The sequence below is a fragment of the Phaethon aethereus genome, assembly GCF_964289735.1.
Source record: "Phaethon aethereus genome assembly, chromosome: 7".
Classification (NCBI taxonomy): Eukaryota; Metazoa; Chordata; class Aves; order Phaethontiformes; family Phaethontidae; genus Phaethon; species Phaethon aethereus.
The window spans coordinates 35,154,576-35,298,754 of record NC_138583.1 but is presented as its reverse complement, the minus strand read 5'-3'; the positions used below and the strand labels follow the sequence as shown (position 1 = coordinate 35,298,754).

The 144,179-nt window shown below is 39.9% G+C and overlaps 3 protein-coding genes across 7 annotated transcripts; 1 reads left to right on the top strand and 2 right to left on the bottom strand.

Annotated features, from left to right (window-relative positions):
* Positions 1 to 36,633: 36,633 nt before the first annotated feature.
* On the bottom strand, positions 36,634 to 61,283 carry SEC23IP (SEC23 interacting protein; the record flags this gene model as incomplete). The annotated part of the gene is made up of 18 exons (XM_082002321.1): positions 36,634 to 36,927; positions 39,979 to 40,141; positions 41,112 to 41,297; positions 42,654 to 42,756; positions 43,476 to 43,631; positions 44,299 to 44,505; positions 44,682 to 44,777; positions 45,176 to 45,346; positions 45,942 to 46,060; positions 46,722 to 46,930; positions 48,263 to 48,404; positions 49,059 to 49,148; positions 49,494 to 49,614; positions 53,258 to 53,347; positions 53,694 to 53,887; positions 54,410 to 54,605; positions 56,011 to 56,540; positions 61,103 to 61,283. The coding sequence occupies 18 exons, from the start codon at positions 61,281 to 61,283 to the stop codon at positions 36,846 to 36,848; spliced, it is 3,036 nt and encodes a 1,011-aa protein (XP_081858447.1). The 3' UTR covers positions 36,634 to 36,845.
* A 309-nt stretch (positions 61,284 to 61,592) lies between these two features.
* On the top strand, positions 61,593 to 78,943 carry MCMBP (minichromosome maintenance complex binding protein; the record flags this gene model as incomplete). Of its 5 annotated transcripts, none has more annotated exons than XM_082002105.1 (16): positions 61,593 to 61,650; positions 62,462 to 62,547; positions 64,311 to 64,451; positions 64,756 to 64,797; positions 65,270 to 65,403; positions 66,814 to 66,932; positions 68,333 to 68,484; positions 69,226 to 69,326; positions 71,134 to 71,303; positions 72,198 to 72,321; positions 73,973 to 74,090; positions 74,762 to 74,927; positions 77,094 to 77,227; positions 77,867 to 78,031; positions 78,432 to 78,520; positions 78,817 to 78,943. In XM_082002105.1, 16 exons carry the CDS (start codon positions 61,593 to 61,595, stop codon positions 78,941 to 78,943), a joined length of 1,926 nt encoding a protein of 641 aa, XP_081858231.1. The 5 variants fall into 5 exon arrangements, with proteins under 5 accessions (XP_081858231.1, XP_081858230.1, XP_081858228.1 ...); XM_082002104.1 differs by having other exon boundaries at positions 65,270 to 65,412; XM_082002102.1 differs by having other exon boundaries at positions 65,270 to 65,412; positions 66,814 to 66,938.
* Positions 78,944 to 83,088: 4,145 nt separating this feature from the next.
* On the bottom strand, positions 83,089 to 127,435 carry INPP5F (inositol polyphosphate-5-phosphatase F; the record flags this gene model as incomplete). The annotated part of the gene is made up of 20 exons (XM_082002036.1): positions 127,273 to 127,435; positions 112,614 to 112,694; positions 105,233 to 105,369; positions 103,685 to 103,813; positions 102,809 to 102,976; positions 102,356 to 102,412; positions 101,263 to 101,461; positions 98,697 to 98,876; positions 96,786 to 96,853; positions 95,923 to 96,047; positions 94,478 to 94,555; positions 93,595 to 93,715; positions 91,407 to 91,535; positions 89,731 to 89,848; positions 88,989 to 89,187; positions 87,967 to 88,038; positions 87,788 to 87,861; positions 86,340 to 86,468; positions 85,509 to 85,596; positions 83,089 to 84,223 (listed from the first exon to the last, which is right to left on the bottom strand). The coding sequence occupies exons 1-20, from the start codon at positions 127,367 to 127,369 to the stop codon at positions 83,089 to 83,091; spliced, it is 3,384 nt and encodes a 1,127-aa protein (XP_081858162.1). The 5' UTR covers positions 127,370 to 127,435.
* Between the last annotated feature and the right edge of the window lie 16,744 nt (positions 127,436 to 144,179).

Below are 144,179 nucleotides of genomic sequence, written 5' to 3'. Positions count from 1 at the left end.
ACTTACTGTGTAAATATTCATAAACCTGGAATGAGTGTTATGTAAAAAAAGAAAACCCAAACTATCAACTGTCGATTATTTCCTTGAAACCCAACCGTTTGCTACATCTCTTGTGGTTGGGCCCTAATACCACTTTTTCCTCTTTGTTAGGCCAGTGCTAGGGATTGGATAGACGGTATTCAGCAGTCGTACAGCACCGGGCAGTAACTGGAATGGCTGGTTACAAGTTATAATAATGTCCAAAGTGGGAGACCTTTTTCTGCAGTCCTTAACTGAAACCCATATCCTACTTTAAATACAACGCTCAACAACCTAAAGATCCATTAAAAACCCCAGCATTGGGGACAAAATTCAGTTGGCACCTGACATACAAAGGTTTAAAAAAAAAAACCAAACCAAACCAAACCAACAACTTCACTCAGCAATTTTGCTTGCACAGACCATCTCTTTCCTCTGCCCTTCTCCAGAAGGATGCTGTTTCTAACCTGGAGCTGCCCTGAAAGAGGCAAGTAGCACTGCAGCCACAGCCCCAGCTAACACAGAGCCAGTTTCAATGAAGTTCTCCACTTTACACATGTGTTGCTGCTGATTGGCATCTACCGGTTCCTTAGGAGTCACTCCAGAGTGGAGTGATCCGACTCCACTCTGGTGGGTGTGCTCCACCCCACCGACCGTGCTTGGCCCAGCACCCCTCTGGGAGCAGAAATCACGTTAAGACTACACTAGTCAGAGCAATTAGATTTCTCACTGAGCTATCCTCACTCTGATGATACACTAGAAATTGTTTTTCAATCCTGGCTCAAAGCTTGCATTATGAAATGTGATGAGAGAGCTGGCAAGCCTTGGGTTGTTGTTGCACAACGAACTGCAGGGTCATAACCGGCTGGCTATTTTACTTCCAAATGAAAGCAGCTCCATGAAGACTCCCCGAATGAGTTAATTCTAGCTTTGAGCTAGAAATGACATAGCTGCAGGTTAATGGAGACTCAAACAGATAAGCAGTGCTGAAAGGATGAGCCCTCCTGCAGCTCAGCCTTCAGAGTAAACTGATGTTGAAAGTTGCACATGGACCAACTTTGTCCGGCTGAGAAATGCCACATAGGTACACTCTTGCTACCTACCCATTTCAAAAACATTTAATATTTGCTTCTGCAGCTTCTTGAGTGCTCTTTTAAAGCGGTCGATTGAAGACTGTGTTTAAATTTCTCCCCATATGTTTTTTAATTTATTCAGAGTGTAAAAAGGATACATTTCAAAAATCTCTTGTTATTCTGTGTCTCTAACCCGCTAAAACCCAACAATACTAATAAACATACTCTTCAGATCTTAATTTTCTAAAGAATATTTTATATATGAATAATGTGTGTGCACATGATATGTGCATGTAAATACATATATACATACACACATACGTACAGTAGCTCCATGTCTATAAGTGTTTTTGGAATGGAAGAAATTATTTCTCCTCCTGGAATTCTATTTTCCTGACTGAATTTTCCAACAGCACAATTTTTCCTAAACTCAGTATTAAACTGACTGTGTTTTACAACACAAATAAATACCCTACCAGATGGCTAGCCAAAGCTCTTACAGGCTGTCATTACTTTCCACACCCACCTGTCCCCCAGATTGAGAAATATGACCAAAGAGTTGGTTTTCCTCGTGCGTTTTTTCTTGTAGCAGCATTGCCAGTGAACAGATGATGCCTCGCAGTTACCTTCAGCTCCCCCAGAGCACTCTGCTGTGAGGTGGCTTTGCTTTCCTTTCTCCTTCCTCAAAGGAGGAAAACGTAGGTTATAAAGAAGTATGCCTGCTCAGGGCAAGATGCCATCTGATGGGGAGTGCAATATTTCACTGTGCAACTAAAATCTGGATATGACAGAACCTGAAGAAAGGTCAGCTTTGTGTCCAAAAGTAGATGTGTGCCAGAGGCTTCCAAAGCCAAGTGGAGGCTCCATCTTCTCTGACTTATGCCGGTGTCAGTATTCACTGACAAAACAGACACACGGATAGTTGTAACCAGGCTCTCAGGAATTTCTCACAAAGCAGGTGTTTGCTTCCTCATCTCCAGCTCCTTCCTTTTCCCCCCATTGCCTTGCAGGATGTTGAAGCACAGCAGCACGTGCAGCTCCAACACGCGGAGGAAAGCCCTCAGGCTCGATGGGGAAGGACGTGACGCTCCAAGCTCTGACGAGCAGCTCTCAGCTCTTAATTTTGCCTCCCAATTGGATCAGTAAACAGATCAGCCTCCAGCTCTGAGGGCACACGCTGTGCCAAGGTCAGCTCATCAGCATTAATGTAGAGTATATGCGACTACCCTCAGGTAAATGGCAGCTGATTTGAGTTAGCATGTGCTTGTCATCAATAAAAGAGATTGATTTCAGCTCATGTCATATTTGCTAAGGCTGCGTTCCCAGGCAGTTACTACAGATGCTGTCACCTTCTAACTTGTCTTTTCATCTGAGAGCTTAGGGACTTGCTTCATCTGCCTTTTTTTCTTTATTTGCACAGATGTATACATAAAACATAATTTAGTCCCTCTTTTGGAATGTGTTCCAAATGCTATTCATTAATTTCAGTGCACACAGCAGGGCTGTAAGTCCTGGGAATGTTACAACTGCTTCAACTTAACATCTCGCTCCACGGAAAACACGAACGCTGTTAAGTGCAAACAAACATCAGCTGAGCAGCAAACAGCGATTCAGTAGAGGTTTTTAAGGGTGATTTAAGGAATATCGTGGATGTGAGAGATATAGGGAGTTTTAACGTATGTGGTGGACAAATATCCATCGCTCTTGTGACGAGGGTGCATAGACCTGCCGGGCAGGATGGGGCTTCCGCAGCGCTCGGGGCGACGCAGAGCGGCTCCTGAACCACGGAGACCACGGGTGACGGTGGCCCAGGCTCACGCCCAGCGCAGGGATGAGCAAGGCCAAGCCAAGGGAGCCCTTCGCCCAGCCCGGGGCAGAGGTGAGGAAATAACCTGAACTTTCGGCTGCTAGACGGTGCCGTCCTTGGAAGCTTTTAATAACCCTGCTACGAGGGTGACAAACCAATAAATCCTCTCTTTCCTACCCAAACTTCCTGCTCTGTCCAGGGATGCTGAACTTTCCTTTCCTGGCTCCGTGAGGGGCAGCCCCTCTCCGGCGGCAGGAAGGAGCCTGGATTAAAAGGGATGATTAATCCCCGTTGCTCCCAGTTTGCCGCCTTGCTCCTGCACCACCACTCCGTAATTTAGTGTTTTACTGGTAGGCAAGAGCAGCCAAACTGCCCTCAAGTTCTTTCTCCTCCTTCTATTTACCTTTTTTTCATTCAGATAGTCAGTTTTAAATTCCAAGTTACTGTGTCACTGTGCAGGGATGGTGAATGAGAGGGTCCCTAAATTTTCGAAACGAACATTTTTGCTATGTAATTCCAGCAGCCCTGAAGTGATCGTAAAAACTGTTGGGCTGACATGGGAATTGTTTGACTCAGGGAATGGCAAAGGCAACTGTCAGCAAAAAGCTGTGCTCTGGAGGGCTCAGACGTGTGTTGGATAATTACAATAATTTTTTAATAATTAAATTCATAATTAATACATGAATTAATAAATAATGTCTCTCTGTATATTGCGACACTGTTCCTGCTGTTGAGTTTATATAAATGGAGGATTAACAACCTTAAATTTGGCCTAAAACTTAGATTTTTGCTTTAAGGAACTGTCTTTGATCCAAAGGCAGGCAACAGTGTATTTAAGTGCAACTTATTTCACAGTAATTAATCCATTTTTCACTCTTCATTGCCTTCCCAATTTTGGTGTGCGTCTGCAACGTCGCAGGAAAAGCCGGATGACCACAGGAGCAGGCGAGAGCAGCGGTGGTGCAGGTTACAGTACCGGCACTCAGCACGTACAGCACATTTATAAACTCCCCGTGGATTCTGGCTACCCTCTCTGGTTGAAATCATCCGTTGATAATTTTTATTTTCATCATTGCCATCCTTTCGGCAGCTGTCCTAGCCACAATACAACAGCAAGAAGTATTGTGTAAATACCTACTCCTGTTCAACCTAGGGGCCGGTCGCTGATGATGTTGTTTTCATTTTTATCGATTGAAGACCTAAGAACTAATCCCTACAGGACATAATAGAAATACATCCACTTGGTGATATTTCCTTGCTTCTAGCAACGTTTTGTGACCTTTCTGTCCGCCAGATTTTAGCACGCTCTTCAAGGTCTGAGCTCAGGTCGTCCCTGAGGGCACTTGTGCACGCAGCAGCTTCAGGACCAGCGGCAGAAGCTTCAGCAGAGGAGGTGAGGTCAGCCACACTGTACGGCTGCTTTGGCCACCTTTGTGTTCCTCAGCCCGCATGCGTGATTAGCAAACGTCAGCTGGGTAACCAGGTGAATGTGAGATACATACAATGTCAGAATTAGAAGGATTTTTTTTTTTCTCCCCCCCACCCCCATCAGTTCTACAGCTAAAGTTTACAAAATCAGTGGAACACAAAAGAGTTGGCATAATCAGACTAGATGGGGCTCCCGCTTGTTGATAATGGTATTTTCAGCGTGAGGATTAAGTACATGTATAAACACTTTCAGAATTAGCTCCCAAACACCCGATGGAAATAGAATTGAAGTCAATGTTGAAAGCTGTGTTCCAAGTCACTGATACATCTTTAATTCGGGGTTACAACAGGTACCTTTAATTTGCATTTTTGATCTCAGCTGTGATCTCTCTGGACTTTATCATGTTCAGTGATGATGAATCATAAACAGTGAAGGACATGGCTTAAATTTCATTTCAAGTATGCCATTTACAGGTCAAGCGGTAAGGCAGAAGAAATTCTTTTTTGCTTATGAACTGGGCAGACTCACCTGGGAAGTGTAAAGTGATAAATAAATATGCCATTTCCCAGTGCCACTCTTAAAGTGACTTTCCAGAACAGAACCATACTTTAACTTGAAAGGAAGAAATATCCCTGCCAAGTAACACATATTAAACAATGTGATTTTAATTATAGCTCATTAGTTTTTGTTTACTACATCTAGCTAGCTTAGAAAGTGCCTAGGAGACAATAGCCTGGACTGACATTCATCAAAGCTGTTGAATGGGTTGCCATTGATTTTAATGGGCTAAAAATGATCCCTTACAAAGCATGGGTTTTTTTTAAATTTAAAGTGTGCTTTTTAATTGTTTTGGTATCAAAAAGATTTTTTACCTGCATGTTTTTGTAGACCCAAAAGTCTTGAGAACAAACATAATGGAGCCACCACTAGCTGAGTTTAGTGACAGGTACTGCAGAAGCAATTAAAACCTTGAAGTCTTGAGTAGCTGAGAGAAATCTCTGACTTCCTTTCATGTTCAGAAGGTCACTAAAGTGAATTTAAGCTGGTATGATAGAACCAAACGGCTTCTAAGTAAGAACTCTAACATAGAGTTAGTAGAGTTTGACAGAGAATGTCAAATAATTTCTGTAGAGCTCGAAACACTCACTTCTGATTATTTATGAAGTATCATAAGAATATGGAAGTGCCTTTTCAAAGTAAGACAGTGAAATAAGCTTCATATTTTAAGCTCATCCAATACAATAAATACCAAGCAACTTCCAGTCTGGAATTTCTAACTGAGGCGGCCAACGCTAGCCTAGCAGAAGATAAAATGAGTTGAAGAAAATGCTTTTGATAACAGGAGTGACCTTTAAAGCTCTAAGGATACTTAAAAAGATAACATCAGATTTTAGAAACTGTTTGAATTCAAAGAAATTGCGGTCACACAAAACTGAGAACTAGTGCTACCATTTCTCTATCTTACCCAACCAGGTAGTTTAGAGCTGCTATTGCTGTGAAGGGAGGACCGCTCCATGAAAATGTAAAGTAACATTCACAGTAATATTCAAAAGTAACATTCAATATTCACAAGTAATATTCACAGTCTCCCACTAAGGGGGAAAAAAAATTAAATATTACCACGGCAACAGAAAAAGCTGTAATCTAGAGGACATAACACTTTTACACAGGCTGCACCTAACCTGGGCCCTCCTTAACTGTGAAAGGCCAATGACTGAAGAAGGCTGAAACTAGCAGAGCTTTTTCCTCTTTCAGAGTTTTCCTCTTGCTCCAGTTGCCCACTCCTGGGCTCTGTCACAGCCAGCAGTTGCTTTCACCTATCTGCTAGGTTTCTCGTAATTAGGGTAGGGTAGAGTTTCGGTTGGAAAGGACCTACAATGATCATCTAGTCCAACTGCCTGACCAATTCAGGGCTAAGTTAAAGCATGTGGTTAAGGGCAATGTCCAGATGCCTCTCAAACACTGACAGGCTTGGGGCATTGACCACCTCTTGAGGAAGCCTCTTCCAGTGTTTGACCACCCTCTTGGTAAAGAAATGCTTCCTAATGTCTGGTCTAAACCTCCCCTGGTACAGCCTTGAAGCATTCCCACATGACCTATCTCTGGGTACCAGGGAGAAGAGATCAGCACTTCCCTCTTCACTTCCCCTCCTCAGGAAGCTGTAGAGAGCAGTGAGGTCACCCCTCAGCCTCCTTTTCTCCAAACTAGACAAAGCCAAAGTCCTTATAGGACATTCCTTCCAGCCCTTTCGACGGCTTTGTTGCCCTCCTCTGGATGCATTCAAGGACCCTTCACATCCTTCTTAAATTGTGGGGCCCAGAACTGCACACAGTATTCAAGGTGAGGCCTCACCAATGCTGAATACAGTGGGATTAGTCACCCCTTTTGATCAGCTGGTTATATTGTGTTTGATGCACCCCAGGATGCAGTTTGGCCTCTTGGCTGCCAGGGCACACTGCTGACTCACATTGAGCGTGCATCAACCAGCATCCCCAGGGCTGCTCTCAAGCCACTCCTCTCCCAATTTATACTTATACTCCATCCCAGGTGCAGGATCCAGCATTTGAACTTGTTAAATTTCATCCCATTAATCATAGCCCAATGCTCCAGTCTATCTAGATCCCTCTGCAAGGTTTCCTGTCCCTCAAGAGAGCCAACAGCACCTCCCAGTTTGGTATCATCAGCAAACTTGCTAATGGTGCATTCAACTCCTGCATCCAGATTGTTGATAAATATATTGAACAGCACTGGCCCTAAAATTGGACCGAGAAACACCACTGGTGACCAGTCACCAGCCAGATGTAGCCCCATTCACTACAACCCTGTGAGCTCTGCCATTCAGCCAGCTCTTCACCAAGCGCACCATAAGCCCGCTCATCCCACAGTTGGACAGCTTGTCCAGAAGGATGCTGTGACAGACAGCCTTACTATAATCCAGAAAAAGCACACCCACCGCCTTTCCTTCATCTACTTGGTGGGTGCCCTTATCATAGAAGGATATAAAATTAATTAAACAGGACTTTCCTTTTGTGAACTCATGTTGACTGTGCCTGATATTTGCATTATTCTTTAAATGCCTTTCAATAGTATCCAGTATAATCTTCTCCATAATTTTTCCAGGAACTGAGATTAGACTAACCGGCCTGTAGTTCCCTGGGTCTTCCCTCACACCCTTTTTGTAGATTGGAATACCACCAGCTAGCTTCCAGTCAGCAGGGACCTCCCCAGACTCCCAAGACCTTTGGTAGGTGATGGGAGCATCCTGCCATAACATCTGATACCTCCTTCAGAACTCTGGGGTGAATCCCATCGGGCCCGATGGACTTGTGAACGTTCAGCTGGTCCCTTACAATTTCAGTGTCCACAGATGGAAAGTCACTGTTCTCACACTCATGGTCCTTTGAATCAGGGGACCGGGTAGTCCGAGGCCTACCAGTATTATTAAAGACTGAGGCAAAAAATGCATTGAATGGGTTTGCTTTTTCTTCATCCTTATTAGTCAGATGACCATCTTCAGCAAGTATCAGTTTAATGTTTTCTTTAGACCTCCTCTTGCTATTAATATACTTTAAATAGCCCTTCTTGTTATCTGAAACAACACTGGCCAGTTGTAACTCCAGCTGAGCTTTGGCCTTTCATGTCTTCTCCCTGCATAAAAGAACCACAGCTCTGTACTCTTCCTGTGAAGCCTGACCTTGCTTCCAGAGATCATACTGTTCCTTTTTCCTCTTGAGCTCCATGAGGAGTTCCCTGTTCAGCCAAGCTGAACCACTTTTGCCCCACTTTCTTGATTTATGACACAGTGGGATTGCCTGCTCCTGTGCTTCTAAAAGGTGGTTTTTAAAGAATGACTAGCACTCATGGACTCCTAAGCACTCAAAAGCAGATTCCCAGGGCACTCTGTTAAATAGCTCCCTGAATAGCTTAGAGTTTGCTCTCCTGAAGTCTAGGGTAGCAACTTTTCTGTCTTTTTTTCTCAGTACACTGAAAATTTTAAACTCAACCATTTCATGATCACTGTGGCCAAGGCAGCCACCTACCATGACATCCCTCACAAGTCCTTCTCTAGTCACAAACAGCAAGTTCAGGGGGCATCTTTCCTAGTTGGCTCACTGAGTACCTCCTACAAACTTCAAGAATTTGCAAGACCTTCTCATCACAGCAGTATGGTATTGCCAGCTGATGTCTGGGAAGTTGAAGTCTCCCATAAGGACAAGGGCTACCAGTCCACAATTTCTCCTAATTGCCTATGGAATAACTCATCAGTCCTTACATCCTGGCTGGACAATTGGTAGTAGATATCCACTACAACACCTCCTTTGTTTTCCATCCCGCTAATCCTTACCCAGAGGCTCTTAACCACATAATCACTAACTATAAGCGCTGTGCAATCAAACCTCTCCCTTATGTATAGTGTGACAATAATTATTTTTCTGTTGCCAGTATGTGAGTTTTCCCTTTCTTGTTCCTCTGAGTCCAGTAGCTGGGCAAAAGTTAGAAGGTAGTGGTGTATCCCATGATAGACGCATGCAATAAAAAATACTGCATGCAAAAAGAGTGGTATCTTCTGCTACAAGAAGAATTTGATGGAATTGTGAAATTTTACTCTTTGGTATTTATTCAGGGCTGGACCATTTCTATCATTAGTGCTCTATTTGGTATGAATAAATATAAACTAACATATACTAAAATGGAGTTGTTAAAGATTCAAAGGGTTATGATGTGCCCCTTCAAGAGGTTTTGTTCTTTTCAGGTAATCTTGTATGATCCCAGTGCTGATCTTGTTTGAGGACTAACTCTACTGGCTGTAAACCAGAATCTTGCTCTGTATCTCAAACTATGACAGTCTGAATCGGCAAGAAAATTATTCCTACCAATACATTCAGAGTGTTGCAAAAAATCATAAAACAATTCTAAATTACAAAAAACAAGCCTATAAGAGGACTCAAGAGACATGGTGGACATAGTCCATCCTCTATTTCATTTAAGGGGAACTTTCTGAAGTTAGGCACCTACAATTTCAAGAAATGAGTCAAAAAAGCCTAGACTGAATTTGCATATAGAAAAAACAGAGGAGTAGTTTATGGAAGAAGCTATGTATTCTCGTGATTGAAGAAAATACTCTTTCCAATGTAACAGCATCCAAAGATTGTGAAGGTCCCAAATCCATACTCTAGACCTGAGTCCCCTCAGAGTTTGATCTAGACCTGAGCTTTGATAAATTAGATCCATCTCTAACTATGCAAGCTGCCTGTACAAAAAAGTACAGGATTAACATTTGCATGTACCCCATAAAATAGTCAATGTCAAGATTGGAAGAAACTTGATTCTTTTCCTCTTCTTCCCTCATTTAGCAATGTTAAGTGATTCCTTCACTCAGAAGTGTGAAAGATTATTTCACATTTTTCAAAATACACTTAACTTTCAGGCCACTTGAATCAGTGTCTTAAAGGATGTAAGCAAATACGAAGGAATTAAAAAAGCAGTAATTAGAAAAGCCTGGGGCTTTTTAAAGGAATCTAAGCTTCTGTGAGCACCGCTTTGCTTCAGGACTTTTAATTAAGTCTCTGTTTAAAGTATGTCAAAGAACAGATGGTTTTCAATGTTAACAGACAGCATGGAACCATTAACTATTAGCTTAATAATCTATTTCTAATTGGGTCTCCTCAGGAACCTCAAGAGGACAAAAGGAGTTTAAGACTAAGTCATCTTTCCCAAATGGACACATCTCTGTATTTGTTTCTGATCTGCTTCTTGCATCTAGGGACAGAGAAATATCCAGAGAAGAGCCAAAGTACTGGTTTTGTGTAATTGGACCTTTTTCCACACCAAGGGCATGCATATCCTCCCCTCCAAATGTAGTAAGTCAGAAATTAATAAAAACCAGTATCAATCCGATTAACAGAATCCACCCATTTTTTAAAAGACAGTATCGTATGTAGGACTTTGGAGCAAACTCTACCTGATGTACAGGTGCTTAATTCTGACATTTTTTAATGGGTTCTACATTTCATCCATGTGACTGAAGAAATCTCAGAAGAAACAACCAGGTTCAATACCTTTCTTTAGAATAAAGAATTGCACTTTGATTCTACTTTTCCTTATTAAGTATATACTGCATTGTTGACCTATACTAATGATCCAGTGGGTTTAATCCCCATATTATCTGACAGCTTAGTAGAAAAGTTCTGCTGAAGTTTAATCACTGTTTGTGTTCCTTTAGGTGAAATTTTTTACTCCTGGATTTTTTTATTGGGTTCTAAATTAAGTGGCACATAATAACAACCTCTCTCTTCCCTTCAAAATCCTATAGATCTTAATGAAGTTCTCCTCAGTACCAAATAACTTTTCCCCACACTAATGATGTGGCCTGACACTGAAAAGGTTTAAAGTTAAAGAATCAAAAGTCTCACCGCAAATGCTGAAGACAACATTTCTCCTCACCGATGTTAGACTTTTAGCCCGTGATTGATCTTACCTTTGGAAGAGGAGAGTGCACAGTGTACATGTGCCCCATGCAGTTGTGGCAACGATGCCCCACGTCAATATTAATGCATGCACAGAAAGAGTAGTTTTGCACATTATTGGTATTATGAGAAGCATGATAGAAAACAGATGAAGTAATATGAAGATGAAAGAGCAAAAGTCTGTGGGGAACACTATCATGACATCTCACTGAGGGATTTGATAGTCAAATTTAGAGTTGTAAATGCCATTATTTCCTATTGGCCTTTATTTTTGTAACTGGTTTCAGCTTCAACAGTAGGATTTTAATTTGGCTTTATTAATTTTATTATTAAATGTACCTGATTTTGATATTATTTTTTGATTATTTGTTAGTTTTGGTTCATTGTCTTGATAGGGAAAATGGGGGGTTTTGTATGAAGGCTTTGACTTACAAAAAACAAATGACTACAGTGTGATCAGATTAGACACTTACCATTATGCAGTGCCTCCCAACACCTACAGAAACTTGCACGTTCCAATATGTTCATACTCTGACCTTAAAACAGTATCATATTACAGCAGTGACAGGCAGCAATAATAAAGGTATTAAAGGGAGTTCTTTATGTGCAATTTGAAAATAACAATAGAAACTGGACTTCTGACTGATTTCCCTGAAAAAAAAATCTTGACTGCTTGGAAACGTAAAAGTATTCAGCTTTGGAACTATGCATTTATATAACTGTATAAAACCAGGCTTTGTAATCTTTAGAGGGGAAACAGAACAGAAAATACCATATTTTTTAAGACAAACTCATTAAAGTCAGTATTTATGACTTGGACATCTAACCTTTTTGGCTATAGTGATGCCATAGTGTTATATGTCAATGTTTCAGTTTGTTCCACTTACTGGTTTTGTCCTTTTTCTGTAAGCTACGTAGACTGCACCATCTTAGAAGCAGGTTTTTATATACCGATACAGGAAAGAGATTTATACATATTTATATCCTTGGCCTTTAATCATCTGTCCTAGTAAAGCAATAACCAGGAATTTCTATGAACATATGAACAAACATGTATCTTGCATTTAAAAATAAACCAAATTGTGTTATCTGCCTTCAGGTATTAACAACTACTCCTTTTAATAGTTAAATATGCCAGATGGGCATTTTCCATTCTGAGAAGAGAGACTATTATAGGCTAAGCCAAACTCGGTAGCCTGGTAAACACTGATGCTTTAATGAAGCATGCTTTCTGCTTTTCTAATGGCTAACAGGGAAATGCTGATGTTTGAAATGAAAAGCTGTCATCAAAGAGCCGAGCATTGTACCATATACCTGCTATTCTGCTTAGAAACGTTTAGCTTTGCTGTCGTCTTCCAAGGTCGCTTCTTGCCCGAGTGTGCTGGGTCCATGGTTAATGGGGTGCAGATTTCCCCAATGCTCCTGAGCCATTCGCTGTTCTTGTTTTAGTCGCAGCAGGGCTGGATGCAGGCATCCTTGTTTCCTTTTTTCTTTCTTCAACTGCTTGCTATAGCTATTGAGGTCTGGTTGTGCTGTCAGTGGTAGGGTATGAGAAATGAAGCTCAACAAGTGGTAGGATTGCTACTGGCAGCTGCTTTATTATCATTAGCTAGTAGGAGGAAAACAGTGTTCAAATAAAAAAAATTTAAAACATAGCAACTGATGGGGCTCTAATCTCTGTACTTGGCATGATTCTTAATTTAAACAAAGCCTCATAGCAGCTATTAATCAAATTCTTTGCCTGAAGAACTTTCTCTCTGTATACTTTCAGAGGGTAGAATATATAGCTCAAAGTTTGCAAAAATTATAATGATTTGGTATCCATTTAGAACAAAAAAGGAGAGAGTGATTCCCTTCCTTCACTCCAGAGTAAATGAAGAGGAATGCAATGATTCCCACTGAGTTACATCAGACTGAGACTAAAGACATACAATAAACACATCAGTATTTAGGACACTGGTGATAAAACCAGCCTGGTAGGAATTTTATTGGTATTAACAAAATACACTGGACCCTGGGAAATATTACATCACAGGCCGAACCCCAGACCCAAAAGAGCATATATATACAGTCTTCTAGGACGGATTTTTATCTGAATCAGGATAAGAATCATTAGGCAGAATTTTGTGGGTTTTTTCTCCTCCTTTTTTTAAATTCAGTACTTGCAAGTAAGCAAATACTTCACATTCAAGACAGACAATATGAGGCTCATATTTACACACATTGAACTCCCAGTAGCAGTAATGACATTGCAGTGACCTCAGAGGTCTTTCCAAAGCGCAGAGTGAATATACGCCAAGCATACCGGCGGGTAGGGGTGGCATTCTTTGATAAATAAAGACCATTTCACCCTCAGGCATGCTGCGTTCCCTGCAGTCCTCGGGGGAAGCGCAGAGATTTCTCCTGCCGCCCATCCCAAAGGGGGGACGGGGAGCAAGGCAGCGTCGCTGCAGCAGCGCCGCGGGGGCCGAGCTACAGCCCGGAGCCCGAGGGGACGGTTCAGCAGAAAGCAGCCCCCACGCACGGCCCTTACCTTGCTGTAAGGGTCATTCACACGCGGCATTTAGCGAGTGCAGCAAGAGTGGACTGTGTGTAGCCTGTGCCGCTGAGGAATACCCGACTGGCTTTAGGTAGCTACTTCTTGTAAATAACACGTGTTGTCTTTGTGATTGGGTAAGAAGAGAATGCAGAACCCAGACTGGTACGTACGTGTGGGAGAGTTTATCAATTCACATGTATAGGATTGCCTGTAAATAAACCACAGGAACCTGACGACGGAGCTAATTGAAGATTAAGGAGCTGGTATGCAGTCATGTTGCTGTACTGACTTCAGAGGCATAAGCTAAAGACGTATTCCTGATGAGATGCCATCCCGGTCTGTTTTCATTGAGTGTTGTTTCTATAATAACCCATGCAATTCCAGTGAAGCAGGCATTAGGAGAAAGCAACTCAAAATGATTTTAGAAACGAGCCATTACTCTGTAATTCTCCAAATAAATCCCAGACTCTTGATGCCACTATGCAAATGGCCAAAGTCACCCATGAATCCAGGTTGGAGAAGCAGCAGGCTATTAATTCAGTGTTCTTTCTCTTGCTAAGTCCACTGCAGCTGCAAATCCACTACTGAAAACTTCTCCTCGCTCCTGGATTCATTAGTACGCTGCTCTGGTTTAAATGTCAGTAGCAGAACATGTAGTATACGATGAGATTAGAGAGACTTTCAGAGAGTGAACCGAGTGGCATGCGATTGCTCCGAGTGTCACAAACATTCATTATAGCAATTCACTAGTTCCCTAAATATCTCTCTCCAAGATTTAATGACACAGGGGTACCTCAGCATAATTATGCAGGATATTTTGCTGCAACTGATTCATTTTAATCTCTTCTTATATCATATTGTCTGGGATTTTGGGTAGCTTCCCACTTTTTGATGTTTCGGGGCTATGAATGCTTTCTTTAGTACTGAAAATTTGACCAAAAGTCATATCACTCTGTTGGACAACTGAGCTGCCCCAAATTATTCCTGAATGATGAATTCTCATATTCTATTCACACTAACCTCATTGACAGTCTTGCCATTGACTTCCCCAGGAGCAGGTACACACTGTTGTAGCGTAAAGAAATAACCAGTGTACAGTTAGAGCCACCGTACAGCCTCAGAGTCAACCATGTAACAGACACATAAGCCAAAAAAGACCACCAAAAATTTTTTCTGCAGAATACAAGCCTCAAAATATCTGTACTTTCTGTAACAGACTTAAGATCTTGAGTACTAGCACATCAAAAGCCACGAGAAGAAAACATTACAATGCCCAAACCCAACAAGTACGATGCATTAAGTGGGGGCTTTTGTGTGTTTTCTTGCAAGGCTTTCCTCATGTTTTCTTGCAATGAAGAGGATGAAACACAGCTGACTTTGGAGAACTAAACAAGCATTTCCAGGACAGACTGTGGTTGCCATCTGGGCAGCTGCCAGGTGAAGCTAAGTACTCCCCGTGAGGATGGATCCACTTTACTGTCAGCAGACCACGGCAATTAGGGTGGCTGTTCATTGAATAAACAAGCTTCTTATGACCAGCAAAAAGCAGCCTGCCGTATGGTGATTGACAAAGGTGCATGATAGTTATGTGAGCTCTGGTTATCCTTGGGATTTATATACCCATGGACTATAAAGCCAGAAAGGCTTATCATCACTGTGGTGAAGGCTGCAGGTCTATTCTAGTTTTAACTAAACCTTGCCTCTACGGATGACATCTGATCTTGACTTTCAGGCTAGAGAGGCCAAGGAGCTCCATAGCCATGCAGAGCACTTCTGCAGCAGAACTGGAGACACTGCCTTCCTCCAGCACTACTCAAGCTACAGGGCCAGGCTGCAGGACTAATACGCCCTTAACAGGCCCAGGCCGAGCTTAAATAGAATCCATGAGCCCAGGGCTGGGGGTGGAGGCCCCAGGTGAGGCCGGTGGGTGCCGTTAAGGCTTCTTGGTGCCCTCAGGACGCTGGCGGGCACTCTCCGTCACGCTGTGCCCATTCCTGCGTGTCCCTGCGCAAGCAGAGCGACCTGGTTTACCGTCGACACGGGGGAGCAGCGTAGCCGCTGGTCCCTCCGAGGTGCAGGCCGGGGCAGCGCGCTGCAGGGATCGCAGCTCGCCGCAGACGAGCTGCGCCAGGTCCCCGGGCGCTGGAAGTCAGCTCCAGCGTTGTTTTAGGAGTGCTGCTGGCTTCAGCACTTGCCGTTATTTCCCGCTGCCTTAATCCGCTCCTTTGCAGGAGGTGGAAGGCAGAGGGAAGGGAGAAGGGGCTGAGGCAAACCCCGCGTGTCCTCGGCTGCTTTACCTGCCATGCCGAAGGGTCTGCACATGTCAGGGAGCCCTGGTGGGAATTACAAATGAACTCACTGGTTACATCAAGGACAAGAGCAGTCAAAAGAGAGAAATGAAGCCGATCTGGGTTATATTTTTCGATCTTCCTGCTTTCCAGTCAGTGAGTGCCAGGTGCAGCTTATAAAGGTAGCCATGTAAGATGCAATTGCCCCTGAAGCTCCACGGTGGCCTCGCTAATGGTTTGTGTTATGGGAAAAGGCTGCTAGAGCAGTGCCAGGAAGAGGAAGATGGAAGTGCCTTTCTTGCTCCTTAAGATTGGCTGAGAAAAATATTTCTATACAATTTTGTAGCATAATGAAATATACTACAGTCCTCCATGATTTTCATGGTGTTAATAGGAAAGCAGATAGAAAAAAAAAATGGTTGCTGATAGTGAAGTGAGAGTTAATGATTTTGCAAAGGCCACCTGCAGTAATGCTATTTTCTGTCTTGTCTGGCTGTTCAAGTTGCGGGAGAAAACTGATTCTATCCTACACACTAGCATAGCTCCAGTTTTAGCAGAATAATGTCCCGAAGGAGGATGCTGGTTGTTGGCACAAGCCAACACTTTTATGTTGACATAGATACTTTTATAGGAAACTTCCTTAGCGGATCAGATGAGTAAGTGTAACGGGATTCATCCTGCCTGCTGCCCTTGTCTGGAAGCACCAAGTTGTTGTTTGAAAGTGGAATTGTTGCTCTGATATACCCAGCATGACCGAAACATAAGTTTTGGCTGAACTTCTTTTCAGAGCTTCATTTATAAAGGAACTTGATGGCAGTGTAAAATTACCTTATTCTTTCTTATAGACAAAGATTGGATTTAAACAGTTTGGATGATTGTCAGTTCTGTCACAGCCACTTTCTACAGATGAGTTTACAGTTTTATGAATCAGCTGTACTGGAGAGAAAATATGATGCTGTGCTAACTGGTAATACAAAAAGCTGAACTTTACTCATCAGTGTAAATGTATTTGGGTAACTTTTTTTTTCCAAACAGTTTGAAGATTTAATTCTAATTCTTTAGTTATATTTTAATGAGGTATTTTGAACAAAGTTCAATTTTACTGTGTGTGGTTTGCTATGTTAATTAGACCACTTCCATTTATTTAATATAAATGTTTTGGGTGCAATTTTATACTTTCTGCAAGAAACACATTGCAACTACTACATCTTAAGTCTTATGAGATAATTGAAATGTCAAAATTTCATGTTCTACATCAGATATAAATGGAGCTGTCATGCAATATTCCATTTCTGGCAAGAAACTAATACAACAAGAGAACAAAGAATGAAAAACCTCCAAAAAAAAACCCAACCAAAAGACGCAGTGATTGACGGGCACATAACTCAGCTAGGATTTCCATGAATAATGTTAGTTACACAACATGCCAAAAGACAGAGTTTCCAAAGATAATGATTTTATGATTAGATGTAAATTGTAATCAGGACCAGAATAGTGGTAGGAATTAAATGCTGCTAAGCATGAAGTGAAGAAAAATTATAACTGTTCTCATTTTAAACACGGTTTTGTTTTTCTTGGCATCTTATTTTGTGGCAGCTGTCCTGCCTATAAATTACGGATTTTTTTTTTAAATTGACAAGTGAAAAATCTCATTAAAACAAAACTCTACCTGTACTGCTGATAATATTACTTGTTATTAAATCTGAAAGAATTTTTAAAAATCTCATTTACTCTTCAGTAATTTACCACTCACACATTAGATGTCTTGGGCAATAAAAATATCTGTATTTACTTTGCTTTCTGGGATGTCATTTTTTAGCAGAGTTTTGCAACATGTGAAGTATTGAGAGAAGTTTGTAGGCAAATGTTTCATTCATTTCATTTCAACAAAATTAAAATACAGTAAAAGATTTTTATCAATAAAGCCTGTAAAATGTGTTTTGCGTTCTCACAAAACATAATTTACCTGACAATATTAATAGAGAAAACTGAAGTGTTTGAGAGAGCAAACTTTTGAAATTCGGCTTTAGAGGCCAACACGACAGAATAATTAACACAGGCTGCCCAAGAATAAAATTCTAGTATTCAGCACAACGCTGTGAATAGAAACAGAAATCCAACTTGTTTAAGCCCAAGTCTGTGTAATCCTCTCCCAGTAATCCTCTGAACAGCAAGGTGTCTACGGGATGCCTGCGAAGGGGCAGTGACCACCTCACCCTCTTCTTTCTTCTAGTCTTCCACTTGCCTCAAGTGGAAGACCAGACCAAGCTATCAGTGTTTGTGAAAATGTGTACCTCTGCAGATACTCGTGTGTACTTAATAACCGGTGTGCACATAAGTACCAAGCTTAAGATTCTGGATCCAATATGAGCTGAAGGATCTACCCCAGGAAAAGCCAACTTCGGACTGGGGCTATAGTCAGAAAAATGGCCACGTGCATTGTAGGCAACGTGCATCTACACCGGTACCATTTAGGAGGAAGCATGTGCAAGCTGAAACGTATGGATTGCTGCTGTTCCGAAACAGGGATTTACAGGCAAGAGGTACCACAGAACTTAAGAGGTAGCTGGTGTCGTGCTCTTGGCAGCTTAGCAGGAGCCCCATTTCAGCTGTGCTTAGCCTTGTAGTGGACAAAGCACTGGGTGATGCTACGAGCGCAGCAGAAATGCAGGGCAGTCGTCACTTACCTGTTGGAGGTTGCAGCCTGACTCGATAAGATATGTGCAGAAGAGGGGGAGAGCTTCAATACCCAACCCCACGACCACTGGGGTTTTTACACGATCACTGGGTTACTTTTTTACATTTTTTTACTGCAATGGCAGTAAATATGAATCTACTTTAAATTATGAGGGATGTTACTCCCATGTGCCCAGAGGAGGGACTGTATCAAGTTATTTTTAAGTAGGCTAACTTTTTTTTTTTATCCTTTTTCAGTAGACTTTCAGCTTGTAGTTCTTTCCTTACTCCATAGAGTTAAAACTAAAGGAGAAAAAAAAAGTCAACTTTTGGTTTCACATCTCGCACACAAATTATCTTCCTACAAGGTCAACATTGCGTGCATTGTTCTCCCATGGAATGTCTGCACTTGCTGATAATTCATTCATTTTCTGGCTCATCAGCTCTTCCTTCCAAGGGATTAAATGGCCCTCATGTCTCCTCAAGAAATCTGAGAGCTTGATTGCACACGGATGACAAGAATGGTGAATGGATTGAATTTTGACATGGCTCTTTCCTTTGCTTCTCTTATTTCTCTGCTTCTTGAAGGGAACACAAAAAACGATCTGCCTGCCAGTGCAAATGTGCATGAGGAAAGCAAGATAGACCCATTGGGAAATTTTACTTTCAAAAAAATAACCTAGGGCAGACACTAAAAGGTGAAATTTCCCTGTGGAAGAATTGCTCTGAACAGGAAGGTGTTGCTGTCTGTGGGGGAACTGGCACAAACCACACATCTTTCACACCCCTTCATTTTTGTCTCTGGAAAAACTTCTTGCAATTGGTCTTTTCTTCCCATGTCAGAGAATAAATTTTAATTAATTTCCCCAGTGGTACTAAAAACTCTATTTCCCTATTCCAGATTAAAAATACGGATGAAGTCCCATCTCTGTGACACATCTTCTCAGGAAAGGTCTGCGTGAGCGAGCTGGATTTATGCTGCAAAACAAATGATTGTATCAGAGCAAGATACGGGCACTATTATTTTATTTGACCTCCTTTATTCCCATATCTGATTATTTAATACAAATAAACACTTCCGTTCCCCTTTACATCTTGTATCCTAAAAGGGAGGACCTGTCACAGTTATTTTCACATTCAGACTGGACTTTTGGACATCCATTTCTCTTTGCGCTCTTGTAAACTGCCTGTTCCAAGAGATAATCTACTGAACTGGCCATGGAGAGAGGGGCAGGAGCTTGTCAGTAGGGCTGGCTCTCCAAAAGCATGCCAATTCAGATCTAAAGTCCTACTGAAGCACTAATGAACTGTCACGTCATGTCAGCACTAATGTCTGTCAGCAAAACGATCCTTTTTCAACTGTCTTTCCATTTCTGATACAATTAATCATCATTTTATGTAGTACTTCCCACATTCAGTACCAGGCATGAAAAATAGCTAATTAATTTCTGCTCAAGCGCACTCAAAAAGACAGAATTAAAACAAGGTCCACAGTATGTATTTAATGGCCAATACATTACATTAAACAGTCAATAGAGCTCCTAAAAGCCATTATTCCCCTGCAGAGGGAAGTACCAGCGTTGTAAAACTGCTCCCAGGCGCTTCTCCCAGGTGCGGATACCTGGTGCGGTTGAGTTGAAGGAAGGGGATGAGTTGTCGGTGCTGTGGACACGCCAGACGGTCCCGTGAGCCATAGAAGGCACTTGTACCTTAACTGAACTCCCAAGGACTGTTTGAGTTATGTGGAGGCTAAGCAAGAGCTCGGGGTCATGGAGCAAAAGAAGTGCTTTAAAACTGTTTTATTTTTCTCTGTGTTGTGTTTCTGAGCCCCTCGGTAGGAGCCTCATGCTTGCGCATGCCTCTGAGCTCACGCAGGCTATTACCAGCTCAAGCACCTGCTCACAGCTCCACAACATGAAGGAAACGGTCTCTTGAAAAAAGCTTGCTTCTAAACTGGAGTTTTGCAAGGGATGTGTCCTGTGAAACCATCAGAAGCCGATAACAGAGGTCGTGCAGAGCAAGAAGCACCCCCAGTTGTTAGTTACAGGAGTCATCGCCATGCAAACGTCTGAGGAACTCGCCAACAGTCATCATACTCCATCCCTTACTCCAGCGCACACGTGTGATTCCAGCCCAACTGCGCAGCTGCTGCTTACCAAAAAGCGCATTCAAAGCAAACATGACTTTTTTCCTGCCCAGCACGAAATCCATCAAGCCACCGCTAGTTTGGCTGGCGAGTGTTGTCCCACGGCTCCTTGAGTGAGGATTTCTGCACAGCCCTACCCAAAGTAGCATCAGATCATTTTGGTGCCCACTGCACACCGATTTGCTCTGCTAGTAAGTAGACACGAGGTACTACTTTTCTGCCAAGAGGTGCAGTGAAAGGCAGCACGCCGGCTGTGTTTGAGTCCGTGGCTGAACACACAGCTAAGTTGGCTTTAAGCTGCTCGGTACTTTTGCAGTCTGCACCATGGACACATTCACAGTATCGAGGTCTCTTTTGTGGAGGGCTTGAGTGAAAAGCATTGTCATTATCTTTTACTAAGAATGATACTTAGAATCAGTCCCTTGTGTATATTAATATTGACATGCTAATTGAATCTGGAAACTCATTGCTCAGAAGCAATGGATTCGGGGCTTATAGTAGTATTTTATAGCTTTGGATAGAGTGCAAGCAAGGGTCTTGCCAAGAGAAACACACGGTTTGCTTTTATTGCTGGCAGGCATTGCTGGAGCTCCATTGTTATACCTGGAGTTCAGCAATATATATCAGCAGAAAGCTTAGCCTGAAATCTTTAACTCATTGCTGTGCTGGAGGTGAAGTCCTACATAATCTGCACTGAAATTCCTTTACAAAAGAGAATTTTAAGAAATTCCTATGCCCTTTCATTTCTGAAGGAGTTCTTTCTTGGGGCTCAGCATGGAAAGGTAAAAGACTGTACAGTTTGTTGCTGCTTTAAAGCACACACAAGAGAATAGGAAATAAGAAATTTTACCTTTGCATTGCAGGTTGCCACTGGTACATGAAATTTACCCCTGGCTAATAGGGAAGGTTGGGCAGGAACATTCTTTATCAGTAGAAAGTCCTTGTTAAAACATTGGCAGCGTATTTTTGAGCCAGACACGGCCAGACATACCATCAAAAGTTGCATGGAGCACAAAGAAAACTGTATTATTCTTGTTTGTCCTAGGAAGTGATGTGCATGACTTCCATGGTTTAACAGACATCCAGAACAGGCTTTTTTCCCCTCTATATTCCAATGGGATTTTTCAGTCACTCCCCTAGGTGCCTCAAAACACATTCATCCAGAGAGCTATGCTCTTCACATAGACCTTGTCTGCACAGCTCTGGAGGGAGGGAGTTGTGGAGCTCTTCAGCAAATCCTGGCAAGTGGCATATATTCATTGCATTTGAAACTTGGTATATACTTGAGGGAACGGTTTTCAAAGATGACAAACCATCTGTCTCTACTTCTGGTGTTTCTCTCTGCTTCCACATCCGTATGTTAAGGTACAAATAGCGTTTTCAACTCAAAAGCCTAATTTGGTCTGTAAATTGCAGATTTGTAATGATCAAATCTAGTTTAAACCAGACAGTGAAGATTTTTCCATCACCGTTTGCTGATATGTATTCCTTCTTCGTAGCACGAATGGCTTGCATGTTACTGCCCCAGTATTTGAATTTAGTATGCTACGATATATCATCACCAAGTCCACATTCTGGATTCCTGCTTGTTTCAGCCAGCTCCGTGATCATTTAGAGTAACCATTCTGCTCCGTTGACTGTTCTGTCCCAGTGAAATTTCTATTATAGTAAATGCGGGCAGTGCAAACAAAACCTTGCAAAATACTGCTTTGATTAGCGCAGTTCTGCGAGAACGCATTGGAGAGTCTGTGCTACATATGTGGACACCAGGAATGAACAGCAGTAAAATGAAAATATTATTTCATTCCTCTGCAGACACATTGGGCGTGGGCAGAGCTGAGCCCATCCTGCAGACAAGACGCCTGACTCTGTGACCAAGAAGAAATGAGTTTAGACAAGATGCTGCAGCTCCGCACCAGGCGAGGTAGGCTTTTTGAAACAAGGCATTTTGCATTGGCAGGATAAGAAGCCCAGAGCGTACGGAAAGTGTCGGGCGCCCTTGGCAGCAAGAAGAGGAGAGAGCAAAGCACATCATCTCAAGTCCTTGCTTCTGGCAGCCTCTGTGGATAGTGCCTTTAGTGATGGCAGCTGTGGAGGTGGGCTCCTCGCAGGGGGATGCCTCTGGAGCCGTTGTCACCTTTCAGGGTGTAGCAAGCGGAGGGACGATGTGGTGCTGGCAGCAAGCACCCAGCTACCCCAGCAAAGGTGTCTTCAAAGGGAGGCCCAAAGGCGCATCCGTCAGTGACCTCCCGGCCACTGCGCTGGGCGGAGGCCAGGATCTGCCCGGCCACGGGAGGGTGGTGAGGAGGGTCCTGCTGCCTGCAGAGACTAGTTTTCTGTAAAGGGTTTTGAAATTTTACTCCCAAATCCATTCTTCATATTGTTTTTCTCAACAATTTTCAGAGGCTAAGGTTGTATGAACTTTTCCCATCCCAACATCAGCTTCAATTTTAAGTGAATTTGGTGAACCTCATACTCTCGACATCCTGGCAGGCAAAAGCATAGGATCTTTCAAGCTTCTCCTCGGGCCTGTGGCCAATATAGCACCGTTGTTGAGCTCATCAAATTTATGCCTGGTTTGGAACACTTTTGTCCTTCCTACCAACTTTCAAAACTTCACTGGTGGCCAAGCACAATCCCTACAATGCTGTTAGCCTGCAGATTATTTTAACTTGTACTTGGCTGAGCCCTAATTGCTTTACTCTCAGTGCTTCCAGTACAAGATCTGATATGATTAGCTATGCCATTAATTATCTTGTACTTTAACTATGGACCTCCTGTTGAAACCCAAGGAAAGGTCAATGCACATCTAGAGAAAACGGTACCTAACGAGATACATTTATCAGCAAATTAGGCACAATGTGAGTTAGCACACGCATGCCGTCTAAGGGGTTTTTACTAGTGTGCTAATGATACCTGTTATTTTTCTAAGGATATATATGCTTGTAGTCAACAGGATACTGTCTGGCTAAAACCTCCCACAGTTTACAAATATCCTGTATACATTATAACAAGTAAATTGGATTAAACAATGCAAAAGATAATCGGGAAGCAGGCCAGTCAGCACAGATACTGGTCAAATGATACCTAGCTGTTGTTACAGATAACAATTCTGTTACATATTTTTACCTAAAATAATTTTTTTAAATAGCTCAGAACGTTGGCAGCTATCACCTCAGTATCACCATACAGTCTATTTGTCTGCTGAATGTTTCTTGGCACAGACTGTAAAAAAGAAAGACTTCTGAACCTGAATTTTTGTCCTAAAATGTTGTGACATTTGGATCTAAGCACTGTAAGGGGCAGTTTTCATTTTTGCAACATTTCCCTGTATTTACAGATGCAATCTTTTTGTTTGTAGTGTTTTCTGAAGTGTTTGGCTTCTTTTTACCCTTGCATCAGATGTGCCCTGTTATCCCTTTACTTTAAGGATGTTTAACAATATAATGTTTCAGTTTGTAAATATTTTTAGTAAGTTTTATTTGGTTCGTTTCAATTTTGTCACCATCACATACCTGTTCTCTACAGCTTGACATAACTTTTTACTCCCCCAACCCTCTTTTTGTTTTCAAACATTAACGGCATCAGCAGAGGTACAGTAACTTTTTGTTTTGGCTTTTCCCCATGCAGATGCTACTGCTTGAGAACATCTCCCACTTACTGGCCACACCTTCAGAGTCTGTCCTCCGTTTTGCCCATAGCTACTCACCGACTTCTACTCTTATTTACTATTGCTATTAAGGAAATTTGAACTGAGTGGGCACACATTTTCCAACACACACCACCAAAACCCACCCCGCTTTCTGTTGCAAAGCCAAAATAATGTGATTCGCACGTGGCTCTGAAAGCCACCATGTCCCTTCACTGGGTTCTCAGCTTTGCTGAGAGAAGACACAGGAGCACCTGAAGGGAGAGACGACAGGTCTGTAAACTGGATCCCAGTTAGGTTGTCCCCATTTTCACGCAGGAAAAAAATATATCCCTGTCTACTAAGATGGACTGAGACAATTGGCATCTATTATCAATATAAAGGACAAAAGGCTAAAGCAGCAACCCACAGTCTGCACATGTATTTGGCACTTCATTTTTTCATCTTCTAGTTTTTGAGTAATAAAACACCTGGGTGCAGAGAGCAGTTTTGCACAGATGGCTGAGCTTAGCAGGGCTTGAGACCCAAAACCAACCAGTTTATTGCAGCCCCTGCTTGGGCAGTTGCATGTGTCTTAGGCACTGAGGCTGCAGTGTGCTCCTGCTTCAAATGTTATGTGGCCTCCAGTGCAAAAATGGAGCAAAGTTATTGGCAGTCAAAAATCAAGCATTGATGATACAGGAGATATCTATCCTCAAAACCAGGATTTTTCAAACAGGTGCCTCAGTTTTACTCCAGTCACCATGTTCTTAGCTTAGATACTGTTGATCAGGACATCACCTTAAAACTGTGAGACTCAGACTTGAGAAATCTGGGCAGGGAAGGTTTTATGCAGTCTCAAACTGGCCAGTGAAAACACAGTGTATGTGCAAACACTGCTGTGGCAATGGCCTTTTACCTAACTCCTCCTAGGGCCAACAAAGAAAATGCCTCTTGATTTCAGCAGCAGCTAATCTTAGTGTGGAGGTAAAATGCAATGGCCTTGAAATACCTCGGCAGTCTTGTCTTGTGCCAGCCGGGAGCTTCACAGAAGCTGCCTGTGATACCGCTTTATAACCAGAAAGCTCTGCTCAGGTAGATGCTAGAACATAACCTTGTGCTGCTTGAGATTTAAAAAAGAATGGTAAGCATTTGGAATCAGCCATAAGCACAACAGGTGAGGAACCGCACAGTTGCCTATGCCCACAGCTAATGCGGCCGAGATCAAGCGCTAGTTTTTACCATTGAAAAGTATCAGTTCACCTGACGGTGCCCATTTTGCATCCAGAAGGTAATCATATTTGCGCCTTTATTATCACTCGCTAATAATCCTTCTCCTTGGGAGCTTCATGCCTCCGCTGCAGCCCAGGTGGCCCACAGGCTACCATCACATGTGCCTCTCATTCTTATAACCAGTCTTAGTTTTTGCCTCTTTGTATGGGCAAGGTTTTCACCCTGAAATTTGCTTTTTCCCTGCTTGCTTCACTTTTAAGTGCTGCTACATTTTCCCATTCATCCCACTCCTTCGTCTGCAGTGGTGCTTGGCAGACAGACCCCTGCCACCACTCCCTGTAGAGCGTACTCTGCTCCTGCCATGGTGCACCTCGTTCCCTGCACCCCACTCCTACTAGGGGTGACCTATGTTCCTTCTGTAAGTGTTTCCCAGAAAATATGATTAAAACTTATCTGGCCTGATCTCACACTGTGAGTTAAATTTTCTTAGTTTTGATACATGCAAAATCTGAATTGCTCTTCAATTTCATCCATGTTCTAAAAACAACATAATGAAGTGAGACTGGAAGTGATGAGAAACCATCCTGGAAGAGTTTAACACACAAAACTTTAGGTCAGCTGTATTGATGTAGGTAGAATACATCTTAGAATTTTACTGCAGACTTCAGGTGGTTGTATTTTTCCATGAGCGCTTCTGTGCTTACCACCTGAGCAGCATGAAGCTCCACTGTATCTGCGGACTAGGTCTTTTGTGCATATAATCTGCCAATGCACCAGAGCTCAATAAACACACGTTTAAGTAATTTCTGATTTAACCTTTTTCCGCATCTTGATTTATTAAGAAGATAGCAATAAAGAAAAAACACACTATGATTGCCTTATGTCTGCAGGAGCTAAAGCGCTATAGTATCTCTCATTCCCAACACCAAACATGTGGACCTAGGCTAATGAGTTTTTAGGATTCAATTTGGAACTGTGTCTATTTTCTAAATTAATATACACAGAATATTTAGATCATTTACACATGCACACACACATATGTGTGCATATACATACATGTCATATGTACATGTACATCAATGTATTTATGCATTTAAACCTAACCATTAGTCCTGTGTAGTTACCGTCTCAGTTCAGTCACTAGTTTCTGTTAAAAACTCTTTTTATACTATTGTTGGACATCACTATTTGCTAAGTGGGTTATCTCCTGAGAGGATTTCACAAATCATTCAATATGAGATGTCATTATATTCCAATCAATAAATTTGTACTGCGATGCTATTAGCGAAGGATCTTCCGGCGGCTAAAACCATATATATTTGTACAAAGGATGATCTGAAAAACAAATCTAATCTTGTTTATTGACAGAGCTCAGTCCTGAAAAAATGGTCTCTCAACAAATCTTTTAGCCCAGATATTTTGCAGAAATAGTGCCACCTTCATGAAGGAGCTTTTGAAGTTATTTGTTTCTACTCTATGGCTGCAACTCCCGTTTTTCGCTTGGCAGCACTGTCATTATTTTCTCCACACGTAGCTTCCACTGAGAAGCTAAGGGGAAAAAAAAAAAAGAGAGAAAGTATTTGTCATGACATAGCTGTGCTCCCCTTTCCCTGCGGCTGGCTACTTCATATCGGCAGAAATCTGAGATCTGTTTCTCCCTCCATTCCCTGCTCCCCTCCCAGCCCGCTTAAGAGCCCCCCTGGAGGCTGCTAGGGCTAGAGCTTATTATTTAGAAATTCAGAGCTGTATTTTCTCAGTCCTTTGTGCAGATGGAAAAACTGAGGAAAGGACAATCATATCTGAACATCCTGCAATGCAGAGAACATCATGAATCCACTGAGCTACAAACAAATGAATAACTAAACGTTTCACAATACCCATAACAAGCCTTCGCTTAGGAAAACTTGACTTCTGCCTACACTCAAGCGAGCTCCTTCTAGTTTCCAAATAAACCTTTTTCCCTACTCATGCACTCAGAGCAGTCTCGAATATAATTATTCCTTCGGTTGCATTCGTGAGGCCATTTTAACTAATTACATCGAAAGTTATTTGAACATTTTTTTGGCAGAAAGGGAGATACAAGGTCAACTGCTTGCTTTCTTCTCCTCTGAACTTTATTCTCTATTACCATCTCTTAAATAGACACACTTCACTTTTGATTGCCTGAATTTGCATGGATGTTAAGCTATTTTATTGTCATATAAAATATGTTTCTTCTTTTATAGCCTTCATAAGTAAAGGCAGCCTAGAGAGTCCTAGGTTTTGAAAGTCATGGAGTTGAAAGCACCACTCCAAGCATATTGGAGAGCTGCATCTGTCAAGAAGGTGCATCATACAAGGTTCTTGTACCCTCCAAGCAGCTGAGCTGAACACAGACTGCTGCGAGCAAAATCTGAACCGATGACCATCTCTGTTCAGGTCACTGAAAATTTTCACTACAGATGTAAGACAAATACTTAGTTCTTTGGGCTTTGCAACAAAGGTTGCTTTTGCAGTTAGGAATACACTCTAAAAGGAAGCACCAACAGTGGGAGTACTGGTTGATGGTTGTGTCAGAGGGATAAGAGGCTGGAGAAACAAGCAAACAGGAGTCTCCTGAAGTTCAGGAATGGCAACTACAAAGCCCTGGGGAATGAACAACCCCAGGCACCTGCAGAGGCTGGGGGCTGACCAGCAGGAAAGCAGCTTTTCAGGAAAGGTCCTGAGGTCCTGGTGAGTGTGTGAATAACATCTACATTCTTGCCTTTTTTTTTACCACTGTTTGCATCATGCAGCAAGAGAATGCACGGTTTACGTAATTCCAGGTTCTCTGGTCAAAACACCACGTGCAGAGTCAAGGATGCTCAGTTTTGATGCACCAGATCCCACTAACTGGAGCGATGCTCACGTTTTCCTCAGCCTCCTTCCTTTCTCTGGCTGGGAGGCACCCAGGAGCTGTGTGGTACCCAGAGCCTGTCTTCTGCTTTCCTTCACCTCCTTCCCATCACCATGGCGAAAATGCTAATTCTTTAGAAGGGACCGCTAGTAATCTGCATCAAAAGCAACTAAAAAAACTCTCACAGACTCTCTGAAAACGCTGAGTCCCAGCAGGCCTGTTTGTAATCGTATTTACACTGGAGTGGTTCCATTAGCCTCTGGGAAGCTAATCCTGATTTACAATTATGAAAATCAGATAGAAGTCTAGAGCGAAGCTCATATTTTATTTTAACAGTTGCTGTTACAAGAGTCTGAAAACTACCACCAGCCTGTTCCTATTAAATCAAAGTAAGTTGTCAATGACTTGCACCATTTCAGTTAAATACAGATACACCAAGAGTATTGAAATGGGAACAGGCATTTGAAATAATATTTCCCATTATTAAGCAAGAATTCACAGGATTTTTTATTTCAACATTAAAGAACACATCCTAATTCAAAGTGATGATTAAAAAAAAGTCCAAGAATATTTAGCTCAGCCTGAGAAATGCAGCCCTGCAAAGGGCTCCTCTCTAATGTCCACTACTGTTATATTTGAACATTCGGTCTCCACCAACTAGCATCCCAGCACTGGCACCAACTGCTGATCATTTTTAAGGAAAAATAAAATGCTGGATTTTATTCTTCACTGCAAGGAAAAAAAAACCATACAGGGAGGAATCAGGGAGAATATTATTATGGAAATAGCATTTTAGAGAGTTTATAACACATTTGTCATACTGCAGACACAAAGTTATGAATATTAATATAATATTCATTGGGAAAGGACCAGGACAACTCTTGAAGTGCAGCTGCTGAAAATTTTCAGTGTTATGCAAGACATCTCCTAGCACGAGGAGAAATCATTTGACTGCACTTCTTGGATGAAGAGATGTGCGAGGAGATGTTCCCAGAAGACAGAAACGTTCGCTGCCAGTGGAGGCAACGGCTGCTGAAATAGGGGGAGAGGACAATGGTTAAAAGGTTTTTCAAAAGAAATCAGTTTTCAATGAAGGATTCAATTTTGTTCGAACGGGAATCTTTCTGAAAGGTTCTGGATTTCTTAGAGAGGCTCCGATTTTTGCCTTGGAATTCATTCATGAAAATTTCTACATGAAGCCTCAATGGAAAACCGGACTGTAATTCAGAGTCTGAATTAACATATGAGAGGAGTATCCAGAAAGGTGTGACCTTTCAGTAGAAACCAATTAGTTTTTCACTTTTCTGGTTGCTATTTTTGTTTTCAATTTATTCTGCACACTATGCACTTGTTCTGTCTGTGCCCTTCACTTCTGTGGCTTTGGGGAACACACTGACAACCTTTGGTTCCTGCACATGTTCTGTCATAAGACCATGAGGATGAAGTACTTGTAGAAAAGAAAAGTCCATGAGAGCAGCTGCATCCTTCAGTGAACTTATTTTCAAAAAAATGTGCACCAGACTTTTAGACATAAAATAAGACCAACACAATGTTACACATGTGCTTATCTGGAAGCATTGCATGACCTTCAACACAGCAGTTTCCTCACAGAAGGAGAGTAAAGGCATTTGCTTTTCACTAAACGAAGCACCGTGTGTCTTTTCAAAATTCCTCAGATCTTCATAAATCTCCCCAGACACACATACGAGGGCCCAGAGGTAGCATCCCATTATAAAAGTGAAAGTCAGGCTGAACTGAGGGGGCCAGGCCAGGCCCTCACCGGCAGCGCAGGACACAGGCGGCGTTAGTTACAGCATCTCACTCATGGCCCAGGTGACCTTTTTTTTTGCAATTGGAGCATTTTCTAGAGCACCTTTTTGTTGTTTAAGACTTTAATGATGACTATCTGTCCCCAAATAACACTGTAGCTTTTCAGGAGTAGGAAAGAAGAGAAAATGTCTTTAGGAAAGTCGGAGAGCTACACAGGGAGAGATGAATCTTCTACTTCACACCCTAGCAGGTGGCTTCTCTTTGCAAGAACTAGTCACACATTGTCACCCCTCTGCTACGAGTGACTTGCCATCTTCTGTCTTACTGTGGCAGCTGTAGATACATTGTCTGTGTTCTGCAGCCCTGACCATATCTACTCAAGTCTCACATGAAAATCTTGAGTAAGTTAAATCCCACAGCCAAATTGCTAAAAAGACACTAGGAGTAGGTGAGAGAGAAGAGAATGGGTTATCTTTTTCTCCATTTACTCCAGCTTATGGAAACTGTCTCAGCTTCCACTTTCACACTGAAGAATTTAAAATAAACAGAGATGAACTATGTTTTCCAGGGGGATCGCTGAGCCCCTGGCCTGGGAGTACTGACGTGAAGCCCCTAAGTACCAACAGCAGCAGAATCAAGAACTTTCCTCTCAGCACATCTTCCCCACTTGCCCCTTCCCCACTTCTGGCAGCTCTTCAGCCCCCAACTCTTCTTCAGAAAGTTAATTTAGACAGTTTCACCTTAAGCTGCCAATCCATGTTTCTCCAGTAGAGGCCCCAGGGCCAGGACACAAGCATGAAGGAGTACACTTTTTTTTTGCGGACACTTTCATAGTGACATGGGCAGATGACAAGAAAAGCCAGGGAAGAATCAGAGTGGCAACGGGATGGTTACAATTCCCAGAACTATGGGGTATGTGAACTAATTTCCCCTCCTTTTGCTGTGCTGTTATGCCCTGCTACATAGATATTTTGATTTTTAAAAATCATCTTCTGGACAATCTTTTTTTAAAATGCTTATGATCAATTCAGCACAGATGAAAATATGGCAGGGAAAACTTGAAATTTTTATATATGGATTACATAATTAAAGTTTAGTGTTGTCTATTTAATTATGGATTACAATACCTAATACTACTATTTTTTAAAAGTAAAAATAAATTTAAAAACCCAAACCTACAGTAGCATATATCAGGGGCTGTGCTGTATATGGTCTGCCCAATAATGTTGTTGCAGCATGCCAGGAAGATTTCTGCTGAGGAGGGAATACATACATCTGTAGCGGATATAAATTCACTCTTTAAGCTCCATTTGTTTTACAGTTTTTCTTTGTTTTACGTAATCATTGGATACACTGTCAATTTTCCTTCTTTAATGTCTGAACTTCCATTTGCTTCCAAGATGTACGAATTTCTAGTTACAGTAGTTGCAGTCAATTTTTTATTTATATAACTAGAACTGATTTTAATGCTATATTCCCAAAGCAATGTCTCTGCTCCAGGTGCTCCTCATTCACCGCAATATTCTCCTGTGCACCTGTCCATTGCAAAGCAAGCTCCTTGCCAGCCAGGGTCCCCCATGCAGCAACACTTCTGACACACACCCACAAAATTCTACTGTTCCTTGGCACGGCTGTTCCCTCCCAGGGGCCTGTATCACAGCCCATCAGCTTTACAGTAAAAGAAGAAAGCGAACAAGGCACCACCAGAGCTCTTTAACCATATTCATCAGATTATTCAGTGTTGCACAGAGTTGATACATCTAAGTGTATAACCTTCCACTCTATGACACTTAAGATGAAAATGAGGCCAAGGTTTGTGGTTTGTGGTTTTTTGTTGGGTTTTGGGGTTTTTTTTAAGATACGTTTTATTTGTATTCTAGCTAACAAAGCAGACTGTAAAGCTTAGAAAAATTTGGTCTTCAGAAGTTAATTTACAAAGATACAAATACATTTGTTTTGGATAAAAAATTTCCTTTGGCAAACTTGCTTCCCAAGACAAGGTGGACTTCAATAAACTAAAGCAAGTCCAGTGCAAAGCCCCAAGATGACTACAGGGCTCCAGCACATAGCATGCAAGAAGATATCACGGAAAGTGTTCAGTCTTGGGAAGCCTAACAGGAAAATCTTATTGTTGTCCTCAACTATCTAACCTGAGGGCACGAAAGAAGACAGAGACATTATTCTTGAAGAGGCAACAGACAAGCTCCACCTGGGAAATTCCAATTGTATATTAGAAAAAAAAATTGCAATCATAGTAGTCAAACATAAGAATATGGCCCAGGGAGGTGTCCATCCTTGAACAAAGCCCTAAGCCACTCCTGCCTTGAGCTGGGGCATTGGACTAGACTAACCTCTCCAGAGGTCCCTTCCAACCTATTTTCTGTGATGGAATACAAAACCTTGCTGTAAAGACCCACTGGAAGTAAGGTATTTTTAATTATAATAACCAAAATATATACACAGTAATGTGTATTTTACACATACCAAGAAAAAAAAATACTGAATTTCAAAATTCATTTACTGCAATAACAGAGGCAAATAGTCAGTAGTAAGGTTAAGTCACTAATATTAAGAAAAGCCACAATCTGCTTGTAAGTTGAAGCCAGAAGAAAGCTACAGAAGCTCAGTATTCAGAGACATGAATTCAAAGGATTTCATAGTATGCCACTCATCTCAACTTCATTACAGGAAATTGGAGTCTGGATTGCAGGTCTGGACCTAGATTATTATCTAGTGTCCATAGCTTCAGATTCATCTATTTACATTAACTGTTTTGAAATATTAAACTGCAAGTTCAAGGTAAGCATTTTAGTTCTCTCAACTGCAGCCTTGTTTCACTAAAATTACCTTAATTACCAGACCAAAATGTTATTTTAAATTGTTCTTCATTTCAGGAGATGTGAACACTGAACCAGCTGTAACAAACTTCTAACATTTTCAAGTCAAAGGTTCATTTTTACTTTAAAAAAAAACAAAACAACCCACAATAAAACTCTTAACAGAGGCTTAAAAAGGTCTTTATAAAATAATCTCCATCACACTTACAATAGTAAGAAAATTATTCTGGTTGCTAGTTTTTAGTAAATATGAACTGTTTTGTGTAATCTGTATTAAAGATGGTTACAACTACAGTTCACAATTTATTTTTAAAAGGTGGACCAACAAACATGTCAAGAAAAGCAGATTATTGCCATTTCTCAACAGGTCCTTTTTCATAAGGACATGCTGCTTTGATAGGCAAAGCATGGTTTGACAGCCAGCTGCGATAGGATAGCTAAAGGAGAGAAGTAATGATCTGCATGCCAAAAAAACTTCCTCAGTAATCACTTTATACTTGGCAACTGTAGAATTAAACAGATTTAAGATCAAAATTATGTCATTCCACCCATCTCTTGAATGACAGTGACGATCATCTCAAAATTTAAGTTTGCTTGAAGTGGCACAAGAAGGTAGAATCTGAGCAAGTTCTGGACTGGCAGGAAAAAAGTCTGATGCTTATCCTGTCATCTGTAACTATGAAAATACTAGATGTTCTTCAAAGTGTTTTTCACCAGGTCTGTCGGTGCAACAGGTATGGCTGTGCAGAGAAAACAGAATGTGTACATATGGGAAATATGAAATATATCAAGTCTTCTATTCCTGCAATAGTACTAATAAAATTAAATATGCCAACATTCAATTTCAAGACAACTCAAAGATCTAAAAATCCATACGCATCTTTAATCAACTTTTTGATACAAAAAGGTCCTGAAATATATGTTTTGTGGATGCAAATTGGCAGTCACAAACAGAAAGAGCTCACAACTGCTCATAGGATGTCATTCACTATACATTTTAACTAGCTACTAGATTCTTTAACTTGTGGTAATAAATTATCCTACTCTATTGAGAGAGAGAAATAAAGACGCAATAGTTTATACATCTGAGCTTTAATATGCTGGTGCATTCTCCTCCCTCACAGGGGCCTTCTAAAAAAACTGTAAAAATAAGAATAATATATAGAGTGTGTATAGTGACTTAAATCTTCTAACCAAGGCAGTGAAAGACACTCCCCTGAATCAACTAGAAAGAATAAGATGCTAGTGGTAGTTATGCTTTACTAAAGGAGGACAAAATTCTCATTTAAAAAACATCTTAGCATTTTCAGTTTCCTTTCAACCAAGTTACCAAAATAGATACAGGAAATGAAATTTCCAATTTATGTGTTAAAGTTGTCTCAAACACTTCTTTACATTGCTTACATGAAACTCTGTATTACTGTTTCGCAAAGAACAGCTTCAAGATGATCTAGAAGAGCTACATCAAGTCACTCACACAAAATAAAAGCAAAACTCAAGAGGTTTTAATACTATTTGTACTATTTTTTCTGTGATTAGAAGCAAAGATATTGGTAGCTACTCACTAATTTTAAGTGCAAAAAATTCTCCTCATGTAATTTTAGCTAGGATGGCTAATGCTACTGACTTGACTTAGTTAAAAGTCAGTTACCAGCAGATGTCAAAAAAAACCTTCCAAGACAGAACGCTACACAAACATGCTATGTAGCAGATGCTGTGCATCAATGCTCCCGTTTTTTGCTTTCAAAATTCATCCTCCGTATAATGAAGCACAGTGGCCACCTTAGTCCCTCTTCTGCTTTTAAGAGCACCATTTGGCCAACTCCCTCCACGTCTCCAAAAGAAAACAATCGGCTAATTCAGACCAGAGGTAAAACCAAACATTCAGCTCCTCCCTTAGCTTGCCTCTGGTAAATTTTTATCTGGTCCAAAATTACTACAGAAGTTAAAGGGATCTGCATTGTGCAGCAGCAGCATAAAGATCAACATTCCTGAGAAGAAGCAAGCACGCTAGTAGATCCTGCCTCTTTCCCTCTGCTGACAGCAGACACCATGAAATTAAACTGGACAGCAAGAGGTAGCTCTGCACATCAAAGCAGGGACGCGGTCAGGTCTCAACATTCAAATCAATTAACATGAAAAGTATGAAGAGGGAGCCCAGAGCTACCTTTGGCATTTACTCTTTCCCTTGAGCAGCCCACAAACAGAGAGAGGCTGTTTCTTCAGATAACCGCTTCTAGATAGGTAAATGGATGTTGCTGTCATAGGCACTGCTGGATAATCCATTACCTTCACACTGACACCCTTCCTATTTGAAGGTCTTAAAAAAAATAAAGAACAAACGCACAAGCCAACCCTACCCATACTGTCTAACACTGGAGGAGAATTTCCTTTTCCCAACTGTGAGACTTATACAATAATATTTTACACAGTGTATGTAGAGACATTTCTTCTCATGTAAAAAAGATCCTGGGCCTGTAGTGTGCAGCCTTCCCAAGATACCACTTGTCGTGAAGTGCATCTCAGCAGGCCCTAACTGCCTTCCCATTTAAGCCTCTGAGATCTGAATCCTAGTCTCAAATGCTGTTCAGTCAAGCAAGTGCCGAGAGAAGTTATGAGCAATTCCAAATGGTATTACAACCACACAGACATCCTTGACTGTGCTTTGCTGTGTTACATGCTGCTAAACCATCCTCCAACTGTGTAGTCCTCAATGAAAAATGCAACTATCTCAGTGTCTGCTGAAGCTAAGCAACAAACCCACTTCTAGCTTTGTGGTGATAAATTAACATATCCCATCCCCCCACAACGAGACAGAAAGTTATTTCTGTAGCAATAAGCTTCATATGATTTCACCCTAAGCAGTCATAAACAAATAAAAGCAGAGAAAAAATTCTGCAACTGTGACTGAAGACTCTGCATAAGCCATCGTGATAGCCGACACCATTGTCAGAGCTGTGCAGCCAAACACTGCCTTCTTCCTATTATTTAGCTGTGTTAAAAAAAATGCGTTGGATCAGCTATGACATTTCATTTTATAAAAAAATGCTATCAACTGACCATCAGAGAAGCATTCTGTTACAGAAGACTACTGAAACTGAATGGTAGTAGTTAAAGATATCTAGAACATTCCCTCTGAAATGTCAAGTATTTCTCTTCATACTGGGTATTTATGTACCTTGACATTATCAGTTCTTCTGAAAAAAATGGAGAAATACATCAGAAATTATCTTGTTGTACGATTCCAAAAAGGCAAGTTGCATATTTCTTTCTCCTCACCTCTCAAAAGAGACTATAGCCTTTTCTACAACATCCAGTCATGCAAACTGGTACAATACAGATCCTCAGTTAAGAAACACACATCTTAAAATAAAAATACCCACAAATATATTTCAGATCTAAGATACTCAATTACATGGTGTATTTAATTTCTTCTCAACGTGAACCAACACCGATGAACACATTTCACTTGTTCTACTGAAATTCTTAAGCTATACAAAGATAATAATATACTGACATATATAGAGGACTTATTTAGTAATTTATCAATATCAATGTTTAACACCTTCTTAGGAGAGAAATTACTTTTTCCCTGGCATACATATGCACAATTGGTCAACCAGTACTACAATTTGCACATTACAACAATGGAACACTGTTGGTGTTCTTTAATCTACTGCACCATAAATGAAATTTCATCATATTCAATATCACCAAGTTTTCCTACACTTGAACATTCACTGAAAATTGAATTGGGGGAGAAATATGATAAAGAGAGATTATATTTTTTGACATATTTCTAGTGGCAATTATTACCCCGTACCAAAAACTCTAACACTAGGTATTTTTTGGGAATGAAGGGGGGAAGAACTTGAAGATTTCCCCTGCATCTAAGTCTAAAAATGGTTCTTCCCATCAAAACAACACTTTGCAGCTGCCTGCTTCATAATTTAAACTTCAGAGGAAAAAGGTAAAAGTAGAGACATCTAACTGCAGCTGAATTTGCTATGAGTACATAAGTCACATTAGAACTAACTTACAAATTCATGTATCTAGACATCAATGTTGTGGCTGTTCAGGATTGATATTCATAGTCCTGTATATTTCTTTGAGAAACAGCAAGGCAGTGTCTTCAGATCCCCTATGAAGAATTAAAAAAAAAAAAAAAGTGTTATTGTGGTATGGTCCATATTCCAATTCTTGTAAGCCATACTTCATCCCATTCCAGCTCTAAAAAGTTTGCATAGCCTACTGCCCTAGTTCTTACCTTTCGGGAACATGGCCTTACCACTACCAACTTCCTTTGAACTACAATTCATCAGTTTTGGATTGTTTCTGCTATTAGCCCTAGCCTATGCATTTACCTTTTTCTACTGCATTTTTCCCCCACTCTGGCTTCCCTAACTTACTATAGCTGCAGCTTGAAATCCTCTTCTCTATCCATTTCTTTGGTGTTACTCATTTGGCTTAAATCTCAAATAATCTATCACTTTTTGTCTGTGATGGGTTCCTGAATGTATTCCACCACGAATATGTTTTACTTGTCAAGGCTTTCTTCCTTTACTTGCACCACTACATCTATTAGCCCAAAGCCAAAACTCAGCCTTGCCAGTTCTATCAGCAATATTCTAGTTCTTGTCTCCTAACTGGCTTGCAGTTCCTTGTAAATAAACTATATTAAACTTCCATAGTCTTCCTCTCTTCCTTACCACTAAAAAATAAAGATGTTCTCAAATAATTTAAAGTTTAATATAACTCAAGTGCCATGTTTCCAACTTGGTGTTTTCCCTCTCCTTTTCAAAATCAAAGCTTCAGGCTAACTGAACTTAAATTTTGACATGGACAGACTTAATTTTCTTGTCTATAAAGTATTAATTAAACACACATAAACAATACCAATATAAAAGAGTAACGATGACTGTAAAAAATAACAAACTTAAACAGGCAAATTTTAACGAAGTTCCAAAGCTGCAGGAGTTGTTAGATAATCACAGAATAAGGGTAGAAGAATCATAGATAAGGATAGCTTCCTGTGCTTTTTCGAAAGAATTAATGTAGGGAGGCACTAGAGATTTAGACAGTCAAAACTGTGATCCTCCAAACGTGAGGAACATCATTTACAGAGCACCAGGACACTGTTAAACGTGCAAGCGAAGGGACTACAGATATCTTCCACAACTGCACACAGAGATATTAGCCACACTTCTTGATGGTCTCCACTATTAAACAAACAAGCAAGCCGAAGGATCAACACGGAAGCGCTGTTCTAACATACAGAACATTTCATTTCTCTCATATTTGGGTCATTAATCATCGTGCTTATCTTCCTTACTTGAATAACCAAAAAAAACCTATGGTTAGCAAGTTTTTAAAAACCTGGCAATGATCGGCTGCCGCCTTGTGGAAAAGAACTCCCCATTCCTGCAACTCTACCTGCGAAACGGCACTGCCACCACTGGGTCACAGAATGATCAGGGAGCTCTGCCACAGCCCAGCGCTCAGCAGTGCTGGCACACGTCAGCACTGCAGCCGTGATAATCCCTTCTCCAGCAGCCTCCGATCTTTAACAACGTAAGTGATACCGACTTTAATAAGATACTTCAGGTGATCCTTTCAATTCCATATTTTAAAGTCTGGAAAGATGCCTGCTTCCAAATATTATTAGCTATCGAAATCAAGACCTTCAAAAACAGTGTAGAGCACCACTTGGCTGGCACCTGCTAAACTCAAAACAAGAGGCTAGTATTTTGTATACTGAAAGACAAAAAAAGTCACACACAGACTCAATAGCATTATGCACAGCTCAGCAACTGACAACCCAACTTGCCTATTACGTATAAAGGTGTGCTGTCGTGTTGCCAAATACAGTTTACAAATCCTTTGCTCTACTGTTCCATGTCTTGTATATTTTCAGTTGTGCTTAATTTTATGACAGTAATAAAATGCATGCTATGACATACAAAAAAAAGGAAAAAAACAAGAGCAACTCTATAGTTCAATAGGTCAATAGTTACTGCTATTCCTATAAATGGAATTACATCCTCCTCCACTTGTAGGCACTTAAAAAAAGTAAATCCAAATGCAGCTAAGGCAATGGTATACAGCAGCTCTGACTATATGACACCGAACTCTGCTTCTTGTTCTGTAAATTATTCTGCCTATGAGCAACCATTGCATACAAGTGGTAAATCATAACCATCCATTTATTGGAAGATCCAGCATGCCTTTTTTCTTCTTTTCTTCTATTTGTCTTTCATAGCAGAGCATCAATATCCAGCAATTTCATTCCCCATGAAGAGGTAATAAAGTTTTACTACATATTGTAGTCTAAAACAATTCCTTCACGAATAGTTTTATTTGAAAAACTACAGTTGTCAAATTGTCATAGAGCTATCCTTGTTTTGAAAATGACTGTAGTTAAAGGTGTGTGTTTTGAGTGTCAGTGTTCAAGCGAACAGCATGCAATATCTTTGTCTCAAACAGGATGACTGATTTGTTTACTTTGTGCTAACACAGAATTTTATTTTGAAATGAGATTAGCTAATAGTGACATCTAGGTGTGACACCTTGAGACTGACATTCCTGGCCAGTCATATATACTGTTTACCTTAACATTTGAATCATCTCAATTACATAACACTTGAGCATCCAGAGTATAACAAATTTATCTTTACAGTATGCCTGTGTGGGAAGGCAACATCATTCCAAACAAGAGGCCATTTAGGAATTAAGTGATGAGGACCTCATATCCATCTCAGCAGTGGTCTTTTCCGAACACTTCAAAGATTACAAAGACCCAGAAAACGCAGGTCTCAAGTCACGTTCATACACATCAACCACCGGAACAACTCCTGTTCTGCTGGCTTTATAACTGGTTGTTCCTTTTGCAATATTTAACTTCTCAAATCAGCAGTAGCCTGAAAAATAGATCTGTGTATATAAAACCAGTCATTTTTGTCAACATGTACTTGAAGTGAAACACTGGGACATGATTTTTGACAGAGATCACTTAAAATTTCATTATAAAACACTCAAGACAGGAAACATAATTCTAGCTATTATCATATTGGTCACAGGTAAGTAACAGACAATAGGAGTAAGATAAATGGTAGACATGTCATTACCAACATTTAAAGATATATAGTTCTATCAGAAAAGCAGTATTTATAGAATCACAAATACTTCCTCTTACCAGTAGCACAAATGACTCTGTAAAGCAAAAAGGTATTCATTGAAGCTTTCTATTGGTTTTTCTTGTAGAACATAATCAATACGACGTCCTCCATTTAGCATTCCAACCTTCACCAAAAAGTCTTCATCTTTTGGAGGGTCTGGACTTTCAGGGATCTTTTCAGCTAAAATTAAAGAGTTTAAGATTTAAACTATTTTCAAGCACAGCCTGCTTGACTATAATCAGGTAGTACCACCTGTTTTCCCAGCTGTAATTTCCAAGTGCCTGCAGTAAGACAATAATAGCAGCCTCAACTGACTAGGACGCCACTGCATAACTCTGAAACCTTACTGGAACTACAGGCTTATTTCTTCCGTAACAGTTTAAACAGAGCTTGTTTGAAGAACAGCTCACATAATGTAGTAGCTAAGCAATTTTAAAAACAAACCCCACTGTTTATACACAGACAGATCCAGACATTCCACAAGCAAATAACCTGAAATAATACATTTTTACATATCCCTTGCATAAAAGTCAATCACTATCCTCAATTTAAACCAAGAGGTATGTTTTTCATTTGTAAGTATAGACAAAGCCAGCATTGCTGGACACCGATAATTCACAACTGGGAAGCCCATCTTTGGTATCACTAGGAGTAATATTTATATCCAGCTTAAGTTTATTTTCCTCAACAGCATTTTTTCCCATTAGAGTACATACTTAAACACTCCTTAGCTCATCCCAAAACTCAGCAAAACACTAGTGAAGAGAATAAGTCTTACCAATAAATATTCATTTGTACTAACTTGCATAAATAATAATAAATATACACAATAAGTATTGTGTATAAATAAATATACACACAAGTATAATACACCTAATTATTAAATATAATAAATAAATCACAACTTCTTTAGAAACCTGCCATTCTAAGAGAAAGTTGAAAGGTTATACAAACTCAAGCCTAAAATATATTTCAATAAAGTTAACTTTTCCTTTCCTAAAAGGCAAAAAAATGTAGCAGTAGATCTTACATTTAACATTAATACTCCAAAAGCACAAAGGTCAGGAAAATCAATAGCAAGCAGTCACTAGGATGCTCAAGTTTCTACTAATTTGAGATTGACACGAAAACCAACAATGTGTCCACATACCTTCTACCACTTGCTTTTCTTCTTCCTCTTTAATTTGGTTAGCTACTTTCTCCAGTTCTGCTTGTAGCTGAGTTGAAGATGTATGAGCACGTGCAAATTCATTAAGGGTCTGCCATGCACTCTTCAATGAGCTAATAAAACCTTGTTTCAGATCAGATCCCATACGAGACAGAGAGTCTTTCAATTCTAAGGGGAAAAAAAAAAAAAAAGAAAAATCACCATAGCAGAAGCATTTAAAATTATAAACTAAAACCAGAATTATGAAACCCTGACCAACAAGCATCCCAATTATTAGGAGAAACAGGCCTGCTATGTCATGAACGTGTGTTTCTTGCTTCTCTGTTCCATTTAAAAAGATTAGGGGAAATGCAATTAATACACAGTTGATTTCTCACTGAATGGGTCAAGGAGTTAACACCTACAGGCACATGAAACAGTCCAAAAGCCTCCAAGTCCAGAAGGGTCCACAAAAACAGCTATACCAGCCAATTCCTCAACACCATCACCACTCACAATTACTCCTAACATCCTACACTAAAGGAGAAGTACAGAGGCTAGTCTCAAACTCCAACACAGCAGAAGAGGCCAGAAGAGCTTCCTCTTGCAGAAGAAGTGAATTTGGAGAAGCACTCCCAGACAGCTCTAGCCTGTAATTCTGCTACAGCTCCGTGTCTCACCAGTAACCAAGCTGCTATTCAATACTGGTGGGAAACTCTGCATGAAGGAGAGCTCTTCACAATAACTGGTTAGAGGTACATGGGTCTGTTAGATCAGGGCTCATGACTATTCCATGGAACATTCAACTATATCAAGGAAAAACCAGTAAAGAGCAACAGACTGTATTCTTCTCATTTACTACTCACACTTTTTGAGAGCTGTAACATAAAACATTCCTTAACAAATACCTTGCCTAGTCTAGGAAAGCAGACACATTCTAATGTACCATTCTAAAGCATAGATGCTGCAGAATTTCTATACAAGTGCCTGAAGACAGGCTTTTCAGGAGGGCTCTGTGAACTTGTACAGCAGTAATATTGTCAACTGTACAGCAAAACTGACTTTTCTTATTAGGTATGCAAAATTTAAGTATAGCACCTTGGTCTGATGTGTAGTCATGAGCAATAAAATCTGCCCACTAATGGCTACTGAGCCACCTTTTTCCTCAACATTTCCAATACTGAACAGACACTGGTTAAACACTTCATAGTGGTCACTAGGGACAAGGTAAAAATAAACCAGTAAATTTAGTTTCTGGTTCACATTATCTTAGAAGTTAAGGTGAAAAAACAATATACAGCAATTTTAAAATGGAACTTTATTAATCAGAAACTCAAATCTGGAGGAATTAAGATTATTATGTCTGAATGCAACTGTCAATGTCCAACAAATGGGGCTGGGAGGAATCCCCTCTGATGTTTAAGAAAAACATGGAGTCAGTTATCCAGGAACATTCATTAGTATCTTAAAATTTTATGATATTCTAATACATCAAATGAGTGAATTAGGAATGAGATCCATATATGAAATAAGTTTCCTTTTTACCCAGATGAAGTCTTTTCCTGCCTTTATGGTGTGGAATAAGAACTGGTTTTAAATCCGTGTCTTCAATGATCATTGGTTCTAACCTGTAAGCTACTGGATCAAGCTGTTAAGAAACAATACAATGACATTTAGTTACCTCAGAAATTATTCTAATTATCTATTATGATTAATAGAGACCATTTTTTAATTCTGTTCTATTTCAGTTTACAGAAACTCAGTTCATGACTATCTAGTTTAATCCTAAGATTAAGCAGGTTCATTAACTAATCAGGTCTTGTTCTCCTACAGACAGAGATTCTAAGACAGGAAACACAACAGTGAAAGAACAGCAAAATTTTCTTACGCTGATGATTTCTACCAACATGTTTAACAATTGAACAGTGACAAGATGGAACAGAAGAGGACAAATGTACTGCACGAACTGCAAAACCTTTAAGGATTTCTGAATTTCCCAGAATCTGAGCTGGAAACTCAGAAAAGTCCTGTAAACTGCTCAAATACAAACATTTCATAAAAATCTACAAGAGTGGCTTGAAATTAATGAAAGGGGGGGGGGGGGAAAAGGTTCTTTAAGCTCTGAAAATTAGCAGGTCAAATATTATCAAGCCAACCCATACCTAGAATGCTAGGTATGGAACCCATAGCCAGCTCTACTTCACTTTTGCAGTGAAAGACCATAAGTATTTGGAATATATCTTTCAGTTGGGTCATTTTTTTAAAAAGAGTCTTTTGGGAAATGTATGTAGGTGATAGGAAGTGTAATGCTCAGAGGTTAAAACTTAGGATTCTGCTTTGTTATCATCGGATGTAGTGCTTACTCACTGGATGATAGATGTTGAAGAATCCCTTGCAGGTAGGAAGCCTGTAGTTTTCATCAATCTTCTCCACACCTCTCACAGTAAGGAAGACACCAATAGGAGAACCAAGAGCAAAGAAAATATCTGGTTCAAAGTCCAATGCACTGTAAACTACAGAAACCTACCAGACAGAAATCAGATATGTAATCTCTCAGAACTGCCAGCTAGCAATATAATTGCTTAGCTGGAAGGAAAAACAAGGTGTGTATTAAATCAACCACATGCTCACAGTACTTCCAGAAGGCTTCAGCTGCACTGCCCCTGTCCATACTAACACTATAGTACCGGAATATTTTAATACTATAATATTAAAATACTTTTCTTAAAAAAAAACCAAAAAAACCCAAAACCAAAAACCTAAAAAAATCAAAAGTATGAAAAAAAAAAATATATTTAAAACAGGAAGTCATCAAGGTTTGGTTTTTCAGTTAAGTTTGAGGTAAAATGAATGAATTTAGGCTACCATGTTAAGTGTAAAGTCACAGAGCCATTCACTATCATGTCATTCACATGGTTCTGGAACAGAACCATATTTATAGCTCATTCACTGCTGGAAGAAAAAAATTAATTGCAGTGGCATCCTTGTTATATTAAGTTTTGCTTTTCACTAATCTAACCCACTGTCTCAGTCCTTCCTCCCTCCCTCCAAAGGGTAAAGTTCCATGCAAATGTAACTTTTGTACAACAATCAAGGAAAGTAGCACAAACTCATCAGCATTAAAAACAACAAACCCAAGCAAAATGACAGCATTGTTCCAAATGAATCATTTCAATTTATGTGGTCTCACCTGGCCAGTTCCAACTTCAAAATACTCATAGTCAATGTTCACAGAAGAAACAGATGCACCAACTGGAAGCTTCCTCTTTGACTGCAGCTGACCAGACTCTGAAGGGGAGACAGACGTAACAGTCTCTTTTGCTTTCTGTGTACCTTCTTCAGTTTGGAGAGTGGCAGCCAGCACTGCTTTCTTTTCTGCTACTGCTTTCTTTTGTTCCTTTTGAGACAAGTTTCAAAACCAAGAAAAAATAGTTTATTTCACAGTTGTCAAAATTCCTTTAATATATCCATGATGTTAACAGGTGTATTAAAGACCAGAAGTTACTCCACAGCAAGAAAATCAGTTACATTTGCTTAAAAACAACTTATTTCATTCCTGAAAAATGTATTTACCTGCTTGGCTGCTCTGTCTTTTACAAAATTAGCTATTTTCTTTCTTGGTCCAAGAGGTATCCCCATTTCCTTCAGGTCATCAACTGTACACATCAGCTAAAAAAAAAAAAACCAAAAACCAAAAAACACACACACACATCAAAGCATACTTTATAACTTTTCTAGTAACATACATAATTTCTTATTGGCAATGACTTACAAATTAGACAAGACATTTTATAAAGCTACAGAAATTACAAAAAAATAAAAAGATACATGATACAAAGTGCCTTAACATAATGGAGAATGTGGGGAATGTGGGGACACACCACATCAAGAAAAAGAGAGTTGCATAACTTTTAGTCTTCATGTCATGCATTAATTATCTTACTTTTCAACTGCTTTCATGTCTCACGGTACATGAAACTCATAAAGAAAAAAACACAACCAAAAAAACTCAAACATAAGCCTCCATATTCTAGCAATCCCCGTAAGTCAAGTGAACATTATTGTACCAGAGACTCCATGTCAATTCGCTCCTTTTCAAATGTGCTTGCATATTCCGACAAACTAAGCATTTCCAGAGTCTTCTGCAAAGTAGGAACATCATCATCTACTTCAGGCTCACAAAGGTCATCACCAGAAGTAGTAATTGAGGAGCCCAGGGAACTGGTATCTTCAGTCATCTTAAAAAAACAGCATAGAAACAGAATCACATCATGTAGCAGTGAAAAGCCGATATGCAGCAAGTAAAAACAAATTTACTTTCCCTTAAAAACATTATTATCTAAGTTTTGTAAACTGATGCCCATTTTCAGTAAAGCAGGATACAGATTTTCCACTAATGATAGACTAGCAAAATACATATTTAGAATTATTACAAGAGGCAAAAGGTTTCTTGAGCTTTCCAACACTCAAAAATATTTCCTTTTAATCATCAAACAACTGGTCACTGTTTCTATCCTGAACACAGACGTTCTTTCCCTCTTACGCATCTCCCCCACCATTCAGATACTGTTAAGACCAAGTTAAGTGTCCACAAGGGTCAAAGCTGATGTTCATGGTCAAATCTCATTACTGGCCTACTTGGAACTTGAGAGAGATGCAAATAGTTTGTTCTGAGAATTGAAAATATTTGTAAAACTGCACGTTTCTATTAACATGTTAAAATGTATTATCAGAACCCACAATCATGTTTCAGCTAATCAATTCTGAAAACTTAAGAAAAAGTTGCTGAACATATCGGATCTATTTGCCTGGAAAGACTAGCATGCAAATTACCTGTTTATCATGAACAGCCATGTCCTTTACAGTCCCATTAACACCAGAGAACGGTCCAGCATTTTCTGATGAAGCCAAGTCCTTCTGGTTAGACAATATGTCAAACAGAATTAAGGAACCTGAAAACAGGAATTAAAGTTGCCTTGGGAAAAATGTCAAGATTTTCCTGTCCCTAAATCTTAAGCAAGATTTATATGGAATAGTAATAGCAACATATAGATTGATCAAAAAAGATGGCTGAATTAAAACTAAAATACCTACATATTAACTTGAATATGATCACTCTCAGCAAAAAGCAAACTTCCCCCCCCACCTGTGAAATAGCTTTATGTAGTTGCCACAGTTAAACTACCTTTTCTTAATCATCTTAGGCTGCTTGCCAAACTGGAAGAAAAGTTCCAGCCCAAACCAGTATGTCACGTCTTTATAACTTTATTCCATGTTCCAAAAAATTACCTTACTTTTACTAAGTGGGTGTTCCAAGATACAGAAGTTACCCACCTATCAAGACATCAGATAACCTGTCAACTTTTAAACACAAATTAGACACTAAGTCTTCATGAAAGAAACAATGGGTGGTAGCAGGGAGGGAAATGCATGCATCCATGAAGTACTAACCTTCTCTCAAAGCTACTGAGCGGTGTTCAACTTTCAGAATACTGCTGACTAAAAGACAGCCATGCCCTATCAGCAAATTTTAGCCTTATGGTTCATGAAGGTTCCATTTCCCTTAGTGTAGCAATGTTGGTTTTAACCCAAATCAATTCCTTAGATAATTACCTAAACTGTGCCCAGCCACAGAGACTCCTCCTTTGAAGTCTGGGTTGCGACTCATGAAAAGTGCATACAAGCGATTCATTTCCATCCCCACTTTATCCACAATCGTCTGACAGTAGGTGGGGCTGTTGTAAAACAGTATGTCAAGGAGTGTTTCATTGGTGAAGTGCCGCAGGCGTCCAATGCTGGGCAAAGTTATTTTTTTTATGTTCCTAGTAACACAAAGACATTAGAAGCATGAATGCCTTTAAAGAAATGCAGACGAGAACTTTGTTCACTTTTGAAATGACAGGTAATACAATTGCAGTGTAAATATGATAGATATGGTCTGTACAGACATTAAAAACCCCAACGTACGCCTTTGCATGTTCGTGTATTAGCGATAGCTGCTGATTGTACATATTTGAGAAACATACAGCTCCCTTTTTTCTCTGAAGGATGAAGGGATGCCTGAAATAATCTCTTTTCTGTTTCAACACTGCTCTCATATAGTAACGGAAGTTTTGTGAGCAGATTGGTAGAAGTAGAAGAGAAAAAGAACTCGCATATAAAAACTGCAGGTGAAATTGAAGTAACAGGCAACATAATGCTCTCTTTTTGGATAAAAAGCTTGGCATCACCATCTGCCTGCCAGGAGTTAAGTCAGCTGCAATGGAATCACTACAGAATTGAGACTGCCTGAGTTAGCATTGCCTGGTTTGATTAACAGAATGAGGATCTTCATTCCTCATGATAATGCAGTGTTTGAACGAGAATAAAAGACTAAGACTCTAGGAAAGCAGTATGACTTGACCAAGCTAGAACAGTCTGGAGAACACCAGCGTGCACTCTAAGCAGTACAGGTTGCTACCCTCCCAATTTCTACCTCCCCATCTTTGAGCAAAAGAAAACAGCTTGAAATGTCAAGTGACAGCAAAGGGATAGTCACCAAGAAGTGATTTTAAAATAAGTTTTTAAATGCTGTAACACTCCTACCCAAATATAGATATTTTGTTTAAAAAAAATAATCATCTTGGCTCAACTGCCTAATCAGAATTCAGGTACTGCTCTAGGACTGGACAGAGGGCTCAATGTCTTCCTCAGAAAGAAGACACTGACATCTCCTAGGGTCAGCCTCAATGAGACTGCAGGAAGGTACAGCAGAGAAAACTCTCTGCTCTAAATTGTACGTACCTGTTGCTGGACAACACACCTCCACGCTCACCACCTCATACTTATCACTATCTCTACACACTCACTCATCATCGTGTATCAACGCATTAGCCATTTTCATGAAAATGCAGTATTGAAAAGTGTGTGTGTATATATATCCTGTCACTCAGTGTTATGAAAATAAACAAGAGCAAATACTCCACATGCCTTTCCAGCTTTCCCTATACTCAGCAAAATGTTAATTAAAAAAAAAATTAGTGATTCTCTTTTGTAACCGTCATACGTTTATTCATCTAGCATTAAGAGCATATTAACTTCTCTTTTTATCCACTTTATGAAAACTGTTAAGGTGCATCTTGTATGAAGTTCACAAAACTAAACAGTATACTCACCTGTCTACACCTGTTGCATCTCCATGCAGAGAACTATGCCAGTGAACTGGCAGGAATTCCACCCTGCTCACTTTACGTTCCTCAAAATATTTCTTAAAGTGAGTCTGCAACAGCTTCAGAGAAACGGTCCTAAAATCATCAACTGTAAAGAGAGGGAGTAATAAAAATCTGATAGTAGAGGTACTCAAGTAACACACAATTACAAATATTCCTTTCCTCCCCACTCCCAATTTCAGACATGGTCAAAACATAAATGAAGAAAACTGTGAAGTGGAAAATTCTTTGCAAGTATTACTCCTCTAACTATAAGAATTTTTTTTTTTTTTTTTTTTTTTTTTTTTTTTTTTTACACATGGGGTTTCTAGCAGGCTTCTATTTATCTCACAATGAATGCATTTTTACTCCATGACCAGACATAGCCTTCTTAATTTACTCAGTTGTGCTGGACTGTATTTTAAAAAAGAAGAAAAAAACAAACAAAACCACACAAACCACACAAAGCAAACACACATACACACACACCACAAACACACACACACCACACCCCCCCCCAAAAGCCAAACCACTCTGCAAATCTAATATTGAGGACTAATAATAACAGTTAAAGCTGTTGGTCTAACAAAACACAGATTCTGCTTTTGGAAAATAATCTGGAAAAAGTCCTACCAGAAATTTAATTTCTTAACATTAAAGACTTTTTTTTTTTTTTCCTAAAAGACATGCTTATCTGAATATGAGACAGAGACCCACATTTAACCAGTTAATATAACTGCTCATTAAATAAGCAAAAACCTACCGCATTCAACAATGCTTCTAAATCTCAAGTCACATACAGGACCTATGCCATGAACCATAAATACTAGATGGTCGATTTGGGACATTTCTCCTGTAGAAGAAGGAAATAAAAAATTCAGAGTACCAATATGTACTGCAGTGGTGAACTTTAGAGCCAAGCAACCTGAAGATACACTTGCTTTATAAAGCCTATTACATAACACTGTTCAGGATATAACATAGCCCACAGGACTCCTTTGATTAAAAAAAACCAACAAAAACAAAAAAAACCACAAAACCAGGTAACTTCTTTCAAGCAGCTCAGACTAAGGAGCAACTTTAATCTCTAGACCCTAGGCATGAACAGTACATTGCCGCTCCACCCACTAGGGTCCAACTTTTACACAGAAATGAATTGACTGCTCAAGCTGCAGACCCACATACAGTAATCACGTACCATCAGGAATTTCATCATGGTCATCATCAATCCCACGTTTCACTACCCTTGGTCTTGCCTGACCATCTTGAGTGGTGCCCCATTCATCTGGTGTGGCAGAAGGTTGGAACTGAACTATGACCTGAAAAAAATACATTGTCCAATTATAAACACAAAAAACCCCTCATGAATCATAGTGTTAGTCTGAAAGCACTGCATGGTTTAACGCACTTTTTGTGGGATTGCTTTACCTTGCATCTGAGACTCAACTGTTTTCTTCAGTTAGCACATATGCAAAAAAAAAACCTTAGAAAACCCTAGGGCTATTCCCTGTGGCAGCAACAGCTTCACTAGAACTAGACGCCAATGCAACACAGATAATCCTCCTTAGTGTGAAAAGCAACCAGATGACTTAAATGAAAGTTACCACTAGTTGAAGAAGCTGGCCTGCTCAGTGATTCTTAGCAATTTTAACTCCTCAGACAAGCATTATCAAGTGCCTCTTTCCTAGACTCCAGTATCGACTCTTCCTTAGCAGACTACTGTTTGTGTGGGGAAACTGAACACCACCCTTATTTACAATTACTCTATCACCAGGGAGGGGGGGAGACACGCTTTTCAGGGAAGGACAACAACATTCGAAGTAGCCCAGAAACCCGAGAAAGTGAGGAATTCAGTAGCATGGCTGTTTATAAGACTTACAGTGACTTAGTATAGTCTGAACTCATGAGACAAAGTGGCTTAAGAGCTCCTTCTCCAGGTTTTTACTGGACAGAACTCCTTAACCAGCACTAATAAGTGCTTAGAGTAGAAGCAACTGTGATCCTTTCTGGCCCTTGGATTATTTTATTTATTAATTACTGCATCTGTGATAAGTGAACAATTAATGGCATTAGTCAATGATGCCGAAGTCCACGTTTTAATCACAAGAGACTTAGCAGAGTATTTACAGCAAATGAGCCTTAGAAGTTATTCTACTTTCTCATGGCCTAGGAACAGTTGCAGTGCAAGATTTCTCATGGCTTAGATAGGCAAACTAATTACCTTATAGTTAGATAAATGCTCTTCTCCACATAGCATCATAGAAGAGTTTGGGTTGGAAGGGACCCTTAAAGGCCATCTAGTCCAACCTCCCCTGCAATGAGTAGGAACATCTTCAACTAGGGCAGGTTGCTCAGAGCCCTGTCCAACCTGACCTGGAATGTTTCCAGGGATGAGGCATCCACCACTTCTCTGGGCAACCTGGGCCAGTGTTTCACCACCCTTGTTGGGAAAAATTTCTTCCTTATATCTAGTCTAAATCTACCCTCTTTTAGTTTAAAACCATTACCCCTTGACCTATCACTACAGGCCCTGTGTCCTGGTTTCAGCCAGGATAGAGCTGGTTTTCCTCACAGAAGCTAGTGTGAGACTGTGTTTTGGATTTGGGATGAGGAACTGTTGATAATGTGCTGATGTTTTGGGTTGTTGCTGAGCCGTCAAGGACAGTCCAGCTTCTTGTGCTGGCCTGCCAGCGAGCAGGCTGGGGGTGCACGGGGAGCTGGGAGGGGACACAACCGGGACAGCTGACCCAGACTGGCCAAAGAGATATTCCCTACCATACGACGTCATGCCCAGTACATAAACTGGAGTTGGCCGGGGGGGTGAAAATCGCTGCTCGGGGACGGGCTGTCGATCACGGGGTGGTGAGCAATTTCTGTATTGGGCATCACTTGTTCTTATACATTCCTTTGTTGGTATTATCATTATTGTTCCCTTCTTTCTTTCTGTCCTATTAAACCGTGTTTATCTCAACCCACGAGGTTTTTCCTAATTCTCTCCCCCGTCCCGCTGTGGGAGGGAGAGTGAGCGAGCGGCTGCGTGGTGCTTAGTTGCCGGCTGGGGCTAAACCACGACAGTCCTTTTTGGCGCCCAACGTGGGGCTCGAACCCACGACCCTGGGATTAAGAGTCCCATGCTCTCGTCTTTGCTGTACATGTTAAGGATCGGTGTTGGTTTCTGCGGGCTGCTGTACTCTGCAATGATTAGTAATGTCTCGCCTGTGAATTTTGTTTTTAGAGCACTGACCTTGAGCTTAATGTGGTATCATCTGAGCTCTGTACTAAAGCCGTTACTGTATTTTGGCTACAGTCTTGTGGAGACGATTAGCAATTATACTTCTGCCTCTGAAAGGTTTTTTATGGAGGAAATGCAGAATGGTACCTTTGATACCCTCTATCATAACATTTCCTCCTTCATCACAATAATTTTTCAGTATTTTGAACACCCTTGGCTGGTTAAAATACCTCTATTGCTACTTCTGGGGAACATGGTTTCAGTTTTGTCTAAGGTTGGCAAGCAATTTAAGAATATCACCCGGAGATCTGCCCCAAGGCTGGATAGTTATGAATGGCAGGGTGTGTGGAACAGCATGGGCAAATGCCTGGGGCGGTGGGCACCTCCGGTGTTTTGGAGCTTCACTCCCGAACAAGTGCAGAATCCTGATAAACTAGCAGAATATCTGGAAGAAGTATGCTGTCAGCCTGGCAGCTCCAAGGAGACACAAATCATTGCAATGTGCTGGGGCCTGGCCCATGCCTACAGAACCCTATTTAACACTATGCAAAGGGGAGAGGGGCTCTCTGGGTCTGATGGCAATGTGGCAGGCACTGTGACTACTCCAACGTCTGTAGCAGGCACTGTCACTACTCCACCCCCCAAGGCGACTCTGGTGGGACTCTTAATCCCAGGGTCGTGGGTTCGAGCCCCACGTTGGGCGCCAAAAAGGACTGTCGTGGTTTAGATGGCCTGGCACGTCAGACCCACAGGAATATAAGGCTTTAGTGGACACCGGTGCACAATGTACCCTGATGCCAGCTCTATCCTGGCTGAAACCAGGACACCCTGCTAAAAAGTCTGTCCCCATCTTTCTTCTAAGCCTTCTTTAAGTACTGGAAGGCTGCAATAAGGTGTCCCAAGACCTTCTCTTCTCCAGGCTCAACAGCCCCAACTCTCTCAGCCTGTCCTCAGAGGAGAGGGGTTCCATCCCTCGGATCATTTTTGTGACCTCCTCTGGATCTGCTCCAACAGGTCCATGTCTTTCCTGTGCTGAGGGCTCCAGAGCAAGACACAATACTCCAGGCAGGGTCTCACCAAAGCAGAGGGGCAGAATCCCTTCCCTTGCCCTGCTGGCCATGCTGCTTTGGATGCAGCCCAGGAGATGGTTGGCCTTCTGGGCTGTGAGCGCACATTGCTAGCTCATGTCCAGCTTTTCATCCACCAGCATCCCCAAGTCCTTCTCCACGAGGCTGCTCTCAATCACTTGATCCCCCAGCCTGTACTGACACCGAGGGTTGCCCCAACCCAGATGCAGGACCCTGCACTTGGCCTTGTTGAACCTCATGGCGTTCACATAGGCCCATTCCTTGAGCTTGTCCAGGTGCCTCTGGATGTCATCTGGATGAAAGCTTTTAGTTTAAATTACCTTCTGTTTGGTACAGACCGAGGTTAAACTAACTCAGATTGCCTCCTGTTTGCTGCTAGTTACACTTAGCCAAAACATGTACTGTGTAAACCCTTCTTCTTCTTAGGTTTCAGAAAGCATTGTCTTTTAATCACATGACAGCACATCAAAGCAAGCAGGAGTTCAGTTTCTACAAACTTTATCATCTTTAATGCACACATATCCAAAACAATCAACAAGTACATTTCAAGCAAGACTAAGACTGCATTCAATTTATGCTTCTATCCATCTGCTCATTCACCCCTAATGAATTATGTGAGAACCAATCATCAGAGTCCAGTACCTTAGGATTATGCATAACAATCGTTTCCCCATTTGGGAATTCAAGTCGCCGATGCCATTGATTTGTAGTTACAGCCCTTTTATATTCTGCCTGAAACAGTAAACAAGTTAGATTAAAATCAGTATGCCTTTTCAGACAAACTGTTTTTTGACCTTAAACTATAACCTGTAATATTAAGGTTATAATTTACATAGCTTTATTTATACAAAGAAGTGTCATGTCAAGTACTACACAAGTTGATTTTAAGTCACAGCAGTGCAGTACCTATGCATGAGCAACGTGGCCTTCCAGTGACTCCCCTTTCCAGGATTTGCTTACTTATGTTCCAGAAAGGGCATTCTGGAAATCGTTTGAATGAGACACAAAGTATTTCTAAGGTTATAAATACAAAGAACTGTCACGTTCTTTGTGAAGTTTAAATAAAGGTAATACTAACCTCTAGCTTATCACTAAAATCTTCAGTGTAAGGAATAAATCGGCTATCCTTGTCTCCCTTATAAAACCACATGCATCGTCTCACTTCAGAAGGCTCTTCTTCCCAGTAAACAGCTTTCCTCATTCTGTCATACAGGTATACATCATAGCGTCCCCCATCAGTGCTCAGAACCACACTTTCAGGATCAGGCTGGACTGTGACACAAAAGTCACACTCTGTTAGTATTGTACACTAACACACACAATCTTTTTTCTCTTTCGCCCTAGCCCTAATAAATTCTGTGATGAATATTAAGCCATAACTAATAGATAGTTATGCTATGGAAGAGAAGCTTCATAATACCAGGTGACCATTGTGTTGCTCCTAAAATGCTTCTATATGCTCTGTACACAACAAAAAACCTTTGAACAACTCCCAAATATGAACAGTTATTCCAGAACTGACAGAGTTTAACAAAACGGCAAACCAAGACACAGGTAACTAGGAGTTCTATGTGAAAATGCAATACCCACTAGGGATGTACATCTTAATACTCAAGCAACAGATAATGCAAGTGAATAAATTAAGTGGCACAAATACATTTTCGAGATACGTATGAACGTTACTTATTACTGCCATATGACTCTTTCATATGGAACTGGCATTACTCTAATATCTTCCTTCTAGTCCTCCTGTTGGCCTCTGAATAAGATATGATTAAGATTTTCACAGCTTACCAGAATTATAGACTTCCTCTAGCTTTGCAGAATCCAGAATGCTGAATGGCATCCATATTTGCTTGTCCTCCACCTCCTTACAGTAGAACCAGTGTGGCTGAACTGGCTCATATTGGTTCTGCAGCAAAACAGGAGGCGCCTGGACCAGCGGACCTGCAGGCCTGGGAGCTCGGAGCTGTGTCTGAGACTGTGGAAACTGAAAACACACACTGGTTCATCACCTCAATCCCACATAGTTTTTACAGAACTGATCTATACTTTGCTACAGAGAATACTCTGAGCCTTTATTTCTAACATTTCTCCCCCCCCCAAGAACATTATCTTTCATTCTAAAAATTTTATAGATAAATTTTCCACTTTATTATGTTTTCAGAAAGTTACACTGGGAATTTCATTCCCACAAATACTGTTAAAAACTGATATGGTCTAGCACCTTGGTTACCTAAAACCAGTACGATTTAAAATATTCAAAACTTATGCTGAGCTTATTTCTTACAGCCACCAAGTTTGACATGAAAACAAAACTGTATTCTCATTATTCATTTATACATAACTACATTTTTGCAAAAAGATCATCGATTTTAACAAGTGCTCACCTCAGTAACAGCTCTCGTCCTGCAAAGTGACCAGGGTAGATTTCAAACTTAAATGTAGCCTCAGTGATGCAAGAAAAGTAACTGATTTTGAAAGGGACTATAGCCCACACAAAGTTGACTTCATACAAATACTGCACAGATCCCAGTTAGTACAACTAAAAGCAAGATGCCAGCACTAACAACTGTTTTAATTGATGCATTAAAAACAAACAAAAAACCAAAACCAACTAATATGTTGTACAATATATAAAAATCAAGCAATCAGAAGTTCTGGAATTCTTTAACACTCCAGATTTTTCAGGTTCTACTGCCTTTGTTATGTTTTTTGTCATTATATAATCTTTCTACTCTTTATTCACAACAGCAGCAATATAGCAATAGCTCAGGCAAAATAAAAACAATTTTTGTTGTTTTCAAAGAAAACTTGTCAGGTTATTACTAATCCATTTACATTATTTTAATAATGCTGCTGTGAAGGTAAAAAAGAATGGAGATTAATACTTTACATCACACAAAATCCTAAACCAACATGTTTCAAAAGGTTCGCTGACAATCTATGTGACTTGGATCATAATTTCAAAAAGTGCTGGCTTCACCAGCAAAACCAGCTTGAAAAGAGATTTTTGTAGCCTGTATCTTGCAAATGGCTGAATGACCTGATTTACAGCAGAGGCAGAAACAATGCAGCAGCACAGCTGAAATAGCAGCAAACTCAGTAACAGCCAGAAAAGAGCAATAGAACTAAACAACCTGGCTCTTTCTGACAAGAGAGACCCATGTAGCTACAGGGTATGCTCATTTCAAACATCACAAAGTTTTCCCAAAGCAACAGTTCCAGGCTAGTTCTAGTGAAAAGATTTTGCTATCAGAAACAGTTCCAAGACTTTTTCTGGGGTTTTCTAGGGGAAAAGAAAAATCTTCAGAAGATAAAATATGCAATTCAAAGTGGAAACTGACTTAAATTATTTCATTCTGGTACCAGGACATCAGGAATGGTTTATATACCTGTGTCAATGAACCTGGAGGTGTCTGATACATCTGGAGAGGTGGTACAGAGGATGGTGGGTGAGCAGGTGCGTGACTCTGTTGCAGCTGCGGCGGAGTAAGGTATGGGTTAGCTCTGCTGCTCAGGGTGGTGTGCCGATAAGGGTTATACCCCTGCTGAGACGTTCCTTGGGGAAAAGTAGATGCATTTGCAGGCGGGGGACAGCTCTGCTGAGGAGTCTGATAAGCTGTGTTTGCCACCTGTGAAGTAGGTGGTGCACTGTAAGAAGATTGTGACTTGGGAACATGTGGTGAAAAGGCATTTTGCCCATCCTGTGACCCAGACACATGTGGAAGTGAAGTTGGAGGCCTGGAGAAGGCTGGTGCTCCAACAGGTGGTGCAACAGTTGTTAAGGGTGGCTGCCCAATACTTCCAAATGGGTCACTGCTACTAGGTACTTGAGAGAAATAGTTGAAAGTCTGTGGTGGATTGGGGCTGGCAGAAGTCTGACCCAAGAAGCTGTCCTCTTCACCAACATCTGCAGAATCATCTGCAAAAACAAAAAGATCACTAGAGATATTATGAGAGGTTCAAACCACTTAGCGTATATAGTCAAAATATTCTGTAACGTTATCAAATATTTCCAAAACTCTGTTGGTCCTCATAAAGCTAAAAGCATTACAGAGCTTACACATCCTCAATGATTAAATACACCATAAAATGAAAAAAAGATACCAAGTCTTCAAGAACATTTAAGATGCACCATAAAAGTGACTCAGTGTACACAGATAAAGCAACAAAAATTAAAAATCTGAAATAAGAGACCGAAGTCAGGGCCTTCCCAAGACAACTTGGCAAAGATCCCTGCTTCCAGGGCACTAAAATCCCTTCCAATTTCCCATATGCCCACCAAATGCAGGAGCAGCCTTGGTTCATATCCTTTCACCTGAAAACAGTTACCAAGCATAGGACTTTATGCTCTAGTTTTTAGAATTCCAAGATCAAATTCAAAAGTAGAGCCTAAGGACATTCCCAAAGAGACCAAACCTACTGGTTAAGCAATCCATTCTCAGCTGCTTCTTCAGCAAGGTTTCCCATTTGACTTGCAAGGTGGCCATGACTAATCACTCCAAGTCACTTGATGAGCAAGACTTACTCCGGTTCTCTCTAAAAATCCTACTATAGACTGGCACAAGAACTAAGTCTCCGGCACAGAAAAATAAGTCCCCATTCTGCATAATTGCAGGAGAGGGCTTAAAAAGATGCAAAGCCATGTCTGCCCTTTCTCGTTAGAAAAATACATAAACAAGGTCCCGGTCAATCCCAGTTTTCTGCTTTGCAATGATCTAGTAACAAGTAGGGAAAAAAGTGGTTTGACATTATCATAGGTCTCACAGCAAGCTCAGTTAAACCTGCGAGGGTCTGCGCATCATTGCCTGCCTGTTGAGAGAAGAGCACCTTGCAAGTAGCCAATGCAATCTGCAGAAGTCGTAAGAGCATTGCCATCTGCTCTGGCAATCAAATAATCCCCAGCTGTGGGGAAGAAACCACAGGGCTATCACTGCTTCTCTGCTACTCAGTCCCCAGCCAAAGAACAAATGTCTTTATCCACAGCTGACATAACTGTAATATAGAGTATCAAGGGAGCACAGGGGAATCCACAGAGAAGCCTCTCTAGGAAGCTGCTATTTTAATTAATTAATCATAAAAGCAGCAGCTGCCATGACTAAAAGGACTATTTTAACCAGCTTTTATATAGTAGTCTTTTCAGATGATGTCAATTTGAGGCAAGCATCACCTGCATTTATCAATTTCTCTTATTTTCACCTATAGAATTTCATTCCACTTTTAATGAACAAAACCCAAAACCTACATATGTGAACCATCGTGTGAAGAATACTAAAACCATTTATAAGCAATGACCACTATAAAGTCAGGCCTATGGATTGTCTCCCAACTACAAGCAGAATAGCCATTTATACTAAATAAAACGTCTCAATTGCTAAACAATAAAATTATTCTTCCTTTCACATTTCATAAACATTATGGAATAAAGAGAAGCATACTGCATACCACACTGTCAATTCTATGCTTTCCAAAATAACTGGTAGCAGAACAGGTTATTTACCCCACCAGGTCAGATCACGATAAACATGTAGCAATATCTCGAAGAGTTTTCAAGGCCTTTACCAAATGTCCATTCACAAAACAACTACTATTCTCCAATAGAGAATAATTCTCCAATAGTATTCTCCAACGTAGGTTTTGGAGATTTAGTCTACTGTATCTTTCCTTGCAAAAATAGGTTGACAAAGTTCTGCCAAAACAAAAATTATACTTATATGTATGTGTATAAAGGCTCTACAGAAGGATCTGGACAGGCTGGATCAATGGGCCAAGGCCAACTGCAGGAAGTTCAACAAGGCCAAGTGCCAGGTCCTGCACTTGGGTCCCAACAACCCCATGCAATGCTACAGGCTTGGGGAGGAGTGCCTGGAGAGCTGCCCAGCAGAAAAGGACCTGGGGGTGCTGGTTGACAGCCGGCTGAACATGAGCCAGCAGTGTGCCCAGGTGGCCAAGAAGGCCAACAGCATCCTGGCCTGTATCAGCAATAGTGGGGCCAGCAGGAGCAGGGAAGTGATCATGTCCCTGTACTCGGCACTGGTAATGCTGCACCTCGAATAGCGCGTTCAGTTTTGGGCCCCTCTCTACAAGAAAGACCCTTTCAGTGCTGGGGCGTGTCCAGAGAAGGGCAACGAAGCTGGTGAGGGGTCTGAAGAACAAGTCTTATGAGAAGCGGCTGAGGGAACTGGGGTTGTTCAGTCTGGAGAAGAGGAGGCTGAGGGGAGACCTTATTGCTCTCTACAACTACCTGAAAGGAGGGTGTAGCAAGGTGGGTGTTGGTCTCTTCTCCCAAGTAACTAGTGATAGGACAAGAGGAAATGGCCTCAAGTTGCGCCAGGGGAGGTTCAGATTGGATATGAGGAAAAATTTCTTCACTGAAAGGGTTGTCAATCACTGGAACAGGCTGCTCAGGGAAGTGGCTGAGTCGCCATCCCTGGAGGTATTTAAAAGACATGCAGACGTGGCACTTAGGGACATCGTTTAGTGGTGGACTTGGCAGTACTAGGTTAATGGTTGGACTTTATGATCTTAAAGGTCTTTTCCAACCTAAATGATTCTATGATTTTATATATGCACACACACACAGCTTTCCAACACATTACTTTCTACTTTGCCTCTTCGTAATTTTGCAAAAACTACATTGGAAAATAAGACCAGACTGGCAGAAAAACAAGCACTTCATACGAATTTAAAAATTTCCTATGAGCATACAGCTTTGACATACAAGGGCAGTGTTCTCCCCACATACAAAACAGTCTTTCTTCAAGAGTGACTGTGTGGCAATCTCCTGTATATCCCTCCCTATATAAGGTGGTACCTTGTCGTTCACAGATTGTCATCTGACCATCACAAGCGACATTAGTCCACTTTCTCACTGGGAACACTCTTCTCTATCTACTGTAAGTATATTGGTTACTTCACCCATACCTGAGACAGAGAACATATCTTCTATCATCAAACTGCGAAGCACGAAACACTACTCACTCTTGGAGATACAGCAAATTTATGACTGCACACACCTTCCTAACACTGGCTGTCAGATAGAGGTCAATAAATTCCTGAGACCAATTCCTATTACATTTTACACAATTCAAGGGTTCAAACTCAAGGGCTTGTTCTTTCCTGCTTCAAACTATGATTCAAGATGCAAACTGCTCTACACAGCCAGGTCCCTAGGACACCCGAAAAAGGCTGAATGCAAGGGATCAGAGGAGTAGAGCATTTAATGGGACGTGGGCCTTACTTGGACAGACATGGAATGTGGAACAACCTCTGGCATTGAAATTCACCCCAACTGCAAAACTACAAAATCGTCACCCAATCAAATTTTAAGTGAGATGAAGAGTATATGATTTATCACATTTTATTAATGAAATCCCATAATCAGATTTTCTCCCTGGAGAGCTTCAAAGTCTTCAGGAAGTTGCCACGTGAGAGTCATCTGTGCATGGCCAGACTAGCACTTAAATATTACTTCTTTTTTTAATGAAAAACAATGTGTATTAGCAAGAAAGAAAAACCAATAGGGATTGCATAATTTGAAGCAGTAAGTGTATCCGCTACCTAGATACCTCATATAAGCAGGAATAATATTATAATGCTTTTATCCATCCCATCCAAAACTATGTACTCAATCTAAAAAAAATGCTTCAAAGCCATACTTGACAAGCCTTTTTTAAAATATTCAGGGATGTACTCCATTTATTTCTGGATATATTAGTATTTATTTTATCTAAGATACAAGAGCATTGAAAACAAGTCTTGGATTTTGGATTCAACACATACCAATGCAGTAAAATTTAAAATATCTGATTTCTAGATGCATTTCTACTGTTTAGGGCTTTAATCTCAGACTGAACAAACTCCCAGAAAATCCATGCCTTTATCTGAAACTGTTTAAGCATTAGATTGCACATGCACGTGTTTGGAACACCATTAAGGCTTTAGAAGGAAAGAATATTAAAACTATATTTAAGGTACCTGCTTAACATGCTATTTTCACACAGAGAACATAGCAGATGGCAGAGTAGGTTAAAAAAAGTGAAAACACCAAGTACACCCCTGAACGGAAGTACTGACAACTTTTAACTGATGAAACAAATACGCTCATCAATGAGCTGAAAACACGACAATCATCCTCTCTCCTTAGACACAGAACTAAAAACCAAACACATCTGCATTAAGCACACGCAAGAAAGCCGAACATACATATCTCGAGCAGCTTGTCTTTCCTGAAGCATTAACGCCCGACAGCTGGCAGGGACACCCAGCTCAGAGCGCCCTACGGGGAGAAGATTAAGGTCTAACCGACACGCAGCGCGCCCAGACGCTGACCAGGCCCGCAGCGCCCCTTGGCAGGCCCCGGCTCGGTCCCTCAGGGCTCCCACCGACCCCACAGCCCGTTACCCGGCGGCGCAGAGGGGTTCAGCGGGAGTCCGGTGGGGCAGAGCCCCGCACAACTCCTCCGCGCCCACCCGCTCTCCTCACAGCGGCCCCTCAGCATCCCCCGGCCGCCCTCCCTACCGGCTGCCAGGAGAGCGGAGTCCGGCGGTACAGCCGGAGCCTGGCTGACCGGGATGAATGGCACGGTGAAACTGAACTCGGTGGCAGAAGAAGAAAAAAGCAAGTTGGTGCCGCCGCCGGTAGCCCCAGGCTTCGCCGCCGCCATAGCTGCAACCACCGGCCACGTCCCTTCACCCACGGCGGCCCAGCCCTTTCCGCCCGCACGGCTGCCCGCTTCTAAGATGGCGGCGGCGGTGCCGCGCCCTAATGGTCTCTCCGCGTACGGGTGAGGAGGAGAAGGCGGGCCCAGTCTTGTACAGCGCCGCCATTGCCGCAGGAAGAGGAGGAGGAGGAGGAGGAGGAAGGCGGAAGCGAGGAGCTCCCGTGCTAGGCTTGCGAGCGGGAGCTGACGGCTGCAGGGCGCCGGCAGCCCCCCTGCCTGCCCTCGTCCCCCGCGGTGAGGCTCGCCCCCGCCATGCCGTGCGTGGCCGACTGGCTCAACAACCCCTTCAGCATCGTGCAGGGCATCTTCGGTGAGCGCGGGCCGGGCGGGGCCGGGATCCTCTCAGCAACCACCCGGCCGCCGTGAGGGCGCCCGTAACCGCGCGGCGCCCGGACGGGGTTTTCCTTCACGGGGTGGCGGCGGGAGAGCGGCGGGCCCGGCCGGGGGAAGAGGGGACGGAGAAGCGCCCGAGTGGGCTGGGAGCAGCAGCGAGGGCAGGTGGCCGCTTTCTTCTTCCCCGCCCGGAGCGGGCGGGAGCCGCGTTCCCGAGGCTTCCGGGCGGGTGCGCGGCCGTCGCCGGCGGCTGGGGGTCCCGTCCTGGGGCTGCGCGGGCGCCTTACGCCTAGGCAGTGAGGTCTGCCTCGGCTCGGCAGGCCGGTTTTGGGGGGGGACCAAAAACAAAGCATGTTTTGGGTTTCAGGAGCAATATGTGCTGGCTGCATGGATTACTGGTGTGTGATAGTATTACCGATGCCATCAGCTGAAGCTGTTTCAGTGGTAGGCTTGACCTTGACTGAAAGCATGTTGAAATAAAAATTTCTGCAGTGAACATAAAGCTGAAAGTGGTGCTTCACCTCCTCCGCTTTCTAGCTGGACGTAGTGCAGTGTTTCAGAGCTTTTCCTCACCTCCAAGAGTGGCTGTATTCTTCTTAGTTTGCCTGAAAGAGTATGAGATGGGGAGTCAGTGCAATTACAGGAGACATAAAGTTGTCTGAAACGGCTGTCAGTTGTCCAGAATAGAGGTGAATGTTTAAATTGCTTACTAGGTTAGGAGAATGCTGAATAGGAAGTCTGTTACATGATGCTTATGCTCGCATGAATGAATGTGTTTTGTTTTGTAGCCCAAAATGTTCCGAATGCTGACTGGGAAAAGAAGGTGACTGAATACTTCAAGGAGAAATTAAAAGAAAATAATGCTACTAACTGGGTAAGATTGTTTTATTCTTTTAGAGTTATGCCACTTTTAAGTTTAATTCTTTTTACCCCTTAACTATTGCAGTGACATGTTTTTGAGTTCTTCCTTTTTGTGAGATGTACACTTCTGAATTTTAGGCCTAAACTTTGTGATACATTATTTACATCTCAGTTGCTTTCATCTGTGTGTAAAAGAAAGATGTAAAATCCTGACTGAAACGAGAGAAGCCAATCCACTTGACTTCAGTGTACTGTTTTGCCCTGGGCCATAACTGCTGAGTGCTGCCTATTTGTAGTACAGTCCAGTAGATGGCAGGAGCTGACAAATACTGTCATTTTTGAAAGTGTTAATGCCTGCCCTGTCCACTGTGAGTCTGCAGTAAGTGTCTGTACACCACAAGTTTCTGAACTGCTGTTCATGAACCTCTTGTCTCGTGATCTTTTATCGCGATGCTGCAAATATTGTGTGGGTTGAAGAAATAGCTGCTTGGGCTTTCAGGTTTTAGGAAACAATACTTTCTGCTAAAACCGTGCCTTACTGGGCTGGATCTGGCCTGTTTTTTGTAGTTTAGCAAGGAAGCTATGTTTTAGCTTTGAAAATCATGCGCGCTTGAGTTCAAAAGCTGGTATCTTTCTAAAAAACTGTGGCAAAAACGGCATTGTGGAACACTGCTAAGTGGATTAGAAATTTTCGTATCAAATCTTCTACTTATGGCTAAAAAAACAAGTGAAAATGTTTGGGGTTTTTTTTTTCTTTCCTCTGTCAGTGACAGTATTCTGTGATTAATATTTCATTGAGAGTTTAAACCGAAGTGTAGATGGCAAAATTGTGTTAGATTTTCAGCATTAGAAGGAGTTGAAAGTGCATTTTCCTACTCAAAATAAACATGAGAGAGTATATGTTTGTTTGTTAAAATGCCATTTCCTATTGGGTCACTTCAGGTTTTTGTTGCATTTTAACGTTGGATGTGTTTGTTGTTTTTTTTCAACGAAGAGTTTATCTTCAAAATTGGAAAACTCTATTCTTATTGCAAGTCTTATTATTTCAAGTTATGCCATGTGCCTAAGCATTGATTTTTTTTTTTTTTTTCCCTTCTGTTTTTCCATTGTCATGCAAACGTATCTGAAAAATATTCCCATAATGTGGACTTGGAAGTTAACATACAGGTTTTCTACCGCCTTTTGTTAAAAGATATTGTGCATGCAATTGCCATGGTCCCACTGGTACCAAATACATGGTAAAAGTGCTGTTAAGTGGGAGTAACATAAGTAATAAATTTAATACTGCAGCTGCAATAATTCCCAGTGTAAGAGTTAGTTTTAAATGTTGTAGAGTTTCCATATGGTTTCAGTGACCAAAATGCGTTTCTTTATAGTCCAGTTATTGGGATTGAGAAATGAATGGGACTGGTGGGACTGGAACTGGAAGAATTTGAGAACTGTTAAGTGTCTGATAATCGTAACTCTTATCTGTTACAGCTATTGCAGAAACTTTTAGTGTTGAGATATACACACTTTGTTACTGCTGGGATTAGGGTGGTAGATGTGGGGGACAGTACTCAGAAAATATTAAGTATGTTACCTGATGAGGCACTGAATGGTCAGAAGCAATTAATCGTATCAACAACAACAACAATACAGGGCTTGAGGCAAGTAAGTGAACAGCTGGTGATCAGAGAATAAGTTGGTGACAGATTTTGTGCTGATTTTGGCTTACTTCAGGGCATTTCTTGATCTTTATATACCAGTTGTTTAGAATAAACTCTTTTTTTATAGGTTCCATCACTGAATGATGTTCCCGTACATTACCTAAAGCCCAACAGTTTAGTGAAATTTCGCTGCATGGTTCAAGATATGTTTGATCCTGAGTTTTACATGGGAGTATATGAAACAGTTGACCCAAACACAAATGCACGTGTAAGTGAAATACTGATTTATTATTTTAGTAGATGAGCGTTTTCTCCATTCTAGTCTTCGTATTTCCTTCAGTTTCTGAATGAAACCTCTGGAGTCTGGGCACTGTCTAGTAGAACTCTGTTTATATGGCTCAAATGGCATCAGTAATACATCAGTACTTACATTTCTGTTGAAGAATAAAGATTACTAAAATAATGAAAGTGTCTTCGAAGGACTTCAGACCACAGTGATTTTGGCGTAAGTAATTTGTATTCAGGATTCTGTCAGAAACATGATGATTGAATTGCCTTTTCCTTCCTGATAGGTTTTGCATTTTGGCAAATACAGAGATGTGGCAGAATGTGCGGTAAGTTATACAAGTTATACACATTTTGAGATGACATATGATACAGAAAGATGCAGTTTATAAGAGCAGTATGGCTTATTCGGTACTCACCAGTGGATTCCTGGAGATACTGCTCTTAAAATGCAAAATTAATCTCATGTTTGGAAAGCAGAGTATTCTTAACTGCTCACGGGCATTCTAAGTTCAGCAGGCTTCAAGCTGTTTCTCTTGTATATAAAATTTGTTTTGCTTGGCAGGGGGGAGTGCTCTTGATCTTGAAACTTTCTGCTGTGGATAATAATAGGCTTGTGGTGCAGTGCAATTAGAATCCAAGCGTTATAGATACAGACTGTTTGGATTCGCTGTTTCATGAGGATGTACTCTTACATGTTTGTTGTAACTTTGGGCTGAGCAACTGAATCTGTAGGTTTACTTTAAAAAAAGAAAACAAACTCTAATCAAATTTTTAACAAAATTTCTACTGGTATTTTAGCCTCAGCAGGAGATTGATTTGAACTCCTCACAAACAGTCACCTCGGAGAGACAGACTTTCTACTGTGTTCCAGTGCCTGGTGAATCAGCATGGGTGAAAGAAATATCTTTTTTTGACTGGGCTAGTGCTCTGCTGTACAAAGAGTGATCACCAACTAATTCATTAGATTTAAGCATATAAGTTTATTTAAAGTTTCTTTTATTTTGAATGAATCAGGAGAGGTGGTAGGCATAGAAAAACAAAAATTGGTGGTGTGCTATATGCACAAAGAGGGTATAAATGAATTTAGGAGCATTGCGTTTTGATTTAGTAGGGATTTAGACTAGATTTTCATGTTTGCTTGGGGTCTTGAACGTTTCTGTTAATTTCTATTAGCAAATGCTTAGAAAAAGAAACTTCAGTTGACCCATGGGCATTTCAGTGACATTTTCTGATTAAACTAGGACATTGTTACATAGTGAGAGCCTCCTACAAGAACTTGTAAACACATCTGTATCTGAGCCATGTTAAGACAATAATTCCCAGAAGATTGAAGTGTTGTTGTTTTAATAGTTTGACCACAGTATGTTATTTTCTCAATGTGTACCGGAAACATTTTGGGGAGAAACAAAACATCTTTAGTTTCTCCTAGTAAATGGAAGTTGAATTACCTGAGTGGAATGGGTACAGGATGCTTCTTTTAACACCTTTTAGGAATTTTATATTCTCTTCTCTGCCAAGGGAATGGAGGAGAGGTCTAGAAAATTTGAGATATGTTGCATTTTGTAAAAAGATAAGAATTTGATAGTAAATCTATAACAATTTGATAGTTCATATTTTGGGTTCAGAATTTAAGACTACTACTGCTTGTCATTGGCAAAGACTGCCAATGCAATTTTTAAATTAAGCTAACACAATTTTTGTAATAAAATGATTGGTAAGAGTTAGTCTTTGAATGAAGCTTACAGCAAAGTACTGCAACAATGGAAAATTAAAGTGAGCCAGACTATTATGAAAATAGTGAACATGATTTTGATGTTTGCCCATCATGTTAAGAAAAGGAAAAGTGTATTAGCTTTTTCAGAATTCATTTACAAGTATCATGTTGCTAGTATCTTACAAGTTTGTGAATATTTTCTGTTGGTTTCTTTTTAAAGTAATAATAATAATTGCCAGTCTTTAAATTTTCTTATAAAGTCTGTTCTTTAGGGTTGAGATGTGGGAGGGAAAAAATTCTGGAGATTGAGTTGTACCTGACCACAAGCATGTTCTCTGGGCTTAAAAAAAAACCACATCTTTTTTTTGAGGTTGACAGTGGAACAGCACTCAGTGTGTTTTAGTTTCTCTTTTCAACAAAGCCAATGACTGCTGGACACTTCTTAAAGCAGGTTATTTATGTATCTGAAGAGATGACGTCTAGATAACAATTTGAATTGTTATTTTAATGTCTTGCTCAAAATAGGACAATAGCATTTTGTTGTTTGTTTTTAAAAAACTGACTTTGCTTGAATTTTCTCAACTGAGTCTGTGGTTGTCCTTAATCCGCAATTTTACGCGTATATTAGTGCAAGCCAAGCTCGTGTTAGTCCTTCAACATCCTACACACCAAGTCGCCACAAGAGGAGCTATGAGGAAGATGAGGATATGGATCTACATCCATCTAAACAGAAAGAGCAACATATGGGTAATAGTCATTATTGATGAATAGTTATTGTGATATCTTTCCAGAATTTGCAGAAATTTCATTCTTTAAAATTGAAAGTTTTGCAGTTGTTTGAATCAGTAGTGTCAATGCAGCCTTCATAAATAATTTGGTGGCTTTGTTGAAGTCATCGGTGTGGGAGAACCTATGGTGTTTTATGTATATTGTATGACTTGTTGATACTACTTCCTAGAGTTAATTCCTAAAATTAATATTTTGTACAGTAACACTTGTGTATTGCCTTTTGTATGTAACAGGACACGCACAATGTATAGCAGCAGGCTGAAATTTGGGCATTCTTGCTTAATTTCCCACTCTATTGCAGACTTCGTGGTCATCTGGGGAAAATCATGTAATCTTGTGTGTGGGTGTTATTGTGCAAATTGAAGCCGGACTACATACATTAGGTGCTGCTTTGCTACGAACAGTGGTATATACATCTAAAGAATATCTTCTGGCCTTACCTTTTTTCCTAACGTGAGACTTATTAATTCAACCTCATAAAGGAACCAGATTAATAGCAGACACTTGAAGCATCCTGAAGAAAGCTACTAAATCTTTTAAGAGATGGTATTTCAAACAGTAGCAGTGTTCAGAGAGTGTGCAGTTCTTACCTATGTTGTAATAGGTTTGTGAACTCTTTGTCTCAGTGCTCTTCTGTGGAGATGCCACTTAAACTAGCAGGGGTAGGGATGTTTGGAGATTTTGGCATGTTTTCTTTTGACCAAGAGAAAGTGGCTAGTTTAAAATTGTCAGTCCTGTTAAAGGGAAAAAAATGTAGATGCTGTTGCTTTCTTTTGTTCGGTGTTATACATCTATCAGGTTCATTAGCTGAATTCAGGTTTTTCTTTTGGCATTCTTATCAGTTTGCAAGTGTTTTATTAGATAGTTTAGACTGTTTTGTCAACTATTCAGTCTGATACTCAGACTGATCAATTGTAAAATAGATTTTTATAGCTTTATTATTGCTGAAAATCTACAGATATTTTTAATGTAAACTGTTACGTTGATGCATACTCTTACCTTTAAGAACTGTCTAGTTTTTTGACCATGAGGTACAGAAAAATACTACCTTTGCAGTCCGACCAAATTTAGAAAAAATTAATTCACACAGTTTAAGCATTACATTTTGAAAATCAGATTGTTGACCATGTTTAGTCTTCTAAGACACACAGATTTTTACCAGTACTTACGTCCACGCTTATGCATTTGTGAGACTTTTCTATTCTGAGTAAGAGTATTTGCTGTTAAATATATTGCTTTATTAAATATTCTTGTCTCAGGTGTCTTGTTAGATTAGTTTAATTCTGTATTGCTCACTGGAGAAAGTTGATGACTTTTGCATTTGTGTTTAAAGAGCCTACGAATCCTTTATTTTTCAGGCAGTGGAGGTGATATCCATGGATGCGTGGAGCCAAAAAGATTAGAAACAGAGGCTTCTGCAGGTCATCACCTCATTTCTCCAAACTGCTCTCCTCCACTTGACCTAAATTTTCCATTGCCAGGAGAGAAGGGACCAGCATGTCTTGTAAAGGTAACAAAAGTGGAGAGATGATGAACATGGCTGTGGCCTCAATGGGGCAGACAGAATCTGAAATTAGAGTGTAGTTAGGAAGTATTGCATTAGTTTATAGGCACAGAAAATGACTTTCAAGTTCACAATTTTGTTTCTACAGTTAATTACCTTGTTTCTCTTCACTACCCCTGCATGTGAATTTGCTGAACTCCTCCAACAGCATTTGTTAGAGCTTGCGCATTCTCACTACACCTAGCGAAGCAAAAAAATGTGTTACTAGATGTTCAAGAGCGTAGCTGATACTGACTCCTGGTATTTTGCTTTTAGGATTTGTCCTCTAAAGGAAAAAAAGTTGTGATGGAACAAGCCAAAAACCAATAAACTACACATTTTCATATTGTATTTGAAATAGTCTTTGATTCAGCAGTATGCTATATTGACTATGAAACTTCCAACACAAAATTTCTGTGCTGTTAGTGTTGAATGCTCTCTTATTCAGCAAATCGTGATAAATCACATTAGAATACAATTGTTTACATTTGTGTAGCAAAAGAATGCCAATAGGAAAAAGCATGCAATCATAAACTCATTTTTCCAGTGCAAACTTACTGACACTGAGGACTAGGAGAGACCTTTTCACACAGACTGTCCTCAGTTGACAGTGGAGTCTCCTGAGATTTTTCCTTTTGTTTGTATTTGTGTTCAGTCCTGCATCTGGCCCATCTGCCTCTGTATTTTATTATTTTCTCTCTGTGGCAGGTCTATGAGAGCTGGGATAGCTTCAAAGTCAATGATGTTCTGGAGGTATATGGTATTTTGTCTGTGGATCCAGTGCTGAGCATAATAAATAGTGAAGAGAGGTAAGGCTTCCCTGATGCGTGATCCTGAAATGAAGGAAATTTTTATTTCAGTGAGCAAAATACAGATGGGGAAGTGTGTAAATACATAACAATTATGCTTGAGAGGTGAATTTTGTTGCTTAAAAAAAGCTTGATGCGGAAAGTGTTAGATCCATCGTCCTGTAAACCGCAGTCCATTGTACTGTGGTACATCCATACCCTTGGATGCACAATATGTCTTTTCTTAGGTTGTTGTTACAGTGTATAAAGCAGAAAGTGCTTCTGTAGCTAAATGTTTTGTACTCTTTCATACCTATTAAACTTTCAATGAATGAGTGAATAGTGAACAAAGCTTTCAAATAAGCTTTAAAATTACAAAATGTCCTTCTGAAATAATTTCTAGGTTCATGAAAGTTGTTACCATAAACAGTTCTGTAAAATATAAAAAAAAAAAAACCCTGCATGTCTGCATGGAGAATGAATGTGACCAAAATGGGTATAAATTGTGTTGATTTTTTTCGTTAATTAAGATACATCATCATATTAAACTGCTGATAGAAAATTCCCATTTCAGCTGGTGTTCTGCAATCACTTGCTTGACAAAATGCAAACTAATCCAGAAGGACACAAGAAGTCAATCTTTAAAATAAAACCGTTGACCGATCTAACATGTACTATTGATGTCTTGAACTATTGCATTTCAAATTACTGCTGTTGGTGATTTTTGTTTATCTTTCTGATAAGTACAATATCAAGAGTGCAGTGTGAATCCTTCATAGTGCCAAAAGTTAACTCAGCCTGGTAAGCTGCTTTTGGTTATCATCTGCCTGACAGCTCATCCCAGACTGACAGCTCAGTTGGTCTGTCATAGGTTGTTGTTTTTTCTCCCTGCATGTCATTCTGTCACCAACAGACAAAATGGTGGCATTTAGCAATGTTTTGAATGTGAACAAAAGAAATTCCTTTTAATGGAAAGAGTGGATAGTCTGTTGGTGGCCTGCTGAAGAGTCTTGGAAGTTATAAAGCCTTTCAGCTTTTAAAACCGGTACAAGTTGATTAAATTTGTGCTAAACTTTGCTATCATCTGATACAGTCACTTTAGGGATTTTTAGTTTCTATATAACAACTGAAAACCACCTGGAAGGAACTTTGTAAGGCATCGTCAGGGGGAACAAAGCTCATGTATCTGAACTCTTTAATACCTTCATGTTTGAGCTGAGGTACTTTAGGATTTATTTACGTCTTTTTTTTACTCAGCCAATAATATAGCTGTTATGTGACTGTCTAGAGGATCTTGTTGTCAGGCTCCAGAACCCAGTGGAATACGAAAATCCCACATGTCCAAACACAGACAAATGTAATAAATCATTATTTTCTCAAAAGTTACTGTTTAGACTTCATTCAGTACATGCTGGACAGAACAGTGTGTAACATTTTGTTTGAAGCTGCATCTTAATAAATGGTGCAGCAAATAGTAAATGGGGTTTTGTTTGGGGTCTTTGGTTTTGGGGGTTTTGTTTATTAGGAATTTTTTTTCCCAGAAAAGTAAGATTTGATTATTTTCTGAAAATAATAGGATCAAATTTTTTTTGGTCAAGCATGCTTTGGCATTTCTGTATCACTATGTGATTGCGATTCGGTATTTATGGTGTTTATAAAAATCATAAAGAAGGTAGTTTGAATATGGGAGGAGTTGCCAGGAGCTGGGAGCAGATGTTGTTTGTTCCAGTGTGCTCTGTTCTTGGCCTGGTTCTGGCTGCTCTTAGTCAGATGGAGAGAAATTTGTGTGGAATGCTTCTAAGTCCAGTTGTGCTGTGCCCTTTCCTAGGGACAGCTCAGCCCTTGATCCTATGGAGTGTATGGACACGGCGGAAGAACAGAGAGTACACAGTCCTCCGGCCTCATTAGTCCCCAGAATCCACGTGATTTTGGCGCAGAAATTACAACACATTAACCCATTACTGCCTGCCTGCCTTAATGAAGAGGAGAGTAAAACCTGTGAGTATCTGAACTTGACCTCTCTCTGTGTACATGTAAATGTGCGGTTTCCTAGTACATGTGAACAAATACTTCTTTGCTTGGAGACAAGTGCATCAATGTCAGGGTTTGAATTTAAATCTTGTTAAATGGAGGAACAGTTCAACACCACAGAAGTGGACAAGATGCAAGTGTTTGCGTTTGTGACGCTTACATGTTTATTTTTCTGAAATAAATGTGATTTCTATGAAAGCTGGTTTTGCTTTCTGTGTGCCCAAGGATTTTGCCAAGTTGTTCAGCCTTAAGATTTTATTTGTTCAAATGGAGTAGTGAATTGCTGGAAAATTGTATTTTTGATTTAGTGGAACAGTGAAAGTAAGAAACATACTGACAATGTAAAGAATCATAATACTGTGAAGAAAATAAGGCAGTTCTGTTTTTAAGCAACTATGCTATTGTGGCCTATTTGACTGTTATTTTTTGTCATTGAATTATTGCATGCAAACCTCTAATCAATATTTATCATTTTCTTCCTTGCATGCCTTGTACTGGTTGTCCTGAGCTGTGCTACGTATAAGGGGCTTTTTTTCTGTCTTCAGTATAATATGAATAGGCCAACAATTTTAGAAATTTGGCTCAGAACTTTACCGTCTTCTGCAAATGCATTACACATTACATATACTGAATTAAAAAAAAAAGAAAGCATTTCCAAGGAAATGTTGAATGACTCAGGTTATCCAAAGCTGGTAATTGCTTAGCTGGAAAAACAATGAAAGTTTGTTTATTTTTCCTAGACTGCTTTGGAGTAACCATTTTCCTTATCAAACTGTAAGAGAAAGTAACATTTATATAGAAGGAAGAGGGTGAGGAACAGTGCATTTTCTGACACTTGTTTTCTTCTGCTCTTTTTATCAGTTGTTTCTAATTTCATGTCTGAGCTGTCACCAGTGAGAGCAGAGTTGCTTGGGTTCCTCACCCACGCCCTCTTGGGGGACAGTTTGGCTGCTGAATACCTTATACTGCATCTCATCTCTACAGTGTAAGTATTTAGATGCTTGCTGAGAATTTATAGATTCATCTTTTAAAGGAAATCTGCTTTTATGGGGTTCTTCACCACTCTGCAAATAAATGGCAGAAATAGCTTAAACAGACAAAGTACTACTGTAATAAGTACTAGCTAGAGTTGTCCTGTCATAATAGGCCCAGTAAACAGATTTCATTGTCTGAAATAACAGTAAGTTGTGTTAAAAGGCCAATTTTGTGGCAGTATTCAGTGTTCCTTTGAGAGTTGTGGCAGTATTTCAGTGTTGCTTTGAGAGTTGGACAAAATCTCCAAGATACACTTTTAAACAGAGGTATGAAAATATCTTTTTATCTCTAGCTTCTTTTATTGAATAGGACATGCAACTGACTTCTCAAAGACAGCATTTACTAACTGCAGCAATTATTGTTTAGGTATTAAAAGATACTGAAAGGTACATTCTGGGAATTTGTTTTATCAAATGTAGACATATGTTTAATGGGATGCTCAAGTGACCCCCACTTAGCATGTGATAGAAATTTACCACCTGAGCTGATGCTGTAGCTGAATGTGCAGGCATTGTGATCTATCTTCGTGGCTGATTAAAGTGAATTTGCTTAACATTTTCTTATGTTAGTTTAAACTGTCACTGGATGAAAGAGCAGCATCCTTTGACTTATTAAAATTTGATGTGTGAAACTTCAGACAATATGTTTTGATTAGATTAAGTAGAGTTGTGAGACTCAAATTTAAATTTAGACTTTCTTTTAAAAAAAAGAAAGTAGTGATTTCTTGGTAAGTAAACCACTTGTTTTATGGTTTTCAAAAATTCCATTCTGCTACAAATGTACAGGACGCATTTGTTTAACAGAAGTGTTTACAGACCTGTAATTGGACTCGGCACATTACCTTTCTCATACCTGCAGCTGATGTGTAAAAAGCCATAAGAGATTTCTCAGCCTCAGCGAGACAGGTGGTATCAAGATAGATCCAACCATAATGCCATGGCAGCATAATCATGAGCTGATGATTTATGGTGGGTTTGTGTTTACAGTCTGCCCTGAACCCTTGTCCCCATGTAAATATAAGTACTTCAATATCAGTATGTGGTGTTTTGGGTTTTTTTTTTTTCTTATTTTATTCTGTGCACACTTCATTCTTTCTAGTGGGACTGTGAATGCTCTAACACTTAGACTAGAATGTGTTTTCTCTCTTAGCTGATATCACAAAAAAGTTGAAATTTGTCAAGAATGGGGAGAAGATACAGTAAGAAGAGGGAGAGGAAAGCTGAGGGCAGGTAAAGGAAATGAACAAGCATAATAAGCAGGGAAATTGAGATTGGGCAAGGAGAAAGGAAAAGATGAAGTATGTTTACTGAGTAACAATAGAGGACAAAGAGAACAGAATGTCTGGAAGGCACATTGCAGGATCTCAAGCACTATAAATGTACTGCTTTTGTGCAATGCTGCAAAGCCTTCCAAAGCAGCCTTCAGCCTAACTTAGCTCTTTGGACACTGGAGAAGGAAGAAAAGGTGGCTATTATTTATGTATGTATTAGTATTGAAATCCTGCTAGCTGTCAGAGAGACTGCACAACACTCAAATTGATTGATACCTGTATTCACCATGTTAATCCGATGCTTGCCTAACCTATGTTATTTGTGGTTTAGTTATGCAAGACGAGATGTGCTTCCTCTGGGAAAATTCACAGTCAACTTGAGCGGATGTCCAAGAAATAGCATCTTCACAGAGCACATATACCGCATTATCCAGCAGCTTGTTCCAGCAGTAAGAATAATGGCATTACAGTGCTTTAACATTTCTGATAGTAGATGTTGAACTAATTGTTCCAATCAAATAAACAATATTTTAGTTAGAGGCAGGCTTCTTAAATGAAAGTTCCTGCTGTCCATATAGAGGGCAGATAAAAATGGAGATAGTCTTATCTGTCAATTGAAGTCTCTATTTACCTAATCATCTAGATTGAATATGGAATAGAATCATATCCTCATAGGTATTAAACTGACAGACAGATGCTGCATCTGTTTATTTTGTGTTTTGGATTGATATGTTTAGACATTTAGATCATGTACTTACCATGTTGTTACTGTTTATCCCCAAGGTTGTGGATACTCATCTGCAGAAAATTCACAGTAATTCAGTTTGGGGTCATAAGAATTGTATTGCTGTAATAAATAATTTTTTGTTATTTTGCTCATCCTAGATGTGCAATACAGGTGATAGGAGTTCTTAACAGCATTGTTTTCCTTTGGGAAATATTTTTTCTTAAGTATTTAGCATTGGGACATTTGAGATAAAGTGTATTCTACACTGTGGCAACAAGTTTAGTTTTACTTACTATGGAGGTTCACAGTTGGAGGTCTCACTAAAGGAAGCGGTATTTACTAGGAAAGCTGGAGGAGAGGAAATGTGCTGATTAGTTTCGTTTCTCGTTGCAGTCCTATCGCCTGCAAATGACCATTGAAAACATGAACCATTCACGATTTATCCCGCACAAAGACTACGCAGCTAATCGCTTAGTCAGTGGAGTATTGCAGCTTGCCAGCAACACTTCCCTCGTAGTAGATGAGACTCAGCTTGAGCAAGGACAGCTTGACACAACAGGTGGACATTTTTTAAGAAAAAAAGAAAATTTTATATATTTTTTTTTAAGACAACGATGCTAATTGTGTCCTAGTGATAATTTTCTATTACAGAACTGTTTGTGGTTTCCATATCCTCTTTCATTGCTTGAACTAGCTTCCTGCTAGCTGCAGCCTTCTCAGACAACTTACAGCTTGATCTCCTGGGGTTGTTTTTTCCCTATGTTACTTTGGAAGTTTCTGGTATTTTGTTCAGAAATGTTCGTATTGAGTCAAAATCTATCCCAGACCACAAATGACCAATAATGAAACCAGATGGTTCCTTGTTTAGTATAGCTTTGTTTGCATTGTAGAGAACTCTCGACAGTGTCCTTGACACTTGGTGGAAAAGGCCACTGATTTGAATAAGTCTTTAGACCAAAACACCGCAGATTCATTACAACGGCCTTTCAGTTTCCTGTGATAATGAATGAAGAAGTGGGGGAAGCATACGCTGCTGCCTGATGCTTTATACTTTTACTGTATATATGGAATCCATCCCTGAAAACCCAACTGAAAACCGGACATAAAAAAATAGCTATTACTGTGTGGAACAGAATGATGATTCTATCTTGTAAGCTGATGTAGTGCTGTGTACTATGCTTTCTACAGACCTTTAGACAATTAATTTAATTATACATAGCATAAAAGAGGTCAGTCGTGGTACCTATTAAAAATTCAGTAGCTGGAGAATGCATAGTACAGATATTTGTGGTGATTTCAAGGAAAGATTAATAGGAAATCACTGGAAGTGACTTTATTTTAAAATAAAAATGCTATTTTGAGAAACCCGCTAGACTGTATGATGCTATAAGCCTATTGGGTCTCCTAATGAGTATCAGTACTCTGTCCCGTTCAGGCCCTTAATCTGGCAGAACTAGTGAGGTTCAGGTTTCAGGTTGATTCTATTTAGAAACACTTTTTTTTTTTAATTACTGCTATTAAAAGTTGTTCATTGAAATTATTCACTTGGTTTTGAGTCTTCAGTATTTTTTTTTGTAACTGCTTTAGTGAAATTACAAAATGTCACTAAAGAAAATAGTAAAACTAGCAGAAATCTTTGCATTATCTGTTTAAAAAAAAAAGTCAAAACACATGAAAAACTCCTATTTACAAAAAAATCTTGCTGTGCTGGTTTATAGGTTTTCTAAAATATTTGTCCTTAATGTCTAAAAAACTCAACATTTAATGAAAAGTAATATTATAAGTATTAACAGTTGGAGACAAAAAAGGCTTGATAATTTAATTTCATTTCTGTTGATGTGATGTTGTTCTGTACTGAATTTAAAGTAAAAAAAGTAAGTATTTTTAATTTCTTATAGCAATGTTGGGAACAAAATTTAATCCTGGAGAAGAATACATGTCTTTAAATCTAGTAGTTGGTTTGGAACTCCTGGAAGTTACAGCTTGGAGGTGCCCCAGAAGTAAACCATAATATTATCTTTGCCTTTATTTACTAACTTTGCCTTTATTTATAGTATAGTAAATTAATACTAATTCATTAAAGGCAAAAACATCACAGTAGATGTGACATTTGATGCCGTAACACTGCTGAAGAGAAATTCAAATGTTGGGTACATGTCAGTATTTCAATGGGAGAATTCCAAGAGTTAATCAGTTAATTTGTCAATCTTGACTTTCCAGATTTTAAATAACTTGGTTCCAGGTAAGGCAAGTGACTTCTATGACAATTTGGCAAAATAATGAGTGTGTTTTTCAGCTGTTCTGGTCATGCTAGCCAGAACATCTAATGTGTTCTTTATCCAGTAAGACTCCTCCCGCCTCTTAAGCTGTTAAATTACATTTTCTGTCAGATAATTGGCAGTGTTTTGTCCTATTTTGAGGAGAGACTTTTTTTTTTCCCCCTGTAAATAGTTGTCTGGCTTTTTAGGACCAATGAAGACATTAGTTATTAACACATATACTAGACCAGATAAAATTTAGGTTTGAAATCCTTCAAGAATTCTTAATTTTGGTCTTAAGAAATGGTTGTCTCTATAGGGAAGACACCCCAGACACAGGAAGAAACAGGATGCTTGCAAGAATTTTTCTACCAGCTGCTCATTAAAAACAGATTGGGGGCAGGGGGAAATGAGGTCTGACATTTGTTTATGTCCGGTTGTCAGAGAATTTGTTCTTGCTTTTCTAGGTGTACATAATGTGACAGCATTGGGTAATCTGATAACTTGGCAGAAGGTGGATTATGACTTCAATTACCACCAGATGGAATTCCCGTGCAATATTAATGTTCTAATCACTTCAGAAGGCCGATCACTCCTACCGGTATGGCAAGGTCTTCCTGAATTTGGGGAATAATTACAGTTGGTAGCTACTTACTTAGAGCATGCCATTCCAGAGACAAGTGAAGACAAGAACTGTGTTGTGACGCGGGGTGGGTATGATACTAGCATTAGTTCTCACCTGTGGCTACAGCCTGGCCAAAAACCTGTTCGGAGGAGAACCAAGAGATTGACCTTCCCTCCTCCTTGGCTGAATAGTACAGCGATGGCAAGGCAGCGACTGGAGTTACTGACGGGGATCACAGCAGTGGGTAAAGCCTGCAGCTACACTGCTACTCTCAAAGCCTTATTCTAGTACAGTAGTTTCTGAGGTGATGGGCGCACATATAAAAAGCAACAGATCTGGCACTGACCCTAGAAAAATGGAGTAGCCTAAGCTTACAAATATCTCATCTCTTGCATTCCAGCTTTATGAACTGAGCGTTTGCTGTCCGGCCTCTAAGTGAAATACGCTGCTTGAATAAGGACTTCATGCTGGTTTTCAGAAAGGGAACTGTCAAATATAATTGTTTTAGCTTAATTCTGGGAAATAGTGACTTATGTTGCTTTAGAGATTAAATTAGTCTTGGAATAGAAAAAAAGTAGGATGTGGAATGAGATTATATGTAATTTTATTTTTCAGTCAGATTGCCAAGTCCACTTACAACCACAGATAATTCCACCAAACATGGAAGAGTATATGAACAGCCTCCTAACAGCGGTGCTCCCTTCTGTGTTGAACAAATTTCGAATTTATCTAAGTTTATTGAGGCTGCTGGACTATAGTATATCTGATGAAGTGACCAAGGTATGGAAGAGTTTACTAATATGTTTTCAACTGTATATTCAGATAGAAAGCACCTTAACAGAAAGTTATTTTACTTTCCCATTGCTCTCCCTACCAGTGATTCTCCTTGAAGTTTTCTAAAAACCACACAGAAGCATTTTCTTGTCCTGAATGGATTTGTATATACTGAAATACTCAAGAGTACTTTACATGTACCATGCTTTCTAAAACTCATTTTGAAAGCTCATTCTTTTCAAAGATGAGAACAAGCCTATTTTTACTCAGGCTCGCTTCCCAACAGCAACAAGTTGAAATGTTCCTCCTGTAATCTAAGGGTCCTTATGGTGTTTAGCTCCTTAGAAGCTTATCTTGTAGGGAAGTTTCTTTTTTGCCACTTAATTACATGCTGTATTGTTTATAGGCAGTAGAAGAAGACTTTGTAGAAATGCGCAAGAATGACCCCGAGAGTGTAACAGCTGATGATCTGCACAGAACTCTGCTTGTAGCAAGGTGGGTAGTGCTGTTTGGCCTCACTGAAGACTTTCTAGCAAGCTGGTAACAAATGAAGTCAATGCTCACTGTCTGCAGTTTGATTGTAGGTGCATGAGGAATCAAAAGATGGAATCGCCTCTTCCTTTGTTCTGCTTGTCACAGATTCTTAGTTAGGCAAAGTATTTCCTCCCCCCTCTCTTCACATGCTTTCTAGTTCATAGGATACTGAAAGAAAACTGGTTTTGTGCTGTATTAGCTTATCAAACATGACACGTGGACAAGCTCTTCTTTAATTGCTGTTTCTGCTCATCTAGGTTCCTGTCTCTCAGCGCGGGGCAGACAACACTGTCAAGAGAGAGGTGGCTGAGAGCAAAACAACTGGAGGCATTACGTAAAGCCAGACTTCAGCAGCAAAAATGTGTTAATGGGAACGAACTTTAATATTTTGTGGATGTCGCTATGAAAATTGTCTAATCCTAGATGGAACCCATACTAAGATTGGAATATTGTTTATACCAGTTTTTGTAGATAATTTATACCAAAAAGTTAATGGATATTTACCCTTGCAGTCTGAACATGTTAACTCTGTTCAGCCAGTTAAACATATTTTATGAAATTTTTTGGAGCCTGTTTTGTAATTGAAAATTGGTAACAATGAGCAAATTGTTTGATATTAAACTTTAATACTGAAGTTGTATAAATTTATTTCCTTTAATAATAAGAAAATTTAACCCAGAGCCCTTTATACACGGCATTGTATGGAATCAGTTTGTGATGTAATTCGTGAATGGCTGAATTCTGAGGATTAGAGGGTTCAGCTTGCCAGCAGCTGTAAGAAACACTGACTTTGGTATCTAGAACTGTGTCTTCTTGTTCCCATGAGCTAAGGCATGTGGCAGTCCTAGCAGCAGCAGTGTAATAGTGATTACACTGGTGTAAAGTGAGTTGACCTTATCTATGACAAGATTCCTGTAGGAAATGCATCTTTATTGTACTTGGAGAAAACTATGACTGACTAACTTCTCAGATCTCTCTAAGGAGCTTTATTCTGGCACAACTTCTTTAAAAAAAAAAGAAAACAAACTTGGACTGGAGAATTGGCAATACTCGCTCATGTACTCATACAAAACATGCCTATCTGACTTTCTACATTACCAGTAATGCAGTGTGTTTAAATGGTTTGAATAATATCAAATTAAGCATTAAGAATGGTCTCTACATATCTTAATCATGCTGTACAGTTTGAGCTGGTTTTCAGAGGACATGCTGCCCCTAATAGGACTTGTAAAACTAGTTTAACGAGGGTGGTTTAACTAGTGAAACGTTAAGCCATCTGAAGTTGGACTAATCTAGTTAGATAAACTATAGAGTAGTAAGGAGGGCTGTCCTTGTGGAGCCAGCCTGCAAGAGTCAGTGATGGAGTTAATTCTAGATTTTGCTTCAAATTAATACTTTTCTGAACAAGAAAAAAAGGCTCCTGCCAAATTTACTTTAAGCTGGTACCACCTTTACTTAGTATCTTGATTGAGAGTGCATGAAGAGGAATCCCCTTTTGCACTGCATTTTTCCTATTCTAAGCATAGTGGGTTTTGCTGCACAGCCAGTCTGAAACAGTCTTGTTCATCTCTGCACACTAGTAATAATTTCAGAATTAATTATGGTACACAAAAATTGTTTATCTGTCTTAAACTTGAGCCAAGTTTGATGATGCACTTTCAGATCTCTTGCAGCATGGCCTCAAGTTGTGCCAGGGGAGATTTAGACTAGATATTAGGAAAAATTTCTTTACTGAGAGAGTGGTCAAGCATTGGAACAGGCTGCCCAGGGAGGTGGTGGAATCACCATCACTGGAAGTGTTCAAAAAAACATGGCACTTCAGGACATGGTTTAGTGGACAGGGTGGTGCTGGGTTGATGGTTGGGCTTGGAAAAAACCTTTAGGATCATCAACCTTAATGATCCTGTGATTATTTCTTTTTTTGAACACTAAAATGAATATTCATGTTTTCATCTGACTCATGCTACATCAATGTGAAGTAACTGAACAGGTATGGAAAGAAAATGAAGTCTCTCCGTCCAGGAGCCTGGCTGGAAAGCATAGCTCATTTGTAAGATTTTTCTTCCAGTGCTGCTTAGGGGATGGCTTTATGCATATTGCTGTGGATTATTTGAGACTCTCTGCACTATTTATTTCATAAGTCCTGGACAACTCAGGCTGGCAGGACATGATACTTTTGGCTCACCAAGCAGTAAATGATGAAGCAATGCAGCAGATCAGGAATTCATTTCCAGGAAGATAGGCCCCAGACTGTTGACTAAGCCACTATTTTTTTAAATATAGGAATGACTTTACAGCTATTAGTACCCTTGCTCTACAGGACTCTTTTAGACTGTAGAAGTCACTAAGTAAGTAGTTGTACAGATCAGTTTCTTTCTCCTACCAAAATAATGGCAAAGTACTTGGAATTTCTTCTTCCTCCTCCAGAACCTTTACTAGTACCAAGGCTTAGGCAGGTTTTAAGGCATGTCCTCACAAATGTGCCTACCGCTTCTTTTCTTTTTCCTCCCCTGAGGCCAGGGCTGTCGCAGCCCAAATTCTAGAAGGACTTAAGTCATATACATGCCTACTGCCTGCCTGTCATCTTACCTTATTATGTCTGGAACTGGCTGAAAGGAGGCTGCAAAGAGGACAGAGCCAGGCTCTTCCCAGCAGTGCCCAGTGCTGGGACAAGGGGCCATGGGCACCACCTGAAACACAGGAGGGCCCTTCTGAACATCAGTAAACGCTTTTTTTACTGTAAGGGTGGCTGAGCACTAGAAGAGGTTGCCCAAAGGGGTGGTAGAGTCCATATCCTTGGAGATACTCAAAAGCCATCTGTACATGGTGCCGGACAGCCTCCAGCTGTCCCTTCCAACTTCACCCCTTCTGTGATACTATGACTCTTAAGCCACAGAAAGTCAAGACAACCCACCCATCTTTGAAACTTAAAACCCTAAAATGCTGCAGTACCATATCCCTTAACATCACATGCCAAAATTCATCTTTTGATTCCACTTTTTTATTAAAATATTGTGTGTATTGCTTACATTAAAATACAGCAGTAGTTTAATTTTAAATACAGCCACAAGTATAGACACTCAAAAAACCCAAATCCACATCACTTTAATAAAACAAATAAATAAATCTGATTTGTTTATCAAAGTTTCAGACCATGAGGGTTCGATGATAATCAATTCAGACACACTAGAAGTCCTAAGACACCGTACTACTGTACCCATATGACACTATTTTCTTGGAACACCACGTGCAGCCTATCTACAGGACATGGACTAGAACACAGAGGCACTGGGTCTATAATGGTGGTTATCGTTATAAACCACAGCATAGTAAGGTCCTGCTTTACAGTAGCTGTTGGATAATGTCCTATACTAGAATGGCATGGCAAGGCGTTTCTGGGAAAGAGTAATTTAGATAGATTTAATCTTTTAACACACATAAATATTGGTTTGGGTTTTTTTTTAATCCAATTCCCAGCATGAGTGGATGCTTAGCCTTATCCTGCAAGTAGGCAAAGCTTGAGTTGGTAATGAATTTGGTTTTGATTAGATGCTGACAGCTATGCTGTGATGCAACACTGATTTTATGAAACCATACATTTGCATTCTGTTTTAGAAGTTTTTTGCACATTTGCATCTCGACAGTTAGACTATAGCTTTAAAAAAAAAAACATAGCACAGAGACACAGTGCCTGAAGGTCAGGTATCTGGCTTGTCTTGCTTTACACAGAGACCAAAAAAAAAAAAATAAGAGCAAGTTGCCAGTGTTTGGAATTTGGAAAAAAGGAAATAAGAATAGCTTTGGCATGGGGCAAGACAATTATACAACATTTGCTCCATTTCCCCTCACCTCAAAACAAGTGAGAAAAAAAAGTTACAAACTAAACTTGCACTGCAGGATTGTGGATATTTCAGATTGGATCTCTATGCTATATCTTTGCTGAAAGATAGCCCAGGACGTGCGGAAAGAAAAGGACAGCAAAAAGAAATCTTAATTTCTGGTTAACGTAATTAAATTCAACAAAAAACACATCAATTCCCATTGTAGAGGCACAATTCATTGAAAGCTGCATCTAAAACTTCAATGGAAACAAGTAAAAATACTAGTCCAAAAATAAATAAAATGTAATTTACTGGAAAGTTATTTTGCTGGTGCAGTGCAAGGTAAGTAAGGTCATAGAAGTGCAGTATCACCTTTTTAGTATAAATATGTTCTCCAGAAGTCAGAAGAGCTACAAAATTAGTCTCCAAAAATAACTGTGCAACACATTTAAGACAGACAGCATACTTATTAAATCCCAGTGTCTAAGCTACCTGTTTAAATATGGTTTACCGTTCTTTTGTCTCAGCTACCTGAGGAAATTCTGAAGCTTGGCCAGAACCAAATTCATTTGCATCTCTCACTTCCTGTAAACAGTTATTGTTGATCCCAGTATCCAGTAGCAGTTCATGCCACAAATACATCCTGATGTAATTTTTTTAGTATTGTATTCAAAGCCACAACTAGAAGAACACTTCCTAAATTAGCAACTAGATTTGAATTATTCGTGTCTGGCATTGCGTAAACATTTCTTTCAATTCTTTTTGTTTGATTTCATTGATAGCTTCTGGTTCTGCAGGGCTCTTCTGGACCTTTGCCACAGCAAAATTAATCCCTTGAGTCAATCCTGCTTGTGTGATGTTAGCAACCTGGACCATAGAACTGCGAATTTTAGCAAAAGGAGATACAGCTCTGCTGCTGCTACTGTCAGCTGGAGAAGGAGTCACAGGGAGTCCCGTCTCAAGGTTACCAGATACAGATCCCGGGCTTTTATGAGCTTTAGTGAAGTCGGTCCCACCAACAGCTAAGAGCTGAGGATTTGGCTCAGAAGACTGTACATCCAACTTAGATGGCCTGGAAGGAATGTCTCCAGTAGCTTCAGCCTTGGTTTCTGCCGCCTTAGATGTATTATTGCTCATTTGATTTATTATGTGATGGGGCTCCTGAGAACCAGCCTCAGCTTCCAAAACATCTGACATTTTACTTTGAGCATCATGCACAAACCTCTGGCAGTACACATCAATAGGTTTAGTAAATTCCATCTCCACGTTGTCAGCAGAAGGCATGGATATGTCTTCACAGTCAGACCGGCTAGCCTGAGACACATGGATCTCGGACGGAACATGAATGCTAATGTTCATGTCAGTGCTGCTTATAGATTGGGACCGACTGCCCAACCGTGGAGCTGAGGCAATGATACCACAGCTAGGCAGCACGTAGTCTGTCTGCCCTATGTTCTCCAGAGAGTCAGTTAGCTGGTTGTCCTCATCAGATTTAGAATTAGTCAGGAAGTCATCTGAGTGGAATGAATCATTATCTGATACTTCTGTATCAGATTCAGTATGGACTTTGGTATCTACCACTGGATTCTCTAAAGTTTCAAGGCTGCTATCTGATTTCCAAAGATTCACTTTCAAATTTGGTTTTAAAAAATTTACTTTCACTTCAGGTTTGGTAAAGCTGCCTAACTTCCGAAGATTGCTAATGTTTACATTGGATTTGGTTTGTTTCACCTTTTGATTGAGAGATGAGAACTTGCTCAGTAAGTAATTTTTGCCTTGGGCCAGGGACCCTCTGTTCTGAGAGCGAATGCCAATGATGTCTTCATGAGGTTTACTGCTCTTCCTGGAAGAAAAAGAAAAAAATGTCTAATGTACAATCGAGGCAGTCTCATTTATAAACACCAAGCATCTACCATCTTCCAGTCTACTTCCATAATAGAGATGGACGTTTTACTAACTACATTATCCTTTCCTTACATAATTGTACCCATAAGCTAACCAAATTCAAAAGAACAAAAAGGAGAGTTGATAGAGAACGGTAGCCAAAGAAAGGGAAAAGCAAGCTTCTGCAAGCATTTTTACTTTTAGACGAAGCTGGATTTGAATTCTGTCTATTTGTAGCCCTGACTTCATGTATGCTGTACTCAGTAGCCAGATTTAGCAAATATTCAGTCTTCAGTACCTGTAAAAGAGCAAGATTTTCTTGCTACACTTTCTACTTAACTGAGAAAGGAAGCTGAAATAGTAGCCCAATAATCGAATGCAGAAGAAAGTTACTGAAATTTGTGCCCTAATAGTTTTCACTTGACAATTTACATTTGTGCTACACATTTTTCTAGGAGTTCACACAGTCTGAATGGAAGAGCCCAAAAATAATGCAACAGATTGCTCTTGAACTGGTGAAGCATGGTAAACTTCAGCTAGCCATCCCCTCTTATTTCTACTCCAATGTCCTTTGTAAAGGATTTCCTCACTGTTAACACCTCACCAGTATTTGTAGATAAAGGTTACTTCTGTTTAATTATATATAGTCAATATATTAATTGACTTATTAGAGAAAACTATCTAAAAGTACTTACTAGAACTTTTTAATTATCAACTATACTTTCATGCGCCCTCTTCTCTTAATGGGCTTGCAAAACGAAAACCTCTGTGCCATTCTGACTAACACTTAGGAGTTCAGAAGTTTAACTTCAGCCATTTCTTCACACAAGACTTGTAATATTGTCTGGATTTGTTAATCACTCAACTGCAGTGGAATCCAAGCCAGATTTACACTTCACAGGTTGTCTTCTTACTACAGAAGCAGACATTAAGTTCAGATAGGAAAAATTAAATCTGACAAACTAATCATGAACCATCTGACTTGCAGTAGGTTATTTGCATTTGGTAGCGTACATTGTCTATAAGCACACATGTATATAACAGTATTCTTGCTTGCACTTTTAGATAAGCACCAGCAGACAGTTATTATTGGAAGCAGCATACGGACAAGTTAACTCCTAGCACAGTAGCTAGATGCAGACATTTCTTTCAGGCATCGCATACATGACTGTTACCACACACTGTTAGCCCTGAGAAGAGAGCACAAGTGGGGCACGAAATGTTCACGTCGTTTAAGTACTCACCTCTCTAGCTTTTTCTCAATAATGGGCACATCTAATCCCATTGCTTGCTTTGTGATTCTCAGCATTTCTGCAATGCACTGAAGAGTGTCTGAAATTCAAGTAGCAGCCTGTCAAGACCTTTAAAAAAAGTCCTTAAAAGCCCATATTCCAAAATCTACAACGAAATAAGTCTAATTTTAATGTAATTAATTTTTTTGGGGTTTGTTGGTTGTATTTTTTAATTTCACCCTAGAGGTCACAATTCTGATTTAAAGCTTAGAAAATAAACTTAAAGATTAGATTCTCCTTAAGCCCTAAATACTAGGTGTAAGTGAATCAATGCCACAATTCACCATTTGTGAAAGGAAGAGAAGCAATTACATTTATTCTACTCTTTGTTGACAAAACCCAGTGCTCCAGTTAAGAAGTGATTTTTCCCTTATTAGTATTTATTTAATTTAGTTAAACAAACAAGAACATTTCTAGACATTGATTTCACTAAAGAAATCAATTTCTTCTGCTCTTTAGGAGCTAATTTTAAGTTTACTTTATCAGTCTTTTGGAGCAGTAAGGCTCTGGACATACAAACATCTCAATTCTAGAGAGACATGTTGCTTTAAAGCCGTATCTGAAACTTATTTTCCTTTGTACTAAAACAGTAACATTCTAGTGTTCACACAAGAAGCCACGTACAGGGTTTTTTGTTTGTTCCCCACCCCACAAAACTGGATTATATTAAAATTTATCCTTCTTCAGCAGTTATTCTAAGAGCAACGGAAAAAGTGTTCACTAGAGAAACACTGGTATACTGAATACACTTCTATGCATAAAACCTTTCCATATGAAACAAACCTTTTCCATCTTCTTCTGGGTTGCGTACCACAGCTCTAAGAGTGTGAAAATATCCGCTCATTTCTTTGTATTTGTAATGCAGCCTCATGCAAGAGAACTTGGGTTTGCCAAAGAGAGTAGGCTCAGGCCCTGAGGAACAACAACAACAAAAAAAAAGGTGATTAGAAATCTACTTTAACCAAAAACTGAAAGAGATACTGCAAAGACTGTACCTAAACATATGTAAGTGTTGACAGTTGACAGTCTTTTTCAGCATAAAAAGCTTCATGTTTATTTTAGAGTAGGATAGCCATTTTAAATGAAAGATTTTTCACAATAACTAAACAATCAATAACTTACAAAAAGCAATTGGACTCTGTGCATATCTGTTATAATCCAGCCTGATTGTTTATTACATATTATCCTTTCAAATAGAAGAAAAAAAAATTCTACACCTATTACATCCTGTGTTTTGGGGTATGCTTTTGCAAGGATTAAAAGGAAAGCTAATAGAGCTTTACCAAGTAGAAGTAATATAAGTTTCAGACCAGGTACTTTAACTCTTCGATCCACTGCATCATATCTATATCATTAAATGGAGGGGAGGTTGGTTTTTGTTTTTACAAGGTATTTGGTCTAGATGTTTCAACTATGTTCTGTATGTCAGGACGTATTATGGATCTCCACAATACACAAGTGAGAGACACCTTTCCACTGAACTCTTAGAAATTGCACAGACATAGTGAAAGTTACAGTGAGGAGATGGTGAAATCACTATGCATTGTGTAATGGAGGATTAAACTCTATTGGGGGGCACACACTGGAGGCCAGAAAAATTTCCCTCCTTTCTCTCCGTTTGGAACACCTTTTTCATCTGTAAAGTCAAAGATCTTACATCTTTAATACTACTTTCAGCAGAAAATGCTGAACTTAACCTGCAGATGTTAACTTATTTATTGACTAAAGAATGTAAATCAGCATAACAAGGTGATTTTATAATAGCATGTTTCTTACCAGACCTTGAGAAATAAGAGTTTAAAAGCTATGAAACAGATCTCAAGTACAATTCAGAACCAGCTGCTGTACTTGGATCAAAGAGTGCACTGAATGCAAACCTGTGATGCATTATAGCAGCTGATCAAGTTGTTACTGCCATTTAATAAATAATGAAATTTTTTTTGATGAATCCATGGGGTTTTTTTTAAGAATTTGAAAGAAGGAAAATTTTAGAACCCTACCAGCGATCAAAGTTTCCATTTCAAGCAGCAGCAAAGGACAGGACTGAGAGAACATAAACTCAGCTCTGGCATCCGTTATCAGCAAGAAAGCACATTTCTAGCTATGGTGGACTATACAGGATATATGCAATACGTTGAGGCTTGCTGTTGCAATATATTTGTAGGATGCTTTGATAAGTGCTCAAGCTGTTGTTAAGAGCATTCAAGAAAATATTGTGACTACGTTCTTACCTATTTCTATCTTTTCCAGAGCTTCAAGACTTAACCTTTGGTACTGATTCACCTTATCAATTTCATCATCATAACTAGAAAAAAAAAAAAAAAAAAAATCAGAATTTAGCACTTCCTACTAATCTAAAACAAAGCTGCTAGAAATAAACTACACATAGTAAGAGAAAGTGGTAACTTACTAGGCCACGTAGTAGGCAGAATTAGAAAGTAACAGCAGAACATCCACATCCTTATGAGTGGCATCAATGAGACTAAGGAAGGGGAAGAAGAAGGATGAATACAGGGGAAAAGGTTTTATTTGCACAGCTGTAACCCATCCCCAGTATATTTTAGGGACACCCTTTTACAACTGAAGGCACATTACAACAAGAAGTTTCAATTATGGTACGTTATCTTGCATGATACTGCTACCTCTTCACAGCCACTGAAGAACCAAGTGAGGTGGGACACTTTACAAGCCAAAACGTGATGCGTCATTAGCCTTACCATACAATAAGTGGATCCATGCAAGCAACACTCTCTTAAACCCAGAGTTACCCAATACCTCAAATGGGTCAGCAGCAGGTCCAAAAATAAATATAAAACACACAAGCTATTAAAAAACGCTAACAGGATAATGGAAAATATCTCAGACCCAGGTATTTCTAGAAGTTGAAGCTTAACCTGCAGAAGATCTAACCACTATTTTTCTTTTACAAGTTAGTGAACTCTGAACTTGGTAAGGAGACTTATCGGTGAGGTTAGAGTTTATGCTCCCTACTTTTCATAAAGAGAAATCTACACTTTCCTACTACTGACTCATTACACAAGAATTTAATCTGATCAGGTATAGCTTTGAAGTCAAGTTACACTTTCCCTACAAAGCAATAAGGAACAACAGCTCCTGAAACAGCCCTTTCTAAAACTGAGGGTGGTTAGAAGTTCTCTTCATGGTGCCTGCCACGTTTTGGCTATATTAACTCAATGCATGCATTTCCAGGTGATGTCTCAAAAGTAACTCCACCATCCACCTTTTTTAATGGCACTTTGGGAAAAGCATGTGTTTAGAGGACCTTCTCTTTTACAACTACCTTTTATTCAGTCCCTTCAAGAACTCTCGATGTGTTCCTAAGACATCAGCTATCAAAATCATTTAACATCAGTAGTCATTGACAGAGGTGTCAAAGTAGCAGCTGATCAGTTATGACTTCATTCAACAAACCTTGGATCACAATCAATAAGTGCCCATCCTCCGTGGAATTTTTCATCATCTGGTAAGAGCAGTTTCATATAGCTCTGCAACAGCTGGCTGATTAATTCTTGATGGCTCCTCAGGTTCTCCTTGTGCAGGGCTTCATGCTCTTTCTCTTTTGTAAATATGGAGTAAAGATCCTCTGTTACAGGGATACCCTGCATCAGATCTAAATAAAACCAACAAAATATCAGACAAGAAACCAACAGTTAAAGGTCACATACAGCAACAGTCTGTTGATTACTTTATAAATTCCTTCCAAATGTTTCATATTTGAAAATACTCTTGAAAAATGGTTAGTTGTTCTTTCTGAATATAATATTGCCTGAAACTGAAAACTCAACAGGTATAACAGTATTTTCTCTCAGTGAAAAGCAAGAGTTAACTCACCATTTTAAGATAAACTTGCTACATAAATTTAACTTTGTCTAAAAAAAGAGATGTTACACGACAGTTAATGCTAAAATGAAATTAGGAGCAAATTCTACAATGAGTTACACTGCATGTAATCCCTCTGAATTGGGTGGTGTTTAGTCTCCAAATGGAGAATGACTATTCCATATGGTATCCACTACATAGACATGAACATTATATACACTCAAGGTGCTTTTAAGCTTCAGAAAAAAAAAAAAGTCAGAAAGATAAAGCCAAGACGATTTTAATAGGCTTTTCTAAACATCATAGTTCAGCTTAGTTGAAATTGTATTCTTACCTATGACTGCCTGCCTATAAGCATCCCTGAAACGATTCAAGTAGTATCTGTTTGCAGAATTAACTCCATCCTTCATTACTCCTGCCAGCTTTCTTTCACCAGTCCTCGTGAAGTCACCCTGTTACACAGAACATGCGGATCATGTGCACATGCAACTTTGAAGCAGCAGCCTCAGCTCAAGAGCTTTGGTGTTCTGAAACTCAGAACTGAACAGATGACAACTCGGAAATTATTTTCAAGTAACTATTTCACATAGAAGTTGACAATATTGATTTTCAAAGAGCATCTACTTCTCATGGCATTGACTCTGCAGAGGATCCTATGCTTTTGACAGACCCACGATTCTACATAAAGTCCTAATGGAAAACAATAAACTGGACATATACGCCAGTTAACAATAAAGCAGAACTTTCAAGACATCAGTCACTGGGATGCTTGAAGACCTCAAAAAAACACCCAGACCCACACACCACACTTATTTTTTGGCCTTTAATGTAGAAGGAACACTACTGGAACAATGGAGAAGACTGGAGCTTACTGAAAAACAGTTTTCATTTCCTCTGCTTCTGCTACCAAAACAAAACAAGCATAGCATGCTGAAGGAAAACAGTGCATATCCTCACAAGGTCAGAAACAAAAGAAAGTTTCTAGGCCACAGAAGGCTTAAAATTTGAATAAAAAGCAGGTTTGGTAGTTACACTTCATTAGAGGATTCTATTAGCAGAGACACTCTGGGTATTGGCACAGAGCAGTTCTAACTACTATGAAGAACATTCAAAGTGTGTTTCACTTTCAAATTAAAAGAAATATCACAATTAAACCGCAAATAAATTTAATCCATGAACCTCAATAGTGAGTAGAGAGCTCTTCTAGAAGAATGGCTGAAAATTGAGATCTAGAAATTGAGTTCTGTGCTTCAGATTTAAAGTTTAAAATATTTACAATCAAGACAAGTATGTCAGGCTGTTTTTTATTTTTTTAAAAAGTTAATGTAACAGACTAATCAAAGTTCAGTTGACAGATTTATAAAGAGAGTTGAGTGTTAAGCATTTCCACCGTAAAGGTTTTTCCAATGCAAAATACCAGAAATACTAAAAGTTGTTCCACTAGTGACTATACACACAGAAAGTAGCTCAAATTCTATGACTTTTCAAAGCAACAGTAAGTACTGTTTCATGAACGTAAGTAGTTTCCTGCCCAATTTCTGATCTCGGTAGACAGACTGCATTACAACTAATTAAGAAAAGTCTTTAGAAAAATATAGCTAATATCACCCTACTACCTACATATCTTGATCTTCAGCCCCTCAGAGTATTTTTTTGAAGTACTGTAACTGCTTAGAAGTACTATAACCATGCTTAAATTTAAATAGCAGTAATGCTTAATATAGATCTTCAACTTAGCTCAACTACGCTTTGTATCTACACGTGAATCTAACAAAATGGAATTAAACTACAGCCAGCACTGCCACATGACACCTGGACACTCAAGTCTTCTCCAATTCACACTAAGCATGATATGAAATATTTTTCTATTGAAAGGCCTCATATATCTTCAAGACAGAAACATGCAGAATGTTTGACTAACTTTGCTTACATATACAAGAGTTCTCCATTGAATATAAACCCTGTAACATAACACACTACTCAGAACAGGTAACACCCTTCACCCTTTACCTTTAAGGCTGCTGTGCCAGCATACTGCCGGCTTATGGCATCTCCATTGTTCGCCCATATTATCTGGTAGATTCTATTGCATTTCACTGGCAAAGGCTGTTCTGGTGGCATCACACCCAGTTTTTTGAGCTGGAAGTTGACATACACATTAATATAAGGTTCAAGATAAAAAAAAAATCATCCTCGGTCTCAGAGCTTGATAATACGCTTAGCAAGTGTTCCTATTTTCTTTAAGTTTTCTATGATCTGAAAAAGGAACCCATTCTGCTAATTTTCCAGATTAAGTTAATTGTTAGCAATGAATCACTAATTCATTGTTAAACATCGTATCACTGGATGCAGCAGTAATATATTAATTATGGATGTAGGAGTCAATCTTCCAAAAAAAATTAGCTGAAGGAAAACAAGTTACCCTAAGATTACTCAAGATAGAGAAAGCGTTTCTATTTTCTATAGACAGCTATCAAGAGAACAGACATCATAGAACTTCAACATGGATAAACAAGTTAATGTCTTCTATTGCAAAGGCATTTGTGACTTCAGAGGTCTGAAAATAAAAAAAATTGAATCTTTCCTGTTACAAGCACACCATATTTTTAATCTTTTGCTTCTAGGCACTACAGCAAATGTAGTGGCACCGCCTTCAAACCTATTCCTCCCCCAAAATAAAACCCTAAAATGACTTTATATGTTGTGTTTATGATTAATGCTTGTGCATTTTGGACAGTTACTGTTTAACACTGATACTGAAAGTAAGATATCTTACTCTTCAGAACAACCAGTACTTAAGTTCTTCCAAGATAAGTCTCAGAGACTTTAGTCTTTTTATGCACACTAAATTGGTAAAGCAGCACATATATAACTAATGTAGTCACTAGATGTTAGGCCAACTGCAGTAATAACTTGGACTAAATCATAGGCAACCTTCAATTTACCACCAATAAAAAAAATGCTCAAGCACTCTTTGCAAGTTAAATGAAAATTGATACAAGTCTGTTCATTGACTTGAAAGCCCTATCAAGTTCCCAGCTGACAGAAGACAAGTCCTGTGGTTCCAAGGAAGTGCAAAGGTAAGTTAACATGTAATTCGTAATCTTCCTCTTTATGTCAGTCACCTTCCACTGCTTAGGGCACTTCTCAGTTATGAATCGATTCTGAAGCGCTTTGGCTATAATACGAGAATGATGTAGCACATCACAAGCTAATACTATAGCAATGATTACTGAAGTCCTCGTCACAACAATCTATATAACTCTTGATTTTGAAAGATTTGAAAGATTGCCTTTGAACTCACAGAGTTAACATACATAGAAATCCAATTCTAGAATAACGACTGTGGGATTGCCAGTCCCACCCCTTGTCCCCAATACCCCTTCTGTATCAGGAGTTCATAAAAGCAGATGACAAACAGGAACAGCCAGATACAGTGGTTGGAGCCATTCGTTCCTCATCCCAATGAATGACCCACTTCATCCTTTACTCCAGGCATAAGCAGGGTTGCTCATTTTGGGCTCAGCTGTAACTGGGGTTTCAAAGTTTCAGTTACAGTACTATCAAATCTTCACAAGGGAAGACAATCATCACTGAGCTTCTACATCAAAAAGCAAATGGGGAGCAGGGCAAAGAGGAGGGAGACTAAAGGAAGGACTCTCAGTCTACTTGGAAATGCCTTCTCTATACAAGGACAACTATTCCAGAGCATAGCAGTCACCTATCTAGGATATTTACATCATGAATTAATTACTTCTCTACACACAGAAGAGACAGTCTCCCTACCTGCCACACCACAGTATTTCGCTTCAAAGTGGCTAAAATAGCGTCCAACTTCCAGTTAGATTCTGGCCCTTTAACATCTCGTTTGGGGGAGGGATTTATCGGGGGACCAGGGGGCTGTTTTTAAACTTCGTATTACTGCATAACTTTAATTAAAATTACTACATCAAAACAAGGGAATCCTCTCCAAGATGCAGACAGACAATCATTTCCTCTCTGAAGGAGGACACTAGGCATCACTGATTTACAATGATTTCAAGTTTAGTTGTACATACTACTTTCAGCTTCATAGCTCTCCAAGTAGTTTGCAAAGATCCTTTTAGTTTAGCATTTTTCAAACACACAGATTTCCCTGTGAATAACAATTGAGTTCTGAGGTACTCAATACTTGAACAAGTACATTAGTCATACATGCCTGCTGTTCCATGACCACTCTTGCAATAGCAGCCTGCACAACATTGGTACGATCCAGACAGTCCATGCAGTTCACTCGAAAAATTCCCTCCTGTTTACAAATCACACCAGCTTGGTCAACCCTTTCAACAGAAAAATAGAGCAAAAGCATACTGAGACACTTAAAATCCAGTGTAATTTATTAGCTTCTACAAACAGTAGAAAGTTTTACACATGGAGTACTATTTATAGTTGCACTCATCACCCCAGCCACATCCCATTCAGAATTAACTATTCTTGCTCCCACTTATCATCATCTTTAGTCTTCGCTAGATATCCAACACACATCCTACTGGGGCCATAAACTTGATACGTAGTCAGATGTTGAATTCAATTCATACATACATAATACAAGCTTTCAAGAGAAAAGGCATTTAAATTCAAAAACACAGAAGCCAGCAATGACGACAGCAACATCTCACTCACAAAACACATTGAACAACATATACTAATTGATTTAAGACTACAGCCATGCTTGTTGCCCAAACGCATGAGCTGTAATCAGTTCAAACTAAATGTCAAACATGTCTACTGTTTTCAATAGTACGGTTGGCATTCTAGGGTTTGTGGGTCAAATACAAAGTGTTTCACATTAAATATAAGAAACCCTAGAAGTGTTAAATGCAGTAATCCTCAGACAGAAACCAATGTCTGAGAATTTTTGCTGTTACATGTGTGCAACACTAATACTTCAGAATACAAAATCTGACACACAAGCTGGGAACCAAGTGAGAAATATAAAACATACCAGTTTTATACCATAAAAAAATCAAGGCCTCTGAATATGCACTGTTATTTTTTTCTACAAGTATTTCATACTAGTCTAAAAACAGTTAAGTACCTACCAGCACCACTTCATGTCAAGAATAATATCATGAATGGCATCAGTCAGTGTTTGAACATTTTCAAACTTCATTCCTCGGCTAAAATACAGAATTTCACAGAAGTTAGTTTGAACTAGAGTAGTGATTTTTCTTTACTTATTTTATATTATTTGTAATGTTAACAAAAATAGTGTTTCGGCTAAGTGGGAGAGACAGACATTATCTCCTACAATAAACTTTAAATAGCAGCCAATATTCAGAACTATTTTAAAGTACAGTTCAATATCGAAATCTAGGGCAAGAGATTCAGATCTTTAAATTCTCAAGACTTCGCATTCTTGAATGCTGCTTCCAGCAGGAAGAACACGTGTGGCTAGCTATTCAGGCACGTGCAACATTCTGTTCTCATTCCAGGCACAGTCTCAACAAAGGTAACCACTACAGATTTCAAACCGGGGTGGCCTGCCCTGCTTTACCAGTGATTCTACAGAAAAACCACCTACAGACACATCATCCCCTCCTCCCCGCACCCCACCGGCTGGTTTTCAGTATCGTTCTCGATTCACTCATGCTCACAGTGCAAAAAGCAACAGTCCTGGTCACCACAGCATTCTTAGGAGAAAAGCAAACAAGAAGTGAAAGCTTGTTTAAACAAGAGTATCAAATCAATTCAGGATGTCAACAGTCCTACAGAAAAGAGTCCCAAAGGCCATTACTATTTTGAGGTTTTTTTTCCCCTTCCCCCTGCCCCCAGACAATATCCACTAATGACATTATTCAGTCAGTAATGCTTTCCCAGGCCAGATGCAATCCCTAGATTAAGTTAGGAAATGAAGATGAAAACAGTTTTTAAGACCCCATATTCATACACAAATGCAGTTTGCTTGAGGGAGCATGAGAAATACATGCCTGTGACAGATCACATGCTTGGGCATGTGAACACTGCACTAGACCATGCCAACATCAGAGTGGAGTCATGAAAACAGCAACTGTTCATACTGGATTACAATAAAATCCAGTGTATCTTATAATGGAAAAACAGCATCAAGGTCCTGAAAGAGCCATGGTATGTTTATAGAAACAAGCAAAAGAAACAGAAGAATGGCTTGTAGTAAAGAATTAAGAGCAGGACGCCACATAATTTGAAAAGCAGGTCAGCCGCAGCTCTACATTCATAGCATGTTTAACGAAAATCTCTTGCTTAAAATGCATAAGAACTTCTTAGCTTTCCCTAATAAATAACTGCATATTTAACAGGTCAGGGACACAAGATCAACGAACAGCAGTGCTTTGTTATCCAAACTTGAACTTTCATACTGCTTTAGTTTACAAAATGCATTCTTCTTATTTAAAAGACTGTTTCATGCAGAAGTAAAAAAAAAAATAATGGCTTTTCTCATCCTTTCTTCTCTCCTTTCATGCTAATAAACAAAGCAGCAAAGTGACATTTTTACAGTGTTTCCTACCAGTGCTCGTGGAAGTCAAATGAAACATAAGTCAGATTTGCATTGTTGTACAGAAGCACTTGCTTAAGGTAAGCATCTCCAATAATCTTCTCTCTGCCCGTCTGATCCACCAAGTTAATAATAACCTGTTCAAAAGTTTAAACACTTGTCATCTGCTACATGACTTGCTTAGGTATATACCATGGAATAACACTATCATTAAGGTTGGAAAAAGATTTTTATGATCTTTAAGATCATCAAGTCCAACCATCAACCCAACACCACCACGCCCACTAAACCATGTCCCGAAGTGCCACATTCACATGTTTCTTGAACACTTCCAGTGATGGTGACTCCACCACCTCCCTGGGCAGCGTGGTCCAATGCTTGACCACTCCCTCAGTAAGGAAATTTTTCCTAATATCCAATCTAAACCTCCCTGGAGCAACTTGAGGCCATTCTATCTCATCCTATCGCTAGTTACTTGGGAGAAGAGACCAACACCCACCTCGCCACAACCTCCTTTCAGGTAGTTGTAGAGAGCGATAAGGTCTCCCCTCAGCCTCCTCTTCTCCAGACTGAACCACCCCAGTTCCCTCAGCCGCTCCCCATAAGACTTGTGCTCCAGACCCCTCACCAGCTTCGCTGCCCTTCTCTGGACACGCTACAGCCCCTCACTAAGTTATTGCTGATTTTTTTTTTAGAGGTTACTTACAAGGGTACTTGAAAAATTTAGTAGAATTCTATTTATGTACCACACTTCCAATTGTCAACAACTTCTAAAAAGACACAACCCATATCCCCAACAAGAAAAACAAACTAAACCCATTAATTTTCATCCCCTGCATTTTCATAAGATTACTATTTTGTCACATAGCACTGACCTGTTTTTTGTAATTTTTCAGCTGTTCTTCAAAGTGTGCACGAAAACAGGACACTGTTTCATTTTCACCTACAAGGCAGAAACAGCCTGTTCACCAACAAGTCCTGAAGAATTAAATAACACCCAAACCTATACTCAAAAAAAACCAAGATAGCTTTGCTTGAAGTACTTATACACACAATGTACAACATTGTACAGAATTACTTTTAACAGTCTTTCATCAATTTGCTCAACTTCAACATTGTTGTTCTACTACTATAGTGTACAGGAAACACCATTCTTAAATTTTGTTTTGCTTTTGTATAGAGCAGATTGGGCAAAAACTTAACTTTTAAATAAACCTGTTTAATTCTTCCGTACCCAAAGAAACATCTCGTCCAAAAAAGTGCTTATATTTGTTTTCCATCTTTTGAAAAAGCAAATTGAAGTGCAAGAAAGGTTTGCAATTTGCAAAGGGAGATATGCAGGACAGGGGATAATACTGAAAGTGTTATCCAGTTCTTAGAGGACAAGACTACTTGTAACTAAAAACCAAACCACTATCCAAGGCACCACTGATTCCTCAAAGTCTCGATTCCTACCTGTAAATCTATCAGATTAAATGCAATTCCTCGATTTTTTTTTTAAACTAACCCTATTAGAAAAGAAAGAGATATGAACAAAGAAGAACTGCTTAGCTTTATAAACAGATGTGACAGCATAAACTTTCAGTTGGAACTAATCAAGTGTTACTTCCAAATGGGGGGGGGGGGGGGGTGTTTTATTTTTGTTTTCCTCACTTCATGATTTTATTTAGATTTCCATGATGTGGCAACAAGTCATCCCTCTTCAGTAATCTCCAGGTTATTTGGTATAAAAACACAAGAAACTCAAATCTGTTGATGCATGTTCCATAAGTCTGCAATGATAGTAACTGCTTGTCAACTTAAAATTACGTGCTTTGCCCAAATTCCTAAGCAAGCTTAAAAGCCCATTTTACTAGGTCTTACTCGAGACGCAGGAAAACCAGCCCTTTAACTTTCCAACATCATAGCTGCCTCTGAAAGAGCAATTCGTTTTTTTTTTTTTATTTTCAGCCCTAAAAATAGCCTGCAATGGCAGAAAACCAGACCTCCTAATGCTAGAGAAGAGTGTGAATCCAACACACAAGTTGGACTTCAGAAGTACATACTTATGATCTAGGATGCCAGTCAACCCAATCTATAATCTGATTATACAAGATCATGAACATACTAGCTTCCTTCCAAGAAAAGCTTCTCCTTTACAAAGTTAAACCAAGAGAAGATTTTGTTGACTTCTATCTTTTAAGGAAGTTCAGGCTATGAATATCTAGTTCATGCAAGCATCCAGATTTGCCACAGTCCGGTCAATATTCTTACATGTTTTGATTTTGCACTATCTTTGAGTGGAAAAGGAAGCAATTTAGATTTGACAAAGCCCACTAGGTAGTACTTACTTTCAGAGAAGACAAAAGCATACTACAAAACTGGTGTAATATGAAATTTCTATGTTTTCCCACACTGAAATAGCAGTTCTTACTACAGAAGAAACCTCAGCATAAGTTAGCTTCATGGACAAAAATATTTGTGACATCAATGTCTACACAGGTTCTCAAAAGAGAAAGCCAAATTGTCTCCCTTCCCAACCCAGAAAACACTGCAACAAATAAGACTAGACATAAAACAAGTACTTCTTCAAAATATTAAAATTTAAGACCTGTTGAAATTTACAATTGACAAGTTGTCAGAGCTCTGCATAGTTGCAATTAGGGTAGGAGTTAACTGGAGTCAACTCATTATGTTATTCCCAGCTTTTAGAAAGTGCCACTGAAAGACCAGTGGTAAAGCAACACTCCAATGAACCTCTTTCTAAAGGGAACTCTGATCTTTAGGTATTCTACTCAAATACTTACTCTTGTCCAGTCGGGGCCGTGGGTTATATCTATATCCAACTTGGCTCCAGAAAACGGGCACAGAGCCTCTTGTTTGTATAAATGAAAGAGTGTGATTATGAACATGAATCAGTTGCTCCGTCTCAACATAGTTTGCCACATTTCCATTTTTATCAACACCTCTTCGCTTATACCGCATTCCTAGGAGGAATAAGAATGATCAATTCATATTTAAGTATTAGACTTAAACATTAATAACTTTTGTTACTGTTTTTGACAACAGTAACACGAGAGTTCTAGCCAAAATCCATGATCAGTGGTAAAAGTGACTCCCCACCCTAGTCTAATCCCCAACAGTTTTGTGGACTATATGGATAAAGTTTATTTACTGATACACTACAAGCAGCAGAAAGTAAGTTGACAGGGCAGGGCGGTCTGTGGGCACTATAAAGTCAGATATATTTAGTCCACCCTAAAGGACATATTACTTCCTGTTCTGTCAAGTTTAGAAGAAAGTTTTACGTTAGTGCTTGGTATTTTCCATGAACATAAAGGCCACTTTTACCCACAGATGTTCCACTTCTTATTATAAGAGATCCCATAAGGAGCTCAAGAAGATTTGCAAATTCCACAGAACAGAAGACCTTCCCTTCTTGTTTTAACCTGTATAACTAATTCTGCTCATTAAGAACAGATACTGCTCTTCCGCCTACACAGTTTTTTTGCCTAGCCATCTCTGATCTGGTCATTAAACAAAATGCAGAAGCATTTGCACATCCTTTACTCAAAGGAGAGTACATCACTATTTCTGAAAGGATGCAGGTGGTAGCAAGCAATGGGGAAGGAATAAAGAAAAAGGGTGGGAAAGATTCAGGGCTATGGTTTATAGCATGGAAATTCACTTCCACAGAATCAGAACAACTCAGTTCCAAGTTCTGAAGTAGCGCTGGGCCAAACTTTTGAACCAAACCCTAACAGCACTAGCTAAAGGGTATGGGAGAGAAAGGAAGAGGTTAGAAATAGGGAAGTGAAAGGAATGTAAAATATCTATCATCAGGACCTTTATAGGATCACAAAATGTCAAAGCAGTTTTACAGCATTTAATCAGAAGGGGGCTTTTAGACTAAAGCATCAGACACCCTTTACTTATGTCCTGCCACCAGTAGTGGCTGTTACACCAAAACCCAAACTAAATCATTACACAGGAAACTTCAGCTCCCTTACTTTTGACATCTCAAATTTTGCAGACACTAGGCTCTTGCTCTCTTAAGCTTTCGAGCAGCTGTCTTCCTTTATCTCATTATACCTCTCCTTAAGGTCTTGAGTATGTTGATAATTTAGTGCAGTGATTATTTTTTTTCCCTAAATCACAAGCAAGCTGCCTGACAAATAAAGAATCAGTGTATTTAACACAGAATTATCTTAGCTTTCAAATCAGTGTTTCCTCTGTTTTCTGGGGGTGCATTTGTTTTTTTAACTACAATATTTCAGAAATGAGCACACTTTGAACTCTTGTCTAAAATTATGTATTACAGAATGAATTAAACACACAATCCTACAATTGTTCATCAAAACAGTCAATCAATTTACTGAAACAATCTTTTTGTGTCAAGGGAGAAAATTCTACACTGTCTATGCTCTGGACTAACAATCAGATTAGCATAGTGTCATGAATAATAAGACGGAATCAATAAGCACTTTGCCCTCAGAGATTCAGTTTCTGTATCTGAAACTATTTTGTATAAATAAGGCATACTGCAAACTAGACACTACTGTGAAATCCTCAAATATTTACTCTGAGTTGTTCCGAAATAATTTTCCTGGGAACTGAATTAAATGCATTGCAGTGAGCTGTGGTACAAAGGCCAGTAAGCTCACCAGGTTTTTTTTCTTGTTTTGACATGTTAAAAACCTAACTGTGTAGGAAAGGAGTTAGACACAGTGGAGAACGTATTAAAAAAGCCTCTGACAGACTGAAAAGGCTTAGAGTTGAAGAGGACCTACTAAAGTGCAAGGTGATTCAATCTTTCTTTCTGTGCTCCTAAGGAGCACGGAGTAATTTTTGTTTGCCTTACTGCTATGAGAATAAGTCAAATAAGGTGCAAGACCAAAGCATGGTTCTTATTTCACACCTTGGCCCTACATAAACATCTCCTGGGTCACAGGCGCGTGCACACACACTAGAGCCTTTTCAAGTCCCTATTCAGCAGCTGTCAAGCCCTCAAAAGAAGACCTTTGAAAATTTAACTCCCACCCAGGCCTACTGAAGTGTATCAGGACAGAGCTGTACGCAAGGTCCTGATCAAGATGGTGTTTGCAAAAATGGAACTTCATCTCAGAGCCGATACAACCAGATACATTCAGTGCCCAAGAGGGGACTATTAAAGCTCATTTAGTAAGCACTCTAAGTAACTGCTGTGTAGTGCTGTATGTACTACAGCCTTTTCCTTTCCCCCTATAAGCAGGAAAGGCTTTAGCACATACTTTGACAAGAGCTGAACAATACAGTGCTCTTCCAAGTTTTATCTTCTGCATCCCTCTCCAGTGTTCAGGAACAATCCCAATGCCTTGAACTATGTTTGCCTACCAGCTCTGTGCCGACTCCGGCGTGAAATAAGCGCCACCAGAAATGTTGGATGAATGTCATCTACACAAGTTGATTCCTGAGGAGGAGTTTCAGGACTGCTCTTATCATCATCAGAAGATTCAGTATAGTTTACTACAAGCTCTTCAATTTGCACAAATCCTTGTATGATGGGTATAATCCAGAAGTCCACTTCAGCATTCTGAAGGTTACAAAAAAACCATTTACAGTCTTGTTGATTCTACATTACCTACAATTATTTCTGCCACATCTCATGTTTAAAACACATGCGAAGCAACTGTTTATATGTTTTAAGAAATTTTTGCCTTATTCTTGCCTCATTTCTGTAAGAGGTACCAGCATTTTTCCTCCATTAGTTGTAACACTTTTAAATCAGGAAGACAGACAAGCAACTTAATATTTTTCTGTGGAGATGAAGCAAGCTGAACCAAGACAAGGCAAAAAGCCCTCCTCTACTCCCAGCTATCTAGGGATAGAAGAGAACAATACAACTACAATATTCAAAAGCTTGTTTTCCCCTTTCCCCAAAGGGAGTTTTCATACAATGTTACATCTACTACTCGGAACAGCTGTTCAGAATAATTTGTTCTGCCCTGCTGTTACATGGATCAGCTACTGTGTTCAAGGAGAAACAGCAGCATTCTCCACCTAGGAAAACAAAACTCTTGTCTCAAAAAAATTTTGGAATTCAGAGTTTCTTTTCTGGCTCCTCCTCCTTATCAAATAATCAGCTCTGCCCACAGATAACCCATTTCACAGATAAATACATCTTAAGTTTACCTTCAGAAATCAGCACAAATATATCACACATCAAGTTATTCTGCATTGCTTTATTGTAATAAAATTTTAAATTCAGTTGATGTGCATTCATTAGCAATGATCACAGGCTAGAAGGCTGCTGGAAGCTGGCTGGGGGAAGAAGGTAATGTCAGCTGCTCAGCTTCAGAAGGCACAGCCCTGATCCTGACCTGTCTGCCAAGCAGGTTTTTAAGTAAACTTCTATAAGGCCTTAAGTAAACATTTCAACAAAAGAATGGTTCTCATAATACACGCTATTGTTAGAAATAAGACTCACATCAATGCTGATGAGATCTTCAATCATGTGTTTGTTCCAAAAGAATCTGTCATCAACCTGTTTAAAACAAAAAGGGCAGTTTTGGCAATATTTTAAGTATGGTTTGGCAATATCTTTGTTAAAGACACCGGTGTTATTCACTATAACTGTACATACAAGTCTAGTGTTCACTACTTTTGAATATAACTCAGTTTGAATATAGCTCATTTTGAATATAGCTCAGTTCAAGACATGCTGCTGGAGACTTGCTTCATTTCCTCACACTGAAGCTGGTTACAGGGCAAGATCTTCAGTTGCTGTAGGTTAGACCAGCAGAGAATGTGACCAATAATGTATGCATTCAACACTTGACTAAACAGCACATCTCCCAAAAGGAGGAAAAAACCCCCACAAAACCCACCAAACCACAAACACACCCACAACCAAAAAAACCAACCAAACACACACACTTACTTTTCGCCACAGTGGTAAATTGGTTTTCTCACACGCACTCTGCCTCTGCACAGAATTTGTTAGGTCATAGGTCAAGCTGTAGTAAAAGGAGTCCGAGTCCATGAACATTTTGAATAACTCCTCCAATAATCTCTTCTCCAGCTTCTCTTTTTCTTTGCTTTCTTTGATCTGAAAGAAAAGTAATGGCATTCTTATGTCTTTCTCTTTGATTGAAAAAGACTACAGCTATATTTGCTAAATGCCATTTCTAATCTTGGAAGATAAACATTTTCTAATTGAGGAGCAGGATCTTAAAATTCCTAGCAGAGATAAACAAGGGCCAGCATCTTCAGAAATATCATGCTATTACTTTTAGCAATAAGGGCATTCAGAGCAGTCAGACCCCGAAAGATACTACTTGAATGTAAGCTCCAGAAGTTTCAGCCTCAAGAGTTTCTGTGAAATACTGCATCTACCTGTTCCAATTTTAACATTGTTTGGACTTTCAAACTGAAGCCATTATTCTATCAAAAGATCGTATGGAGTTCTCTGAGGAACTGTGCACTAAATTTTGTCTCCAATTCTGTATGGTAAGACATGCTTATACAGAACAATTTGTAGAAGTTTGGAATCCCACTAGAAGCAAATCCTGGTAAGAAGGCAGTCTAGTAGTAATTCTGCCAAAATTATATAATTACAAAATGAAAAATCATAGAAGAACAACAGTTAAATAATCAAAAATTAAATTGAACTTCATGACAGAGCAGTTGCACATTCTGCAGTTTTTCACTAGTTCTCTTTTCAGGTCTTAGTACTCCATTTGATTATCCATCACAACCTTCGAATTACCAGTTAAACATTTTGAAAAAAAAAAAACAAGAAAACAGAAAGGTTTACCTTCTTTTTATTTGGAGCAGACACATTTGATTTAATTTGAGTAAGAGTCTTCAGCAGAAATTTTGTGTCATCTGGGGACTGTGTAATCTTCTCTGGCTTGTTTATCCCAAAATGGTGCTTTTTACAAAGCTAAATAATGATACTGAATTAAAACCAATACTTAAATACTCTTTAACAAGTTCAAGGAAATTTTAATTAAAAAGTCTACAAAAGCAAGACCGCAACACCACAGACCTAGGGGTGACATTCTGAAATACAGGGGGACCATGCAGGTTTCCAGCTATAGCATATTTCTCCCTCTTTTTTATAAAAGGTATTTTCTCCTGTGATTGTGAGAATGTCTGCCTTTATTTGACATGACTTGAGTATCCCGACCCACCTCAAGTTACAGTGTAAATTAGTATTACTCACTTATTGTTTTTCCTTTATTCATTCTCTTTTGGAAAAAAAAAATCTGCAACATTTAAAGTGAGGGTTTCCCTTTAAGCCAAATTATAGAATTAAGATGCCAAAACTGGATGGAAGGAAGATCACCCCTTAAAAAAAATAATATACTCTCTCTTGATTCAGAGGAGAAAGATATGACAGCTTCTTCCCCCAAAAAACACACACATGAAGCCCTACCTTAGAGATATTTGGGGATAACCTCAGGAGTAAGCAAGTTGAAGTACTTAGAAGAGGGTACTGCAAATCTGAGTTCTTGTACAGATTTCTAGGCACAGAAGCACCTAGCTGATGCACTATGTTCTTGCCTACACAACTAAGAACAGGAAGGTATTACATCTAGATTCTTGTACCCCAGACCCTGGGATGTTCTAATGCCCAGACTCTGACACAATGCTTCAGCAGCTCTTCATGCTCCTAGAGTTCCAACAAAGCTTTGGAGAGTCCATGTTACTCTTTCCCTCTTCAGGGAAGGATTCTCATGCTGTTATACAGGCACCGTAGAGACTATCACAAATCATCCTGTCCCCCATCATCATGCTCCCCTGCCACACATGCTTGAAAGAAGCAGCCTGAAGACAGGATTCTTCTCCCAACAGTCTACTAACTGCTACTCAGCTTAGAGTACTAGGATTTACTGAAAGTCTTACCATCCCAGTCATAAAGAGGTAATCAGGAGAGCTGTTGGTTTTTTTGCTTTAAAAAAAAAAAACCCACAAAAAACACAAAAACCCCAAAGTTCCTGTCCTAGTCTACAGCTTTGTCCTTTTAGATGATTCCAGTGGATTCAGTTCTGTTCTCAGATGATCTGTTGCTCAATTACAGTAAAAAAAACTTTGTTCTTGTGTGGTATTTTCAAGGGTCTTTATGAAGTTTGGGTATAATTTTATTGCAACTTCCCTTCCTAACAGAACTTGTGATATCTGCTTTAAAAAATAAAGAAACTTTTAATCAAAAAACAGTATTTAAAAAGCACAAAATGTTCAATATGTCTGAATGCACCAGGAAAAAGAAGTGAGAAGCATGTGTTAAACTATTACATTTCACATTTAAGTTTCACTGAAGCAGAAGGGGGAAGTCAGAATTCACTAAAGACAGTCATACCTCTAATTCCAGATCCTGAGGTTCTGTTTCAGAAAGTGGAATCACTGCAATCTTTGTTATTTTGCAAACCTCATGGTCTCCTGGAAGTTTGCCAATCAATGCTTTCTGACGAATTAAAAGTAGCCACCACGGTAAATCTGGAAAAAGATTAGTAGATGCTTTGATTTGTCTGTCAGGCATTTACTTGCATTAGGCTGCCAGAAGCTTCTCCCCAGTGTAAAAACCCTGCCAGGAACCATTTGACTAGAAGACACCAGTGAACGATGATTCACTAGTGCTGTTTTGTTATTATGCATTGCAGTAAAAAAAAAAAACAAAAACAACTACAAAACAATATTTATTCAGTCTCAAATAAAATAAGGAGATTAACCATTTCATAGACTTACCCATCAGAGGTAAAGTTACCACTGCTTCATCTATAGCAATTAGGCAATCTCTAGGATGATGCACATTCCCACTAATGGCAGTACAATTTGAAAAGAATAGCTGGAGCTCAGACAACAAGCTAAGATTTTTCCGTTTGTACCTTCTCTTGTATATGAAACAGCAAACAAGACAGACAGAGATAACGTCTGATTACAATATTCATGAGTTAAGAAGTTTGGTGGACAAACACAGACTGCATCACAAAGCAGCTCATGTATGTTTACAACATCATTCCTGAAGTATACGCATCTAAGTGGTGTAGAAATTAATGAGAAAGATTAATGAAGATATTGGTAATAGGCGTGTTCCATACACACATTCAATCTACAACATTTGTGATTATAGCTTCAGCACTTTAAACAGGGAAACAGAGCAACAAGCTTTCCCACTGACTGCTGAGTATTGCCTGGACATTAACCTCCTTAGAGTTTAATCCCTTGGTTAGGTCAGTAGCATGCTAGTAGTATGCCAGGCTTTTGAGTCAGAAGTGAAAGTTCTGTTAAGAGTGATGCAAAATACACAGAAAGTCTTAGAGATACACACATACACTCACTATTTGTCCCAACTGAGAAGCAACCGAGTACAACTGAAAAGGTCATATACAGACGTTAAAAGCCTGCTACAGTAGACTTAAATATGCTTCCACACTTGTGACAGTGAACTGTGTCATGTATTATGCCTTTGAATACAACATACAGCCTTTGAAAACTCTAAATAGAGGCTCTACAGCAAATACAAAGTCTGTTTTCCTTGCATAGTAAACTGTAAACAGTATCTTAGCCTGCGAGTGCTTAAAAAAAACCCAGGATAATGTGTTTAAAGTCACAGGACACCCAGAATTATTCTCTTTTTCCCTGATTTTCCAATATACGCTCAGCATAGAATTAAAGCTCTAAGTTGTGAGCATCTTTCCAATAACTGCAATTAAGAAAACCTTGAACACTTCAACCCAAATATGACAGGACATGTATAAGCAGCAGCTTCTTCTATCTAAAGAAAAGGAATAATCATTGTAAATAGACTACTGTGCATTATTACACTCCACTCCTTCCTTTGGTTCTATATTACCATCTTTAGGAAAAAAGATGTTTTAGAAAAAAAGGTGTGCTTATGTTGGCTACTAAGCTGCCTTTAAAAACTACAGATCCTCATAATTACAAATGCGTTGTGGGAACCAGAAGCTGCCCCCCAAAAAGGGAGGAGGGGAAGGGGGATGAAGATATACATTAAGTGGTGCATGTGACCCTCTAAAGGGAGCCCTGCACTACTTCCTGAACACAGCATCAGAATCACAATCTCTGTAGGATCACGGAGACAAGCTGGGTGGGAAGGGATCTCAGCAAGTCACCCTGCTCAAGCAGGGTCAGCTCTGAGGTTGCACCAGGTTACTCAAAGCTGTGGCATAACCACAGTCTCCTAAGAACTGGTCAAAGGATAACAAATAAGGACAAAAGAGTGACAGCAGATGCCAGCAAGACAATTATCCCCACTGACAGCGGGTGCTGGAACAGCTTTTTCTGTACAGGTACAGGCAACACGACTTGGAGAACACCTGCCTTTGCCTCCAGCATTCCACCTAGCACCCATGAGGGTAAGGTGGAAATAAGAAAAGGGAAGCTGAGGAAAACAGGACAGATTCTACACAACAGTGAGAAGACCAATGAATAGGTAAGAAAATCCTTTTAAAAAGGGGAAATCGAAATGCCGCCAAGAACACCAACAGCAGATGAAGATGTCTACCGCTTTATCTAAAAAGAAGGCCGACCATTTTCCATATTGCTTTCCAGCAGGCTAACACAATACAGCCTCTGGAACCCCAGGGCAATCCAAGCTTCACGGAAGGGTAGTACAATGGGGCATCCAGACAGATATTCCTGTTGGGCAGCCCTATAATCTCATCTACTCCCACCTGCAGAAGGTTAGCCACACAACTTACTCCTATGAGGAGATCACCAGTGTATGTCAACAAAAAAAAAAACCCAGATACTCTTTTAAGAAAGGATACCATCTAGAGCTCCAGTGACATAATCAATATGATTCCATTGGGAAAAAAGTGTAATGTAGAGGCATTTCTAAGCAGACACACCTTAGTGAAAACTGGAAGAGAAAAAAGTCTCTGGCTACTCCTTAGTTTACCTCATATTAATAAACCCTGGTAGCAGTAAACAAGAACTTCTTCTTAAGAGCTTAATACAGCCAAGTGAGTTCTGTATCCTTTTAAGTGCATTTTTTTAAAATGCTAAAGTCATCTTGGTGTACGTTTCAAAACTATTTGTATTATAGCCAGAGCCACAGAACATTGAAAGAAAAAACAGGAATTCCCCAGATCAAAAGAAAACAGTCAGGAAGTAGTTATGCAGATGAAGTATGGCCTAAAGTAAAAGCTTCAACAATAGCCACAGAAGGAACATATTATAATTGCCAGTAATATCTAAATAACTGAATCCCTGAACAGAGTATGTGCTGCTGCAGTTAAAGCTGTTCAATGGAACTACTTTCTTTAAGAAAAAAAAAGGTTAGTTATTGTCTACTCAATGTGGGTGGTACGGTGTGTACATGAGAGCACTACAGCTATGTATCATTCCAGAGGAGTGCATGTTTTAAATAATCTCTGAACATCTAATGTTCATTTGTAGTGTTTTATGAACTATGGCTGAGTAGACGGCAACAACTAATTTAAAGTACCATATCTAAAGCAAGCTGTTACCTCCCATTCCTCACTAAAAAGGAATTTAGCTCCTCTTTTGCTTCAATACTGTCAGCACACCACTGCTCTTTATTTTCTCTAACACTCCCCAAACAATCTAGCATTTAGTTTCCCCAAATGCTTTTGCAGTAACTTTTCTTAAACTGTGCATAAGTTTACTGTAAATGCTGCTTTTTGGAAGTATTTTGATTTTAGCCAAGAAATTCCATGCTATCATTTTCATATTTGTTGTTACTTGGCTAACTTAATTAGTTGCATGCAAAAAGGATGTTTTCGGTTGATTGGATGAAGTTAGAAATGGCAGCAGTTACAACTCATTGAAGATATTTCAGATGCTGAACCACTCACTGTTGCTATCAAGATTCAGAGGCATGCTAACAAAAAAAGCTTTCCTTTCCTGGGGATAGGGAAGGAGGAACTCCACTTCCCTTCTGTTTACTGGGTCTATGGAACATTGCCAGCAGCGTTTCATTTGGGTCTTAATCAACCATCATTGGAAAAGCACACCAAATTGATACAAGTACAGCAAGCGGCATAGGAGTGCGCTTTCACCAAGAAACGGAAAAATGTGCGGTGGCAATGAATGAGTTAAGTGGAAGTTGCTGGAACTGGTTAAGAAATCCAGCTTTGATTATAGTTAGATATAGAGTATCAACTCTGAGCATATTCTAGCACTACAATGTTTGATCAACTTGCTAAGCAGTCTCTGATCAAAGGTGATTCAATTTCAGGCTACCATTACCATTTTAGCGGGTTAAAGTATCTACTTTCTACTCTAACAAAAAAATAACACAACTTCTTTCTAGTTGTGTAATGGGATTTTTACAAAAGGAAATTGAGTGGCTACACTTATATTTTGTATGTATGCACACTAAGTGGACCACAAAATAAAATTAATATTCTATAAAGGAGACACTGTTTATGCAAGAGATGTGCTTGCCTCTATATGGGAAGATCATGCAGAGATAATTTTAACTGTGCATCTGTACCAAGAAAATGAGCAATGTTCTGTTTCAGTAACTTACCTCCACAACACATGCTAAAATCCTGTTCGTTCTATTCCCATTTTTACTCCACATTTTCTTACAAGCCATCTTGGGATGGAACAGAAAAAGGTAAGAGACCATATCCTTGCATTCTGATACTCAATTAATTTTTTATTTTGTTTGGGGTTGGTTTTTTGCGTCAAAAAAGCATCTTAATATTTAAGAAAATTCAGTATTGGGCAAGAACCAAATGATACTTTAAATAAGACTTTCATCTCCAATGTGAGTGTACAGTTATGTCCAGATGTACAACTGACCCTCTCATAGAAAAAATTCTTTAAAGAATTAAAAATAAACCATGTAACGTTGCCTAGCTGGTTTCTACAAGACTGCTTCCCTGCCACAGCAGCTTTTCTACAAATTCTCCTGGACTAGGCCAGCAATAAAACCAGCAAGATTAAGAGTAAATTAAATCTCATCCCTAGTTACAGCAACTTGGCAAGGGAATTTCAATACTAAATTAAGGACAGACCAGGACTGACTACATGGACATTTCAAGGACATTTTAGGACTACTCCAGCATTCTTGCATTAAGTAAATCTTTCAAGAACCTGTAAGGATCTATGCCCAAGACACTGAAGCACACACAGGCTTAGTGACAGCTTCAGAGTGCGCTGGTAGCAACTTCAATACTTAAAAAGGTATTTAAAGTTTCCAGTATTAGTCATCACGTGCTAAGCATTTTTAAAAAGCACTTCTTTCCTTCGTTATAGCTACTAACAAGGTTCTGAGCAGGAAAAGCCCATATAGGAATCTAGTTAGCCAAAATTGTTTCAAATTAAGTTTTCTGATCCTTGTAGTCTGGGGGCAGGGGAGAAGAAATCAGAGCAACAAGTCCTCCCGTTCCAGATCAGCTCTGGGAGAAAAGCATTTCAGCTTCTGCGGCACAGTACTCTCAGTCTGGAGATAATGGTACAAATATTTAACATCGCTGAACAACTTCTGCTGACAAAGTTCCCAGGTGACAAAGATCGATACAAGAATAAGGAATGAAGACAGGTTTCTCTGCAAGAGTGCTAGATGGTTAGCTAGAGGATTACATAAAACTACACTTGAATATGATCAAGTAAAAGTTCACTGACAATAACAGGTTTCCAGAGACCTATGCAAGACACCGCGGTCAGCCCTCTCGTTTCGACTGCAGCCTGAGGGAGGACAGGCATCAGCGACTGTCAGCGGGCTCAAGGGAGCAGCAGTTCTCAGCAGAAGGGTAAGGATAAATAGCTGAGATTTTACCTTTCTTCAGACAGTTAAAGGTAGAAAATAAATGTCTGTTTACAGGACAGTTGCATCACTAAATACCAGAATATCGACAACAAAGAAGGACAGTCTGTGAACAGTTTGTGATGGTGTCATCTGAACAAGGCAGAGAGGAAACAAAATGCTTCCACCGGCCTAAGCAGCAGCTGAATGGAGTGCCTGGATGAGCGTAATTGATTCAGTAGCTCTACAGGACCCATGGAAAGAAGACCAGATATCAGGCTTATTACCTGATAGTCTTAATTTACTTGACAACAGCGAGCTGGCGCCTGTTGAAGCGTCACATGCTGAGGAACGTTTCAACTCAGCTTTCATAAGCAGGCGCAGTGCCTCACAATAAGCACACATGCAAGGATATTCGGTTGCCATAACATACTAGACCTTCCACAAAGCATTTGGCAAGGTCTCCCCCCTCAAAGGTTTTTATACTAGACTCCCTGCAGAGAAGGGGGAAGGTACACTCTATGTACCCAAGTGCTTGGTTTAAAAAAAACAAACAAAAAACCACACAAAAACCCACACCAAAACAAAACAACACACAAAAAAAACATGCTAAAACAATCACTGAGCATTTTCCCACAGCAGAAAAAGGTCATTACTGGAGTTTAGCCATCATTCATCATAAACAGCACATGCTGAACAGCACAGACAACCTGGACAAGAAGAGAAAGTGAGATGGCAGAGTCTGAACCACTTCGTATCATCAGATCAGAAAAAGGAAGGCTGAACAGATCTGTAGAATGAGGACAGACAAAAAAAAAACCTCAGGTGAAATTCAAAGATGAAGCGATGCAATTGGAAAGAGGACGTGACCACAAATTTCATGGAGAGATGGTCTATGAACTATTACTCTCAGAAACGAGACCCAGGGGCTACAGCAACGATGGAATCAAGCATTTCATAGAACTAGACCTGTCACACACTCGTGCAGTGGTGTAACCAGTCCGTTGTCCTTCCTCCCCTGCTGCTAGTGTGCCCCTGCCATCCTGACTAATCTGTTTCTGTTCAACAGACCACAAACATCTGATCCATTTCAGCACTTAATCCATCCGGCTCTCCTGGAACACGCTTGAAATTTTACCTGTATTGATCATATTGCCAGGCACTACTTTCAATGCAGGGTCTAAGCATTCACAAAGAGAACAGCACACAGTAAGTGAAGCAGAGTTCATGGCTAGCTTCCCTATCCATCAGTAAATAGATATCCAGAGCTCTACTGGCAGAAGAATCTTTCTAGACAAAGCTGGTATATCTCAAAATAAATATTTATTATGCCTGCAGGAATCTGCAGCTGACTAAAGCTAAAAGAGCACTGAACTTATTTTACAGGAGTAAGTTCCTGAATCAGACACAGGCTTAACATTAAATCACAATGCATTCTACACCTGCTTTCATTTTATAGCCATGTCTTACATTTAACTACAAATAAGTTTAAGTGTTCCTTTTACTTTCAAATAGTCATCTACCAAGGTAGTAATTCTTCACATTTTCATATAGCATTCAGAATTCAAGCCTTACATGTTTGTGAAAACGTCCATCATTAGTTTTTGCACTGTACCATAGGACAACAACAAAAAACTGCTTTAAAGCATTATTCAAAAAGGTGCAATAATTTTATGCATCTCACATGGAGCTTCAGACAGAACTTCAAGTACAAATTTCCACTCTTTGTAAAAATAGAGAACTGCATTCACAAGACAGCAACGAACCAAAATACATACACTGGAAAGTACAGGGAATTTGCATCTGCAGCTATAATATAATCACTTTGACAAGTACACATAGTTGGGGAGTACTCCTCCATTGCAAAGAACACTACATAATTCCATTTGAGCTACACAGTATTATTTGCAGTAGGCTTTAAAACAAAATGCATTAGCAGTAAAAAAAAACCAAACACACACACACAACAAAAACCACCACACACCAAACAACGACATACCTGTATGAAGCTGAACTTTACCAATGACTCCCTCTACCAGGCCCAGACAAATGGGATTCCAAGCCAAAAGAAGATCGGTGGCTGCAAAAAAGAAGAAAACTCTGTTTTTTTCAAAGTAAACTCAACATGACAATTAATCCAGTGATGGTCATTCTCTCCACTTTCACCACCTTAGAGGGCAGAAAATACACCAGGATTCCTGCAGTAAGAATAAGATACATATGCTGTTTAATTTTTGCTTGTTAAGAAGTAGCTATGTTCAAATTACTACATTTCCAATTTAAAGTCCTACCTAAACTATTTTAGAAAAAAAAAATTACATACATAATTGTTTTGGGCTACAGTAATTCAGTTTTATGGCGGCTTAATTCTTCTAATATCCACTAGAATTTGTAACTTAACTGAAATTTTACATGGCTAAAGCAAAATTGAAAACAGATCAAGAAGTTAATAACGTAGCTCCAAAAACCTAGCAGGTATTAACTTTCAGCCCCAGCTCTCCCCTATACCTATCAAGTTACTATTGGTTTCACATCCTCCGCCATGCACACACACACACACTTTCCCCTTTTTTAAAAACCCTCTTAACAACTACGTGGAATGTCAAAGTACACAAAGTTAAGTTTTAGGTTTCTAATTCTCCTCCTGTTAAGAAATTCCAGTGAACCACATAGGAAGTAGAAGAGAAAGCAGGAAGGCAACGCTACCACTTTCTAATCTGTGAAGGGTACTTCTCTCAATGTGCGTTAAACCGCCACTTGGTGCAAGTCAGTAAGATGGTATAAACACAAAGAGTATCCTGTGGTCACACAGACACACGTTGTTGATACTCGGTAAGAGTTTATAATAGTGGTTTAGTACCCGTTCAAGACTGTGGGAAACGATAAATTTAGTAAGTCAAATCTTTTAAGTGACAACAAATCCCTAAAAGCAATTAATATCTGTGTAGGAGAGAACAAACTTGCAAAGGCAAAGGAGAAGGGAAGGTTTTTACATACCAAGAAGGACAAGAAGCTTGTTATTATCTACCAAAACTCACTTGTGAGGGGGAAGGGTTTCTCCAGTTTTAATATCCAGACAAATTAAATATCTTCGCTCCCGGCATAAGTAGATGAACATTTGAAAGAGCAAATTCACGCAATGCCTTAAGATCCAGAAGAGTACAAATCACCCACCTACACACTATTTGCAAGACCTTAGTTCCTTCTTGGAGGCCTGAGGTCTGCAGGTGACAACTGATAGTCAGTCTGATACCTTTTACATACTTATTTTCAAGCACTGTATCCTTCTCGAAATATTTGTAATTAGGACTTAGCTATTCCAAGAACACACATTTATTCCTAGCTTTCAGCGTAACGTTTAATAGTAAACCACAGTCGGCTAATTTCATCATTAAATACCAGCATTTACATGAAATCCGACAGACCATTTCTGTTGTGAGAGATCTAAACTGGCCTCATTTAAATGGGATACAGATGTGCTTGTATGCAGACAAGCAAGAACTAAGAGCACATGGTAGCAGAACTTGAAGCGATGTTTGCAGGCGGCAGTACGGAGCTACCAATAACGCCTGTAATCAGGCTGCGCCATTTAATGGAGCATCTGCAGAGAAGCTCCCGGGTCCTCCCGTTTCACTGTTCGCAGTGCTGCAGACCGTTACTTGGTCTGTACAGAACGCAGCATGAATCATGCCGTAATTAAAGGCAGTTCTTAAGGAGCCTAATACATAGATGAGCACCAGGAAATAGGTGACAGAGGCTATGACAGTGTGAACAGGTCGATTTACCCTCAAACCTTGCTGAAGTACCTAAACCCATCTTGCATCTGTATGCCGAAAACTTGTGCTCATACAAAACAAGCTCTAGCACAGCCTGAGCTCAGAGTTTCAGTCCAAATAACATGCAAGAGCATCTGTATGCCGAGTGGAAGATCTGCACTATCAGACTCGCAGGAAAAAGGAACACAGGCAGCTTTCCTCACTCCTAAATCTTCCACCTGCTTTCCCAGTTCACCCACACCATCCCAGAGTCTTGCTTTCACCCCAGGAATTCTCTAGAGGTGTATTGTCTCAGACTTCATTTACTTTTTGCTATCTTTGCAATCGACTTCCACATTCATGTTCCATTGTGAGAGCTAGAAACCAGCTCAGATACATCAAGCAGCCAAAAAAAAGCTAGGCACAGGAGTGGCACAACCAAACCACTACAAACTCAGTAATCTAGAATACCATCTAAGTCTTTTTAAACCATTGATTTCCTTCTATGACAAGAGATATTAGTAGGAAAGCTCTGGATAGTAAGTAAGGTTTTCTTCTAGGAACTTACTAGATAAATATATAGGAGATAAAGTGAGAAAACAAGATTTTGTTTTAATTACAGATATAAGGAAATAACAGTTTAGACTTGCCTGCAAAAGGACAAGAAAACTGGTATCAGGGACTGTAGGACAAGTGGGTCTTGCATAGCTGTTCTATTAGTTTTGGGGGTTATTCTGACATACGTAGCCCCAGACATAATCATATGCAACATCCAAGAGTTCTATAGGAATACTTCTCCCTAGGAGTACAGAGGTACAATGAGAACTGGCTCTAAACTCTGACTCCTACGTTCACTTAAGGCATAGATGAACTCTGGAAAAAAAACAGAATGCATTTGGAGTTAAATGCACGTTACACTGACAGTTCTAAGACAGCAGATAGGGATCCACCAGCTGGGCAGCGCTGGCTCTTGAGGCAAGCGTGATTAATCGAGCTACTAACAGTGAAAGCTGGATGTTTCAGGAAAGTTTTCCATGGGGAAGGCAGAGCATAGAAAAAAAACAGCACATATTTAGCAACATTTGAAGAAATTAATGTGTCCAAGAAAACTTAGATGCAAAGAAATCTTACAGGAGAAATGCCTGTAGGCTGGAATCACACTGAATTTCTTTGGTGACAGTATTATAAGATTTTTTTTTTCCTTACACAATTTCTGGAGAACTTTCTATAGGAAAGTATGTGTGACAGTATAGAAGCAAGTTGTTTCTAAAACAAAACACATCTGGTTCTGACCTTCTGATTAGAAGTTCATTACTAGTTATAGCTCAATTTCCTGTGTGACAACCATATCTCGATTCGGAGCCAACACCCAATCATGCTGAATAAATATCACTACAGTAAATACTGGTATGAACCTCTTGCTCTTGAGGAGTACACTTTGGAAATGTAAAATGGATGAACTAAATTAAAATGTTTAACTGTCTTTCCCCCCCACCGATCCCCAAAGAATATAGGCTTTGATGTTGAGTGCACTCTCTTTACTCTGTTTTGGAAGAAGCTGTCTCCAACATTTGTCTAACACTGTAAAATTGGTCAAGACTGATTGCTTGCAGTCATTTAGTCTGTCTGGCAATTCTGGCAGCAGCTATCTTCAGCCACCACCTTGTATCTTTGAAAATTATAACCACTTAATCTTTGCTTATGTGACAATTTTAAATATACAGAGATCCCAGGAAGTTAACTGCAAGCCTGCAGGGGATTAGTCTTTCACTGAAAAATATATAAGAAAAATATAGAAGAATAAGAGGCAGTCTAAGTTGGTAGACAGTTACATGTGTTACAGAAGGTATTTGCACCTTTTTAAAGCCAACGGGGAAAGTAACCATACAAAACAAAACTGAAAATCCTCAGTTAAAATTTTTGAGATAGCCTACATAAACGACATGTGGCCACACTTCTGACTGCTGAAACGACACATAGCAAGCTTGAATTTTTTTCTTTTTTTTTTTTTTTAAAGAAATGCCTTATCAATAAGAATTAACTACCACCAGGCTCTATCAAAGGAAACACTGGACTTTCCTCTACACCCAAAACAGACCTAAATGTATTTCACATATCTCAAAGCAATTTATCAATACAGTTACTCTCCGCCCCGCCCCCCCCCCCCCCCCCCCCGATTTATCTTCCTATAGATATCACACTAGTCATCTACTGATCTCCTGAAACTCAGCCAGGCAGGTACAAAGACTCATCAACCTGAAACTGCAACACAAGGTTTGTTGAAAGAGACTCCTTACAGTATTGCGCTGGTGATAGAGAGCACTGTCAAAATAGTCACTGTCCTTCAAAGCTGAAAGTAGGAAGCTGTGTACAGAAAGAATCACCACGAGAGCTGAGCCCCATGGAAGATCTTCCCTGACTTGGGGAGTTCTCTGGTATCCTCAGCACGTTTCCATTTGAGAGCATTGCTAGGGTTTGATAGGTCTTAACACGTGCCCTTAATACTCTGAGGTATGTACTTGCTTACCAAGTTTCCATCCCAAAGTACAAAATTGCTCATTCTTTCCCTTAACCTGTTAACTAAATTCAAGCTATTGAAATAAGCATTGCCTCTTTTTGATGATTCCTATCCGAGGTTAACAATCACTGCCGATACATTTACCATTCACAGTGATTGTATCAGCATTGCAGTTGCAGCACAATAGAACTTCCGTCACAGATTCAGAACAAAACCAGCTTTGATGCGATTGCTTCCACCAACACCGCTCAGAGCTTACCAGCAATAATGCAGGGCCATGCAATGCCAGATGAACTTTCTGTAATTCTTTGTGTTTTTGTTTTAGATTCAGATTTTAATTCTGAAGGTGATAGATACAAAAGCAACTTGGAAGAGCATCAAAAGCCAAAACTGCTTCCTAGCTCTTTCTCCAGTCTACCACCAGCAGAGCTGATCTGAGGTCAGGCACAAATTCTGATAAGAAAATGAACCGCTGCTTTAGGATAAGACACTTGCTCAACACTGAATGATTCTAGGCAAGTCTGAAGAGTCTGAGGAAGGCTATCAGCTCCCTTTGGGGAGAAGGCAGGATGAAAAAAAGATTTCATTTGCAATCACTGGAATCCAGCCCTCACCACTGAGCAGCTGCCTGGTTCAATACAAATAGCTATAACTATTTAACTTCCAATCTTGCTGTAGTTCAGGGAGCATACTCCTCTCATCTTCCTCAAACTTTGCTGGCTGTCAGGAATGGACCTCGGCTAGAAGGTGTTTTCTGTCAGTGTACTTGGCATGAAAACATACAAAACATGACTGAACTTCAAGCTCAGTTTATATGTAAGTGTATAAACACAGACATAAATGCATGCTATTTCTCAAAAATTCTTTCCATAGCCTGAGAGTAGTAATTCTCACCATTCAACACAAGCAATAGACATTTATATATAGAAAGTAAAAGCTGAGTAACTCACTGCAAAAAGTCAAAGTAAATCCTTCAGCTCTCCTGATGTAACTTTTGACACCTGAAGTGTTAGCCTTCAGGAAAAAACCATCTATACTATTTTTAAATAGATATGAGATATTTGTCTCTAAATTATGTCTGCTTTACATCAAAGACAACTACAAGACTTTATTATTAGCACTATTTGACCCTTATGACCTCTTACGGCTTTTCAAAAGAAAGTCTGTTTCGAAGTTACAGTTCATCTTTGAGTAGTGTTCTGAAATATTAGCCAGGATTAAGAGATTACAAATTAACTGGGAAGACTTAAGAGTATAAACTTGAACTTCCTTCTCTTGTAGGAAATAAAGTACTGCTAATGCAAATAAAACTTCCAGCAGATTTCTAAATTTATATTTAAGCTATTGTAATTGCAGAAAGATGGAAGAGTATCAAGACATTTAGCATTACAAGTACAAGCTCTTAATTGTCACGAAGTGTTAACTTTATTTGCTTCCACATTCTTCCCCAAACTTTAAACAAGTTATCCCTTCAGCTAATCACCTCTTTTAATTATATTTAATTGGTCTGTAAGCGTTATAGTCTTGAGAGCCCTCAATCACTCAGAATTGAAATGCTTTGCTTTAGAGAGAAACGAAATCACCACCTCTCCCCAGTCAGCCCCACAAACCCCCACGCCCCTTAAGAAACCTACTGCTAGGCTACACTTGGGAGGATTTCAAAAAAAATCCCAGTTAGCCTTCTCCTTGCTACGACACCTTACAGCCTTGCTAGAAAGCCTGCTCATTCTCCATTCCCCAATAATGAGAAGGATGTATTTGAAACAGTAATTCCATGGAATGTCCTTACAGAGTGCCCACCTCAACTGTAGAAGCACAGGACACTACAAAGTACACATCCACCCGCTTGTGTCCAGGAAAACGAAACAGTGATCTAGTTTCTCGGGACACTTCCCTTCAGTATCTCAAGGCTAGACTAGATGAACAGGAACAGTTCAAGTGATATTCAGGTTGTAATAGTGTCAGATTTAAAGCAGCGGGGATGGGAACATACAACGCAAGTTTGTATTGTTGCTGCAAAAGCAGGATGCAAATCCCAGAGAAAGTACCCAACAAAAATTAATCCTTACTACTCATTTTGATAAAGAACACTTCTTTGTATTCTCTTGCAGTTATAAATCCCCCGAGTCATCAGGCATTGCTGAGGAAACTTAAAAACATATAGAAAACACTCAGTTGTCTGGAGAGTATCCAGTACTACAAGTAATTGCACAAGGAACTCCTGTACTACAACTGCTGCTGCCAGTTGCTGTTACCAGGTGAAACATCTTCCCTCCAAACAGGATTTGACCCTGTAGATCAGTGGCCTCCGAACTTTTTTGTCACGTACCACATCAGTAAACAAATATTTTAGCATGCTCCCCAAATATATGTATATTTATAAATTATATACATATCCTACTGCATTACTATTACATACATTATAAAATATACACAAAAACTGATGTTTTAAATGGATAAGATAAAATACACACTATTTTAAGATTATTTTATTAATGGTACAACATATTTTCTTCCCACACCCCAGTGGATTGTCTTGTGCACCCCACTTTAGAGACCACTGCTATACGTGACTAAACGTGTGCAACAAGCTGTTAGATGCATTTCAACTGCTTGAGAGTAGCATCACCTGTAAATCCGTTAAGTGACCGGCAGTGACTCTCTTAAAATGTAAATAGGCACTAAGCCACTGAAGTGGTTGGTCTTTTTTGTTTGCTTGTTTTGTTTGGGTGTTTGTTTTTGGGGTTTTTTTGACTGTAGAATTTCCCTTTCTTCTTCTTCCACACTGCTGAACTCTGCTAGTAAACACATACTTTCTCAGAAGCGATACTGGTAAGGAAACAGTATCTTTTCTCCTTCCAAAACTAACAACACTGTATTAATTAATATTACTACAGACCAACACACATTTCCATTTTCAGCTGGTATTTCAACAAAGCTCAAGTTGTTTGGGTATATCCTTAAAGCTAGGAAAAGAGTAGGTTGTCTGCATTTTTTTTTTTTAATCCTGTTTACTTTGTAAGAGGGAAATTACCAGAAAGGCAGGAGAAAGATTTTATTCAAACCTACTTACAAAACTGACAGTTTAAACACTGTGTTCCCTTGTTCTGAAAATATGATGTTTTAAAAAGTTTGCTCAGGTTACAGCTGTACTCAAAAGAGATGCAAGAAAGCTATCCCATCCTCCAAAGATTTAAGTATAGACATTAATTGAGCAGAAGGATTTCATCATTATGAAAAATAGTTTGTTTTACTTATCACTGAACTGACGTTAATACTTTCTAAGAGCCATGAGAGAAATACTGGTATAGCTGTGGTGAGCCAAGTCTAAGCAAGGTAAAGTTTTCCCTCTCGGTCACCTTTGCTTCTCACTCCATAATTAACGTCCCTCTCTGACTGCCCAAGTAATCAAACTCAAAGCAGAAAAATAACCACAAATTGGCAACATCCATTTCAAACACTAAATAAGGGAATTGTACTCAAAAATTTGGCACATGTGTTTCGGGAATAGAAAGTAAAGGATTTCATGCCACACATACACCACATTATTTCCCCCCCCTCCCCTTTTTCTTTGGACTGCTGGAGACAATTTGACTATTTAATCAAATGCCAACAAGCAATATATCATTTAAACATTACTGGAAGACATGTCAGTACAGGGAAAAACTTAAGCATCAGCCATATGTGGAAAAGTTGTTGTTTTTCTTAAACTGAGAAAAAGAGAAAACTGAAAGTTAACAGGGAATGATGGACCAGCACGTTTGCCATTTACAATTTGCAAGTACCTCTCGGGCAAGGTCATTTACTTTTAAATTTGGCTCAGAGTTCTGTTTTTCACAATGCTGGCATCTTTTATGCATCTCAATATGATCTTGCCTACTATCCCTAACATTTATCAGGGGTAAATACTTACTACGTTACTCAAAATAGAGTGTATGTTCGAGCTCAAAGTACATTCAAGTGCCTTGTTTTCAGTGTTTCAAAGATACAATGAACACTGTTTCAGGACTTCAAGTAAAATTTCTTCCTCAAAAGGAAAACCTAAGTGTTCAAGTGGAATTCCATTCATTTTGGTTCAGCTTTTCAGGAAAAAAAAAAAAATCCTCTCCCAGTTTTAATTGGGGGAGAAATTAGAGATGTTTGGAACAAGACTATACGGCTGATCATTGAGTACTAGTATGCCTGTTTACTAAAGCAGAGCTTTTATAAAAAGGGTTTTTGCTCTATTTCCAAATTCCTCCTCTAGAAATCTGTCCAGCAATTTCTTCTCTTTTTGATACTCCATTCCTATTACTTCGTTTCCTATGAAGACATGTGAAATGCAATGATTTTAACAAATAAGGATACAATTAGAATATGATCAGCTGGAAGCATTAACTCCAGACAGGGATTAGAGCACTTCACAAAAGGTTTAAACAGATGGAGGGAGAAGAAAAACCTGCAGAGACCCACAGGCACACCCCTCCTCAGTGGGCTCTGTTTTTGTATTCTGTCTTTAACAACTGTCATTGCCTGGTTAAGATTTTTGCAAGTGATTCTTGCAAGAGTAAGTGATATGGCTAAATCACCACTGAAAATAAATTGGGGAAAGTTTTTTTTGTGTTGTTGTTTGTTTAAATAAAGAAACAAGTTAAATCATCCTAGATCAAGCTAGATTATCATACCAGGATAGTGGGGTTTCAATACAGATTTAGTTGTGCATGTGAATTTCTCAGTCAGAATAACCATATGCATTTTTATAACAAATCCAGAACATTCAATGAACAGAACTACTTTTTTAATGTTTATAGCAAGTTTAACACTTAATGAGAAGCAAATTTTGAGTTACCAAACTTGTATCTTATTCTTTAAAGACCGCTATGTATATTAAAAAAATCATGTTCTTTATAACATTACACATGAATCATGAAACTTCTCAACTTCTACACAAAAAAACTTTTGTCAGTAGTCTCAAATCTCTGAGACATTTGGGGGGGGGGGGGAAACAAAGTACAGTCTGCCTAACTCTGGACCCTGAGTCTCAATAAACAACCCTAACAGAATGAGCTTCTGAAACACACATTCAATATTTAATTAAGCTGTATTTGAGACCTGTTCGCTCTTGCATTGAAGAATTTGCTTCTGAAAGAAAACTCTAAACCACCATCTGAGAAGTCTCACGGTTCAAGGGAAGCATTTAGTGGAAGTTACTGCAGTCCCTTGACATCTCAGGGCTCCTGCTGCAGCTGCCATGCGGCACAGCAGTTCGGAAGAGAAGCAAGAGAAAGTGTTTTCCTGTTGTCAGTCTCACTCATTACCAGCAAGCGCCCACCAAATCACGTTCTGTCGTCACCCAAAACCTTCAGGGAAGGGTCTTAAAAAACCTCTCTGCTTGAGAAGGTACAGGATTAACCATTACTTTCTAGGGCATAACTTCAGCAACATAAGACTTCTCCTGTATGTGTACTACTATCAAATTAAAGACCATTTTAAAAAAATAATCATGTTCTTTCAAAACAAGTACTGTAGATTGGAATGTAAGTAGCATATCAAATAAATGGTCACCTTTTACTACAAACAGTTTAAAACTTAAGTCCTCTAAAGTTTTAATGTTTCCTTACACATACATCTGAAATATCACCCACACTGTTAAACTGTGAAAGAACTTAGTAAGAACAACGCAAGCCTTTGATACAGATGCAGACCCTTCTTAATTGAAAGGCTGCTACCTGTCAGTGCCTTCTGCTCTAAATATTTTAGTTGCAGTTAGTCTACAATTTCCTATTCACTATTTAGTCAATGCTAACCCATGAGATGAAAGATGAGCCTAACATCTGCTAGCAAAATACAAGCCACAAATCCACCTGAATTACAAATTCACTTTGGGGTGGGGTGGGCATGGGGATGTGTGTCCTTCACAAAGCAAGCAACTTTCAGATCACCACAAAAAAAAAAGGCAACAACATTTTTGGCATTTCCAGACCTCTTCATATAAGGAAAAGAAAAAAAAAAAAAAGACAGGAACACTCCTGTTATGTTCAACTTGTTGTCTGCTACTACAACTCAACAGGAAACATCTCACCTCAAGATTTATTTGATTCTCACCAGGTTAGGGTGTAGCATACTATCAGCCCATTTAAGTCTCAGGTTTAGGTTTACTATGCTCCATGAAAAGAATTAAGGATGGAATTACAAAGGAGATCTTATTTAATAAAAGTAGAAAATAATTTCTTTCTGGTAAATACATTTGAAGCTCTCCTCACAGTCAGAAGCTACTAAATTTACTATATTCAAGCAGATGAAGGATATACAGCAGCCCACCTCTCTCTCCTAGTCCTCTCAGTTCTCTTTTGCAAGAAGGAGCAAGCAGCAACAAGGAACTAACCGCTCAAGATTTTTTAAGCATACATTCTCGCTGGGTTGCAGCTAATACAGATCAGTTCTGACATCTGGTTTGTCACATACACCACAAGTATGCTGTGCTGACATTTAAGAAAGGCTATGGAAAAAGAGGGAACAGAATGAGCAGGCAAGGGTGAGAAACAGTTCAGTAACCGTTGCAGCTAAAAGTGTCAAAAAAACAGCTTGAGGTTGCTTATGAAGTAACTTGAAATATGGAGAGAATTTTTCTAAAGCTACAACTACTACCTCCCCTGGAATTAATTTTCCAGAGCAGACAGGCAGTTTCCAGGACATACTACTGAAATTCAGGAAGACAGTTTTGTATGAAATACTTAATTCGGTAGCATGAGCTAACACCCAGTCCATCATCCCTCAGAGCCATGCTTAGGACTATTCTGTAGCCTTAAACCTACAGATACATCTCTTGTTATCAGTAGCATTGCTCCTTATGTCGTTCACTAGATCAAGGCCTTCACTTGGGCATTTACAGACATTAGACTTCAAACAAAGGAACTACTCTTCTCCTCCAGTCTACAGCCATGAACAGCAGCTCAGGAATTCCGACAAGTAATTTCTACATGACTCCTGTAAGGTCTCTGAGGAGTAAGGCAAGCAACATAGACAGAATATTAGACAGCCTTATGATTTGTAATTCAGAGAATATTTCACACTATCATAGTAAGACACCTAACCTGAAATCTGTTCCCTGGCACTCCGAAAATAGTGTTTGGTAACATGTCTCTTATTAAAAGAAGAATATTTAAGAGGCATTGCTTCAGTTGTTGATTCACAACCATTTTCAACAGATGAAAATCAGTACTGTAACACTGATTTCCTAAAGTGTTTAAAACAAACAAATGCTCATTTGCCTCTAGGTAGAGCTCCAGAGGCAAGACACATCTTACCACCACCTTACTCTTACAGGCAGAGGTGATGGAGTCTTTGAGCATGAAGTCCCCAAAAGTTGTGTTAGAATAATTCCAATCTGTGTATCACCCAAAATATCTCATAGGTTTTTTTTCTTCAGGGTGGTGGGAACCAGCATTACTGCTAGCAATAGCCTTAGTAGCAACTACTCCCAATCTTAGTCTGGCATTACTACCTGGAGTATTATGAAGGCAAACACAATGGTAGTAGAAGTTTTCAACCCATAAAATTCTCTCATTCCTTTTTCTGCTGCTAAGAAAATGGTGAGAATTCAGTATCTTCAGTACTTTTGCTCTTTTTTATATGTGCGTACAAATGCATAGATAAATACATTATTTATACCAACAGCATCAATAAAATGGTGTTTGTAATCTGTATAGAACTACCAGTCAGGAATAGCCAAACAGAGCATAAACAGAGTAAACCAAGAGTGAAATCCCGATCAAGACCTGATGTCAGGTACTTAGAGCATGGTTGAACACCACATGTTTTCTTCACTACACTAAAAAAAAAAAAAAAATACACTGTAGACAGCTAAATTCCCAACAAAATCTATGATGCCAAAATGAGTCATGGGCTTCCTGCAGGTGACTCATTAGTGCTTTCACTTCAGAGAAAAAACCACCAGAAACATCTTGTAAACATAGGCAGACATCCTTCAAACTAGGGCCAACCTCAGACTTTGCTTATAGGCAAAAAAGGGTAAATATTTGCTGTTTTAATTCAAGCTGTTTTCTCTGTAATTCAAAGAGGTCAGAAATACAGCTTTCATGATTAGCAAATTTCTGAACATGCCTTTATAGTTGAGGGAGGAGGATATTATAAAGCGTAGCATCAGCTCTTTAGATTGAGACCTATCATATAAAGCAATACTTTGCAAGGTTTGCCAGTATTATCCGTTTCAATCCATTAATTCAGAGCAGCCTCTGTGGGACAGAATAAAGCCAAGGCCCTCAAAAACAAGACACATAGTTAGATTATAGCCTTTTGATCGACTATTAAACATGTCAATGAACACAAGTTACGACTTCGTGGGTTTTTTTTAATACAGCAGTGACTCATCACACAGCAATCCATTTACTCATTTCCGGTCAGTGGCCTTGATTATAAATGGTCAAATGTAATAAAAATTGTAAACTTGAGGATATCCAGCTTTGTCTTAATACAAGCAAGAGCTATTGATCCAAGAAATACTTCTTGTGAGAGAACTGTTTCTTTCTTGGGCTTACTTTTAACATACTAAGGTCTTTCATTTCACAGCCCTAGAGCCCACTTTCAATAAGATGATCCACAGACAGGGTTGGAAAAACAAAGCTACAAACACATTGAAATGGGAAAACGTGACTAACAATCGAGTTTCAAGCTGAATAAGAGACTTTAATATCATATTACCTTTCATTAATCTGTAGGTCACACACAATAAGGATCACATGTATACTGGCTGAAAATTTAAAGGTAGAGTAAGGACAAAAGGCTGCTGAACAGCATGCAGACTAACCGCTGGGCACTAGCCTTTGCTATTGCAAATCTAAAACTGAGGGGTGTTTTTTCCCCACCCCTGTAAAAACATGCACTGCATTGACTAGCAGTATTGTTTGCTAGCTTAACATCAAGTATTTGTAAGGTGATTTATATATTACTGGACTTTCAGCCATAAGTGAAGCTGCTGGACAAGAATAAGTCATGTTAACTTGAGACAAACTGTAATTTTATCTAAGACACACAAACAAATTGCACTGACAAGACATGACTCAAATATGAAAACATAACACAAGAAAGACCAGTATGAAAGAGTTCTTCAGATAAACACGGATAACAGTGGTATTGATGTTTACATGTAAAGTTTTCCCAGACTTTTAAAAAAAGCTCATGAAGTGTACTGTACTCAGATAGCCAACCTGGTCATATGCACGCTTAACTGGCTTTTTTGGCATAACATGGATCCCAGTTTTATAAAGTTGTAAGTAACATCTGTGCAGCCTGCCACGTTTGGTGAAACATCCAGCTGTATTTTTAACCTATAAGCAGATACACTATGATCCTTTACATCTAAGTTGCATATATTACTCAAAGCAAACTAATTTCTAAGGATGGTATTTCATTTTGTAGACACCTTTAACTGACTAACCTCCCAGACAGGGTATTATAATTACTGTTGCTTCCAAATTTCCGTTAACACCACACCACCTACAATTTTTGTTCCCACTACCTTCTCCACAGCCTGATACTAATATGCGTAGCCCCGCTCTGCAATTGTCACTTAAGCCACCTACAGTCACTGAAAAATAATTGGGAACAATATACAGGTGTAGACAGCCGTTCAGTTTCTCCTGAAAGAGGAGACCACGGAGCACATTCGTGATGCGATCAGCATTTATCAGCCACCCTGGCAAGCATCACTTACATAAGGCTGCCACCAAGACAAGATGGCCCTTCCTCACGTAGCGATGCTCCAGCAAGGGTGACCAGACGCCTTGCAGCAGTACAAGCCACCCAGGTGAAGCACGGGCAGTCGGCAGGGGCACCCCGACTTCTGCGGGGCAACAAACACATCGCGCAAGCAAAACAGCTCCTCCGCCTGCGGAAGGTTCGCTCCCCGCTGGGCCAGCCCGTGCCAGGACACGCGTGACCTCCTCCGCCGCAGCGCGCCCCGCGTTATCCCGCAGCGCGGAGCCACGGCCGCGGGGACGGCGGCGGCAGCCCGGGCTTGCCCCCCGAGGGCCGCGGCGACGGAGAGCGGCGGTCAGCCCCGCCCGCGGAGCGCCGAGCCCCACAGGACCGACCCGCGGCACGTTCCGGGAGACTCCGGTGCACAAGCGCTTGCCGCCCCCCCCCCCCCGCCCTCACCCCGGGCTCGGCACCGCGACCAGGCGCCCTCGGCGGCTTTCAGGGTGGTCCCCTCCGTCGGCCCGCGGAGGGCAGCTCCGCCACCGCCATTGCTCTCTCAGCGACCCTCTCCCCGACCATCGCCCGCCGACGAGGGCACGCCGGGCGGGCGCGTCCCGGCCCGCCCTTCCCCACACAGGAAACGGGCACGCGGGCGCGCCCCGGCCCCGCCGCCGTGGTGGGGGGCTCACCGGCTCTCAGCTGCAGGCTGCCGTCCCTCCGGCTGCACCACAGCGCCCGCTCCCCGCTCTGCAGGATGTAGTGGTCCTTGGCTTGGAACAGCTCCATCCTCGCACGCCGCCCTCCTTGCTGCTGCTGCCGCCGCCGGGAGGCAGGGAGGGCGGGCGAGCGGGGCGCTCCCGCGGCTCCGCGGCTCCCGCGCGCGCACGCCGGGCGGAAGGGGGAGGGCCGGGCCGGAGCGCGCTCCCGAGCCAACGACGGGTGCGCGCACGCGCGCTGCCGCGGGGAACCCGACGGCTCCCGGCGAGGGGCGCTGCCTCAGCCGGCCGGGAACGAGCTCGGGGTTCCAGCCCCGCCGCCGCACGTGACGCTGCCCGTCCACCCCTCGCCGCGCGCTTAAAAGTGCAGCGCGGCGCTGGGCGGGGCTTGCGCAGCGCGAGGGGCGGGGCTCCCGTCCCCGCCCGGCGGTGCCCTCGGCCACCCGCCGGGGAGGGAGGCGGCCCGAGGCCCGCAGGGACAACGAGGAGCGCGGTGGGGACCGGGCTGAGGCGCCGCGGCGGGAAGGGCCGGCGGGCAGCCGGACGCTTTTTCCCGGGTGGCCCCGGCTCTCCCCGGCCCGCGCTCAGCAACTCTTGGTGCCTGGAGGAGTGCCGGGCCCCCGCAGGGCCTGGAGGCCTTCACCGCAGGAGCCGCGAAGCCGCGTGAGGGTATAGCGAGCCGCTGCAGGCGGAGCGGTGACAAGCGAGCCTCTGTCCCCCAAGCTTTTCCAGCTTTTCCCAAGAGGGAGCAACTTTAATAGTAGGTGGAGACGAGCAGGAGTTGGTACAGTGTATCAGCTAGTGGTGAAAGGACATCTCAACACCGTAGCACAGGACTCATTATGCTTTTAAATATTTATACAGAAAGGAGCACCTCCTGATACGAGGGTGATTATACCCTTTCTCTCCTTCCCAGGCAATGCTGAAAAATGTACTGGCAAACTCGTCACTGCTGCAGACCTTTCCCAGCCTTACTCGCCACTTCTCCACACATTTCCAGAGTCTTTGTTTGTTTACAGAAGCTGAAGCCCTGCTCCCTATAAAGTTGAAGTAGAAATGGACATAGACAAAAAGCATCCCTTCGTGCATACAGCCATTTGGGAGCAGCTTGGTTTGTTGAAAGAACATCTTCAGTATATCTTGAAAGTTAATGGTGCATGCAAGTAAGTAGTTTTACATAGTAGTGGAAAAACGATTTTCTCATCTTTTTATTTATTTCCATCTAGCCTTCTTTCTTAAATGAATGATCAGGGGTTTTTTTTAAATGTCTCTAGACAGGCTTGATATTATTTTGAATGCAGTTTAAGATTTTTCTTTCAAATATAAGGTCTGACCTCTGATGATGTTGCTTTTTTCTTTTAAGTACACTTAATATAGGAACGATATGAATGGAACTGAACTCTATTTGGTTTGATAATAGATGCTAGAATCTCTTAACATTTTCCCTGGGGCAGGTATGCAAAAGGACACACTATGCTTTCTTGGCTACAGATCCCAATTTCAAAAATGCTGTGCTTTGTGAATGCCCTACAGCTTCCAGTGTAGCTCCATCCTGCCTAATTCTTATATGTAGCAGTCAATGCCATTGGCAGAATGCTAGTAATACTAGTAATTCAGATCACTCGTGCAGGTAGGTACTGGGCAAGAGAAGGGTTTAAATGGCTTCTCAGCATTTTAATAAATATATCTCTTTTGAATCACTTTATTCTTGATTTACCTGTAAGCATAATGTCACGTATTTTCAAAGGCATATCAAACACACACAGAAATGCAGCACAGGGGTGGGTTGGTCCATGGCTTGTTCCCTAGCAGAACAAGGTAGTGCTGCTTTCACACTTGTAAATGGAATACATTTATAGTGCCATAAAACGAAGCCTAGCCCAAGTAGAGAAGGCATTCTGAACTTTCAGGTAGAATGAATGGACAGCAGAGCTGTGATTGCAATGGGACGTATTTTGTGTCTAACTGAAATCTCATGGTGTGCCTTTCTTGGGTTTGGCTGCCTAAAGGGAAGGATGAGGAGCAGCAGGAGCCTCAGGTTTTTCAAATGCTCATCCCACTAAAATCCTTGCTGCAGCTTCTGCTGGAGAGAAGTCACTCCGTGACCCTGCAAGGAAGCTGGCAATTGACAGCTACAAGAGATTCTTCAGTTCTGCTCTTCTTCTCTGTCTCTTCCCTGCCTTACACTATGAGCAGGGCAGAGGGACAGTAGTTTAGTTAGATAATGAATCACAGGCAGCCAGCATTTTAGTGGCAGTAGCTGCAACGTTCCCGTTTTCAGAGAAGTGTGTGAAGCCTTAGGGAGAAAAGAAATTTGAGAATCGTTTGGGACCGACGTTTGCTAAGGTGGGAAGTGAGGCAGGTTTTTGAGAAGTCAACTCTCCTTAGGTAGAAGAATCTCTTTTAGCTGTCCGTCATGCACACCTGCCTGCCTGAAATATTTTGTTGTTGTTTTCTGGACAATGCAAATAAATACTCTGGTACCATTCCTTCATTTCATTGTGTAAATGTAAGCATTTGACTTTTACATATGCATTGAATTAATTATCTGGGAAACCCATAAAGACTTTAACTAAGATGATTAATATTGTCTTGGAAGAACAAGTGATAACCAACATGTAAATGACAGTAAGAAAGGTGTCCTGCCCCCTGCTATGGACTCCACCTACTCAGTTAGAGTGGCTCCATGAACAGTTGACTTGGCATTTGTCACACAGCAGGAAAGTGGGAATCTCCAGCTGGGGCATGGGAACTAGCAGCTGAGGGCAGAGTTTTCCAGAACGAGTCTGTTCTGTCAGTGGCAGATCCATTTTAGGAATTTCCCTCCCCTGCCAGAGATTTCTGCTTCCCTTTGTCATGCCAAATCAAGAGTTCCCTTGGACATGCTTTAGCTGGGAACACTGAAGCCTCTGCTGACAGAGAGGGACGGACTACTGGGGAGGTTAGCCTCTTCAACTCTCAAATAAAAAGTTTTACCAATTATATTAAACTGTCCAGCATTGAACGGCACTACTTTCAAACCATTCTTTGAAAAGATTGGTTTCTCTCTCATGCCACATTTCTCTGTTAGTATATCACTCATATATATTAGTTACACTACAAAACATGTTACTAAAGGACATGAAGAATGAGAAATCTCCTTATTAAATGTTAACATTCAAGACTTGGACAAGAGCTTGATTCTGGAAGGTACTGAGCATCCAGTCTAGCAGCACATTTAAGTGTATGCATGACTTTAGATGTATAAATTACATACATAAGGTTATCAGGACCTGACGAGATGCATCCCAGAGTCCTGAGGGAATTGGATGACATAGTTGCCAAGCCACTCTCCATGTTATTTGAAAAGTCATGGCAGTCCAGTAACATCCTTGGAGACTGGAAACATTGCACCCTTTTTTAAAAAGAGTAGAAAAGAGGACCCTGGGAACTACCGACCTGTCAGCTTCAACTCTGTGCTTGGGAAGATCATGGAGCAGATCCTCCTAGAAGCTATGCTAAGGCTCATGGAGGACAGGGAGGTGATTTGAGACAGTCAGCATGGCTTCACCAAGGGCAATTCCTGCCTGACCAACCTAGTGGCCTCCTATGATGGAGTGACCACATCAGTGGACAAGGAAAGAGCTACCAATGTCACCTATCTGGACTTCTGTAAGGCATTTGACATGGTACCCCACAATATCCTTCTCTCCAAATTGCGAAGATATGGATTTGATGGGTAGAATGTTGGGTGGATGGGGATTTGGTTGGATGGTCAGATCCAGAGGGTAGTGGTCAATGGCTCAATGTCCAGATGGAGACTGGTGATGTGTCGTGTCCCTCAGGGGTCCGTGTTGGCACCAGTACTCTTTAATATCATCATCAATGACATAGTGGGATCAAGTGCACCCTTAGCAAGTTTGCAGATGACACCAAGCTGAGTGGTGCAGTTGACACTCCTGAGGGATGGGATGCAATCCAGAGGGACCTGGACAGGCTCCATAAATGGGCCTGTGTGAACCCCATGAGGTTCAACAAGGCCAAGTGCAGGGTCCTGCACCTCGGTTGGGGCAACCCTTGGTATCAGTACAGGCTGGGGGATGAAGGGATTGAGAACAACCCCATGGAGAAGGACTTGGAGATACTGGTGGATGAAAAGCTGGACCTGAGCTGGCAATGTGTGCTCGCAGCCCAGAAGGCCAACCATTTCCTGGGCTGCACCCAAAGCAGCGTGGCCAGCAGGTCGAAGGAGGGGATTCTGCCCCTCTGCTCTGGTGAGACTCCACCTGGAGTCCTGCGTCCAGCTCTGGAGCCCTCAGCACAGGAAAGACATGGACCTGTTGGAGTGGGTCCAGAGGAGGCCACAAAAATGATCTGAGGGATGGAACACCTCTCCTCTGAGGACAGGCTGAGAGAGTTGGGGTTGTTCAGCCTGGAGAAGAGAAAGCTCTGGGAAGACCTTATTGCAGCTTGTCAGTACTTAAAGGGGACTTAGGAGAAAGATGGGGACAGACATTTCAGCAGGGCCTGTAGCGGTAGGACAAGGGGTAATGATTTTAAACTAAACGACAGCAGATTTTAACCAGATAGAAGGAAGAAATTTTTCCCAACAAGGGTGGTGAAACCCTGGCCCAGGTTGCCCAGAGAGGTGGTCAATGTCCCATCCCTGGAAACATTCCATTTCAGGTTGGATGGGGCTCTGAGAAACCTGCTGCAGTTGAAGATGTTCCTGCTCATTGCAGGGGGCTTGGACAAGACGGCCTTTAAAGGTCGCTTCCAACCCAAACTATTCTATGATTCTATAAATTAAATATGTTCAATTGGACATTAAGATCTTTAAAGATGAGCATGTGCTTCAGAACTTCTTTGGTTTATGACTAGGAAATGAACATCTCAATGGGTCAAAACATAACCCTTTATTTTTGCTCCCATTTCTTTCCTCTATTTCTGGGCAGTCTACACTATCATTTACTAAATATTTATCACTGCAATTTGCAATATCATCTCTATTCTGCATGCATTTCCCAAATAGGTCAGCGTTGTAGTACAATGGCATCAATGCCATTAAAATAATTCAGAGCTCCTTGCAGGGATTTCAAGGACAGACTTTGTTTTGCCCTTGTTCAGTCCTTTGATCGGGGGTGGTTTCCCCCTTGGGTAGTTTTCTATTTACTTTCAGTGTGTTTTCCATAGATTCAAAGCTAGGCAGTGTTTTTCTGAGCTTGTCAGCTTTAGTTGGCATAGAAAAAAAATTGGAAAATGAATTTTGCATTTTTGCAATTCATTGTCGATAGCTAATGGTAAGGAAACACGTAGGTTGACCAATAGTCATGCACTCTCATTCTCAGTATTACCTGATTGCCTGCAGCTTGATGTCAAGTTTAAATGTTGATTAATGGGAAGTGACACAATTTAGCAGCACTCCTTACTTGGAAGTAAAATTGACTGAATAGATTGGACAAATACACACTCCTCCTGGCATGAATGATACGAGTTTTGGAAATGACGCTCCAAGAGAGTGTGAGGATCTTTATTTCTAAATGTCTGTGATGAAGAAGTCATGGAACATTTTTTTGCTTGGTTGGTTTTCGTGCTCCTGGTGGCTTCCAGACGAACATCCGAAAAAGCTTCTTTGGCAGTGAATACACCTATAACATATTTGAATATCATATTTGTGTTAAAAAAGCAGTCTTCCAGTGACATCAGCCAGCTCCCTCAGCACTTCTGGATGCATCTCTTCAGGTCCCACGGACTTTTTGTACATCGGCTGATTTAAGTAGTCCCTAACTCAGTCTTCCTCTACCACTGGTAGGACATCTGTACCCCAACTTTGCTATTAGATGCAAAGGCATGGAAGGCCTGAAAGCAGGTCCTCCAGTAAAATCTGAGGCAAACAAGGCCTCATCTTTTTTTCTATGTATGTCCTTCATCACAGGGTTGCCTACCCCACTCAGCAGTGGGCTTACATTTTCTTTGGGTACTTTTTGATGCCAGGTAACTATAGAAGTCTTTCTTCCTACCCTTCATACTCCTTGCCAATTTTTAATCTATATCTGTGCCTTGTCCTTCCTATTTTCATCCCTGTGTGCCCAGGCAATGCATCTGTACTCTTCCTTGGTAGTCCCTACCCTACTCACCTACACTTTCCTTATGCTTCCTTTTTGCGTTTGACCTTAGGTTTTCCCCATTCAGTCAGGCTGGCCTCCTGTTACGCCTGCCAGTTTTCTTGCAAGACATTTTTTTTGCAGACAGGACAAACTGGTTTGCCTGTTTCTCTAACTCATATGGTTCTGATGTGTTCCTACTAATACAGGAATATAAATAACAAATCCATGATGCTATACCCTTACTGTCTTAAATCACATCCATGGATAAGGGCTTCTACAATATTCCCATGAGATTCTTTAATTTACCTAATCCTTCATCACGCATTTACTGACCTGATAGCTCCCCACCTGTGTAAGGTGGTTAATAAACTATGATACAGGAAGGGCTCTTGAGTTATTTTCCTCTTCTGAAATATTTTTTGTAAAGGCTTTTCTGTGCTTTTTAGGGAGGTTATATTGTACATTAAACAGACACTCTGAAAAACCTGCTTCAAGAAGGGACTTCCTCAGAACAAAAGTACCACAATAGGCTCTTCTGATTGGCAGTATAGCGGGTAAAAAGAGATTTATTTGTGACAGCCAACAGTTGCCACCAGAACGCTTCTGAAGTACCTGTAAATGTACTTTCAATATTAAATACTCTGAAAAATACTTGTATGTTGTGTTTTATAACAGAAAAATATAAAAAGCACTGGCATGAATATTAGCTTTTGGCAAGAAAACAAAAACTTTCTCAAAAACAGGCAAAGCAGTTCAGCATAAGAATTTTTGCCTGAATTTATTTTTAGCTTGCTTTCCACTGGAATAACTTTTTCATATGGCAGCTGTAGCTGTTATCTCTAAAGGAAGAGTCACTCTGGTATTTCCTCCTTCCCCATGAAAAACTCTTACTTGCCAATGGGAATATTTCCATTGACTTCACTGAGCTTTACTGAGCACATACGAAAACAACATTTTCCCTTCAAAGCAATATGTATGCTTTGATTAACATCTGCAATGTACTATGTGGCTTATGGGTAATGTATTGATTTCCCTCTGTTGCACTTGCTGCTAAGATCAAATCAACGAGACCGTTTGCAAAAATAAATGAGAATGTTTTGACTGCCTACAATTCTTTTATTCTACAATTACAAATTTCACTTTGCAGACTACCAAGCTAGTGCAATCACACATGAAAAGAATCCTCACTGTGTTGTCGGTCTGCCTTCATCAGTTAAAATACTATTCATGGTATACCAAAGCCACATTTAATTCATAATTTCTCCCATGTAAATGACAGGCTGCTCTGCATGGCCACTGTAATAAAATTCACAGCTAGTTTAAAACAGATTCTACTTGCTTTTCCTGACCTGATCACCTAGGCATGCTGCTTCTGTAAGCATACAGAGTAGACCAGTTCAGACACAGAAAGACCTTCACCAAGTAGATGGATTTTTTTGCTCCACAGCCCCATTTCAGTCTTTTCATTGATTACAGGCTGATTGAATATTAACCCCACTTGCCAGAAAGCATCAAGGGTAATGTACACAACAGACTCATTTCTCCCAAGTGTGAGCTTTTGCACATTTGCCTTACCAGAGACTTTCCTTTCTAGACCTACGTTTGATCAAAGCTTCAGTGTAGGTGTTTCTAAAACAGGCTTCTTCACAACCACATGTGTCTTTAGTAGGGTGGCATGGGCCCACAATTTGGGCTTCTGGGGAAATATTTCAAAGACAACTTTGTCTTGGTGGTGGTTATAGCTACAAAACCATATTTAACTCTGTCATGGGAGTGGAGAAAAATAAATTTGATTAAAAAATGGGATGGAAATCCATTAGCAACTCATTAAAGATATATCCAGCAAAGTAAGATATAAAAACAGTCTGAGCAAGGTAAATGGTTTTATTAGCCTTTGGAAGAGCTTACCATTTTTAATTTAGGTTGGTTTTTTAAGAGCAAAATAGTTCACATTTAAAAAAAAAAAAGCAAGGCTTTTTCTTCTAGAAAGGGTGAAAAGTAAAATTTCAGGATCACTGGAATTTGTCTTTTAAAAAAAAATTTAAAGTCTATTTTTTATCTGATACCATTTAGCCAATTTAAATCAATTTTATAAGTAGCTTTTTTTCCCCTGGCTTTTTTTTTTCCCCTATTTTAATATTATAGAAACAAAAAAATCCTGTTATCTTTCTCATGTTGTTAGGGTTCACTGAATCTAGCTTTTTCCTTGAGATTTATCACACTTTCTGTCACTATTTATTAATATGACTACTGAGTTTCTTAGTATTGAGGCAATTTGATAGTAAAATAGCAAAGTACAGGTATTCCATTCTTGACATAACATAACTTTATGTGCTGTGAATACAGTTGAGACTGAGCGTCAAATAATGCCTGAATAGCAATAGTTGCCAAGTACTGAAGTGTTATACATTTCTATTTGTCACTTTTCACCCTGGTTTTGGCTGTTCTATGAAAAAGAAATGTGTTAGTTATTCAGTGCAAAAATCTCTGTAAGTTGAATGTGGTGAAAATAAATGCAGGAAAAGTCTAACCCTCCCTGGGTTTTTTTTTAATCACTTTCCTCTTGCTCCCCTTCCTCATGTCACTTATTATTTTGTACAATGTTTATTAATTATTATGCATTATTTACATTACTGTTGTGCCCAGGAACTCTAGTTATGGATAAGGACCCCCAATGTTCTAAGTGCTGTACGAAGCCAGAGCATAATGTCTATTTGCATTCCAGAGGTCTAAAACCACTACAAAAGACAACAATAACAGAAACAGATGTTTAAGGGAAGAAACATAAGACAATGAGACATTATTGATCAGCCTGGAAGCCAGTGGTCTCAGCACTCCAGGATTTAAGCATTACCAGATTGTGATGGAAAACATACTTTAGTACTCCATTCAATTATTACGTTTTCAATACAAAATATTTATATTCTATCACTTTAGTTGACTTCATTTTCTGTGTTGTGACTAACATGCTTTTGAAATAGCATATGTACTTGCATAGTTGCAGAAAAAGCCCATGCGATACATTAATTTGCGGTCAAATTCTCTTTTCCTTACCCCAGAATATGTTCCAGAGGGAACTTTTCAGAATTAGGTTTGACATGCTGTGACATTCAGCAACGATACTGCTGAAGCCTGCTTAAATAAGCATTTCCTCCTTCCCAGCTGTGCGTTTCTATTCCTGTACCATGCCTGCACTGTATAGCCATAAGCATTTGTGCAGCATATTGTGAACTGAATTCAGGGAACTAATGCAGATGCAGAATAACCTACTAAAATACTGTTTATGAAACTGGACTCCAATAACAGTAACCAGAGTAATAGTAAACCTACTTGGCCCTTACTGAACGGAAAGAACCTAATTTTTATAGGGTCAGGATTTACCTTAGTGTCACTCACTTGGCAATTCATTCTGAGTTGCCAAGCAATGCAGAATCAGACCAAGTCTATATTGCGAACATGCCAATGCCAACCATGCCTACATTAGCAGGCAGTGCAGTATAACAGGAAAGGATTTGGAGAACAAAGCAGCTGGCGCTGAGGATCCAACTTCTGCACTCTGCACATTGCAGGAGCTTCATTTAAGATTAGATCTAGTTTTGTCCTACAGACCCCTTAGCAACTGGAGCACATCAGACGCGGTCCCAGAATGCATCTTCTGGTTTTCTTTCAACTGTAAGGAATCCAGTTCATGTGCTCATCCATACCTAGAGCAGCAGGGACCTGTGATGAGACACAGAGGGTGCCATCCAAAGGAGCTCTTCCAGTGACCAACATCACCTTCCCAAATGACATGGGCTGGAACAGTACAAGTGGTCTTCTCTAAGCCTTGCTGTATCTCAACCAGATTTGCCAGTGCAGATATGCTGGCTGAAAAGTGGTTATTTTTAACGCTGCTAGTGTAGCAACTCTAGCACATGTATAGAGCCATAATAAAACCTTACTGACATACATATCCACCGCTCTCTAGTAGAGCTCATATTTACAGAACCTCAACCTCTACATAAAGCTGCATTTATACTGCAGATAAACACATGAGTATTTAAAAAAAGAGTAGAGATGTATGAAGTTCTAAGAGTGACACTGAATCCTTTTCTCCCAAGAGCAGAATCTCTAGCTGCTAGGTGATAATTTAGGTCAAAAACCACTATCAGCTTTTCCTTCATCTGCGGCTTGTGGATAAAAAAATCATGTATAGAATTGCAGTCCTCAACCTCTTGATGTGCAGTTAAGTACTGTACCGGTAATTAGATTTCTTATTTCTCTCAAAGGGCTAAACCAGAAGATTAAAAGAACTTTATTGTCCTATGAGATTATATGTTCTATACCTGGATAACTAGGATAGATGATCATTGCTATATATAGGCTAAAAGTGTCTATTGCTGGCTTTGCATTTCTTGGCAGTCTTATGTAGGTCATTGTAAAACCTAGGGAAAGGAGACAGACATGAGACTGAAAAAGAGGGCCGAAAATCTGAATCCTCGTCCTATCTGCCTGGCCTTGGATAAATAACTTAATCTCTCTCTACCTCACTTTTACATATATGACGAAAGGTAGTATTTCCCTACTGTGCAGAGGTATTATAGCCTGACTATATTGATATATGTAAAATGTTTTAAACTGCTATGATGAAAGAGTTTACACTCATATTCATATGCAGATAAATGAAAGCAAGCTCTATATTTTACGGAAATAATAAGGAAAAAAAATTATGTAAGACTATACCTTAGACAAATCAGGGAAGTTGTGTATTGTCATTGGAGTCAGTCAGGTTTTGCATTTGTGAAGGGGAATGTCAGTGAGAAGCCAAGGTGGAATTAGAGCCACATGTAACATTTGTCAATTACTAACATGCTTTTCACTTTGTTTAACATTTTAATTATGTTACAACATATATATATATTTGAGCATATTTATAATAGCTTTGTGCCCTAGGTCTATGACTAGATGTGATAAATCAGAGAGCTGTAACACTACAACTGATATGTAGCTATACAAATGATTCAGCTTTACCAGAAGATGTTTCTGAGAAAAGGTTGAAGCCATGCCTGAACAGAATTTTAAAATGTCCTAGAAACTACTTATAAATAGTCAATTATCTCTTTGGGGGAAAATGCACACAAAGAATTGCAAGGCACCATTTCCTTTATTAAGGCATTATAGGCCTCTCATGTACAGCATTACACCATATAGAATGTAGGAGGAAATAGATCTATCTATGAGTAATTACTGAAGGGAAAAATTACAAGCATGTGGTGGTGGTGTTGCAGGACTCTCCACTATGTCATCGATCCAGTAGAACCAGGTAGAGACATGATAACCTTGGAGAAGTAAGTACTGATCTTTGAAAACTAACAGAGGGTGAGTGAGGCTCCAGAAAGCAGGAAAAGTATTTGGGCTTCTAGTTTACCATTGTTTTCTAAAGTCTGTGAAATCAATGGGAGTTTATAGCTATATATATTGATGAATCTGTGCCTTAAAAAAGGGAAGGAAGGAAGACTCAGGGAATTTTAGATCAGTCAGACCCTTTTCTTAAATGAAAAAAGAATAGAAAAAAATAATCAAAGTACGTACTTTCAAGTACCTGCAAGGCAACAAAGTGTTAAGAGAAGTTAACACAACAGATATAAGATTGAATCAATACCCTTTCTTCTTATAACAGTGTAGCAGTCCTGGGTGTTAGTGTATATCTGCACTTTATATGACCTTTGATCCTGTCTCTTGTGATTTTCCCATAACTATCTAAGGAAATGTGGTCCAGTTAGGTCACCTCCACAGTCCCAAACAGTTAGGAAGTTTCTCTTGTAGAGTGGTTACTAATGGTTAACTCAAGAGTTTGGTACTATCCTTTATCTTTACTGATGGCCCAAATAATGGAGTAACAAGTGTACTTAGTAAATTATCAAGCTAGGAGGGCCTGAAAGCCCACTGGGTGTCAGGATTCCTTTATGAGATTATTGTGGCAAGTTGAATAAATTATCTGAAATTAATTAAAATTAATTAAATTAAATTTTTCTCACAAGAGAAAAATTTTCAAGAGGAATGATCATCTGTATAAATACAAGCTTAGGAACAGCTGGTTAATTGGGTGTTCTGGGGTAATCCTAGATCATAAATTGATCAACCAATCAGTAAAGAAATGTAAAATAAAATCCAGTTATACTAAAATGAATACACAGGAACATTATATGTAAGACCTATGGAGTAATCCTTTTACTCCACTATGAGTAAGACCTCGGTGGGAATACTATATTCAGTTTGATATAACCATTTCAAAAATTATCAACTGAAAATGAGCCAAAGGAAATCAGGGATATTCTGAATTTTAGAAGATGTGATCTATGATTTGAAGAATTAGGAGTCTTTAGACTAGTTTCTCATGGGAAACAGGAAAACAGTCTTGAAATACATGAAAATTGCTGGAAAGAGGACAAGAATAACTGGTTTCTTTGTTCACTGTCACTGAATCACAGAATGGTTGAGGTGGAAAGGCACCTGTGGTCCAACACCTCTGCTCACAGTGGGGTCAGCTGAAGCAGGTTCCCCAGGACCACGTGCAGTGGGGTTTTGAGTATCTCCAAAGATGGTGACTCCACAGCTGCTCTGGGCAACCTATGCCAGTGTTCAACCACCGTCACAATTAAAATGTTTTTTCTTAACTTTAAGTGGAATTTCCTGTATTTCAGTTAGTGCCCATTTCTTCTTATCCTGTCACTGGATACTGCTGGGAAGAGTCTGGGCCCATCTTCTTTTCTTCCTCCCATCAGGCATTTATACACCCTGATAAGATACCCTCTGAGTCTTTTCTTTTGAGGCCAAAGTAATCCCAGGTCATATCCCAGATAAGACAAGAAGTAGGGAGCATAATTGCAGGAAGAATGAGTTAGACAGAAACAAAGAATTTGCATAAATAAACATGGGAATAGACTGCTCACTGAAATTAGCCAGGCAGTATCCACCGCTAGTGTTTTTTAAGAACAGGTTAGGCAGGGCAGAAATGAGGTAATGTGATCTCCTCCTATTCACAACCTATGATGACTTGTTGCCACCTTACTGGTTTGAATCTCAGCCTCTTTTCCCATCTCCACATTTCCTTAACCTTCTTTTCATCCATCCCTTTCTATCTTTCTTCTGTTGTGCATGTATCTATCAAGTAGTAGCAGAAGCTCCTTGTCAAGGCATAGCAACACCACAGAACTGCAAATACTTGCTAGCTAACCAGAAATTGCAAAGTTTATCCTACTTAACCCTCTTTGCTTGCTGCGCTTCTTCCGGAGTCTTCAGAATGGTGGCCTTAGTGTCATGTCCTATGCTTCAGGTCTTGTGAGGTTATTTAATTTAAACCTGCTTCATTATAAACAATGTGTAAATTGAACTTAAGCATCCAGATCCACCTGAGAAACAGTAGAGTTTTCAAATTTCAGGCCAATGGATTCTAGCACTTCCTTAAGGCTGTAGATACTTTGTCAGAAAAGTTGGGGCATAGCCTCCCAATTTATTGTTCTAATTAAGAAAAAATGCATCCTTCACAAGAGTTTTGTTTCTTTCTGTGCTGTTTACTGATGCTTTCTTTCTAGGCATCTGTTGTCCAAACATGCTTTAAGACTTGAGGGAGGTTTTTTCAATGTTTTCCAGAAAAGCAATGAAGAAGCAATGTAAAGAAAAAGGTTCACACAGAGAACAGGAAAAAAGAGAGAAAAAATGCTGGCATTTCATTTTTTCCCCACTCAGCCATGCTTGCTTCTTTACAGAAGCAGTAGCTCTAAATGTGCAAAAAAAAAACCTCAATCCGCCAAAAAAGAGAAAACAAACATGAGCAAGTCCCCAAATAACTTCTCTGCTCAACTAAAATGATTTGAAACAAGGTTTCTGAGACCAACTAATGCATTATGCATGCAGTGGCTTATTTGATTTGCCTCAAGCCTCAATGTTAATTATAGTGAAAAAGATAAATACAGACTCTCTATTTAAATTTGCTAATAATCTTAAAAATAGATGCTACTACCCTACTCTTAATGAAACAAAGCATCCACAGGCAAATGCAATTTAAGACTAACAAAACCAGCTGTGGTGACAGATTCTCAGTTGGAATATGTTTTTTTAAGTAGCCGTGAATCCTTCAGTTTTGTTCAATGTATTTGAATTCAGCTTATGGAAGATAAAATAAAAAATTACTTTCTGCCACAGCAGTATAATGCCTATGGGAAAAGGATTCAGGAAGGACTGGAAATCAACACGGCTGGGTTATACTACTGATCCTGCGAATAATTCCCCGTGCCACTTGTAAACTGGAATAATAGGCACATGACCTATCCCTGTGGATTATTTTATGACTGGAAAGTACTTCGGAATCATATCATTAAAATACTAGGTAAATACACATTAGAGCATGCAAAGTTCCCTAAGATGGAAATCAGGTGAAAAATAATCCCCAACCAATGTGATAATAGGATGAATTTATGTGGACAGTACTCCATTATGCATAGACCAGTTTTTGCTCTATGCTTTACATGTCCTCTTCTTACAGTCCAACTTATTCAAGAGAAGGCTGCATCAGCTATCTTATCAAAAAGATTGGAGCAACCCTTAGAGTCAGATGGCTGTGACTTCTTTGGCAGCCTTTGTTGCTGATGTAAGTCACTTTAAAATAGGGTATGCAATCACTCCATCTCAGGGAAAAAGTGGCTTATATGCATTCTGGCCTGGCCTTTCTTCCCGACAGAAGAAAGGTTTACTGAATAACTGGTTGTGATTTTAATGTCTTGCTCTTTTAAAATGACTCTTTCAGAAATCAAAGTGTAGATATACCAATGTTGGTCAGAAGGGACCTCTGAGGATCATTGGTCCAACCTCCACCCGAAGCAGCACTTCATTAAAAAGCAGAGCTGAAATTTTATATTTTGCTAGTCCTCAGAAGCCTCACAGTACAGCTCCCCAGTGCTTTAGAAGGAAAAATCACTCTGATACAAAGTACTGGAACTACTTAACTCCTGCTCATATTTCGTAGCTTTGAGGTTTGAAGGTTTCAGCCTTCTCTTGCTAGCCTACTTGTAAGAACACCACCTGTACTGAACTGCAAGTGATGCTGACATGCCGTAAGACTGATACAAACACTACCTGCTCTGGCACAGAAGTGCCTCCCTCAGTGACTGTCCTTGGTTGTTGTGCTGGTCTCAGGTGGCATTTTTTCATATGGTATTCATATATTCATATAAAATATCTAAATTAGAACAAGAACCTGTCTGTCTTAGTGCCGTAGCGTTCACAAACAAAACCAAGGATATTAAGGAATTTAGTTTCTTTCATATAATCTTTCCTATATTGGCAGTAGGTATTGTAAAAAAACCCGAACCAGTCAAAGCTGGCACTGCTGGTGGGTTTCTGCAACGCGAGCTACGAGCTGCTGTGGCACAAAGCATCTCTCCGCTCATCGTTCCATGCTCAACCCTCTGTCCTGAATGAAAAGTCTTTTTTTACCGCGGCTGCTTTAGAAAGAGACACCGAGCCCGTAAATCCTCCAGGTTCACAGGCAGAGGCCCGGGAGGTAGGGCCGGGTTTTGCCCCCCAGGGCCCCGGTGGGGGAGCCCCGCGGCCGCAGTAAGCGGGGCGGCGGGGGCGGCGGCATGCGCGGGGCTCCGGTGCCCTCTCCTGGCCGCGCGGGACCGTGCTCGTCCCGGGTTCTACGTCACGTTGCTGTTTGACGTCATGCATGGAGCTAAGAAGCACGTGTAAGGGCGACAGCCGACTGGAATGAACAATTGGGCGTATTTTCCACTTGCGGTAATGCAACTGTGTCAGGTGGCCCTAAGAAAGATAATTTTGCCACGGTGTAAAAATACATGGTATATGCTGGTTTTAATAATAACGCTGTAACGGCCCATTTTCCTTACCTAACGGTTGGCTGTATGATGAATGCTAGATTACCATTTACTGACATTGTTAGTTTCTTCCGTTGATTGGATTTTGCCTTTATCAGAGCACCATGTAGCAAATAAAGTTAGTTAGAGACAAGTTTCTTGGCTCAAGCCCTAGAAAATTCAGGTTTTTAGGTTTCAAATTTGAAAGACTCACAGAGCTTGGTTTTGCCAAGACGTGCCTTCTGCACCTGACCTGCTTGCATCACACCTGAAATGTCCGTATGAACTAATAGAAAAATTAGTCTTTTCTTCCTCCATCATTTACATAAATGTACTCAGATCCTGTTCCAGCTTCTGGCAGCAAAGGAAGCTTCAGCTGGGCAATTCTTCAGACAGAAAATCCATCAGGGAGAACAGGGAAAATTTTAAGCACAAAAAGCATCCTGACTTTCCTGCCCCTGTGTGAGGGGAGTGTTACAGGGCAGGGTGCATCAGGAGTGGTTTACACTGATGGATCAGGCTCTGTCAACAACTACTGGACACTCATGCAGCGTTCCCAATGGAAAACTTATGGACAAAAAGCAAAAATATCACCATGTGACACTGGGAAAATTTCACCCTCTGGATGAAGGAGCTTGTACAGAATCTGAATCAATGAATTATAAGAATAGACGCTTCAAGCCTCCCTGAAAAAATCTCAGAACACATGTTTTATTTTAATGGAATCAAGACAATTTAGAGTAGTTTGCTTGGAGTGGTGATCATAAGGAACACGTCACTCTCTAAGCAACCAGAACCAACGTCATGAAGTTTTCTTCTTCCATCACCCTTCTCTGCACGCCACTTACACACAGATCCTCTGCTAAACTGCTGTCAGTAAGTCTTCCCAAGCAGTGTGTCCTGAAGCTAGCAAACCACAAGGATAAAAGGGGCAGTTTGT